General features: G+C 39.0%; 4 protein-coding genes across 6 annotated transcripts; 3 read left to right on the plus strand and 1 right to left on the minus strand.

The window, feature by feature from the left end:
* Window positions 1-13892: 13892 nt before the first annotated feature.
* Window positions 13893-25856, plus strand: hdgfl3 (HDGF like 3). Of its 2 annotated transcripts, none has more exons than XM_086143816.1 (6): window positions 13893-13937; window positions 14990-15066; window positions 17154-17292; window positions 17649-17828; window positions 22189-22323; window positions 23343-25856. In XM_086143816.1, the coding sequence occupies exons 1-6, from the start codon at window positions 13908-13910 to the stop codon at window positions 23367-23369; spliced, it is 588 nt and encodes a 195-aa protein (XP_085999942.1). In that variant the 5' UTR covers window positions 13893-13907; the 3' UTR covers window positions 23370-25856. The 2 variants fall into 2 exon arrangements, with proteins under 2 accessions (XP_085999942.1, XP_085999941.1); XM_086143815.1 differs by lacking the exon at window positions 13893-13937 and adding an exon at window positions 13961-14270.
* A 1455-nt stretch (window positions 25857-27311) lies between these two features.
* rbbp7 (RB binding protein 7, chromatin remodeling factor) lies at window positions 27312-35503 on the plus strand. 2 transcript variants are annotated; one of them, XM_086143819.1, is made up of 12 exons: window positions 27312-27482; window positions 27830-27974; window positions 28575-28720; window positions 29707-29883; window positions 29995-30110; window positions 31297-31457; window positions 31545-31671; window positions 32330-32407; window positions 32766-32842; window positions 33479-33536; window positions 33622-33732; window positions 34770-35503. In XM_086143819.1, exons 1-12 carry the CDS (start codon window positions 27467-27469, stop codon window positions 34836-34838), a joined length of 1281 nt encoding a protein of 426 aa, XP_085999945.1. In that variant the 5' UTR covers window positions 27312-27466; the 3' UTR covers window positions 34839-35503. The 2 variants fall into 2 exon arrangements, with proteins under 2 accessions (XP_085999945.1, XP_085999946.1); XM_086143820.1 differs by having other exon boundaries at window positions 29710-29883.
* Window positions 35504-37289: 1786 nt separating this feature from the next.
* Window positions 37290-47351, minus strand: txlng (taxilin gamma). The gene is made up of 11 exons (XM_086143818.1): window positions 47303-47351; window positions 44153-44254; window positions 43734-43881; window positions 42885-42976; window positions 41903-42073; window positions 41186-41380; window positions 40918-41037; window positions 40636-40710; window positions 38556-38648; window positions 38384-38479; window positions 37290-38056 (listed from the first exon to the last, which is right to left on the minus strand). Exons 2-11 carry the CDS (start codon window positions 44243-44245, stop codon window positions 37688-37690), a joined length of 1452 nt encoding a protein of 483 aa, XP_085999944.1. The 5' UTR covers window positions 44246-44254; window positions 47303-47351; the 3' UTR covers window positions 37290-37687.
* A 3818-nt stretch (window positions 47352-51169) lies between these two features.
* On the plus strand, window positions 51170-113569 carry ccdc102a (coiled-coil domain containing 102A). The gene is made up of 10 exons (XM_086143821.1): window positions 51170-51309; window positions 81456-81905; window positions 83462-83857; window positions 91253-91503; window positions 92141-92249; window positions 95838-95954; window positions 97138-97347; window positions 104212-104382; window positions 105626-105729; window positions 112882-113569. Exons 2-10 carry the CDS (start codon window positions 81543-81545, stop codon window positions 113012-113014), a joined length of 1854 nt encoding a protein of 617 aa, XP_085999947.1. The 5' UTR covers window positions 51170-51309; window positions 81456-81542; the 3' UTR covers window positions 113015-113569.
* The last annotated feature ends 30610 nt before the right edge of the window (window positions 113570-144179 follow it).

The raw sequence follows: 144179 nt of genomic DNA on the forward strand, positions 1-144179 counted from the left end.
ATCTGTACATACATATGCATGTGTGCGCAATCACGCACAAACATAAATACACACGTAACAGGATTGGTTTCTGTTCTTTTGTTATTTTTTCAGACATCATCCATCCATTATCTACCACTTTTCCTGCACTGAGGATTGCCGGGATGCTGGAGCCTATCCCAGCTGTCATTAGGTGAGAGGCCAACGAAAACCCAAGTGGACCAGTTGCCAGTCAATAGCAGGGTCACATATGGAGACAGGCAACCATCCAGTCTCTCATTCACACATCTGGTTTGCCAATTTATTAATCAGACCTCATAATTATTTGATATTTATTCTCCCACTCCAATCACAATCACAATACAAATCACATCACAAACAGCTTTTATATGTTCTTTGATATGCTTTAGTATTTACATTTAATAATGTTGCCTGTGTTAATTATTTCCCTTCCCACCCTTTATTTTCTTCTAAGTACATACATTTTTATAAACTGGTATTGATTAATTTATCAGAAAGGCAGTGGCTTGGGAGTTGGCAGTGTACAAGTATTATTTTTTTTTCCTTTCGTCTTATCCCTTCAGGCGTCGCCACAACAAATCAACCTTCTCCATATACCGTAACCCTATTCTCTGTATCCTCCTCTCTCACACTCACTAACTTCATATCCTTTCTCACAAATGCATAAATCTTCTCTTTGGTCTTCCTGTAGACCTCTTGCCTGGAAGCTCCAATTCCAGCATCCGTCTACCAATATATTCACTATCCCTCCTCTGTACATGACTGAACCATCTCAGTCTGGCTTCTCTGACCTTCTCTCCAAAACATCAAACATGTGCTGTCCCTCTGATGGACTCATTCCTGATCATATCCATCCTCGACACTCCATAAGAGAACCTAAACATCTTCATCTCTGTGACTTCCAGCTCTGCGTCCTGTCTTCTCGTCATTGACACTGTTTCTAGGCCATACAGCATCACTGCTCTCACCACTGTTTTGTACACCATTCATTTAATTTCTGGCTCTTTCAAAACACTAATCACCACACTGTGATTTTCAGAGAAACAAGCATACACATATGACATGACACTCAAAGATAAGAATTAAAAAAATGTATATGCTGCAAAAATAATGGAATGTGCCTTCCTGACTTCTGCAGTACACACATTCTTCAAAACCAAATTTGTTTGGGAAACTCAAATTTCAATAATTAAAATCCAACAGGGCATATAGAAGCAGTGCAACAGATCTCAACCACTGAAAGTTTACTTTCTGGAGGGAAAGGCAATGAATTTGTGTTTCATTAAGCTTATAACACTGCGGGGTTTTTTTCATTTCCTTTCAAGCTGCCTTAACTACAAATTTAGCTTGCCCATAAATGGGCCTTTCAGAGTGAAACCTATCAAACAAAAAGGAAATAGCATTCAACATTCTCTGAGTAGCGGTTCTCTGGTATTAAAAAAAAAAGAAAGTTTTAAAAGTTTCTGAGAGTTCACAATTGAAAGCCAACTGGCTATTTTACCGTGTGTCACAGTTCTTTCATGCAGATAAATGGGAGCCTTTTGTGTGTCCCACATTTCATGGTGTCATCTCGTCAAAGTTTGTGCAGCAGCATCTCTCATCGGATATGCTATCATTCCTGATGCTTAAGATGATTTTCTCTTTTGTCTGCTCTGTATAGAGACAGGTTTAAGAGCCTTGGTACAAACTCCTATTCACCTCCATGTTCGGCACGCTCCATGGCCTCTTCTCCATTTCCAGCTCCCCGTCATTGTGAACCCTGACCCAGCCTGATCCACATCCACTCTCCATCAGGAAGCCAAAGACATGCCTGAACAATTAACTCCTGCACTGCCATCAATTTAGCCCAGAGTGAAGAAAAGATTGAGTCACCCAGGTTCAGGCAAAATGAAAAAGAAATGGTAAAAAACATAAAGTATAAAAGGGTCTTCTTAAGAAAGAGAGAGAAAAACATGTTTTTAGTCCCTGCAAAGTAACTGTCGTTGGAGTGACAAGGAGACACTATTGAGTGCCTCCGTTCATTGAGCCGGTTTGTCAGAACTTTTCAACCAACAATTACAGGGAGTCATGAGGGTTATGTTTATCTTGAGGCCAGGCCTCTGAGGAGCTGCCTTAAAAGCCACAGCAAATGTAAAAGGTAAGTGCATCTGCTTCATAGGCTTGTGATGTTCGGTCTCAATATTGATTCCCGTTCACACAGTAGTTAATGGTCAGTGGGAGATTGAAGTCAGAATGACCCACTGTCTGTTAAAGTTAGACTGGAGTTACATTGTGTTGGCCTTGTATGACATCAGTGACCGCCAGTCATGGCCATGAAACTGCACTGAAAGATTTGTATGAGACAAAGGGGGAAATATCAAACCGTGAAACAATCATCTCTTAACACCATGGGGTCGTGAGGGAACATAACCAATGCCAATGGATATCAATCACATTCTATCTTCATGGTGCTATACGGTCAAGCGTCATGAGACCGCAAGAGCAGTTACTCTTGTTATTTCACAAAAATCAAAGGGGGCATTTTGCATCGGAAGGCAGCATGATGGCGCAGTGGACCCCATCCCTTGTCTGCATGGATTTCCTCCAGGTTCTACAGTTTCATTCCGCTGTCCAAATCAAGAAGTAGGTTCATCAAGAACTGTAAATTGCCGAAACATGTGAATGAGAGAGTGAATGGTTATGTGTTTCTCCCTGTGATCAACTGGCAACAAGTCCAGGTTGTACACCCCCTTTTGCCCAATGACAGCAGGGATAGGCTCCAACACCTGGACCCTAAGTGAAGGACAAGCGGTATAGTGATCATTTTAATGTTGGGATGGTGATCAGTAACCATACAGATTATATATAACAGTGGAAGTTTGGTGTTGTCACATTCAAATGTTCTGCACACCAACAGATTCCCAAACCTCAGCCACAAGACGCACAGATCATCTCCTCTGTTACTTAGCTATTTGGATCAATCCAGTTAAAAACAACATTATCACTGACCCAATCCAGGCGCTGATATGTGGAAATGGAAATAATTTGTTTCTTGGAATATCCGTTGCAAGGCTTCAAAAAGCGCTTAATTGTTGCAAAGTTATTGGCTATTTATCCAGTTGCTTTTTAAATGGAGGAGAAAAATGTGCACTCCAGAGTTGTCCTTTGACAAAAACTGGCATGTGTTATTTTGTTAATGTCATCTCACGCTGTCATCCATGTGTCTAAATTGCTGTCTGTCAAGACAAATGTGTGCGGTGAGGCCTGTCTGGTATCACGAGACAATTTTTAGGCTTTGTGGCGTAAAAAGAATAGAGCTCTGAGACCGATGTGACCTAAAATGGTAACATTTTCTGATGGTGAATCTGATTTGAATTAGCTCACCCACCCAAAATTGTTTTTTTGATGTGCAATGAGTATAACAGCCACATAGTGGTGCCAGACTTTTTTTTTCCCCTGCAGTACAGCTCTGGTCCAGATCATCTCTGAGGGTTTATTTGAACTCCTGTCTCTGTTTCTTCCTTTTTCTTCTTCATTCCCCATCATCGCTGGTTGCCAGTCGATGTCACTGAGGGTCAGTGGTGCCCTGATAGGGAGGGAGGGTTTGACACTGGAAGTGCCTTGCTCGCGCTCACAGCTTGGTTTTCTCCTCCCAAACCTTCGGGACCAGAACTGTCATTATGTTTTATCCATTCATGTCCTGAGGCATTTGAACTTTGCCATCATTAAAATAGCAAAGACACAATTGCCATTTTGTATGCAACATCTGCATACTTATAGTTTTCCCGCACAATGTGGAATAACATTTTATTTTCATTTAAATTACCATGTTAACCAGCATGGCAAACTATATAATTTCAAAGCGTGCCTTGACTGCAAAAGATTTCTATGTCTTCTTGGCTGAACTAGCTACATCTGTGCAGGCTCTGCAATCCTCAGATCACCTGTCACACAGGTGAGCCTGAATCCTAGGCCTGTTTATGTGTCGAACACCCCTCTGTTTTCACTTCTGGCCCAATGTCAACAGGTTACAATGACCTTACAATCTGAATGTCACTCAGTGCCTGTAGCTGTGCATCATCTCGAGTCTGAAATGACTCTCCAGATAGTTTCAGGCGAGACATGAGAAAAATATTCATCAACACTTCCTGTATCTCTTTCAAATGAAAAGCCTAAATGTCCAAAGAAGTACCTCACTGTATGTTGAAACATTTGCTGTATTGAGAAGCGGAAAATGAAGTGGTCCATAGATTTGGAGACCATGTGGAGACTTTTAATTCAGAAAACATGATCCAGTATTAATGGCAGTTTTAAGAGGTAGTGTCTGTGTGGAAACAGAAAGCTGTAGCGGATTAAACTGTCTGCGTGAACACAACAGTCCCAAAACATGGCACAGACTCCCTGCTCGTGTAGAATTTCGTGATCAGGCTTGAGAGTTGTTTTTTCGCCAAAGTATTTCATTGCATGGAATCCCATAGTATAACAGGGACATTCAGATTGCATTTCACAATTCTAGATCACCGGGGAGGTCATTAGCAACAAGCATTTGAGCAACAAGCATACCTCAAATGAGGAGAAAGTCTCATCAATGGCATGTACAGAAGTAAGAGTCATCATTATATTTCGAAGAGCTGATAAAACCCTATTTTTCACACTAAATCTCTACTAGAGCTTGGCCTTTCAGCAAACAGACACCTCCCAGATGGCTCTATCTGTCTCCTGTACAATATATATTGTATTTGTATGAGAATTTTGGCCACTGTAGGATATGCCCTCAGTTGTGCCACAAATTTTGTATTTTTTGTATTTATCTTTTTAATTTCATATTAATACAAATGTAATTTCTGCATGCCATCTTGGTTTTTACATGTGGATAATTTGTTTTCCTCAAGTTGTAGCCATGCCTTTCTTTTTAAACTGAATTAAAAGATAACCTGGGAGGTGTATTTTAGATTCTCATTTATTTAGAAGCAGATTTATTTATATTGTTGTATATGATGTATTTTGTTTGCTTATTCATTTGTATTTTGTATGCTCAGGTAATTTCATTTTTTCCTAAAATGGATGATGAGGTTTAACTAAATGTATTTATTTATTTACTAACTTACTTACTTACTTACTTACTTATTTAACCACAATCTTCAGCTCAAGGTCATCTTTAAAATTTCTTGCTGATGCCTTGCCTGGCACCCGAGAGCTTGATAAGAATGCCTTTTTCCCCAAATATTGCATTCAAGAAGACCAGATAAAATGAGAAATGTTAAAAATGATTATAAAATTATAATAGCAATTGTTGTACAGTACACTTTTGATTGCAATTGAAGTTATTTGTCTGATAAATGGTTGTGTATGTGCGTGTGTGTGTGTGTGTGTGTGTGTGTGTGTGTGTGTGTGTGTGTGTGTGTGTGTGTGTGTGTGTGTGTGTGTACGCGTCAAAGCAAAAGAGGCACCACAGCAGCCTTCACTGCCACCTCACCATCACCTTGGAGTCTTGGTTGCAACAGTCAGTTTGAGAACTCAAGAATCTTGTAGAAATTGTGCCTGATCTCTGTATTAAATAATGCATCACCATTTTTTTGTAATGTTAAAAAGCTGGCTTTTAGCAGTGTTAGTGGGACAGTAATGCCACCTGACAATCGCTCCCCGCAGTCTTGCCTGTGGCCTGCAGGAAAAGAGTCAGTACTCCTCGTGATTGACAAGGACAAAATGAGGAGTAGTCCCACTTCTGTTTTTAATTGTCAACCACAGCCATGGGATTTAAGAGTGAAGGATGAAACCGTGACTTTGACTAGAAGAAGTAAAGGACTTAAACATGACAAGTGTGATTACAATATCCGGGAAAGTCATTTAGGGCGCCAAGGTAAGAGACGGTCTCAATAGGACATTCAATTATTTATAACGACAGGGAGAGTGGAGATTTTCAAGGCCAAACAGCTTACAGCCGCTTCGAGATAGGCGCATTCTTATAAACCAAACTTCTCTAAGTTTACACTCAAATAATTTGATAGAAAATGATTTAACTACCCATAACCTCTGGTTTTTGGTGACTCCACCAAAATATTCTACTGTCATACATAGAACCGACCAGTCAATAGGGATGAAGCTGTGACTCTGTGTGTGGGGATGCCTGTGAACGCTGATCGATAGCAAAAAAGGCGTGTTTCTGTTTATAACATGTAATAACTTTTAAAATACACATTTCAGCATCTGTTTTTGATTCATTCTGTGCTGTGGAGATGAATACCATGCTGCTTCCATTCTGCGCTCTGGAAATAGGCCGAAGATTATTGTTGTTCAATTAACTTGTCAGAAGAAACTAGTGGTAGCAGCTTGTATGAGAGGGTCAATAATGAAATGTTCTCTGCTCTTCATAATTGTACATAAATGCTGAGCCAGATCTATAGATGTTTGAAAAAAGTGCTGAGTTATATCACAATTACGACCATAGTGCTCGATTATTTCTTTATTTCTTAGTTGTTTTGTATTGTTGTTACTCTGCATCATTCCCTGAGTTGCACTGTAACTTAATGCCAGGTTTATATTTAATCTTAAACTGTATGTATTGATTTGTTCTATATCATGATGATTTCTATCCCATTAAAGGGACCAGAGGACCTTTTTTTCTCCTCTTTTATAAATTAATTACACAGGGCTGACTGTCAGGTGGGTCAAAATACAGCTGATGCGTGCTCTAAGGTAGCGTGCTTACAATAAGGGCTATAGCAGGTGGCGTTGGAGGTAGCTGTAAGTACTTGATAGGGACTAGATCCATATGTGAATGTACAAAAATACATTGCGTTCACCTAAAACGCTGTCTAAATCCAAGGTAAACCAAATTATGTAGTGTGTCACTGTATATGTTGTGACTAATTATGTCGAAATCATTTGAGTGGCAAAGCAATTAAGAAGCACATTAATTTGTTGTGGGGCTTTATTTGTAGGATTTGATTGGGTCATCACTTACAATATGATTGGAAATCAAGAAAATTAATTATTGTTTGATTAGTAAACATACTGCAATTATGAGGGCTCGGGCAGTAATATGTTTCATTACTGTGTTAGATACAGACATAATTTCACTAAGAAGATATATTTCCCTGACATCATAATTAAAGCACAAAAATGTCCTATTAAAAGTTAAAAAAAAAACTTAGATGTCTACTGTTAACTATGAAGATATCTGAAGAGTAAATGTGCAGCTGGAAATGTGTAGACTGAGAATTGCCATGGTTATTTTCTTTATTTGTGTTACCTCTTTCTTTATTTTATTTGATGATGTTTCCCCCGCCTTTGCTTGCCACCAAGTCGGTGGAAGTTGCCATGAGTTTATAAATGTTTACCTTTTGAACGTCCCACCATGATTCTCCATAGTAACCATAGAATCTTGATGTTAACAGTATTTCAGCACTTAAACTATGCATTTTTCCACCACAAGAAAAGTCACGGATTGGCAAAGGAAAGTATTTCTTTCATACTGTTTTTCACCATTCTATTCTTCATCCGCTGACAAAGATGTTTATCTCTATTAACAGAGGATATTTTTGTTAATCTATGAGAGTCCTTCACCTTTCTGGATGACTGTTCTCTCAGTTGCCTTGAGCCCTAAGTTCCATCTTAAGTTTCCAGCACTACGTTAGAGCTACTTGATGTATGAAGCATTTTCAACATGTTTTTTTTTCCTCATCAGGCAGATCCAATAAACTCAATTTTCCTTCATGCTGAGTTCATAAATACTGTCTAACTCAGCAGAATGTAGATTTGTTTGGCTGGATGGCTCAGAGACTAAAATCTGTTACCAGGGGTAACAGATTTACTGTATATCTTTAAATTTTAGGGAAGTGCCATTCAAGATGCAGTATGTAGTATGTTTGCATTGATACCAAGAGTTGATGTTTCAGAGCAGAACGAACAGAAATATACATTTAGATGGCATTACTGGTCAGTGGTTGAATCAAAGTGTTGGGAAATATGCAAACATTTTTGACAAATCCCAAAACACTGGTTGGCAAAGAAGGCAGAAAAAACTTGAATATCAGCGAGATGGCAATGAATGTAACTGATGACCAAAATGTGGTTTAACCTGAGTCGAAATCCAAAAAGAAGATGTAATGATTGAATTGTTAAAGTAGTGTTACATTTTCACAATACATTGAAATGCATTGTCATTTCTTTTCCATTCTCGAATTTATATCTTATGTCACCAACTCCCAAGACAACAACTATTGCTGGAGATATTGAGACAACCATCACATCTGCTCCAGAGCTGTGTCTGTAGATATGCAGTAAACTGAGCACTGACCACAGCCAGGTTTGACCATTGGTCTCTTCTTGTTTTTCAGTTTCGATGGCATGATCTTTTCAATGCTGATAGGCTATCATGAAAAAATGTGCCTCCTCTTTGAAATTTTCATAATCAAATCATTCAAATTCTGCCACCCAGTTTAATTCTGGTCCCAAAAGTAGCCACATATTTGGATAAGAAAGTATTTGGAAAAAGAACCACTGTTCAAACACTTTCAGTGATTTGTCATTTAGGCAACAGTCAGACGTTCTTAGTTGCTGACAGAGTTGCAAGGTGACAAAGTTCAATGAATTGTGGCCTCTCTAATGTTTTTATTTAGTGTCAGAGACACAATCGTCCCTCAAAAGCCCTCAGCTGACAGCTAAATTCATTTCTGATAATGAATGAAGGACATTAGCCAGTACAATCGAGAGTCATAGCTCCCATTCAATATATTTATATAGTGCCAGATCTGAACTAAAGCAACATCAGAGCAATATATCTATGGAGTTGGAATAGAAAAAAAACATTTCTGGTGAGGCATTCATTATTACATAAATTCATGGATGAATAAGCAGTCAACAAGGATGCAAAGTGCTGACTTTATATATTTGCCCACTATTGACTATTCATTAGTGACTGGAGGACAATCACCGTTTACTATAAATCCAGACATTAGCCCATCTGCTAGAGATTTATTTCATTTTGTCAAAGTGTATATCTGGTGAGGGGAGAAACCTGCATATGATGTCATCTTTGCCGATACTGACAGCAGAAACATGACTACAGTGTAAATGTTGGTGTTGCTTGTAATGTTTCTGTTGAGCCATTCAGCATTTTTGAGCACTCTATTTCACTGTCTTACTAACTGCTGCAGGTCAGCTTCATGGGTCAGTTTCACACAGGTTGTTGCATACTTCTTAACCACTCCTTAAAAAATACACCCTACTGATGAAAGACATGCATTTACATTAAATGGGTGCCTGTGAATTGCTGCACTCAGTAAGTCAGAAAGCATTTCTTTTTTCACTTTTTTCCACAAAATTGCATTAATCATTTTCGCTATTACCAAGTAAATGTAGCAAAGTGGACACTGCAATATTGAGGAGACAGATAAACATAAATTTCTATAAAGACAAAAACACAGGCTTAGGTGATGTAGTTGTTATGACGTGTCACACGTGTGCATGTGTACGCACACACACACACACACATACACGCACAGTCACAAAGACAATGTTAGTGGATATGAAAAGTATCACTGTTGTAGTCACACTCTCTTAGGGCCGGCAGTATCATGGACAGACACCCCCACCAGATGCCGCATGTGCCCTGGGCTCAGAGGCATCACTGCAATGGGGAGAAACCAGTGCAGGGAAATAAGCACCTGTCATGTGCCAACTGAAGTGTTAAGTGCACAAATTGTGGAGGCGAGGGTGATGTTTCCGCAGGGGTGACAGCTCAGGGTCTGGGTGCCATGTCAGGCCCTAGCATATCATACAGAGCCCACCCCCCTCCAGCTCCACTGCGTGCTGAGGGGCACAATGGCAACTATTATTTACTGGATGTCTGCCTCATTTCCACATATTCATCCTGGCTGGCCATCTCGGGGCCACAGGGGGGGTTGCCCCGATCCCCTCCCTTTGTGTCATTGCTGAGGGGCAGCAGTGGCAAAACAATCTCTGACGAGCATTTAGATCATTTATTCAGAGCGCAGGGTGTCAGCCGCAAACCAAATTGCCCATATTTGTGCGCTGGGGTCCTTATCCTCACGCTTCGCCCTTCAGGTTGGGCATGAATGTGAGCCCAGGAAGGTACATCAGGCTTGGTGTCAGAGGGCCTCTTCACGAACTAACACTAATGCCACATGAAGGTCTTACTGTGAACAGTGTGAAAGTGCGAAATGTATGATAAATTGAGCGTGCCGGGGGGCTTTATGGCTGTGAAGTGCTGTGGCTGGTCACAGGCATTGTTATGACTACAGCTATTTAGGATCATGGGAGTTGGCAGTGCACTACTGGCAGCCATAGAAGCCAGATTTATCTGGGTTTTGTGCATCAGTGAGCAGCAGTCACACTGTGTGAGAAAAACACAAAGTTTTACAATGTCTCTGAATTTAACAGGACTTCAAGGACAAGATAAACATTGGTGACCGGGGCTAAAGTCATTATATGATGTGCCAACCCACCTTTCACCTGAGCACCTGTTGTCAAGGTGTGAGCCGCTGATAGGTATGAATAAAAGAATAATGGTGTATTCAAAAAAGGATGAATAAAGAAGATAATCATTGCCAGCCAATGGTTTCCTAATGTTAAGAAGTGTAACATGACAGTGGCTCAACAGCTGCTCCACCACTCTAATATTTGCAGAGCACAGCGAAGAACCGTGTGAAAGAGCGGCCTTGCCTTTCGTGTCACCAACAGGACAATTGGCCTAAGAGCTGGTGCTGCACCCAAACATCATGGTGTGCACATTGGGTGAGAACCCCATCCACATTAACCTTGACAAAACAACATGCTTCACTTTTGTGCGCTTCTTCATTCTTTGACTATCTTATACCGATTTACTGTAAATCTTTATTATGTTGCTGCCATCTATTGGACACATTTCCCAAGCACAAAGATTCAGAGACCGCAACGAAAAGTGAGTTTAAACAAGAACACTGTGCTTTCACAAGCCTTCAGATGTGTGCTCTTTCTGTTCTTCTTAAGGTTTTAAGAGGATCAGAGAACAGCCGCAAGTGGTTGTGTTTAAGTTCTCAGATGTATCATATGGAGCAAATATTCAAGCTGTAATCCTATTTGATGTTTTGCTTGTATTACATGTTGGTGGTCAGTCATACAGATTAGACCCTGGCCTCCTGTGACCAAGCACACATGCCTCAAAACAGCAATACCTAAAAAACTTATTAACGGTAACACATTAAGAGGTTGATTTGCCACTGAGATTAATTTACAACTTGATCTTAATCGGTCTGTAGCTTTTTCCTCAACAAAAGTTTGGAGGCACAGTTGCTTTTATATGTTCCACTGTTTCATTTCATATTCAAGAATAATGTCAACTTGAACTTACTGGATGCCTGAAATGAAATTCAAATTTCTACTAGAGTAAAAACTTCAAGTAAAAATACCAATAACCACCTGTAACCAATAACAGCATCAACAGACTTTTACTGCCTAGAATGGAGAGGTTTATTGCGAAATCATACCAGAGCTTTGATGCCATGGGTTTAATAAAAGATCTATGCTCACAAAATAACTGCCCATCTTATTTGTAATTTTCGGCTAATTTGAGACTTTGCTTACGTTACACCTGAATAGCTTAGGGTGTTTGTGTTGTGAGAGAATTATCAGAGTTTGGTTCAATTACTGCATCAATGCGGCCTGAATATGTGATGCTCATGGGGGAACTGAGTGGTTAAATTATTTAGCTATCGAAAGCTAGTCTATTTTCACTGAAGTCACCATCAGTGATGCCCTAATTTTATTAAACACATAGTATACCATCTTCATTGGACTTTTTGCCGTAACTAAATGATAAGCCTCGCAAATTTTTCTCCATTTGTCTTCAGCTACACTCACATGTCAAGGGTTGTTCAACAGTTTGGCACAGTTTAGAAATAGCAGTTGATTAAGGAGAACACTACTGTTGCAAAAAAAAGCAAACATTCTTTTGCTTATCATTAATTACTACAATACTGACGTGTCCCATGTACAATCCCATGCCTATTCCCAGCTCCATCTATAAATTCCATTAGGAGCAGATGACAATCGTATATCTCTATTGTTCCTTTTTATCAACAATAAAGGCACTTGCATATGCAAACATATTATTCAATTTGTCTTGCTATTTTAGTTACAGCAGAGTTAGCGAAGAAGATTTTTTTCAGGACTGCTCACATATTTATGCAGTAATTTCTTGCCATTATAATTGACTCTGTTTAATTTCAACAGCAATATTTGCCTTTTTACATATCATATGTTTCACCATGTCCTAAGTTTACATATTCTTGACTCTTCCACATCAGTAAGTACTCACTCGACCTTGAAGTCTAATTAAGAAAAACAATAAACTTGGAAACCAGTAAGAATTAATAATAAAACAAAATGCCAGTTCCGGATTCAACATGCACTTATTACAAAGAGTCAAGTGCTTTGGTTTGCTTGAATTTCTGAATTTTGCTTTCAGGCACTGCAGCCCGTAGCCATGTTTAGCGTCTTATATCAGTATTTAACCCTGTATCTATATTTAAGCCAAATATTATTTTAATCTGGACTAAGGCTGCCCCCTTGTGAACATGTTTAATGTGGCCTGTGATTTTCGGTAAAGAGCACAGCAGTTAAACTGTATTATGTGTCACAATGTGTGGGGTTTGCAGCTACATCCCCCTAACTTAAGCGTGTGTGTTTATCGATTAGCTGTCTAGTATTGTTAATAATTTAAAATGTCTTTTTTCACTTTATCCAAACATAGAGATTTTTTGTTTTTGTTTCGGATGGGAGTTTGTTTATTTTCTTTTTCTCAACGATTTCAGGGCAGTATTATTAAAATAATGATATACATTCACGTCCTGCAATGACCCAGCGTGTTGGAGTTCAGCTTTACCTCTTGTGTGATCTTCTTTATTTCACGTTTAATCATTTTTTGTCTCCACATGCTGTTGAAACGCTAGATGGAGCCAGTGCAACACTAAGCCGGAGTACATGCATTACACTGTAGCTACAGGAAATGAAAGAAATATGTAATAGGAGCCCGGTCTAGTGTGATAATACAGCTTGGTTTTGATGAAAGAAAAAAATCAGCTTTGACGGAGTCAATGGCAAGAGTAATTCACAGCACATGTTGAGATATGTCGACATTTATTTTGAATGTTTATAATTTGATTATTGACTACAAATCGAAGGCACTGAAAAGTCACATACTTAAATATATCAGTGAAAGCTTTTCAGACTGTCATTAGCTTGCTTTTGGCTCACCTTTTTTCGCTTGCTTTTTCCATGGGAAAAGTGAAAATGACGACACTGATCCAACTTTTAAATATACAGTACCGTTATACATATAATGATTACACATTAACAGGAAATACCAGCAAGCATGTCAGTGTTGATATAGACTTACCTCACATTGTAGCAACAGGAATCTTGGATTAAGTAGGGGAATATAACTTGATATTTAAAAGCCTGCCCTTGAAGACAAAAGTAGTGTTTCTGGATAATTTATTTGATGCCAAAGTGTGTACAAAAATGGCCCAAAAGTCATGCTTTTGAAGCTGTATAATAATAATAATAATAACAATAATAATAATAATAATAATAACAATAGTAATAATAATAATAATAATAACAATAGTAATAATAATAATAATAATCAACTGTTTAGGAAACGTAACTTTTTCTTTCTAGATGTCATTTTTTATAATGGATCAATACTCTCAATGTGAAGGGACTCAGTCATTGGCCTGATTGGATAGCTCGAGACTGTGTTGTCAGAATAAAAAAAGTCGTCATTCCGAAAACCAAATTGTGGAAAAGATGCTAAATTATTACGTAGGCCGGGCAGTTGGCGTTCAGAAATAGAATTTTAAAATTTATTAAGGAGACTTTTATGTGAAATCCAGTTAATACTTTTAATTTGAAGACCGGACGTAATGGACTGTTTTACATTGCGCTTCTCTCAGGTGCCTACTCCAACTTAAGCCATTCTCGATCACGTTTACACCTGAATATGTGCGTAAGAGAATAGCCCTGTTCCGGGTCCCGTTTTCCGCGTTTTTTTAATTATTTATTTCCGTCTAAACTGCGTTCTTGATATAAAAAACACTGATGGTCGATAATTTGGCTCTATTCTGAGAGTCCCGGCCACAGTTGCGAAGGATTTCAAATTGGTCTCCAAAGATCCGTTTATTTCCCCCCCTCCATCCGGCGACATGGCTCGACCACGGCCGCGGGAGTACAAGGCAGGGGATTTGGTTTTCGCTAAGATGAAGGGATACCCGCACTGGCCGGCGAGGGTGAGTCTGGGATGCGGCCGGGCTGGTAGACCGGGGAGGCGGGGTTGATTTACACAATGCAGCCGCTGGCTCGCTGGGGAACCGGAGGGATGCTACCCGTCCAGCCTCATCTTGGCTGCGTGTGGAGACCGCGGCGAGCTTTTCTTCTCCGTCAGCATCAGACGGACCGTCGGGGCTCCTCGGACGGAAGCGAAGACGCAACATTAATCGGTCTTCGGTACCGCGTTCATTCAGCTCGTCTTTAAGTTCCACATAATCGTGTTAGTGTCCTTTTTTTAATAGAAAACAGTTCAACACGTGTTCCCACACTCTTTTCGTCTTTTTAATTGAATGTTTGTGATTAACGAGTTAACGAGTGCGTGTTCGGAGATGCATCCGCGCCGTTTTGAATAAAGTCCGCCCGCCTGATAACATAAAGTGGAGCCTGACGGCGGGCAGACCCCGGCCTCGGAGCGGCAGGCTGTCAGCCTCCATTTGTAACCTTCCGCTAACAAGTTACTACCACAGCATCACTGCTTACCACTCACTTCCGATGGCAGGTACTAGTTTAACCAGTGTATTGGGGGGAGTGTATTAACTACTCTCTCTCTCTCTCTCTCTCGCTCTCTCTCTCTCTCTCTCTCTCTCTCTCTCTCTTTCTGTGTGTGTGTGTGTGTGTGTGTGTGTGTGTGTGTGTGTGTGTGTGTGTGTGTGTGTGTGTGTGTCTCCCTGCCCATCAGATTGATGAGCTTCCCGAAGGTGCTGTCAAACCGCCTGCCAACAAGTACCCCATCTTCTTCTTCGGGACCCACGAAACGTAGGTACCCTCTGTTTTCCCCATGAAGTGAGCCCTGCAACAGTGCAGGTCGGTGATGTAATGCAAAACTTTTTTTTTAACTTTCAGGATAAACCAAGTACATTTAGGAGTATCAACCTGAATGCATGCAAAAGGGCCCTCAGTTGTTCTCTATACCCCCGTGAACAAAATCATTTAATCAAACATTTACATATATGATTCTCTTATCACTGCATTTCTACATTCACCTCAGTGGACCTTCATTTAATGTCACGCTTCATGATAATTCACATCATATTTGCTCCAGAGAGTTACAGAAAATCTCTCCCCACTACAGCCTCTTATTTGAGGTCTTATTACAGGAAACTTTTCCCTTTTCTTTGAAAAACTCATTATGATATCTAATCCGGTTATCTAATTGTTTGTGACAAACCTACTGAATCCAGTGTTCAGGTGCATTCATGGACATTTCACCAGCATTTCACACTATTAAAATGCATCACAGTGTAAATTTGACCATAAACAAATCATTTCACTTATTCAACTACAATCTTTTTTTTTTTGATAAATGATCCTGAATCCATAATATTTAACTTTTTTCTAGATGATCTTCTTGCTGTAATTGTTTGTGCATATTATATAGTTAAAATTAGGCATCATTTTTTATGAGTTATAGTGGTTTTCAAAAACTATATTGTCAGATATAACAGATATAAGACCAATAACATTTAATCAGCTTTTCCCAGATATATCTGTCTCATAATACAAGCTGGCTTATGCCAAATAAGATAAGATAAGATAAGATAAGACAAGATAAGATAAGATAAGACAAACTTTATTGATCCCCATAGGGGAAAGTCCTTTGTGCATCAATGCATCATTTGATTTATGCACTGACATTTCAGTTGTGTTTTTACCCGAACAAATCTTCCAAAGTATACAAATGTGAATGTCAATCCAACCTCTCTTCATGGGGAAAGTTCACTGGTTGTAAGTCGAGCATTGGATTTTACCCCAGCCTGAATTTCGTCTCTATCTAAATGTTCACATTTGCTAAACTTTCTTGTTCTTTTATGGATGTTAAGCTGAAATCAATGCAGCTGAATAACATCAATGTAAAATAATATAATATTTTAAATTAAGTCCTGTATGACAACCTTTAGATGTTTCTCAGTGAAGTCCGAAATGCTGAAGCAAGACACAAATAAACATATTTTGAATAATGACTACTTTTGGTACCTTCATTTTGCTTATAGTACTTATGTTGTCAATTTCTAAAGAATATCATCGTTTTTTTTAAGTATTTTAAATAAATTATGACATATCACCTCCTACCCAAGAGGCTTCTTCAGTAAAAAAATGACTGAAGAACTGCTCTCACACGTAGTTCTGTCCATATTCTCATGATCTTACAAAATATTTGCCATTTAGGCTTGTGGTCTCCGCTTAGCTGCTCGGAGGGTGTCAGCGCTGCTTGTACTCAGACAGACTTTTCCTGGGAAAAATTTGAAGATTGTGTTTAGCTCTCCAGTAGACATGGTCTCAGTGATGTCTCATCTTTGAAGCGGAGGAAGACTGCCAGCATATAAAAATGGATGTAAACAGTGCAAGAAATAATAAGCTTAAACAGGCCTTCTAAAACGTACTTTCTGCATCATGCAAATACAATCTGTCCTGAGATGAAATGTTTATAAGGCTCTCTTTACTTAGTTTTGATTGAACAGAAAAGCCTTTAAGACATTACTTTTTATTACTGTTAAACTTCAAATCCACATTTTCTACTGAGTCAGCTGCTCTTTCATTCAGAAATATCTTCTGCCTGCTGCCATTAGCTTCTAATGATTTATTTGCACATCTATTTTACTGTTGGTCTGTCTGCATAAATCTATCTGAATCACATAAAAATCTCTTTGTTAGAAGGCAAGTAATTTATGTGAGCCTATTTAGGTTCTTACCAGGAATGCAAATGCATTGAAACCCAAACATTAGAAGTGCATTTCAAGACAATAAAAACATCAAATAAAGACTTTAAATGTAAATGTACTTTTTTTTCTTCAACTGTGTCACATTAATACTACTGCTTGGAAATATCCCCTCCTCTTCTTTAGAGCATTCTTGGGCCCTAAGGATCTTCTGCCGTACAAAGAGTATAAAGATAAATTTGGCAAGTCCAACAAGAGGAAAGGCTTCAACGAGGGGCTGTGGGAGATTGAGAACAACCCTGGAGTCAAGTTCACTGGCTATCAGGTCCGTCAGCAGTCTGTTATGTCTTTGGGTCAGAGAGAAGATGGAGGGAGTAATCATGTCAGGGGAAGGATTCCAGACAAAGCCACATTGACGCCCCGCCAAAACGACAAGACCTCAAAGCAGTAATTGTTTCAGAGAGAAAGATACATTATATCTTTTTCTGAATTTGCAATCTCGGATTTCTAAGTTAGTTTCATCCGATGTGGAACTCCCATTTAAGATCTAAGATGTCCGTTAAAGCCAAATGTCTGGCATTTCACTAAAGATTTTTGAAAGCAATCTTTTTCAGACAGTCATCATGTTCTGAGTTGCTACCTCAACCCCCTCCCAGAAATAAAGTGTTATTTTCCACACAGGCCATCCAGCAACAGAGTTCCTCAGAAACAGAAGAGGGAGGAAACACCGCTGAAGGCAGCAGTGATGGGGAGGAGGGTGTCGAGGGTGAGGAAGGTGATTCTGTTGAGGAAGAAGATGACGAGAAGAAGCTGAAAGGAGACAAGACTGGATCCAAACGGAAAAAGACGGGCGTCTCCAAGGTATTTCAGCAGGTTCAGGATCTTTGAATTTTGAAAGTATTTATAACAAGTCGATCTGTTTTCCGCTCGCTTTCACTTTCTCAAGTAACAATGACAATCATTTTTTACTAATTCAAAAGATCAGATGATATTGTTCAGCCCGTAATTCTCTCTGTCTCGCTCTCCTTCGTCTTATATGTGTATATAAAGATAGATAGATAGATAGATAGATAGATAGATAGATAGATAGATAGATAGATAGATAGATAGATAGATAGATAGATAGATAGATAGATAGATAGATAGATAGATAGATAGATAGATATGATATAAAGGAGTTGTTTTGAAGGTCATATAATAAACAATTTGCCCATTTCCAGGCAACACTTTTAAAATAGCAATGGGACAATCCCGGTAAGCTGTACAATGGGGTTTAAATTCCAACACAATATATCAATGTGAGTGGGCTTATTACAAACATTTAGAGATTTTTGTATCATAATTGAAAAGTTGACTTAATGACTGAATCATCACCTTTAATAAGTTGAAACTTGAAGTTTTATTAGGCAGTTTAATAGTGTAAAAGTTTTCAAGTTAATTGACAAACTCTTTGTAATATATCAAATATTTGCAGCATGTCAGTTTGAATGTGCATTGAATTCTGGTTAGTTGATAAAACCCATAGCTTCTTGGTGTCTGTAGCTCATTAACTTTACATAAGCCAAACCTTATGTGCTATCCAACAAAAGCTCAACTGTATCCAACTAAATCCCTCATGTGCTTGCAAAAAATTGAACGTTCTCCCTCCTGGACCTGACATCAATGTCATGACAACAAATTAGGGTCTTCACAGTCTATAGCGAACAAAATATCACATCCAACAGTTACCCATTAGCTGATTTTTAGCTGTCTCATGTACCTCGTAAGTACCTGTCAAATATGGTAACAAATAAAAGACAGGGTTGAATGTCAATTGGGCTTGTTTATATTAATCCTTTCTCTGTGAGCATTAGAACTGCTAACTGAAACACAAGTTTTGTCCTGGATGCAGGACATTTCATTAGTGATTTGACAGAATCAACACCCTCTTCTGGTCCTGGGTCATGAGGAGCTGCAGCAGCTTAAAGTCTGTTGATTTCAACTTTGAATTGTTAAAACTTTTTGAAATATCTCATAATTACTTGGCCAAGAAACAGCAAGCAAAGGTCTTCTTCGTTGTGAGTTTTTTATTTCTCCTCGCTATTTTAGATTAAGTTTTACACAGTATTAAAATAAGCTTTTTAGGAAGAAATTGTTTTTGCAAAAAAAAGGTCCTCATATGCAAAGTAGTGGGCTTATTTAGGTTTATATAATTTACACAATAATTACACATTAGTCATGTACACTCGGGAACATAATTTCAGATTTTACCCATGACGGAAATTATCCATTTAAATAGTGCAGTGATAGAATGTTGAAAGTAAATGGAATGAAGCCCTCACCATCTGAATATCTGCAAATAATCTTCCCACATGATACAATATCTGTGTATAATATGTCAATGAGGGCAGTGAGATTTATTGAATAGAAACAGCAGCACCTAGTAGTTGTAAAGTGTTTGAGACCTGCTGAATCATTTCATATATCAATCAAGCAATTACATGTGATCTGTGAGGGATATGAAATCATAGCTTCACTGTGTGGTACCTCTGCACTCATCTCATCTCAGTGTGTTCTATTCAGTAGGATTCTCTCCTCTAATCGACCTTCTCTTTATTTTTGAGAGAGAGAGGGAGAGAGAGAGAGCGGGAGAGAGAGAGAAACAAAAAAATAATGGGAGCTGCCAGGTTTGAAATGCTGCAGAGCAGAGACCGGCCGCTGTGTCTTACTGTATTCCTGCAGAAGCCATTTCTGTAAATATAAGCAGGCTGAAAAAATCACACTCATCCCGCTCCTCACTTAGCAACCACTGTTGCCTAGCAACTGAGCTCCATTACGCACAGTACATGTGGTGCAAGCGAAGGAATGTGGCACCGCTATGAATGTATGTGTGTCAAGTCACTCTGACTTTGTGTGCGTGAGTGTTTGTGTCTGTGTGGGTTTTTTTTTTGTGTGTGTGTGTGTGTGTGTGTGTGTGTGTGTGTGTGTGTGTGTGTGTGTATGTTTTCAGGTGTATGTAGTGTATGTTTTCTACCTTCGAATTCTCCAGCACGCACAGACACACTCACACACACTTGTCCAAGACTGTTGGTTTTGAAATTGGATATCATTATGGTAACGTCAACATATTCAAGCTCTCCTTTGTAGCGCTGTGCAACTACTGCTTCTATTAGCAGGAATATTAATGGTGAAATGTTTGTATTTTCTGTCTTGCTTGCTTTTGTTATAAATGTAAAATGGTACACTATAAAAAAGCAAACTAATAAAACTATAATTGCATTTAAGTTCTAGAGACATGCGGTATTAGCCCGTTTTAAATTATGATATCAAAAGAGCCTGTATTCATCATGTATATTTTGTATTCATCTATATTTTGATTTGTTTTGCCATCTCTCAGCATTTTCTGGAGCTTTTATCCACTTATTGCAAGGAAGATGCATGTTCCCTTCCCTCATCTGACTTTGCAGCTCAACATTAAGGTTAATTCATCTCAATCTGCCCTGAGGAGGGGGGTCTTGTAGTCATTAGCACAAGAAACCCTTCACTCCCTTTACTTAGAATCTCATTAGTTGCTTAAAGTCAATCAAATTGATTAGACTTTACTGAATGCCCATACTGTTTAAACTGACAGACCTAAGTCAAGTGTAAGTGGACTTAATTATTTTTCTGACTCCTTACTGAGTAGTGGAGGATCCGTGTTATGTACAGACAGAGTAACAAAGTCTGTTGATTATTTGTAGTGCAGTTTGATTCATGGGTCCTGAGGGGTCACAAGCTAAGTTTCTATCTGTTTTGAATCATGTTGTGCAGCTGAGAATTGCCTGTGTAATAAATTTGATAGCCCATTAAAATGACAGTAAGACACAGACATCCTCAGACATGTCCTATATGGTGAATTTGAAAAGGGGGAAATCTCACAGTGTTTTAAATATTTCAAGGGACTGAAGAGATCCACATTCATTCTGTGTTTGGGCTGAAGCGTTTCCACTGCAATTAATTGAATTATCATTACTCACCTCTTTCCAGAAACTACATTTTATGTGCATAATCAACTTTATGCATGAAGAGACCTGAGTGATAATGCCAAAATTACCTTCAAAGGTTGCACAAAAAAATGCTCGGGGGTAGCTTTTTTTATAACTTTTATGACAAAGAGCTAAGGGTCTTTAAGGTAGATGGGAACATCCTTTGTGAAACAGCACAACCATTATGCTCACATTGTGAAATAAAAGGGACCTCCACTGGCAAGAGGGACATGCAGAGATTTGATTTAGAGCTTAGGGTGGGTTGATGCTGTGAAATAATTGAGAGCTCAGAAAAATGTCTGATATTCATAATAGTATTACCTATGGATGGTTGGACTTGAGTAAGAATTGATATAGAGTTTCTGGCTCTGTAAGGCAGAGGAAGAACAAACTCAATGCTTTTCTAAAATGATAGACTTACTTGAATGTGGATGTAAACCCGATGACTGTCAAAGAGACACAATTCGTTTTCATTCAGTTTTGAACGACCAAAAATCCATTTAAGTCACTTCAGCTATAAGTACAAAATATGTATTATGACCCAAAATATCTTCATCGCAACTGTAATGGACTATTCTGTTCACATAATGAAGATGTTTGCCATGTAGTGTCAGACAGAATAGCAGAAATATGAATACAGATTTCCTAAGTCATGTTACACATGTATTGAAGATAGAAAATGTTTGTACGTGAGGCTGAAAATTGTCACGTTTTGAGGAAAATCATTGTAAACGCCTTCATGTCCCTCCAAATGTAAAATGATTGTACAAATGCAGGTGTTATTGTAACTCTGGCAGCACTGCATGTGATTTATCTGTAAAGCTGAATAAGGGAGAGTGAGGAGGTTTTCAATACCTTAAAGAACCTGGAGTTTCATTGATTTTCATGTATTGAGCTTGTACATGGGAATTGAGTTGTTCCCACAGTGTTCATTAGAGAAAATGTCTGAGAGGCTTTGTGTTTCAGCCTCTCCTATTATTACCAGTCATCAGACCAGCAACTGCTATGCTTCACTGAGGTCATTTAATGAGCATCCAAGTCTGCTGTTAACTGTATGCAGGGATGGATCGACTATGTATGATCTTTGGCTGACAGTTTTTGTTTGAGATTAAAATTCAAAGGTTTTTTCTATTCGTGTGTGTGTGTGTGTGTGTGTGTGTGTGTGTGTGTGTGTGTGTGTGTGTGTGTGTGTGTGTGTGTGTGGGCGCATATGGTAGAAATCCTCCAAGCTGTCAAGGATCTCATCTGGGGAAGATGATCTGGAGAAAGATGGCAAAGATGACGACCAAAAGAGCGGGTCTGAGGGAGGAGATCCCGACATTGACATCATCCAAAATACGGCCAACAATAAGGTGGTGTATATCAATACATTCATGGTATGAGGAAATATTATATTTATCTTTGAACTTTTCTAGTTGAAGACATAGACTGAAGTAATAGTAATTATCCACACTCACCACTCAGTGGCTAAGCAATACAATCAGTTGAATTTTACCCGTTGTAATTGACACGGTACATTTACTAAGATTGGCTCATGTGTTGTCCCTCTCTCAACCTCATTACTCCGTATAGCTGCAGTGTCGCAGTGTACAACAAAACTAACTAATCATTCAGAAATCTATTTCTTATCCTGTTTTGTTTGCTAAAATTATACAAAAAGAGAATGTGTATGCGTGCGAGAGCACTCTTACCCATCCCATTATCATCCCCCATGCAGGCAGTGATAGCAACTTTAGTCACAGTTTGAACAGCTTCGCAGCATCTTAGTCAATCAGTCTCGTGTTCACTTAAGTGAATAATAGTAATGTATACTTTATCAATCCCTCGTGGTGAAATTCATTCTGTGCAATCCATCAACGCCTGAGGAGCAGTTAGGGGTTCGGTGTCTTGCTCAACAACACTTCGACACACTAGGAGGAGCTGGGAATCAAACCAGAAATGTTAGGTTCAAAAGACAATTGCTGAACTGTGATTTATGGTTCTGTTTCCTTTGTACATATTCAATGTGTTTAATAACAACGGCATACTTAACAACTGGAACTTTGCATTAAGACAATAACAAGATTTCCACAACAAGCATCTTGCTTTTGTCATTATATGAGTGAGGTTGCCTTGGCTCCGATGCGGCAACATATAAATATCTTTGAAAATAAGCATTAAAAAGTAATGTAAAAACCATTAGTCTCAAAGCTTTATTTGTAACATTGTAAGCATTTAGCATGTTAAGTTTATTAGCGGTTCTTTTTTGGCTCATAAAATTGGCGAACTGAATTCTGCAACGCATTTCAGTGAAACTTGGTTCACATTAAGACTTGCGCATAACAAATTATAATAATAATGGTTTCTCTTTGTTTCCTCTGATGTCTCACAGAAACAGTTGCTCATAGAAGAACATTAAGTGAAGAAAGCAGAAGACAGTAAGAAACCCTTCTTTGTAGCTGTGGAGAGGAGAATCTGCCACTTGATTTCACCATAGACTCCATTCACCGCCCGCCATCATCACCTCCACACCTCATCCAGGACGTGTCTTTACGAAGAGATTGCACCCACACCAGAGTAAGACTGGATTTAATTTCACACTTCGACCTAATGCGAGAGTCACACTTCTGATCTTTTTCTAAAATGAATGTAAATCAGGTTTAAGGCGTGTTATTCTGAATGATTCTATAATTTATTTCATTTTTTTTTAAATAAATACAACACATTAATCTCAATTGGGGATTTAAGCACTTTGGTATCACACTTCTGGTGAAGGATCTAATGCAGTAAAACTGACGCAGCAAGAGCAGATTTGAATCTTCTTTTCTCACAAGGAAACTTGATTGACTTACATATAGTATGAGTTGTAACAAAAGTTTACTCCTCTGGTTTTAAGGTTGGATTTCTATTAAGTCCCACTAAACCCAAAGAGTTATTATTATTATTATCATCAAGATTATTCGTCAGTCTCCTTGAGCTTTCTGTCAAATGCCATCCTGTATGTCGATATGCGATACGTAATTGCTTGTGACACAAAAAACACATGAAGTACAGAAGTACACCATAAATTGGGGGCATTACATCTCAGCAGTTTTCCCATTTAATTATACACAATTGGTTGCATAAATACAGTATCAATGCTTCAGTCAAAGCAATATTTATTGTGTTACTACACACTTCATTTTTTTCCTTTTTCTCTGTGATAAGACATCCAGTGGAAAAATGATCTCTGACACACAGCTATGAGGGAAACAGGAAGTAGTTCAGGGCATCCCTTAAGATTGTGGTATGTCAAAATGCCTCCAGTATGTTTAGTTTCAGGTTCTTGCTATCTATGATCAATGATTCACAAACTTTCTTTATCAACAGAGAAACAATTGAGCACAAGTAGATTAAGTTGAGCATTACATAAAAAATAATATCTTCAAATAATTCAGATCTATAGCAGGGACATTACAACATTATAAGTTTCAAAACCAAGTGAAAATGCCATGAATAAACCAGCTGTAGGTAAACTTTAAAATAATAACATTGTCTGAAAAATCAACAAGAAACTACCAGTTACGTAAAAAAGTATTGGGAGATTATCAGATAATTAAAGCTTCCTTCTCATTGTGGTCAAGACGCTCAGTTTATGTGTTTGTGTGTCTGTTATGTGATTCTACATTCCTACGCAAATATAGTGAGTAAGCCTTAATTATATTTGGGCTAATTGAAAGCTCCAGAATTCAGAAAAAAATTCAGAAATGGTCACATTTAACTGAAAAGTTAGTCTTAAGCACATCATTGTTTTCAGACCAAATATAAGCTCACTTGCCGCTTTGTTGGCCCATTATGCTATCCAGTTTACAAATTCAGTGTCAAATTGATAAACCCTATATTGAGTCACCTAATGTCCGTCAGGTCAGTTGAGAGAGGTGATGGTGGCTGGTGCGTCATCACCACGGTGTAGATAGTATTTACAGGTATATCGGCCCGTGTTTGTCACTCATCACCTGTAAGTGTGTAAAAACTCATATATACATTATAGTCTTCTACAGTCTATCATACTTGTTACAGTGTACTGATCATGCTAGTTGTAGCCTGAGTTTGTTTTCACCAGGATGATAATGGGAGGGAATGTTCAGTAAGAAAAATTATCCACCATGCTATGTTACTCTTTTATGTAACCAGATAATGACTAATGGAACTTGATAGATAAATGTATGATGTGTTGTGCACAAGTGGGTTACACATTGTAACTCAGCTTTAAGTATATCTGTATATTTTATTTTGGTTGTAGAATGTAGAGGCACTATTCTATGGGACTTCTCAAGGTAACAGCTCATCTTTTTATGGAGTGACACATCTGTTCTGTGTATCTGTGATATAGATCATGGTATCTTTCAAAGCTTTTTATAGTGGCATGCTCTACAGTTGTATTCCACGCCATTCTTGGGTCCCTCTTTTAAAATCGGATGTTCAATAGGATGGGATGAAGAAAAACATGGAGTCCACCCTTTTGGTTGCCTTTCTCAGTATCTAACTCTGACTGAAGTAGAACCACATCAAGAGTAAGTTGATTAGATGATTTTAAGCTTAACTCTGTAAAAAGGGTAACAGTGTAACAGTATGATTACACTTCTCAGAAGTAAGGTGTCATTGATACTTAACTGCAGAAGAGAGCTTGATGCCTTTACTTTGCTTCCACGGATCCTGTCATGAAATATAACAATATACACAATATACAGTATATAGGTATTTATTTTTTCAGCCACCATCTGTACGTGATTTCATGCTTGATTTCCTTCAAATCTTTATTATGCTTGTATTTGGAACACTTGCATTTTCAAGATTTGTAATTTACTGTAAACTGTTTTTGTTGTTTATTGACAAGACTTTTACAAAATAAACGTATTGGAATGCACTGTGGTTGTAATACTTATCTTTACATTATGTCAAAGCAAACCTGAATTAGAATAAGCAGAGTTCCCTGATGTGCATGAAAACTGCACATTTGATTTCCTTTTGATGTAACAGAAGGATGAAAGGCTAAATTTCCTAGAAAATTATTGAACCTCTATCCTATTTATCAAGAAGAGTTCCAAATATTTGGGGTAACACATGTCATTGTCATTAAAAATACAAAAGTACACATTTACACTGAAAATGTTACTGCAATATCAAGTCAATGAAAATAGATTGCTGCTGCATTATAGTAAAAACTATATGATTACTTTAAAAAGGAAATTACTAAAATCAACAAGTTAATACATTATAGCATCACGAAATGACTTAATATATTCATAAAACAATTTTTTCCATTTTCAAGCTGACAGAATATCAGCTAAAAATTCTGGAATAAACTTTAAATGAGCGAGAAATAAACTGAAACGCGGAAAAGTGTCAAAAATGACCTCGTGAAAAGAGTTCAAGGACGGAAACAAGACAAGCCTCGAAAACAACAATGTCAGTATTATATTTTAACACTAGGGGGAGACAAAGCCCTGAAAAATCTATTCAACTCGGTTCATGCAAAAAAAAATGCATTTTTTCAATTAATATCGGAGGCCAATGCAGAATATTTTATTTCCTACACGTGTCTCCACACTTGAGAAAAAAAAAATTGAGTATATATTAGAGAAAATTAATATGAAAAGAGAAAATTTACCATGAATAGTTTATGTTTGAATGTGATGAAAGGATATAGCGATAATATGTTACTGATAGATAGATAGACAGATAGATAGATAGATGGATGGATGGATGGATGGATGGATGGATGGATGGATGGATGGATGGATAGATAGATAGATAGATAGATAGATAGATAGATAGATAGATAGATAGATAGATAGATAGATAGATAGATAGATAGATGTACGTTGTTGACTGATATTCATTGGTTGATTAAGTGACTACTGTACCTTCAATATTTTAATTCATGTAATTTGCAGCTTGGCATAATGGGAATGTCATTGACAATTAAAAGTTGGGAACATTTAAAATATATTGGAAAACTGCGGGAAACGTCAAATTATTTTACTTACTAATGGAAACTGCAGTAGTTTTGCTTCAAACGGGAGGAACTTTGATACAAAAAACGGCTTTTCTGCAGCGCTGTCGTATGTTACTGTTCAAAGTGCATACTGTTCACTGAAAAAAAGGGAATATGAAATCTCCAAATTGTTTAATTTTTATCATTTGAAAACGTTTGACATGAGTAACCTCTTTTGCATACGCCTCATATCCCGTCTTGCTTTTGAGACAAAAAGTAGATAATAAGAGTACGCACAAATAAAAGTGCGCTACATAGCTGCGCAGTCGGCACGCAGTGTTGACGTGACTCAGTTTTACGTTTAACAACGCATGCGCAGGAGTTTCCGACGGATTCCGCGCTGAAAAGGAAGGAGCGACTTTAACAGGGCTTCATCCAAATTAAAGGAGTACAAGAGTAGGTCCGGCAACGGCCGCCCAAACTGTGCCCACACGGTTACTTTGCTCCCGAGCATCGTGACTCAGCGTGAAGTTCGGAACATGGCAGATAAAGAAGGTAGGTTCACTCGGAGGAGCCGCTCTTTGAAGCGGTGGCCCGTACGGCGTCAAACACGGTGTTAGCATGACGTGCTAATTGAGTAAAGTCCTACGGGAAAGCTCATTGATTCAAAGCAGGCAGTCTGCTGTTGTATCTTGCTCTTATAATAGTGGACGTTGCTGTGTAAATTCCATGTTAAAGAGTACCCCCGTTGTTTCAGCGTCCTACCACCTGCCTCGATTTACGATACTGGGATGGCAGAAATCAATTAACACCGAGAGAGCACAACTTCAACCATTCTCAAAGTTATTAGCTTGATATTTTCGACGCTTCCCTGTAACTGACGCCATGCTGTTGTGTCGCAGTGTATGATGACGCAGTTGAGGAGAGGGTCATCAATGAAGAATACAAGATATGGAAGAAAAACACACCGTTCCTGTACGACCTGGTGATGACTCACGCCCTGGAGTGGCCCAGCCTCACGGTCCAGTGGCTTCCAGATGTCACCAGGTACTTGCAGGACTGGAGAAGACCCCACTCTCAATATAGATCCAGTTGTCCAACAAAAAGATTTATCTGTTTGTATACAACAGCTTGTCCAACATATCCTCCAGGGTTAGCGGCATGGTTATTTCTAAAGTTCACTATGCAATGTGCATTATGATTAATGGACCATGACATGCGTGCACATACATATTTCCCATGTATTATAAATATACGTCTGTGTGTGTGGACATATGGATATATAGATATATCTATACACATGTAGATGTATTGATTCGTGGATATATCCAGCAGTGACTCACTTAGTTACACTTGTTTTTAACAAAAGGTCAAAAGAAAATTCAAAATCAAAAGAAATTGGTTTCAATTCATGAATAATTTAAAAACTAAAAGAAAATAATATTGTACATGGAAAAATAAATAAATTACTTGAATGTTTTACCAAAGAAAATTTTGTATATTGTATATTTTGTAGTGTCTTGTATTTTGTATATTACAGATTTCACTAAGGAAAGAAACTCTGCATTAAAACAAACATCTTTGAAGGCAGCTTAAGGTTTGCTCTATATGGCCAGTAGAAGATAACCTTAGTTCTTGACCCTGCAGGCCAGAGGGCAAAGACTATACCATCCACAGGCTGGTTTTGGGGACACATACATCAGATGAGCAGAACCACCTGGTTATTGCCAGTGTCCAAGTACCCAATGATGATGCCCAGTTTGACGCCTCACACTACGACAGTGAAAAAGGAGGTTAGTCCTCTCTCTTAAAGCAAAGACTGAATTGTTCTGTATAAAAAGCTGACTATATAACTGTTATCTGTGTAAACCAAAAAGTTTTGCGGTAGAGAGGTTCAAACCTAATGTGCATGCTCACAGCAAAGACTTTAAGCACTACTGCACTTATAAATGCATTTTATTGTTAACAAGAATAGTAAACTTGAAAAAATTGTAAATCTATGATTAAAAACAAAACACCAATTCAACAATCCCTATGTGTGATGGCTCATTTTGGTAAAGAAAGCTTGCTCTTATTCAGAAGCCTTATAAATTTGCATATGACTAAAAGTAGTGAGAAGTTGTACAATCTCATTTAGTCACTAATCAGTTAGGAAATGTATTTTGATGTTCTCTTCCACATGCAACTAAAATGGTCTTACTCTGTCTTCCAGCAGGTATGTTGATGGACACCCTGCTGTGTCCTTGTGTGTCAGTATGGACATGCGACTAATGAAGGTACAATCAGTGTCTAAAAGTGGAAAACCCAACCTCTACGCTGCGCCAGCTGCCTGCTGGTGATATTTTATACATGATATTTTCAGGGACAACCTGAAAATCAGCAAAGTTAAAACTTGGACTTAAAAAATATTAAATCACTGGATATCTGTAGATAATTCATGTATAAATTAATGCCGCTAGCATTTATCTCATTTATTAGTGCAACACAGAAACCAGTGCAGACCAATGTCTTAAAATCATGTAACAATATGGTTGATGTGATTATTTCGGTAAATTCTCACTACTTTCTAATCTACTCATAAGGGGTAATGGGATGCTTTTCAAAGTGAGAGCAAGTGACAATCCTTTTTTCCTGAAAGGAACAAATCCAGACTTGGGCAGATGCATTGCTCTTTGATTACAGTGAGTGTGTATGTGTTGAAATAAATAACTCAGTATGACCTGCAGTGATAAATGTTCCTGATGCCATGATGTGCTGAAGTCAGGCTGGTCTGTTTCATCAGAGTTCGGTGGATTTGGCTCAGTAAGTGGGAAAATAGAGATTGAGATCAAGATCAACCATGAGGGAGAGGTGAATCGAGCCCGTTACATGCCCCAAAGTCCCTGCATAATCGCCACCAAGACCCCCACCTCTGACGTTTTGGTCTTCGACTACACCAAGCACCCTTCCAAGCCAGGTGCGATCCTAGCTGAGCTTCTATACCACGTACAGTTTTCATAATGACTACACTCATAAGACTTATGTGTGTCAGTCATCTGAAAGCAGTCTCTATATTTCTTTGTTTCAGATCCAAGTGGGGAGTGTAACCCAGACCTGAGACTGAAAGGCCACCAGAAAGAAGGATATGGCCTATCCTGGAATCCCAACCTCAGTGGCAACCTACTCAGCGCTTCTGATGACCATGTGAGTCTCCAAAAGTTCTGGACCTTCATTTAAAGACAACTTTGAGTTGAGGATTCACCTCTTTGGTCCAGTGTTCCAACATAAACACTTCTGATTTCATGCAGGCCAGGTGGAATATTTTGTTATGATATGTTCTGGCAAGTAAAGAAAATAGAAGCCTGTTGTGTCAGTATTATGTTGGTCAGCGCTACTTGCTTTAAAATAGTTATAAGGTGATGAACATCTGTTATGATGGCGTATAATTGAACAATTAAATATCTTTCTAAGGAAAGCATGAGGATTTGAGCCTACGCTTGTTATACTTACAGTCATAAGATGTGTCTTTGATTCTCTCACAAAGTGGCGGAATATCTGGAAGTACATTTTAGCAAACTAATGGGATAGAGTTGGATAGAGTAAAATAGAGTTGAAAAAAGCTAAGTTGACATACAGTAGCACTATTTGCACAAATCATCAACATATGGTATTTAATCATGAGGGATCCTTTGGAGGGTAAACGAATATTTCACAGCAGCTTTAACCATTGCAAAATGTGATCCTATCCCTATCCATAAGTACTTTTCATTTGCAGGATTTACATGTTTTTCCTGCAGTTCTTTCCCATTTTTATAATACTCTTGTGATCATCTGCTGTTGTAGGCCTTTTATTAATAGGGTTTTGCTACATCACAACTTATTTTGATTGACAATGAGCATTAAGTAACTGGTGACTGTGGGACTAGTTATTTCTTCTGACGATGGATTCCCAAAAACAAGGAATCAATAATTGAAGCGATCAATCGATCAATTAAAATACTTTTTATGTCCCTCCCTAGAGTGTCTGACAGGTGGGTGAGAAAACACCAACATGGAGATCTCAGTAGGTGTGAATTTTATCAACCATGTAAAACATTAACCTGGGGACATATTCAGTTTGTTTGTGTTGTTATTTTGACTTAAGAGTTGCCATCCTTCTACACGTGTAGCAGACTCTGAATATTGAAATTTTAATTTATTTTTTTTTATTTTTTTTTTATTTTGCTGGCTTTTAATTTGAAAGATAGAAATATTTAGAACCAACTTGACCCAGTGTAAGGTGGATCCACGAGCCAGTCTAAAAGCAAAGTGGAGAGTCTTGAAACCAAGTTGTCAGACAAATGGGAACCATGCTCAGTGACACGTTCTCCCCACTCTGTTCTTTCTCAAGACCATCTGTCTGTGGGACATCGGGGCCAGCCCAAAAGAAGGGAAGATAGTTGACGCCAAGACCATCTTCACCGGCCACACAGCTGTGGTGGAAGACGTTTCCTGGCATTTACTCCATGAGTCCCTGTTTGGTTCAGTGGCTGATGACCAGAAATTGATGATGTAAGATCCGTAGGTGATACAAAAGGGTTCAAACTTTTATCATTTTCACCTCTAAGTAATCCATTTGTTCCCCCTATGCTCAATCAGATGGGACACCCGGTCGAACAACACATCAAAAGCCAGCCACTCAGTTGATGCTCACACTGCCGAGGTCAACTGTCTGAGCTTCAACCCCTACAGCGAGTTCATTCTGGCCACAGGATCAGCTGACAAGGTAGGAAAATACCACAACAGGCCTCAGCAGTATGATTGTAGCTCCTCCTCATGGGGAGACCATGGCAGATGGGCTACTGTTGCATGTTCCCACTAAAACAAAAAAGGAATTGTGGCGTATTAAACCATCTGTATCCCTCAGACATAATTTAATAAATTCATTTGACATTTTTAATTTGATAGAGTGCCTACAGATAGTTTTTTATACTTCAACCTCCACACAAATTAGCTTTTTCAATTACTTATTCAATCATTTCAAAATTTTTCATTCAGAGGAAAAGGAGCAACCATGGCACTCTAGTCCCCTGGAGTGAAAATAACTTTTTGTTGCTGTCTCTATTATCTGTCTATCTGTCTAATATGGATAACTTGATTCAAATACTACTCTTTGCAAAATTAATTCCTGCTATAATATTTGAATGGAATACAGGTCAGGCCTGTGATGAGGTCACTGCAAAATCCTCCATTTCTTTCCTCTGAGCTCTTTCTTGTCTGTCTTTGTGTATTCACTAGTGTGCTGGAATCATTTGTTTGATAGGGAAGGTTTGATTCAAGTTTCTGAATGATGACCTCAAATTTTCTTTAAAAACTTGTTAAAATGGCAGACAATTCATTTTTGACTGTACATATCAAGTGTGATGGTTTTTTGTTTCTCTCAGACTGTTGCATTGTGGGATCTAAGGAACCTGAAACTGAAGCTCCATTCGTTTGAGTCCCACAAAGATGAAATCTTCCAGGTAAGCGTTTTAATTATTAGCTGTTAGCTGCTATAGCTTGTATGTGATCTTATGCTTACATTAAATGTCTTCAGACATTGTCGGTTATTTTTCATATTAGAAATCTGAGCAAGTTTACTCCTAGGTTCATATCCACTCAAGGAAGAAAAAAGATTGCTGACAGTTTGAAATAAAAGCAAAGAAAGGAGGTGTCTAGACCTATTGATTGGTGGTCAGCTGCTTTGAAAACATGCCTTTATAAACCCTCTACTAGGAATTTTCCCAGTGGGGAGTATTCGACAAAGATATTCAAAGGTGATTGTTTGATGAATGAGTTGTGTTATTGTGGTGTTAAGTTGCCAACTTTACCCCGATTCAGGTCCAGTGGTCTCCTCACAATGAGACAATCCTGGCCTCCAGCGGCACTGACCGACGCCTCAATGTCTGGGATCTCAGGTAACTGTAGCTTCATAGAGAAAACCACAATTGTGTTTTTTAAATTTTTTTCAAGCAAACACACTATAGAGGATAAACTAAATTTAATAAGCACATAGCCCTGACTCTTTGGAACTCTTAAAAAATTGAGAGATAAATCTCATGATAGCTGGTACCTGCCGATTTAATACCTGATCTAACACTCATATCTGGATCTTGCATTTGAAAGTCCATTTTCTTTTTTCTTTTTATTTTTCCAAGAAATACAATTATAATTGGAGAATAGCAGTTTAAAATTCATGTGAAGGTAACAAATGTACAATCAATATTAATTTCTCCTCACATCATAGACCCATTGAGAGGGTTCAAATAAATGATTAGCAAACTACTTAGCTGGATAGTGATTCATTTGATTTAGACAAATACTGTTGGCAAGTGAGAGGGAATTCTCTATTAAAACTTATTGATGCATTTCCTTGATAAAATCTGGCTGGTAGAAAAATGTAATCATACTGATAACTATTTTGCTTCCCTTTACATGTGAATGAGGACCATATGAGTCCGAAAAGGCTATTGTTCTACTGATCAGTTTCATTTGTATTCATTTAGAACTGTTAAAGGGATAAACTGATGTTTCTGTCTAATTTTATGGTCCAGTAAAATTGGGGAGGAGCAATCGGCAGAGGATGCAGAGGATGGACCCCCAGAGCTGCTGGTGAGTCAAATGTAGAATCATCATGTTGGCTGTGCTTCAGGGTCTTTGTGTGTGTCTTTATGATCCACCCCTTTCTTCCCATCAGTTCATCCATGGAGGACACACAGCCAAGATCTCTGACTTCTCCTGGAACCCCAATGAACCATGGGTAATCTGCTCTGTGTCTGAGGACAACATCATGCAGGTCTGGCAGATGGTGAGTGCAGCTGCTATCCACCTTACCATAATCTCATGTTCTTCAGCATGGGCCAACACCCCCTAGACCAATGTGGTCACAAGTGAATAAATGTGGTTTTGATGATTCATGTCCAAATCCGCACAAAATTATTTGAATCTTCCATACGTGTCCACTGCCCTCTACTGGGGGAAGCTATGCGTATTCTGTTATCAGGCTGCCTGACTACTGGAGAGCTTATGGAACCAGCTGTCACCCCTAACCCTCGCCCCCTGTAGTGGGGATTAAAGCATCCTAGTAACTGACAGTCCAAAATTTTTCCAGGAAAAATGAAAGTCAGGTTGTAAAAATCTGATAGCACAAAGTAAAATATGCACTATTAAGTAATTGCACTGCAAGGATATTTTTGTCCAGTATAAAGATGTTAGCACCAGCATACAATCTAAATTAAACTGGAGTGTGAGTCTGGGGTAACTTTCTATGTCTCTGCACCACCTGGTCGAAAATTAATACTTGACAAGGAACAACCCTTTGTAGTAGCTGACACAAAAATGCAAACATTCAGTCAGGAACTGGTGCTAGCATACATGATAAAACCTTTAAGTGGTTAAATAAGAATTAAGATTCTAATATAAAATAAAAATAAGCATCCAGCCAGTTACAGCTAATCAGTATTAGACTTGATGTATAGAATGTGCCTTCAAATATCCCACAATAGAGAAATTTCAAGATACATCCAAAAAATCCCAACTTTGGAAAACATTAGAATGTCATTTTCAGGTGTTAACTTTGGAAATGTCGACATTGTGTAGCATTAACGTAAATCTAACACAATGCCAATTGTCAGCTGTTATTGCCAATGCAGCTCTTCAGCATACTGACGTTTACATCACAATTTACAATCGTTCAATTACAAACATCAAAACAAAGTTAGTCTCCAGCTAGAAATGTAGACGAACCAGTGTAAGGTCTTTGGAATGCAAAAATCGATCAATAAAGTGCCTTATCAGCCAAGGCATGAAAAACTGCAGTTCGCACTTGTGTGTTGGCTCCTTCAGGCAGAGAACATCTACAATGATGAGGAGCCGGACACCCCTGCATCAGAGTTGGAGGCCCAGGGATCATAACCCAGCTGTGCAGTTTTTTCCCCCTGTCCCTCAGCGATCCAGCTAGCCTGCTGCCCCACCACCCCACCCCCAGGTCTTCTCTGGTCCCCAGCAGCTCGGACTATCAGTGTCCCTTTGCAACAGTTAGCATCACCCTGACGCACTAATGCACTTGGAATAGCCATTACATCGTGTGACGTTTCCTACCCACTCAGGTGGTTGCAGCTCGAGTGTGCGAAGAATTCGATTTTATGAGTGTGTTTGCACACTTACTGTAATTTATGATTCCAAAGGGCTCCTGAAAGGAAAATGCAAGTGTTATTTTACATGTTTTATTTGGACGGAAAGATAAACCAGCATGTATGACGTGCACCCATCTGAAGTGCGATTGGTTGGTCCACATCAGCTCGCTGCTCACGTCCAGGGAAGCTTTCTATCACGCCATCCCTGCAGTTAGTACACACACATACACCGGCTTTCCTCTGCTGAAACATTCCCCAAAGGTTGCCTCTGACAAACTAGAGGCTTTTTGAGGTACATTCAGTATTTACTTTGAGTGGAAGGTGTGAGATTAAACAAGTGCATTTGAGGGAAGCATCTTCATTCTTCTATTGTTGTAATGTGAAACTGCCATGTTTTGTTTCCTGCCCCCACAAATTGCAATAAATCTTTTGTAACTTTTCAAACAATTGTTTAATCTCAATTTTGTTGAACACAATATTAGTTCCACCTTTTCAAAAAAGAAAGACTATTACTGCATTTGCAGGTTTGTAATAATTGAATTCAGCAGCTGTGGTTCGTTGAGTTCAGCTTTAGTAATCACAAGGTTGACTATAGTTTTGAAAAGTACATCAAACTGAACAAGAAGTGACCAGGCCTTTTTTTCCGTCACCTAGCAATAAGAATGACGAAAACGAAATGGTAAATGCACATCTTTGTTGGAGAAGGTAGAGAGATCATTTAGAATTCACTAGCGATGCACATGAAGAAAATAACTCAAACGGGAAATTAAATTGGAAACGTGGCTCAGAGCTGCTTCCAGAATTCTGCACCTAGATGAAGGCCTCAGAAGGGCTTGTCCTTTTAAGTCTCCTTAGGCATTGTGTAATAAACACTGGCAGCTTCTTAACTCCTCATGAATCATCATTAAGTGTTACTGATTCCTCTTCTATACTGCAGCTAAAATAAAAAGTTTCTTTAAAAAAAATCTCAAGATGATTCAGATTCAAAAATACATAGCTATGATTGAGGTAGATGATGTTTTGGTCTGGTTTTTCTGATAAAAGTGACACTTAAAGTTGGAAACCCACATTTTGAAATATTTAGTTGGAGAAGGGGTCAATTCATATGTGCCCACTCTGGAGCTCAGCTCTTAAGTTTCTTGAGGCAGCAGATGAGAGTCCAGATTGCCGAACAGTCCAGAACTTCCCACAGTTGCCTGAGTGCACCGTAGATGCCATACGCATGAATCATGGATGGAAACAAGCATGCTTTTGTTCAACCATGACAGAAAAGTATGATTACGGTCAACTTCCAGTTAAAATGATTGTATAAAAGTGGGTTTTGTATATTTTTCTTCTGGGGGGATGGAAGGCAGCTCAGGTTTCCACCTGAGTTCTAGGAGTTGACTTAGTGGGAGCCTTATGTCAGTAAAGGACCCTGACCATGTAAATTTTACTATATTGTATTAACTTCAGTGAATTTTGAGTCTGTTTTGTGTTTTTCTCATTCATTTAAAATGTCTTGATTTTCCTGAAACTGGTGTTCTTCATATATGCGAAGCACATAGAACGTCTTTTTTTTATGTTGAGATTAACTTAATTTGCGAGGGGATTGGTCGCCAACGTTGTTTGGACGTCTCTTCGAATGAACGTAGGTGTCAATCTAATACCTCCCCTCAGAACTGACTGAAACTGTCAGTGATTTTTTTGTTTGAAATTTGTTAACTTAAAGGTTTACCTAACATATTCTATTTTTAGGAATGTTCAATGGCTGCTAGACAATCTTGGGATTGACCCTACATAGCAACATTAAAATGTGACTTGTTTGCACATGTTGGTATGATTCAAAAATTCTGAGGCATCATTCTGCAGGGGGTTGTGATGATGAAATGCCAACCATTTAACAGTCTTATTTAAAAAATATATTTCCTGAGAGCAGTTAGGTGATGTTAGAGCTGTCATTATGACATGCAGTTACTATTGTTGTATCTGTGCCCATTTTGTCCCTTGTCCTGGGTGATCTTTAAGGGAAGGACTTTTGAGACTGTGTCTGTCACATGTCCTCTAGAGATACAAGTTTAAATCCTCAGACACTTCCAGATATCTCTAAAGATCCTTCTATATTTGACTTTCACAGTGATCAGATCTACCTACCCTGAGTCCCGGCACCAGGGCTGCCCCTCATTCTCACTACTTCAACCACACTGACTCTGCAGGGGGAAACCATTCATAGAAACATTCAAAGACAGACTGACTCTGAACAGCTTTAATCTGATTACATGGAAATTTCCTATGAAAATACAGTTATGGTAGAAAACAGGGAGTACAAAGTGCTCACCACAAAGCCAATTATTACAACCAACGGAAACGTGGGCAAACCTTTAGAGCAGAATCCGATCAAACAATTATGATTCTTCTTTTACTATCACAAACATTTCGCTTTATTTTCCACATAGCAACCTGGAGAGGCAAGTCTAGAATTTAAAAAAAAAAAAAAAAATCTCATATCTCCATTGAAGATGTTTTTCAGACTAGTTATGGGACCTAGTCTGGAAGTGTGTGTCGCCCACTTTTCAGACATTCGCACGCACACATACATTCATACACACACACAGACGCGCGCACACACACACATGGAGTGTGGGTGCCTCAGTCCTGCATTGTGGCAGCAGGTTCTTCAGTTGGGCTGGGTGCAGTTCCAGCAGAAGTGGTTTGGACAGCCGATGCGGCCTCTTCTTCAGGGGGTCTTGGGTCTAGGTGGAGACCCTCTGTCTCAACCCTGTCATCTGATACAGAGCCCTCCTCATGCTCATCCCTCTCCTCCTCCTCTTCTTCTTCTTCATCGTCCCCGGCAAGCAGGACTCTGGGCGTAGCCAAAGAATCCTGACCTTCCTGCTCCTGCAGGAGGCTGAGGCGGTTGTTGAGGTCGTTGCGCTCCTTCTGCAAGGCCCGACACAGCCGCTCAAGCAGTTCCAGCTTTCCTTGCAGCGCCTTGAAGTGGCCATCACGCAGCGTTTTCTATACAATACAAATGTGTCATCAAGATCATTATCTTCAAAGAAATGACACAAAAACACAGACAAGGATTTATAAACACTTAAGACTATCTTATATCAAATATACATCCCGCATGCTTTAATTCCAATCAAACTTGCCCTTGCATGTGTCTCTGAGTTGTCCTATCAAACACACAAGTCATGTTTTGTCACATTCACCCAGATGGGTACAGGACATCAAATTTGATTTGACATGATGTGTAAGAATCCCGCGCTTTTAAAAGTCAGCCAGGACTAAAGAGAACTGCACATGTACATTTGAACACACAAACATCACAACCACAATCACCTCCTCTGCCATCTGCAGCAGAGCCTGGTTGTTGCTCTCCCATTTGGTTCTCCACTGCGTGGTTTCCTTCTCCAGTTTCTTGATCTTTTTGGTCATCTACAGGGTGAAGACAGACAGAAGTTTACATTTACGCCATCATTGACGGGTGGAAGAGATTCTCCTTGATATTCACCTTCTCCATTTCTTGTCTGAAAGTGGTGAACACCTCGTTGCTTTTAGCCAGTGTGCTCTGGAACTCTTCAAACTTGTCCATGTAGAGGGAGAGCTGAAAGACATGGATAAAAAAAACAGTGACGCTGGAAGTGATAAAACGCAACGTCACGCAATGCACCAAAAAACGTGTCAGAGAGGTGCGCTTAGCAACATTCTGATTATTAAATCCTACTAAGCTTGGTTGCATTATCCTGGGCATTGCTAATGGTGCTGTTCCTCACAGATCTAGCATGACTCAGCTTGACTTGGGTGTTTTTCCATTACTTCATAGTACCTCGCCAATGTGGAAAGGATTGTCATAGCACATCAGGGGCAAAACCACCGTGATGTTTTATTCGCGACACTAAACACAAACAATACAGGACATTGAATCAGTGGCGTACTTCGGCTCAGTCAATGGCTTTTTGTCACATATAAAACAAGAGCAGAAGGCCAGAGAAGGCTACATTAAGTGGGACACAGAAGCGATGCAAGCATGAAGTCCTCTTTGACTCTTGCAGTGTCTTTGGATGGCACGTTTGATTCTTGTGTTCAGCACCATGCTCAATGACAAAATTCACAGGCCAAGCAGGACAGGCAGTCTGTTGACGTCACTTATTTAGTATTGGCTCAACACTTGGAGCCTCACCAGAGCAGGTACTAAAAAAGAACTTTTTGGAAAAGCAAAAAGAACTGAGTTGTGTTGTGGAAATGCACCACACGGATTTTATGTCCAAATTTGTTTAAATAGGATTAACAAAAAAATAACTGTACGATTCACTGTGGAGCCCAGGATTTCTCTTAAAAGAAAACCAGAAAAGAGCAGCCCATAAAACTGCCTGAGAAGAGCTTTATTATTGTTGGTGATTTAACTTTTTTAAAAGTGGTTTATCAACACATTTCACCTCCAAAACTCAAAGACACTAAATGTGAATGGTTAACAGGATGACTGTAAGAGCACTGCACAGTAATATTTAATTGCAATCAACAGAGCTTTCAAAAAAAAACATGTTATTGACCAAAGACTGAGCTGGGCATGAAGACTGATGCAACAGTGGTATGCTTTTGAAATGAAATACATGTCACATTTGTGTGAACAGTGCACACGTCCAGGAGCCTACCATTCACTTAGCAAATCATAAATGGTTTAATTTTGTCAGTGAGATATCAAACACTCATGGCGGCTCCACAGTCATGCTAGAACAGAACTGCTCCTGGCAGAAAACCCCTCAGTCAAATCAATTAGAAGAGTTTTTTAGTCTGTAACAGAAAAGATTAAAGTGCATCAACTTACCTGAAATTAAAAAAATTAAATCCCTATTTAACTGTAACATTTTTTGACCGACTAAACTATTTGATACTGAAAAATAAAATTAAATAAAATCAATAAATAGCAATAATAAATTCAAATTGATCAGCAACATTAGTTCTGGAGCACAATATAGAAAACACCTTAACCTACAAAACAAAAATGAATAAAACAATTTGTGCTGAGTTCTTTTTAATCAAAATGAGGAAGTCAGTATAAATGGCTACAATGAGCACATTTTTCAGTGCACAGCTTTTCGAACCGGGGTTTGAAGCATGGCACTGTAACTCTCAGCTCACAGTGAACATACCGGTCTTTCTGAAGCACTATATACGCTTTGTCATATTTCCTCATCTTAGCTTTCGGGTGACTTTCGTTTATCTCCACCGCTCAACGCCTTCCTTTTCATCCTTTCAATATTTTTCCATGGTGTCTCTTGAGGGTTTGTTCACTGCACTTATATCTCCTGCTCTGTGCTCTGTGCGCATGCTTGGCTCAAAAATAGACCTACACTATACAGCTAATACTCTGCCCACATACTGACAATGAGAGTGCCACTGCCACCTATAGGGGATGTGCAAGTACACTTTATTCTAGTAAAGCAAAAATAAGCATGTTCCCCGGGGTCACACACGCCCCCCTGGCATCGCTCCACTATTTGAGAAACTATGATATATAGGCTGGGGCAAACCCTGACTGTGGGTGTGTGCGTTTGTGTTTGTGTCTGTAAGCATCCGCACCTAACACTAACCTGCTGCTTTAGCTGTGTTTCTTGCTCCTTCATTAGTTCACACTTGCGTCTGGACTCAGTGGCATCTTTCAAAAGCTGAGACATAAAAGAAGACCGTTAACAATGACAGGTAAACATGAAACACATCCATCACACCACCACATTACCTCACACACCCATACACGTCAAACTGATGTGATATACGCCCAGTTAACAGGGCATCACACACTCCATTGATGAGACACTGCAGTATCTCACACTCACAGGTAAAGGTGCCTCTACTATGTAAGATCGTGCACTCACAAATTCTCTCTCTCTCTGCTGCTTCTCCTCCACTTCTTTCATCATTTCTGTAATTCTCTGCAGCTTGGCGTCCATCAGTTGCTGCTGCAGCTCCTTGTGTTTGAACACCTTGTCGATGTGCTGCAGGAGGGACAGTTCCACATGTTACACATCAATTAAAGGTGTGTTATGTAATTCTCTGCTGATTAGCCCATGTTCTGGGGAAAAAAAAATGTTGTAAGCCCTTGCTCACTGAGAGCTAATCCTGACTGAAATTAGAGACTCTTACTTCCTCTCGGAGTTCGTATTGCTCAATGAGCTTCTTAAGCTTCTCAGCAAGTTCCATGTTCTCCTGTCTCAGCTTGGTGTTGTGAGAGCTGTGCTGTTCCATCTGCACCTCAATATCACTCAAGGTCATCTGGAAGTGCAGCATGGCCTCTTTCCGCTGCTCCTCGTACTCCCTGGAGCGCTGGCCGTTCTCCTCCTATTTGGGGGGGGGGGGGGGGGGGTTAGTGCCCTTTCTGTTCCAGTGTAGTAAAAATAGGACATGATAATGTTACAAAAAAGTCCCCCTGGACTTAACTTTTCACCAGGTTTGAGGGACAGTGTGTAATTTCTTCTAAAACCATTTTATGGTCAAGGCAAAGCATGACTCAGGTATTAACAGCGATTGTCTTGGAATCTGATTCGATTCCCAAGTGGCTCTCAGCCAGTTTCTGACCAAGAAACTGAACCTCTGACTGGGGGCTTTGCTGTTTGCATCGCTGAATGTCATAAAATAAAGGGCTTCTTTCTCCTTCTTGTGAATTTCATGATGATTGTTTGTCAGGTGGCAGAGCTTTGACCAAAGATACTTAATCTGCTCATCTTCTGGATTGAATGACAATTGTAAAATAAAATGACAAAAACGTTTCTGGGTCCTTTTGTAACTTTGCATTCCCGTGATTGAAATGGACAGACAGACAAGCTGAAATATCCAGGCAGTGTGTTGAATGTATGTGCCTACCTTCAATGTTTTGTTGTGTCTCTGCAGCTCCCTGCAGAGGCTCTCCAGCTTGCTGCGGGCCAGAATGGCCTTACTGTGCTCCCCCTGCAGGTGGATCTTCTCCTTCACAATCTGGGACTGCTTTTTCTGCAGGGCTTTCAGGCGCTTCTGCATGCAGCGGCTCTCCTCCAACTCACAAAAAGAGACAGACCATGTCAGATTTATTTTGCTCTGAAGAGATGTAAAGACTCTGAGGTAAGATGCAGGCTAACACTCCACTCAGTTTGCCATTTTTCAACTTTGACTGGAATTGTTGCAAGCCTTCTCAAGTGCGACCACTGAGGTAACTGTTGAATGTGACAATGAAAGACAGTGGAAAAAAAGAGCAGACACACACTCCACCTTGCATGTTCAGTATAGGTTGAGAATGAAGAACTTTGGACACTGATTAGCAGAAAAATGCTTTCCAAGTTTTTTTTGTCTAAAATTAAATTGATCATCCTAATTTCAGGGACAAAATGTTGCATTTTAGATCATCCTTGTCAACGAACTTGACACTTGAAGAAATGCCACTTCAAAGCTTAGATAGTGGAGGGTCTTTACCCTCTGCAGGGTTGAGATCACATTCACTTATTGGCTTTGTGCCTCTGATTGTTGTTGGAACTATTACTTTTTTCAATTCAGACAAACTGTAAATACTACACTTGATGTACATGGAGTCACCTGGGGCTGAGGGCAGAGCAGAGAGGTTGCTAATATGAATATGTGTAGTAACACTTGCAAAAGGTTTGTCCAACAGAACTGCGTTCCAGACAGGATTTTCCACATGATCTTGTAAACTCTTCCACAAACAGTAAAAGGAGAAAACAAGTGTTGACAGTCAAATGTGATAACTCGGCAGCAAGGCCAGACTCGTTCTTCAGCTTGGGGGGAAACACTTGCTACTGTACATGCAGCTGCTAATCTTAGTCACCTAACTTGTGGCTGTTGGTTTCCATCTTACCAGGTCTGCATATTTCTTGCACAAAGCAGCCAGTTTCTCCTCAGGAGTGGTGAGGGAGGTCAGCGCCTGCATCAAGAGAACCACCTCCTTCCCTGGAACACACACCAAAACCACATAAGTGGAATCTAAGGAGAGCTAAGTGCAAGATCAATAACACTTAAGACTAAGCTGCTGCTGTCTTATGTTGATTAATAGTAAGCGATAGTAATTTAACCCTGTGCTAGCTGCAGGTATCTCAGCCTGCAAAGATGATTCATCTCTACTGACTTACAGTACAACTGATGACAGTTTTGTATCCTCGTGCCTTAACCCTTAACCCCCAGACATTCCAGAGCTCAAACATTCCATTTTTCAGGGTCACCTGAAAAGGATAATTCATTTAAAGGTTTTGTTCTTATTAATAAGAGGGGTTTCCTCTCCAGTGATGCTGGAGCAATAAATAGGTCCCTATTTACAGCAATAAATAGGTCCCAAAAAAGCCTGTGGTTGACTTGCTCTATTTGAAAAGTGCCCTGAAATATCTCATTCTTCATTTAAGATTTACTCATTCATTAACTTTAATTGGTTGATGACATCCTGTTTCAACAATCTATAATTGGTGAAAATCTAACAACCATCAAAAAGTGTTGGCATATTACGAGCTAACTACACTATGGGCTAGTATTGATCAGGACTGGGACCACCTCTTTCATGACCTGAGAGGTCTTCAGCATCTGCTATTGCATTCAATATGTGTGAAAACCAACTAAGATTGCAACTGAGGACTGATTCAACTGTTCGACTGTTGTTGAGAAAGCAAGACCACAAATGATACACAATGATCCTAATGAAAAGTGGCTAGGTTCCTACCAAAAGCATTGTCCTCTGCAGTCTTAGCATCTCCTCCAGGGTCCAGCTCTGCCTCTCCCAGGTCCGTTGGACTGTCCTCTCTACCTGGAGTCTCTCCTCTTTCTTCCACGGCACAGCACAATCCTAAACCAAACTCGGCAACTTCCTCCTGTCACAACATCCAGAAAACTCTATGAAGCCATTTTGAGTATACAGCTGTTTGAAGACAATATTCAACACATTTTGAGGGTATAAAGTTGCATTTTAAAATTTCACTTAAATGTTTCGTAATGTTATTGAGGAAAAAAAGCAAAACAAGAGAAGTACAAGTGGTGAAATGTCATTATGAGAGACATATGTTACCAATGCAAAACAATACATGTAAAAGTAATCTGAGAGGCATAACATTAAAAACACACTCAACATAAGCTTGCATTTACCTGAGAAGGGCTGTCCAGCTCAGAGGGTGAATCACTGCCTCCAACTATTCTTCTAGTCGCTACATCAAGCTCACAAACTCCCGCTGTCTCCATTGGGGTCAGCTGTTGATACAAAGTAAACCTGACATGGTTAAAAACTACATATGATTAATTAGAACAGCCCCCCTACCCTTTTACAAATTATTAAATGGATTCCAGTTTATATAAATTAGTTATTATTTAGTCATCAGTGTTGATGACTTATCAACCCCCTGCAAAAAGTCATGATGTTGCCTCCCTTTGATGGAGTCAATGACAAAACTACAGATGTCTGAAGTCAAAAGGGATTGTACATTTTGGACTCCAGCTGCAAGTTTAATCATTTTATTATCTGCAGAGGATGTTTTAAAACACTTGGTCATAGTTAGAACATTCTTGTAGGAGGCAAGTCTGACATGTTCAGTAATTGGTTTTAGTATCCATCAAATATCTGGAAGTGGACTTGACAAAATTTTGGTGCAGCACCTTATTAATGAAATACAATTGATTTTCTAATTTAGTATTTAAAACTATTCAAATAACCCCCAGGTTAATGCAGTTATTGATTTTGCTGAAACACACTGACCAACCACTTGTGTGTCATGTATGATGGAATCAAGGATGCATCAAGTGCAAACAATTAAATTGAACAGCATGATTGCAACTCATCTACAAAAAAATATGGGTCCCGTAAGCAATGGGCCTATTTGCTGCTGCAGCCACAAACACGACCTCTCTTTGCAGCTAGTGCAGCTAAAAGTGTGCAGTGATACTTAAAGTAATCTAAGATGCAAGGACATAAGTATCTCCCTGGCTATGTTAATGTTTTCGTTTTTTTTTCTCCAAGTCGAAATTACAGGATTAACCAAAAGGCTTGATATTTTTTTATTCTGATTCAGGCCAATTCCAATGTGTCCCTGACTCAGATACAGATCTGATTTTGTACTGTGAGACCTAAGTCTGGAAAGGGAATTGGAAACATTTAGGACAATTTGGGGGTGGTGGCAGTCCTAAAGATTCCATAAGGCTCTTGGGGTACTTAAAATTTTCAAGACATGAGTAATGGTAGTTTTTGGGGTACAGCATGCTATGTGACTGGATATGTATTTGGGGTGAAAGTAATCTAGCTTTGAGGGTTAAGAGTTCAGGGAAAGAAATAGTGGAACAAAGCCACAGAGGAATGTGGTGACAATGTCACTGAAAAGTTAGAACGGCTGAACTCTACAGAAAAAAAAAAAAATGATATTCCAGTTGAGCTTCTGTCTTCTGTTAGGCATTGTTGACTTCTGAGCCTTTTGTAAATTGTTAAAATTGGTTCAACCATTTTCATTGACCTTAGAGAAAGTGTACTTTTCATCAAATGTATGTAAAAACATGAGCAGACCGCACATCTGTCACGGTATAAAGAAACATGTAGAGTGTAGCAGCAATAAATAACTTTTTGCCTGAAGGGGAAGTTTAACAACAATTTTCCCCAGGTTAGTTTAAGGCAGGATTAGGTTGCATCTGTGAAGATTCAGTCATCCTGGTCATGGTCATTGCCAAATCTTATTGTGGTTACTAAACTTGGTTTCTTTGCCTGAAGACAAATCACCTCTTATCTGCAAGGCATATTAATTTCTGACAAGGTTATGTGGAAATATGTGTTTAGGTACAGAAAATTCCCTTTTCAGATAAACAACAATAATGTCTCCACCCCAATCAGTAGTATAGTTTCTTTCCTTACCGGTTAAAGGTTTCAGAATGCATCTATCCACCCCCTTCAACCTATTAAATATTCTTGTTGAACAAACGCTCCAGCCACCACTTGTTTGGTTTTGAGCTTATCAAATTTGGTTTCTTAAAATTTGGCTGGGTCGTATAAGAAAACTGAGTCTCACATTGCCAGAAGCCAGTTCCTGATATTGATAAATATCACATCTGCCCGGGAGTCATCAGATAAGCAACATGAATAAATTGAATAGGTCTCAAGTATGACAAGGACCAGTTTTGGTCCACATCACATTTGAAAACATTCATGTATTTTACTTAAATGTTTCAATTTAGTAAGTTTTTAGAAAAGTTTCATGGTACTTAAAAAACAATTTTACATTTATGACTGAATAAGTGAAAATCTACCAATCTATCTACGCATAGGCTCAATCCACCCCTGATCTGTACACATTCATTTAGACAACACTAGGAATTCTGACCGAATAGCATCTCGATGTCAAGCAGCGTGGTTAAAAACAACGCAAGCTGCCTGAAACTGTCAGTGCAAACTCGTTGAAATACAGATTGCGAAAAAGGAAAAACGACTTAACAGTTGTATGATGAGACCCACACAATAGCCAGGTAACTGGCAAGCTAACTTTCCCTTCAATACGGGCTGCGACATCAGCATTCGACGTGTTCGACTACTGTGCTTTAACGGCAGGGAAACAAAAGAGCGTTCATTTGGTTTAACAGTAAGCTGCATGGTATTACGTTGGATTTTGTATCTACTAAGCGATGGTTAAGAATAGGAATCGACTCGTAATAGGAGGAAGTGCCGTCGCCTAACTTCGAAAAGTTGAAAAACCACACGGATGCGAAGCAATTCCTGCGATCGTCAGTAAAGCAGGTGTAAACTGGGATTAGTCACTGTTGTTTTATCGATGTGTCCCCGTAGATCAACACATAAGCGTGGTCAGAGGGATGTGGTGCGACGTCAAATCAAGTCAGGTTGGAACGGCGCGTTCGGATCCCCGGTCATGTTAGCTAAGAGCAACGGCAAGGGTTTCCATTTCTAAGCGTCACATTTCACGCTAACGTCAAACAGACCAGGTGTTAACTCCGATAGAAACGTGATGCTGAATAAACACCACACGTTGGCCTTGGTGATGTAAAGCACATTTCAAACGGCAGCTTCTATTAGTTTCCTATTGATAGAAGCGCTAATCCTGCGCTAACAGCTAACAGGCGAGTTGGTTGCTAACCCCACTGGCTAACACTAAAAGTGAACTTGTTACTTCGTCCAATTCCCCGTGTGTTGTCATATAGGATAAAGCTATACAATCAGACTAAATGTGGCGTGCCATACTACCTCGATCTTAAACCAAGACGTCACAATGTTGCTGAAACAAGCGTTGTTGAAAGAGATGAACCATTTACCTGTGTTTCCAGTGTGGATGGAAGCAGGGTAGTTGACAAGTTGCTTGAAATGAGCAAATATTGAATTTACATCCGGCTACGTATTTTCAAAATAAAATGCATGCCATGCGTGAATGGAACTAAGTCCTCGATTTCTGATAGATCAAAGATTTTATCATCTCACAAGGTGTATATAAATTGCTTAATTCCCTTAAAATGTGGTATAAATTAAATGATTTATAATAGTTTTGATTTTCTCTCAAACAAAAGGCATAATGTTAGATGTGCTATTTTCGCCTGAGAATTTCCCTCAACTATTTCAAAATAACAATTTGATGTTTGTCCATTTCTTGAATTATCATCAAGTAATCAAAATATGGTATGACAGGAAATAATTATTACGGTGATTATTCAAATACATACTTCGATCGTCACCGTTCTATACTATATGTACTACGCCAATTTTTTTTTTTTTTTTTTTGCTATTTTAATTTGAAGGTGCAGCATTAGTGTTTGAAGGTGCAGCATTGGTGCAGCATTGGTTTTGGCTTCAGAATAAGTGACTTGATCTACCCAAAGTCAAAACCAAAAGCAAACACTTGCAGCTCCTGTTTTCCGGGACGTCAGAGGGGAAGCAAAACAAGACACTTGACATCCAACGTCACGCTCTTAATTGTAGTGTGTTACACACTCTGTCCAATAAGAGTTTGGAGTTTCTTTAATATAACAATATTTTAGTTGACTTACCACTGTCTCATGTATTCCACCTGCATTATTCACCTAAATGTTTGCTACTTTGCTGTCTCTTTTCTGCTCCCTGAATGATAAAGACAAGGATCCTTTTTAATTTAACTCAGACTTACTGTCGGCATTTGGAACCTAATGGAGGAAACAAACCTCATTATTATTATGGCTTTATCATCATGTCCAAACAGAGGGGATAAGATCCAACAGGCAAAACTACGCGGGTATTTGTAGGGCCCCATTAACTTTTGTCATGTCAAAATAACTTATTTCTCAAATTTACAAGAAAGGCACATACCGTGTGTGTGTGTGCGCGCACGTGAACGCGTATGCGTGTGTGTGTGTATATGTGTATGAATGCGTGAATGTCTATATAAATATATATATATATATATATATATATATATATATATATATAAAGAGAGAGAGAGAGAGAGAGAGAGAGAGAGAGAAAGAGATATTTTTTTAGAGACCAACTCTTTAAAAAGACCAACTGAAAAAAATCTCATAACAATTACAAAGAAATTACCTCAGAATTCAGATTAATACTATTTCAATGTGAGCAAGAAATCATCTAAACATGTTTAAAAATCAGTAAATTCTAAATTACAAAATAAAAAGATGCAAAAGGTGTATCCAATGCTGGTTTAAATTCAAAAGGACCCTCAATGTTAAAGTTGAATTTAGGTTTTTTGCCCAATAAGCATCAGCAGGGAGGCTGTTCTGGCTCAGGGCCACTCGTTCCATTTTCTCATCAAGCCGTCTGTGTAACTGATACTGATGAGCAACATGGCTGAGAAAACCCTGACACAACAATTTGGAATCTCAGCCTAAAGAATTAACTCCAGCCATCTAAGAAAGTTCAGTCTAATGCAGAGGCAAAGGCACTAGGGTAGTGGTTGTGGGTGGTATGGTGGGAAAGGGGTATGGATTAATGTGGTCCACATAGCAATAGTGATAGAGAGACAGTATTTACAAATTCAATTTAAAAGATCATGAAAATGAGAAAGGACCAAAAAAGAAATCAATAAGACACTCATTGATGTGTCACCAAGGTATTGTCTGTTACCTTCAAGTATTTGACCCCCCAAAAATATGTTTAAGTATAAGTATAAAAGTAGCAAGCACTTCTATGAAAAGCAAAGTAGTATATCAGAAAATATGACGCATCAGGGATCTTTTAACAAGTTTATTTTAATTTAATTATGTCATCCCATGAGAGGAAGCAATGCAGCCTCAGGGCGGCACTGGCCGGTGTCTCTGTGAGCCAGCCTCGGGGGGGGATAAATGCAGAGGGTTTCGTCAGTAAGGGCATCCGGCGTAAAACTTTTGCCAAAACCAAACATGCAAATCAACCATAATTACCGCATCAAACCACCGGTTGAGGCCCTGGTTCACAACGACCGTCATTGGTACCGTCATTGATGACCTACAGGGAACCAATGGAAATTGGGCCACTGTAGGTCAAAGAAGGAGAGGAGGAGCTGAGACTGGGACTGAGAGTAGGGATTTTGAATATTGGAACTATGACAGGAAAAGGTAGACAAGTGGTCACCAGGGTGCAGCGAAGGAAAGTGGATATACTGTGTGTTCAGGAGACCTGGTGGACAGGTAGCAAGGATAGAAGCTTAGGAGCAGGCTTTAAGTTGTACTATCATGGTACTGACATGGACGTAGTGAGGAGGATATGAAAGTAGATGGTGTGAGAGAGGAGGATAAAGAGAATAGGTTTAGATGGTGAAGGTTGATTCACTGTGGTGAGCCCTGAAGGGAAAAGCCGAAAGGAGAAGAGGAAGATGCCGTGAGAGGAAACCTCGCACTTACTCCTAAATAAAAGACTATCAAACCGCTAGCCTGAGAAAAATTCAGTGACAGTTACCATGGCTGGATTAAAAACCAGGCCTAAGAATCCAGGTTTCCTTGTTCTCAGGAAAAGATTTTTGAAATCTGAATCACTGAATCAGTTGTTGAGTTTTGTTTCATTTTAATGATCACATTTAACGTCTATACTTGTGACAGCTATAGTTAACTAATCTTGTTTCAAAATGACTCAAACTATCACCAATAGTTCCACACAGCAGGTTTACCAGACCGTGACCTATTTAGAGACCTACAGCAGAACTGTTATGGAACAGAACTTTTAGAGTGCCAAAGATGCTGCCACCAGAGGGCATCAGTGTTTCAGCAAGCGTTTCCTCCAGTCTTAAAAAATGTATTGGCATTTCATTCCGAGTGTAAGATATATATAGTTGAGCCTGTACTAATAATATTGTATGTAATCGTTATTTTGTATACATACAATTGTTTCAGGACAATATAAGACTAGAAATCCATTAATCCAAAAATTTAGCCTGCAGAAAAATGTGGCAAACCAATGAACATGGTACAAATTGAATGGATCTAAAGTGGGTCCAATGCAGTAATCAATTTATTAGAATGTTGTACAAAGACTTGTAGTTCATTTTTTGCATGCAATCAGTAATCTGGTAATGTTATTTTTATCTATACTTAAGTGCTATTTTTCAGACATTTTTCATGCACATATTGATTTTTTCAGGTGTTTCTTTCTTTCTAGCTTTCTTTCTCTCTTAGCTCTAATATTTCAAAATTTTACTGCCATGCCTACATATTTCTTATGTTATTTTTTCAGTGACTATTCGACCTTATCGTTTGGCATTTTTGATTATCTGCATGTGTTTTAATGTATATTCAGTCAATGTCTGCACAGAATTAGTGATCTGATTAAAAAATTCAAAGGGCTTTTTTCTTCCACGAATATTTCCCAGCGGCTTAATTAATTGTAATACGGTTGTCTCTTCATGTGCTACCTGCTTGCGTCCCCGATCCAGCAGACAGTCTGGAAATATAAATGTGCGCTAAAACAAATAGGTTGGACAGTGAAAATTGAGTCAAAGTGCAAAAAGGATCACATTCCAGCAGCAGCATTTGCTCCCAGTGCTGAAATGTTTCAACTGGGTGGTCTCTTATCAGGCAGCCAATCACCGCACGCCTGTTCGATAGTAACCTGTCCTTATTGGCTTGCTGTGGTAGACTGTCACCAGCCGATTGGTCCACGCAGCTGTCTAACACCTTGGAGATCCGCCCGTTATCTCTCTTCAGCGGGGTCGACGTTTCCAGACTAGTGGAAAAAAATAGCAGCGAGAAAGCGAGCGGCGGACTCTGGTTTGGCTCACTGTTCTGAGGAAACCTCGGCTTTTTCACCGGGACTCAAACACACATCACAGGGGCGACTAACGGCGGCCGTTACCCCCGTTCACCGTCCGGTACGTCCCTCCTGCTTTTGTTATTATAGTGGCTTACGGTTTGACTGACCCTTTTAGACACTCAAGTGTCAAATGACACAAACATCATCATCATCTTCTTTTTCTCCTCTTTCCTTCCCCCTTCATTTGTGTCTTGACTCTTTATTCCCAACAAAATGGATCTATTTTATAACGCAGCGTGAGGGAAGAGTTAGCTTAGCCGGGTTTCTCCACATCTGCTCTTTCAGTTGCGTGAAAAAAAAAGAAAATTGAACTTTACACAGTCGGGCTTATCGATCAATTAATTGGCGTTTTGAAAAGTTGAACGCGCCTTTGTGCATTTCTAACTTCCAGGGGGAGGTAAACGAGCAGAGAGTGAAGTGTAGCAGGGTTTCCCGAGCAGGGGAACCCCGGTGATACCGGAGAGGGAACCGTTGGCTCCTCCATCACAGCGCCGTCAGATTAATGTCACACATTTCCTAGGCTCCTCTCTTTGATTCAGTGTAGCTCATCTGAGACTACTGCAGGGCGAAAGACAGAAAGTGCCACATGTTGCATGCATTTACAGTCTTTTGTTGTTGCTATGGTATTGTGTAAATAAATGCACACTTGTGTGTTAATGTTTGTTTTGCACATCGGACGTGTGTATGGTGAGATAGTTTTGTTTACAAATACAATGGGGATTGTGGAATAACAAGATTCTTGGATTTAGAAATGGGTAAAAATAATAATGATGATGACTATATTTTGATATACATTGCAAACTCTTCGTCCTGATTTTAATTCACGACAGGTTACATCACGTGTGATTTGAGAAAACATTACAATGCATTTAGCAATATATTTGATGCCTTACTTAAGATTTATAATGGTGGTTATATTCCCTAGTGATACATTGTCCCCGGTCCAGGTTGTAGACGCCCCCTACTCTTGTTAAGTCTAGTTTTAAGAAATTAATTCAAGATTTTGCATTATTTTCTTGATCCCTTTCACCTTATTCTGCTGTAATTTTCAAGTGAAGCTTTGAAGACAATCCTCTGGTAATACCATTCCTTTTTTTTGGTCATTTATAAAAATTGCAAGTGATTTCTTGCTGATTTTTAAATCTGTTCATTTTTTTTTTAAATTTAGATTTTTTTTCTGTCTTTGAGTTAATTTTAAATACTTTAAAATATTTAAAAAATAAAATGAACATTTTGACAATCATGAACATTTTGAAAACCAAATTAAGGTTAAAAAAAGATCAAATTTAGACATTGTTTAGACACAAATTTAACTATTGAGGACATGAACATTTTTTAAACAATTACCTGTGTCTTTATTTAGAATGCATGTTGAATTCTCGTGCAACCATGGCTCATTTAAGATGGTACCTCATTGGGACATTTCGGTCAAGTCTCTTTTGTAGGCAAACTTTGCTGTAACTTCAGAGACAATAGTCTGTCTCTTTGTTCAACCATAGCAGTTTGAAGTAAATATGATTTTAAGGAGGTAATTGGTAATTGTAAGCAGCAAGAAATCATTCAGTCACATTAGCTTTGATGATCAGAGGTCTCTCTTTTGTTAATGAGGCTGTGCAGTGTTGGACACAGAGAGATATTGTGTTACTTGGCACTTCCCCCCCTCATTACTGTATTGATTTTCCTGCCCTCTGTTTGGATTGTGCCCCCTGGTTTTTAGCTGATTATATGAATAATATTTGCAAATTTTAGTTAATTTGATCTATATTTTCATACATTTTGAGTTGGTTCCGTCCTATATTTTAGCAATTTTTGCACTGATTTTTAGTTCAGTGCTTTTTTTTCCTGGATTTTGGAAGTTGTTCGTTTGCTAACTGTTGAATGCAACTTCTTCAATTTTAGGACATTTCTCAAGGATTTTAAAATCATCAATTGATATTCAACTTGTTCTAAAAACAATTAAGCAAATTTACAAAGGAAAGAAATGAGCAAACAGGTACAACACTTTAACAAAACAATGAAACCAAATTCTGCAATTGTCTCCAGTGACATATTCAGGACACTCAACTAACATCCTGTGACAAAGTCTTTTAGTACGTATTCAGTTCTTACAGTTGGTATTGCCATTAATTGTGTACTGTCATCATTGCATGTTGACACTTCTATCATAAAGGCATTCTTTCTCAATATATCTGGACATCTCAGTCAGCTAAGTTAGTTATCTTCAATTTGGGGCTCCTCAGTGATATATTCCAACATATACTTAATATCACAATGGATTTAATGATTGATTGATTGATTAATCAATTAATTTTAATTTTCTTTCTGAATAGGGAGCTACACCTGGCGGCCCAGTGGTTCAATTCTGACAGGGGGCCTTTCTGTGTGGAGTTTAAATGTTCTCCCTGTGTCTGCGTGGGTTTACTCCGGGTGTGAATGGTTGTCTGGGAATGGGAATGTGTCTCTTTATGTGGCCCTGAGATTGACTGGTGACCAGTCCAGGGTGTACCCCGCTTCTCGTCCGATGGCAGCTGGGATAGGTATCACCCGTGACCCTGAGTAGTCAAAAGTATTTTATGTGTCTGTATCACTCCTCACACTCCCTTTCTCTTTCCCACTCACATGTTCATTACACACACTCTCCTTCCTCACACACTGCCTTCTCACTCCCCCCTCCTCTCACCCATGACGCTCCCTCTCCTGCCTCAACCCTCATCCTCCCCCTCAGACTCTTTCATCTCTGCCCCCATACCAAGCCACTCCCTTTTCCCTCCATCTGTCCTCACCTCTCACGTCTTCATGTGTATGTCACATTTCCTTGTCTTTCTCTGTCCTCTCTCATTACACCCCTATATCTTTAACTCCCTCTTTACACCACTCACTGCTTAATTTTTTTGCCTCCATCCTCACCTCTGACATTTCAGCCCTCCTTTTCATCAAGCTGAGTCTGCTTTACTGGCCTCAGTGACCCCTCTTCCATGTAAACACAGAAACATTTGCAACACACACACACACACACACACACACACACACACACACACACACAACACACACACACACTTACATTTGCACAAACACACATAGGCATGCATGCAAGCACACAAATCAGTTAAGTAGACTGCAGCAATGTATATAGCTTGTTCAGAGAAAACTGTTTTCATGATGATGACACACCACACTTACTTTTCAGTTTTGAAGTAATTTAAGTGCGATGGGGTCATAATAGTATTAATCAATATTTCAAAAACGCTGATGACCGTTGGCAGATGCTCTTTCCTTTTCCTATATTTATCAATACATAGCAATATATTGATTCCTTCTTTATTGTATTCCTCAATACAGAAGAAAGAAATACCTTGTAATGCCATATCCAGTACATACAGCACAGCAAAATTTGACCACTGCATTTAACCCGTGATGGATGAATCATGAGCAGAAGGCAGCTAATGCGCGATGCCAAGGGAACAGTTATGTGTTCAGTGTCTTGCTAAACAACACTTTGACTGGCTAAGAGGAGCGCAGACAATGAATCAGGGTCCAAGGATGACCACTCTAAGGCCCTAAGCCATGCTGCCCCCACAAAGGGTGCCCCCATAAAGGCCAATTCTTTAATTCTCTAAAAGTTTATTTTGTTAGTTTTTTACATTGGTATTTCTAGCAATACAGCAAAACTCACGTTTTACTGTTTGGAAATCAATTACATTGTTTCAAAGTAACACAAAACGAATTAATTGTGATTAACACAAAACCATGTGTTTCCATGTTACTGAGGGGTGGCTACAAACCACAGCTCTTACAATGTAATAAATAACTTTCTCATTTCTGATTTATCATTGAACCAGCCCCAAGCCCCTGGAAATAAACCGGTGTTAATTAATATTGCCTCCTGATGGCCTGTGAATAGAGATAATATAAAACACTGGAGAAGGGATGCCAACACACCATAATGTTCTCTGTTCCACTTCACCCACTCAACATTTTCAAAATACTGAGAGCAATGTGACTGAGGGGCAAAGGGTGATAAAAAAACACATCCGGAATCTTGCTGAATTCGAGTGTTGCCGCTTCAGTCTCCAGTTTTATTTGTTATATTTGTCCAAACCTTATTCAGTTTTGTCCACCAGATCCACCTCTGGACCTTTGTACTTGTCAGATAAGAAATGTGAATATTCATCTAAAGTTTCAAATAGTAATGTTAGGGCAATGAAAATAGCAATTGGTTAAGAAGAATCCAGTTGCATAAAGATGACATGCTGTTCAATGTCCATCCAGGTATTATTTATATTCAAAGCCATTTTAATGTTTGGACAGTGGAATGTATTAGTTTAATTTTGACTGTTACAAGGGTGAATACACATGATCAGAAAACTGATGTTACAAATAATACGTGTCAATTTTTAACATGTGAGTGTGCCACGTGAACACATATAGATATTTTGTTGATGTAAACATATTTCATGCATTTTAAAAACTGTAGGCTCATTGTTTTAGGTTTTGCATTTTTCCGTGAACTGGTTGTTACGTTCCCCTCCAACAAGATGAAGTTGATTATTTTCACAATCAGAACGTCATCATAATTTTCATGAAATCCATACAAATAATGTGCAGAAGTTCCTAAAGACCAAATTTGAAATCATTTCCAAAAACTCATTTGAAATGTAACAATTCTGGTGAATGCAGTCTTAAAAAATGAGTAGGGGTAGCAGTATGTACACACCTAAAACTCAATCTCTCATTTCAAAATATAATTTACATTCAAGCAAAATGTGCTAATATACAAGCCACAAAAGAATGAACCCTTCAACTTTAAAGATTCAGCCAAGAGTCCCATGTCTGCCTGAATATCTAGATCTGTGGGTAAAACCCAAGTCTAGTTTCTCTATCAATTGAACATTTTTTGTTAAGTAGAGCTTTTGTCTTTCTTCCTGTTTGCAACACCAGCATCCTCTCATTTGTCCCCCCACCCTCTGAGAATTTCCTCCACACAGCCTCCTCTGTCCTTGGCCACTGCTCCCCACTCTGTCTGCAAACCTCAGGAATCAGTACTGTGACAGCAGCTTCTGGTGGATTGCTGTCATATTTGCTCACAATCTGTGTATCACACACATTCCTTAATGCTTTGAAGTAACACTTTAGTGGATTTAAATAGCTTCATTTTCTCCACTTTGTCATCTGAATAGATCAATGTTCCACAAGCGTGTCCCACTGCGGTCACAGAGAAAACCAAAAGAAGGAAATAAAAAATATTTCAATGATCAGGGAAAAATTAGACTTTTTAGCTGCCACTTTGTTTTGGGCTTTGTAGATACCACCATACAGGTATTCTTGGGTATGAGAATTACAATTTATTGTAGGTACACAACACAAAGACATGAGTGCCTTCCCCATGTAATGGGATCAAGTTTAATTCCATTCTGAGGTCGTTTGCTGATTTTGGCTAATTTTACCGCTGATTTTGTCGGGTAATATCTTGCAGCAGGCTCTTGCAGATTTTTAGAGATTCCCATTGGTTTTAGGTTTGTTCATGACATTTTACCATGAATCTGAATTGATCAGTTTGCTTAGCAAATTAGCTTTTTTAATCAATAACTGAATAAACAATTTTCTAAAACAATACGAGTTGTCATCAAACAGTGTCGTGATTCTAAAGGAAATATGCATTGCAGATAAAAAGATCTGCTACGATATTCAATCAATCTAGTATTGATTCCATCCTTATGCATTCTCACTCAGATTTGAATAGTCTTGAGAACAAGACAGATGCACAATGCAAACATCCATGGTGTAGAGTTTCACCCCTGCCCTCCACCTTGTGACCCACCTTCTCTTTGACTATCCAGCCTCTCAAGGTCAATGAAGTCAACTTGCTGTCAACATGGATCCCAGTTACTGATTTACTGATGCCTGAAGAGTCCTGCATCCTGAATAATGTCACCTTTGATATCACCATCTTCAAAATTCATCTCATTCATACTGTCAGTAATGTCACAATCTGCCTAGCACTAACTAACACTAAGGGTTGTATAAAACACGGGCAGCAACCTTGACGACCATGATTTTCTATTAACATTGGTAAAGCGCTGCAGAAAAATTTTGGTGCAGGGATTTCCAATCGTTAATCTTACATCGTTAATCGTTAATCTTAAGTATCAGCTGAGCTTCAGAGAAATCACATTTAGATGCACAAAGCTAATAATCAGTGTGCAGTTTATGTCATAGTTGAATTCCAAATTTATTTAAGCTGCATCTAATGAAGATCTCAAGAATGATCAGACCGAATATACTGGATCTGGAAGTAAGAGGCCTATTTATTTTCTCCATTAAGATTTTGCTTATGAGCAGTAATCTTGAAATCATTCACTTTCCATAAGATACCAGATTCTAAAATAGTGGACCTGAATAGAACCAAAACTATTTCTGATCATAACCTCGTTTCAAAGATTACACAAAATGTAACAGAAGCACTACATTGCTAAAAATGCAAAAGATCAACAATTATATATTTTAATGAAAAGCTCTGTGTTAGCTAGCCTCTTGCAGCATTAAAGTTTTACAATTGTTGAAAAAACATCCAGTGCAATCTCTATGTAACATTAACCTGCCAAGAGCAACCAGGAATCTGTCTCTGACACTGTATTTGTGACAGACTCAAGACTAACATGTTTGAGCTGCCTTCGTAATTCTTTCAGTTGATGTGGTGGTTTAGGGATTTTTTTTTTCACTCTACTTCCCTTTTATATATAGCCCTCTACTTTGTGCTCTGTATGTTTACTTTTTTAGGTTAAATCTTTTATAGTACTGAGTCTTCTACTCGCTTTACTAATTCCAGGACTAAAACCCTTTTGCAGTATTCTGAAGTTACTGCAGTTGGATAAAGTTGATGGATAAAAAGATTTGACAATGATGTGCATCAGAGCCAAAAAATGTGTATGACTGTTCAGCTTAAAGTGCAAATTTCAAACCCTACTAGTATTAACTTGTTGCAAAAGGGCAAGCTTTTCATGGGTCTCCAATATTTGGGTCTTGGCCAAGGAAGTGAAATTGGAATCGGGCCTAAAAACCCAGTGACCACAGTGCTACACCACACACACTTAGCACTGTAACTTATGTGAATTTATAGAGTGAATGCATTTCATGATGGTAAGTAACCTGAGTCAGTATGGAGCTATAGTGGGTGCAGTCACTGTGAGTGTGTTTCCTGCTGAGTGGGAGAGTGTGTGCCTATGTTTAGCTGTGTTTGTTTAGGACTTGGTAATTATGGCTGGCAGCAGAGTTTAAATTAGAGCAAGCAATGGAATGCCTTTTGTCTGCTGCTGTCACTGAAACTGTGGCCTTTTCAAAGTGTGTCTGAATAGATACTTTACTGAATATGTTATGAGTTTTTCTATATACTGTGCTCTAGATTTGCCTCTTACTTAATAACACCTGTGAAATCTATATTCTATCTATATTTTTTTAATAATTTGTTAAAAAGCACATGTTGTTGGCTGGTGTTTTGGGTGCATGTTTTATTTTCTCCTGGACCTAGGACACTGTCTGATGTGTGACATTACCAAAGACACTGCTGACCTTCGAAAATACATTCTCTTTCCCGGCTGCTTCAACGTGGAACAAGCTATAACTTATCACACACACACATACACACACACACACACACACACACACACACACACACACACACACTGACCGGCTTCCTGTCTTTCTGGAAAGGCTGAATGACGTTGTTAGTTGTTCCTTGTGGCCTCTCTGTGATCCGTTTTCCAGATGCAGCCAATAGCAGCACCAGATGGTGGAAGTGGGCGTATTCAGGGGTCTTTCCCGAATACGGATGGTGACAGTTAGGGGTCAAGGCCATCCTGTTATTTATCTCTTATAATTGTGATACAAATGAATGGATCAGCCATGCAGTAAGTGGATCAAATCCCTTCTCTTGCATTTTTTGAAAGTTTGTGTTGACCCAACCTTTACAACTCAAATTCAAAAAATGTAAGGTGGTTTGTTTGTACAACTCATTGCTAATCTCCTGACCAAACAAATTGCTTTCGCAACCCCCACTCAGCCACAAAGGTATTTTAACCAGTACTCTTGGTCCTTTCAATACATGCATTGCACACCTGAGATTGCCCGAGTTCTTCCCAAATACATTGAAGAGCCCCTCTCAGGCGTAAACAGTGTTCATAATCTGGAGAGTCAGCCATAGCCCAGTGTTCTCCTGTCAGTTTTATAACTCTTAATAGACACACACACATACACTCGCTGTGGCTTGCCCTGCTGTCATTTATAACACGGGCTTTGCATAAAGACACTGCTCTTATTTGCTCATATGAGTGCTTTTTACAATGGAAATATAGGAAGTGCCAGGTTTGCAAGTAATTTCTGAAAAAAGGGTTTATGTACAAAAGCCATAAGTTATATTGCACATCAATTACTTTTTTGTTTTTTATTTTATTTTTCACCAATCTGCTCTCAAGTGCCAAGCCTTTGTTGATGTGTTAAGAGCATTTGTATAGTGAAATTAAAACTTCCACATCTGAAAATTTTTATTTAAACCAGCTAAACCAACAGTGTTCAACAATAAGAAATAGATTTGATAAGTTTGGCTGAAGCTGCTTAAACAAAAATACAAGTGTTAAATTTGCATCCTCGATTCTGCACTCTCATCCAAATCTGTGATACCAGCTATTTGATTATTGTGCATATAAATGATATTGGGGGTTACAAAATTCAGGAACACTCACTTAATATTACAAGACTGTACAAATCTCTCTCCACGCTTGCTCAGCCATTATTTGATAGTAAACAATAAACAAAAAATACACAGTAATGAAATTTCTAGGTCCATGTTGATTTTAGCGTGACAAAAATCTCACTGACCTCTGTAACTTTTTAACTGCAATGAAAACAGATCTCGTCCGTGATTTTGCACAGATTTTGTATCAATATGACAGTTACTCAGGAACCCCCTTTCTCGAACAGGTAATGTTACAAAACCTTGTCCCCAGTCACAACGGTTAGTGCTATCTACTTGGTGAAAAATTACTATGAAATCAGCTGACTCAATCAGCCACCACAGTGTTGTTAGTTTTTTTCCTAAACTACAGAGTCAACTGACTAGGAACTGGAGCAATTTTATGGTTTAACTATACCTTATAGAAAATAATTAGGGTGAGCATTCACTCACAAATTGAATTCTGCTAAAAAATACACTTAAATCTAAACCGCAAAAATAGTTGTATTTTTATGGATTGTGTAATCAGTAAAAAGAAAAATGAATCGACAAGCAATTAAGTGACCTGTACTGAGTAGGGCTAGCAGTATGCACACACATAAAACTCAATCTCTCATTGCGAGATATAATTTATATTCAAGCAAAATGTGTTTTTGGCTGATATGGACAAACCAACCTACCCTACATTCAGGCTCATGGCAGTTGTTATTTTATGTGTGTCTAATTAAGCGCTTTCCTAATTTGGTGGTGGTACATCCAATTGCAGCTAAAGATTGAGGAAAAACATAGAATCGTGGGGCCCGAGTTGAATTTAAACCCTGTCCTCCACAGTGACTTTCTGCAAAAATGAAGGCATGTTGGTGAACCGAACAGAATACACAAAGACACTTGTCTCATATTGACTTTGTTTTATTTTAATGGTAATTTTGGAGACTGTTATATGTGACTTCATTGCACTGGCTTATATGGAGAGGTGTTTCCTATATTTTGTTAATATGGATGAGGTGTTATCAGGTGTGATGTGACTGCTAACAGCAAGCAGAATGGAGGTGATGTACAACTGACCTTTCTGTCTTAACTCTCTTGCCATTAATTATCCTTAAATCAGTGTGTAATTGATGACCATTTGGAGTATTACATTATCATCTCCCAGCTAGGCTGGACAGCGTGTTTCATGCATCAGGGGAGGAAGGCAGAAATAATGGCCTATTTCTTTTGTGACTTCTTAAAACATATTGAATAAAAAAGATTTTAGTCACGGTAACGCATGGTAACATGGTACATTTTTTTTTTGAGAGTCACAGCATATGGAATTACCTCTTTGGCTGTCCTGATTAAATTTATCAGGGCTGATTAATATTTACATGCAGAGACCAAAGATTAAATTAAATTATGATTAAAGTAAGTTGATTAAATCAACCTACTTTGATACACAGATGGAAGAATTTTTTCCCTTGGGGCATAATTTACTGCTGAAAGGGTCATAAATTGTAATATATAGATAGAACACATAGATATTTCAACTATAGTTGCATAGTTATAATTAACATATACATTCTTTGAATTCGATATGTATGAATTTTATTCTCACACTGGACTGGGAATCAGTATTCGTAATAATAATAATTTATACTCTATTAATCTCTCGTGGGGAAATTCATTCTCTGCAATTAACCCATCATGAATGAACCATAAGCAGTAGGAATGCTGTTGACCACACCAGGGGAACAGTTAGGGGTTCAGTGTACAACAGGGTTCAGTGAACAACAGGTTTCTTTTCTGTGACATTTGTCTTTTTTTAAGATTTCATTTTTTCATCATATCTGATGATGAAATTATGCTTAATTACTGTAATGGAGGCAGTCAGTGCCAGTCACAGACTAAGGGATTAATATGACCTGAATGTATATAGTAGGGCCAGATTAAGGCTGGATGAGTGTGACCGAATGAAGACAAATTCTTTTATGGTTTTTGGAGTTTTCCATTTCAAAGTAACAGTCCAAACAAATCACACAAAGCAGAAAACCAAATGGAGGAGCACAAAATACAGGCTTGAAACAGCCAAACAGAAAGACGGAAATCCTCCGGGCTTCCCACTAAATGATAGTGATTTGAATCATCAGTCAATTTGTATTTTGTCAGTAGAATTATTCTGCAGCTGAGTGCAGCCACGTTGACTGCTAACAAATTTGAAGCACGGAGACAGAAATAAGGTAGTATTGGGGCATTTAATTCACAAGGGATGTCTCTGTTAAAAGAAAATAAAAACATGGGTTGAGACTACATGTTTGTTGCGTTCGTTGTTGCTGTATTATTAATTATTTGTCAGGGTTTGTCTTTTTAAGGATGTGATGTGTTTCAAAAGGATGATTTGTGATAGGTGCTGTTGAACTGTCAGTGATAACAAGTGAAAACATCAATCAAAGCTGTAATAATGGTCCTACATGTGTTTTTAAAATGAACAGAAATGATTTAAAGGACACCTGACGAGTATAAAAATCATGGCAATTCAACAAGTTATTTAGCAATTACATACCTTTAAAATCAGCAAAACATTTCTTGAGAAATTTGTCATTCAAGAGGATGACTGGGTAAGCACAGTATTAAGCAGAAACAGGGAAAATAAGTATCAAAATTAATCATTTGAATTGACAGGTTGTTGATGCTGTTACAGATTTTTTTCTATTATTTAAATGATTGCAAATGCTTATTTAGAAGCCTCCCATAAACTTTTGGCTGTCAGTGCTATTATTAAGATGGTTGTTATTGTTATTTTGGAAAAGATTTATGTAAATTATACACACACACACACACACACACACACACACACACACATATATATATATATATGTGTATATATATATATATATATATATGATTTAATTAATAATACTTGACAGGACCCCGCTTAAGGTGCACCAAGTGAATTAATGATTGTTTTCAGCCACAATAAACATTATAACTAATCAGGTCCTTCTATCACTGAGATGGTCTCATCCCTCTGGTGGTGTGTGTGTGTGTGTGGGGGGGGGGGGGGGGGGGGATCATAGCAGCGCACTGAGGTCAAAGGAGGAGGGGATTAATTCCTTCACACATATCCCCCCTTTTTGAAGTCATTCCATTACTTAAGCTTCATTGTGTGTGAGCTTGTTTGGCTCATTTGCTCGTCTTTAAAAAGTGGTTTGATCCCCATTAGTGACTGTTAAACCCTCCTTAGCCACCCTGACCCATACTCCCAAGTGACTGCCTCTGTTTCCCCCAGCTAGCCCCCAAGTGCGTGCCTATTTAGTCCAAGAGGAGGATTAGAGCCAGAGCCAGAGCCAGACAAGCCTCTGGTCATCTGAGGCTTCCTTGATGGGAAAAACAAGCTTCCCGCCCTCAGCACTCTAGCCACAGTGGGAGCCTGTTTAATATAACTCTTCAGTTGGCATGATTGTAGCTTAATACATGTTTAGTAGCATTGAGCCTACAGCCTTCAACAGGACTTCATCTGGGAGAAAGCATGTTCATGAGAATCAACTGCAGTTTGATGATTGGCAATTCCAATTTTGTACGAAAAAAATGCTTTCATCATTTTCCAAGTAATATGTTTTTAAGTAACATCTTTTGTATACATTAAGTTACATGATAATTAGAATGAAAAGCTGCAAAGTTACAATCAATCAATCAATCAATGATTATAAGGTCACCCTAACCTAACTTAACTTAGTGAAACATAACCTGTGATTTGACCATAACATTTCTTGAAAAAATTGCAAGAAACAATGCTAAAATTTTATGGAAAGGACGTGGGATGATCAGGAATTGTAGGTCATGTTCTTTTGCGGACATGCATATGTAATTTTATTAAGATTTTTTTTTTTTTTAAATAGTGCTTGTTGTGTATTACTTACCACCTCTCTCCATCTATCCTAAGATACTTACACTTCCGCACTCAATGAATGCCATCGGTGAATGACTAAACACAATGACCAGGATTTAAAAAAATAATGTGTTGTGGAACTTTTATAGGACTACATTTTAGAAAAACTTTAGTTGTACATTCATTTATTTACATTTTAAATTCTTTGCTCTGTTCTATTCAATGGGAAGTGTTTTTTGTTTTACAAGTATAATTACTGAACTACTATGCAAAATGGATCAACAACAGCATTATGATGGACACTTACATTGGAATCTTTCACAAGAGTAAAAAGTTGGTCAAATAGAGGATTAGAATATTGAAGTCAAGGTTTTTTTTGCATCTCAAACCTAAGAAGTTAAGAATTTATTGAATGGTTATGACACAATTTCAAACAATATGATAAAGTCTTGATCTTTTATACCCAAGACACCCAAAAGTCAGCTGAGATGTCAGTTATTATTCATTATTGGCAGGGTCCTTTAACTTTGAGGCAGTTATTCATGTTTTTTTTATCTCCCAGTGCTCATTGTACAGCCAGATGTTAAGACAGAATTAAATATTATCCAGTATCTTAAAAGATTGAATACAAAGTCAATGAAAATAGACAAACCACCAGACCAAGCTTTTGTTTATAAAACTACGTTTTGCCTTTATTTAAAAGTTTGAGCTTTGTTAAGCTGTGTGGTGAAGCTGATTTTATTGGGTAATGATTGCCTTAATTTGATCAGTATTTGTCAGCTGATAAGCAATTTTAGAGGTCGGTGTTTTGCATGTCAAAAACATTGGATTAATCTCATGCCTACATTAATAGCACGGCATATATGTTGTTTTGACGTTCATATTTGAGGGCAAAGTAAGGACTGAAAATGGAACATTCTAATTCAGACCCTGACATTTCAAAGTGGTACAATAATGCTATGTTCCTATCGCCCACATTGGATTTTAATTTTAACCTTATTTATTTCTAACTAGAATGTAGTATTTGCCAAAATGTTAAATGTTTAATTTTACTTGATTTCTCATATTTATAGCTTATTTGACAAGCTCTTACCAACCATTTAACTGTATCACAGTGGTATCAGTTTGCTTGTGACTTTGATTCATTAAACACTTATTGGTAATTTCAAACCCTAAGTGGTAAGGCTTGGGACTGTAAAACATGATACATGGTGAAAATATTCATGGATCTGTGGGACTGCTGAGTTACTGTATGTGGTGACTTTCTGCTGATTCATCACTACCAGCAAATGACATCGTCAGAGGAGCTGTTTTTCATAGAAACAAGCTGTTGGTATTAGTGCAACTTTCATCTTTCATGTTATGACTCGAAGGCATGGCTGAGTCCTGTTCCCTGGGGTTTACAGGCCTGCTGTAAATTCAGTCAAAGTATAAGATGGAACGTTTTATAGTAGAGGAGAAGAATATCTGCTTTGCCTCGAATTGCATCATCTCTTTCATGTTGAGGTAGTTTATACATATTTTGATCTCATTGTGCACATTCTACTAAACCCTCTCACAGCATGAATATCCAGATTTTTTTGTAATTGTAGTTTTGTGCCGTGAGAAGTGTACCTTTTCATCTCTGTGATCTCAACAGCTATGTTAAAATTACTTCAGTAACCTAAATCATATAGATGATGCTGGTTTGAGACACATTTAGATTCTGGAGAGCCACTTCAAGGATCAATTGTTGCAAGTAATTACATAAAATTATTTCTTTGCCTTTTTCTCTTTTAAGCTACAACAATAGAGTCTTTTCGTTGATTATTTTAAAAAGTATAAAAATGTTTCAGGGAATGCTCATCCCAGTGTTTACTAGTTCCAGAAAACATTGTTTTTCAATGTACTTTTAAGAAAATACTTAACTTGTTTTCCTTTGATTTAATGGAAGCTGACGTACAACTTTTAGGTCCATTAGGAGATAACAATTTTGAATATTTCAGTTTTACAACCCACCTGCCACCTGATGTTTCAAATGTTTTTTCTCAGTGAAAGGGAAAAGACAGTATAAAGAAGATAGTGACCAAAGCGGCAGGGATCCAGGAGCTTTGGCACTTACACCTTGTAATATTTTGAAACAAGACTTGAAATCTTTAGCTTTTTTAATTTGGTTGGCTGATATCCAATAACTCTGAGCCAAGTGTGCTTCAAACTGTGTTGACAGATAAGCGATACATCACTGTATTTACTTTAAAATTTACTCATGTAATTTCTACAGCAATTGTAATTCACACTCATTCCTCCTTCAATTTCCAAATACCTTATCCATGTGTAGCACTTGAAGTACTTTTTTGAAGTTTTGTTGTGGAAAATAGTCTGGGCAGGGCCCCTGTTGGTCAAGTGCCAAAAATATTTGAAAGCTGGTCTTGAATTTGAATACAAACCCAACCTTTGACATTGACATAAACCTGAAACTATCATTATAGATCATTCACTGCATGTTTGGAAAAGGGACTGTCATAGACTGAGTCCATTCCATTTTCCTCCTATTCTGGCTATCAAACCCATGATCCAACCTGCTCCCCATCCTTCCATCTTGCTGTCCTGTTGAATAAAACATGTTAACGTGATACCCCAGCAGTCTGCTGAGCCGGACCCTGACCTCGTCATAGAATGTAGCCACAAAGACAACTCACACAGCTTCTCGGGTTACCACTGCCTCACTGCAGATGGGTTTTGTAGGGTTAGTAACACAACCCTGTGTGAAACTGCTGCCCAGTCGCACATTCTGTGTGACTGTATGTTAGTTTGTGTTTGTACTGGCATGTGCACTAGTTAATTGTGTGCGTGTGTGTGTGTGTGTGTGCGTGTGTGTGAGAGAGAAAGAGGAAAGAGAGTCATGGTTCAGGAATGTACTGTATAATTTGCTGCAGTAACACCTGGGGCTCGATGAGGTACAGAGTTCTCTTGTTTGATACTTTTGCACACATATGATAAAGGTGAAACCATTTTATCCTCCAACTAGGGACACATAGAAAAAAATAATCAAAGTAACATCCATCAAATACTGAAAGTCATTTCAAATTTCCCTCTCCTACATCATATATACGCATATAATAATAATGATAATATTACTAAGCATAATTTGACTGGTTCTCTATGATCATTTGGAGCACTTATCCGTTACAGAATGCAAATTACAATTAATCAAATACTTAATTGTAGATCAGTCCGTACTGATTGGTCAAAGATTTGAATTGAATTTTAAATATGTTGAATGCTTAGTATCAAAGAACGGGCAAGATCCTAATTGAAGGAGATTCTGACATGCTATCAATGTCTCTTTTTCAACTAGAAAATAATGCTTTTTTTTTTTTTCTTTTTTCAAACATCATCATTTAATTAATATTTTTGTCCACCTCTGCCAGCTAAGTACCCGTATAATCACTGTTGGAACTGAAATTGAGGTACAGCAGGGTTTCAAGGTACAGTTAAGCATTTTGGTGAAATTAAACATTTTATTGAGGGTAAAGACTAAAAACCCCAAATGCTCCTTTTGCCAGGCTTGTGGTGGGATTTTAAACAAGCCAGTCAAAAAGCTCATGTGATGGATTGCTGTAATAATGGCTGTTTGACTCTGTCAAACTAAGAACACTAACCACCATGTCATTTGATGTGGTTGCCATTCCCGGGCTGCCACCTGGCAGGTTGCTGAGCAGCAGAACCACCGTTTGACAGCCAAGCAATTGTATTGAATAGATTTAGGTGCAAAATCTGGTCACACAGATAGTTTTACTCCATTAATTTGCAGCACACTTTTAACACATTTCACTTTCTACCCCCAGTGTGTCAACACACCACAGTGAGGAAATCCATTTCCCCACCACTAATTGGCAGTTAGACAAAGCGGGATTGAAACCCTAAATCTCCACAGGATTCCACACGGTGTCCATCTTACATTCAGCAGGGAATCTTTTCTCATTGCCTTTTTCTAAATGGAACTCATCTTTATATAATTATTTTTAATTACACGTCATCAGCTTCACAGTTGGTTTGGGTGATACAATAATGATTTTATCTGAAACTCAGTGATGAGATTAAATGGTATTAGGTAATGAATCATCTATATATATAGAAATTAGGATACATCAACCATCTTTCATGTGAAGCCTGTGTCAGAAATTGATTGATGCCTGGTATGTCTTCAACTGGAGTGACTGGCCAATTTATCAAATAGTCCATGTCACTCCAGTAATAATTTTACAACATTCATATCGTGCTCTTACTAATTTATATCCAGTATTTTAATTCTAAATTTAATGATTTTGAGTTTTTAGAATGATATTTACATGTTTAGTTCCAGTGTTGTTATGTTAATGTTAGCTGAGCCACAGAAAGTACGAGTGGGCCCGTGGACACAAGCCTTGTTCAGGTAACATTTGTTGACATTATAAAAAAAGTAAACCTTATATATCATGTAATTTATGTTGATCATCCTCAGTGCCATGTTCTGTTGAACTTCTTCAGTTTTATTGCTGAAATATTTTTTCAGTGAGAGCAAGAGTGTGATATGATCAGCTGCTACATAAGGACTTTTGATTAGTTGTGTCTTGAATTAATAAAGTAAAGATGTTCATCGGTGTTGCAGCTGTTAATCAGATATGTAGTCAGTTAAACAGTGTCTCAGACTCAGTAAGACTCAGTGTCTTCTCAAATGCAACAAGAATAAACAAACGTTTAAAGCTGCTAAATTTGTATAAAAGTTTCACCATGTATATCCAACCTTTTAACGATACCGGAATTGGTCCATTGAGTCGGTTTGGCTAGACTTTAATACTGTAAACCAAAGGAAGCACAAAGCTCCCACCTTGGTCTAATAAGCTGATCCGCAAACAAAATGTCATGCTCTAAAATGTTGATGTTGGAAAAGGAACAGTCACCCTAATCATCGCATGTATATATGCCCTAGAAATAGGACCATAGAGTCTCTTCAGAGGAAAAATGGAAGTAGAGATTGTACTTTGTTTGATGAAGCATTTCCAAACCACTTGAGTAAGCAAAAGAAAAGGGCCATTAAATATGTGGGAAGTGTCTTCACTGCTGTAACCTTAAATCAGAATGCATATAACTGATTAGTGGAGCTGCAGAAGCCTAGTCAAGGTGAGGCCAACCTTTCCATGATCACTGCCTCATGAGTAACCTCGATCTCCCTCAGGCCTTTGGCACATGTATCATGAATTTATTAGCAGGTTTCTATGGTATTTTTGTGGCAAGAACTCTGTTGTAAAGCTGGGATATTTGATAATAACAATAATAATAATTATAATAATTTATCCTTTATTAATCCCCGTGGGGAAATTTGTTCTCTGCAATTAACCCATTATGGATGAATTCTGAACAGTAGGCATGCCGTCCACCAGCGCCAGTGGAGCAGTTAGGGGTTCAGAGTCTTGTTCAATAACACTTCGACGCATTTGGAGGAGTCGCGAATCGTTTGGATACTTTTCCCTTGATTTTTTTAAATTTTTTTTTATTGCTTGTTTTTTTTTTTTTCAAACGTAAAATTGATTACATGTGTTTTTTTTGTTTACGTCAGATCTCATTCATTGTCTCACGAAAATCTGCACAATTCTGGACCATAAGCACAATATAATACAAAATCTTCCCCTCAGTAAAATCATTTTACTGCTTTCAAGGCCTAGCCCATTGTGGAATAAATGCCCCTCAAAACAAATAAACAAGCAAGCACAGCAAACCAAATGAATAACAATAAAAAAGAAACAAGAAAGAACATTTGCTTCATTATTTATGATACTCCCAGTAAAATGTCCCTGGACCACACACTCATGTGACTCAAATTTTCAAGCCAGCTCCTCCCTGTGTGTGTGTGTGTGTGTGTGTGTGTGTGTGTGTGTGTGTGTGTGTGTGTGTGTGTGTGTGTGTGTGTGTGTGTGTGTGTGTGTGTGTGTGTGTGTGTGTGTGTGTGTGTGTGTGTGTGTGTGTGAGAGAGAGAGATAAAGCCTATCAGCCACACTTAAAGGAAAGGTGCACAAGACAGTGGTGACACCAACGATGCTGCATGGTTAGCAGAAAGTGGCATAGAGAAACAGACAGAAAGCACAGCTGAAGGCAGCAGAGATTAAGATGTTTTGGTTCTATGTGGTAGTGAAGAGGATGGGTAGGATCAGGAATGAGTGACAGGGGGACAGCACATGTCAGATTTAATGGGGTTAAAGACAGAGAGGCCAGAATAAATATCAGGGTAAAAGGATGCTGAAGTTGGAACTCCCAGCCAGTGGGGCTAGAGGAAGACTGAAGAGGAGATTTATAAATTAGTGGAAAGAGAACCCTGTCATACCATTTCAAATTTCTGTGTACGTTGGACATTTGACAACTAAAGAAATTCTGATACACATTTTCTGATTCTAAAAATGAAGTTAGTTGGTGTGAGAGAAAAGGATACAAAAAATAGAGGAAGATAATTTCGCTGTTGCGACTATTGAGGGCATAAAAGTCAGTCTGGTCACACTGACATGAAAAACGCATATTTTAGGGTGGACCTTAAATTTTGTTAGAGGCAGTAATATATTGTGGTGTTAAACCTCGAATGTCCATCTGTCTCTACATGTTCATTTTCCCAATATTTATACTATTCTGTCTTGCAGCTCCTTTCCTTCCTTTGCATTTTTAAAACTATTCTGTTTGATGATGCGACCTACATACTGTGAGAAGCTCTGTTGTTTCAGTCGAAAGAAAGGGTAGAGAAAAAAAAACAGCTTTAATATTTTGAAATCTATCGGCCTTTTATGACTTGGAAAGGCAAATTTGGGTGCAGAAGTGGGGATTAGTCCTGCATTCAGCAGCTATTTTCACTCTGATGTCTCGATGGTTTGTCCATTGTGTTAAAGGAAATTCTAAGAAGAGGCAATGTTCAAATCAGATGATCCCTGCATTTTCATCTGGAGTAGTGTGTTAGTGATTACAGCTTTCACTGAAAACAGCAGACCAGTACGCTTCTCCTCAACACTAAATATTAATGCAAATAAAAATTTGGCACATGAGGATGTTGAAATGTCAGAGTGTTCCAACTACCTCAAATCCATGGAACCGTGATGCAGCCAGACATGGAATGTTGGCAATCAAAACAAAAATATCTTCAGTTCAGGATCAACACTGCAAGGAAGAGTTTTGCTGGTTTAAACAACAGCAAGAAATGAATTATATTGTATAAATACAGTATATTTATGCTGACCAATTTTAGACGTGCACTACCTATATTTATCATATGGCACGTCATCTTGTCAAGACTCAAGACTTTTTTGTTGTCAGTATGTAAACATACTCCCATCATGTCAGCCTCATATTTGAAGAAGAGCAGCGCTCTTTTTTTCCCTGCTATGTTTTTATCTATGTCTGCGTCTGGAAGTAAATTTCACAACATTTAATGCAGTGATGTTTCAGAAAATCCTTGTCAGGAGTGCAGGCCTGGAACTGAAAATTCAGCTCTTGAGATGACTCACCAAAAAAATATTTGATTCATGCAATTTTGGATTCTCTGTCATACCAGTCTGATTATTTGTGCCACAAATGACCTGGAGTCTGGCAGAGTCCAAAGTGTGATGACCAACTTTTAATGAGGAATTAATGTTTATTGTTGTTCTAGTACAAAGATGTATAGTGCACCTTACCGGAAGAGGGGCTTTCATCTTTTTTGAGTTAAGACTGCTGTCACAAGAAAGCTATCAATAAGCATGGAGGCCAAGGCACTAAAAATCTGTAGCAGCTATTTGAAGAGTTAGCTAGAAACACACATGCTTCTAATAGTAAACAGAGAAATTACAGATCTGATGAAGGCTTTATGAACAGTAGACTGTGACAAGTAAAGCCTGTGAGTTAGATACCATTGTGTCTCTCTATGTGTGGCTAAAGCAAAGAGTACACATGCTCACTCACTGCCACACCCACATCCATCCACACATGTTTGGCGAGCACAGGGGGAAATCCTTTGTAGCAGTGCACTATATATCCTTATAGACACATTCGCATAAATCAGCATAGTGAACAAACAGCCCCTGCCTTTCCAGTACGTTTCATGTTGCCCTGAGTTCCCACCCAGCCTATTTTTCATTTTAGTTGAGAAGTTAGTTGAGTGGCTGGTCAGAAAAAATGCCAATGTAGGGTCAAGTGTGGTCTAATTTGCCAAATGTTGAATATCTCATAGTTTAAGCTGAACATGAGTTAGTCTTTTGGCCAGATAACATATGGTCAGAGAGGGCAGATGTTCTGTCAAAAGATTTTATTACCCTGCAGCCTGGCTGCACATTTTATGGGCCCTGTGATGACAGAGGGTGGGGTTCAGATTGAGGCTGGGAAAAAAAGAGGGGGAGAGGAGACAGCCAGAGTGACAGAGAGACATTCAATGAGGAAAAGCAAAGGCGATAACAAGCTAAAAGGGTAATGGATGAGAAAGCAAGAGAAAATCGAGATAGACTGCAAGTACCTGTGTGTTAGGAATCGGCTGGTATGACAGATACACTCAAGGTAAGAATTATCCATAGAGGATTTAGTTTAATTTAAAGCAAGTTGTTTTGAATTCAGCTGTCAGTCTTGTAAAATGAGTCTGGTCTTCTTTGTAGTCATGTCCTTTACCTAATTTTATGCAAGTCTTTGGGCAGCATGGTGGAGGGTGTAAGAGGGGTCGTTCTTGGAAACTAACACACCTGGTTCAATTCCCAGCTCCTCCTCGTGTGTGTTGTAGAGTTGTTGAGCAAGACACTGAGCCATAACTGCTCCCCTGGCGCTGCTAGATGGCAGCCAACTGCTCATGGTTCATCCATGATGGGATAAATGCAGAGAAGGAATTTCCTGCAAGGGATAAGTAAAGTAAAAATTATTATTATTAAAGGGGTCTAGCCCAGGTTCAGTTTGTTTCGGTATATTAATGTTTCCTCATAATAAAATGGATACAAGAAACAGCTTCTTCTTTTCCTTTGGGCTTTTCCCTTAAGGGTTTGCTTATCAACCCTCTCTATCTAACCTTATTCTCTGTGTCCTCCTCTCTAACACCAACTGCCTGCATATCCTCTCTAACTATGTCCATGAATCTTCTCTTTGGTCTTCCTCTCGACCTCCTATCTGGCAGCCCAAATTCCAGCATCCATTTACAAATATAGCCACTGTCCCTTATCTGTACATGACCAAACCAACTCAGTCTGGCTTCTCTGACCTTCTCTCCAAAACATCTAACATGTGCTGTTACTCTGATGGACTGATTCTTGGTCCTATCCATTCTCGTTACTCCCAAAGAGAATTTCAACATCTTCATCTCTGCAACCTCTAGCTCTACCCCCTGTGTTTTCATCGTCACTGTTTCTAGACCATACAGCATCACTGCTCTCACCACTGTCTTCTACACCTTTCCTTTCAATATGGATGATAGTTGCAATCGCACAGTCCTCCTGACACTTTTTCCACACATTCCAACCTGCTTGGACATGTTTCTTTACCTCTGGACTGTTGACCCTAAGTGCTTGAAATCCTCCAACTTCCTGATCTCCATTCCCTGTAGCCTCACCATTTCACCCAGGCTCCTGTCATTCACACACTTATATTCTGACTTGCATCAACTAACCTTCAATCATCTCCTTTCCAGAGCATACCTCCACTTCTCGAGATTTTCCTCCCTCTGTTCCCTGCTCTCACTACAGATCCCAATGTCATCTGCAAACATCATGGTCCATGCAGATTCCTGTCTCACCTCGTTTGTCAGCCTGTCCATCACCACTGCAAACAATAAGGGGCTCAGAGCTGATCCCTGATGAATTCCCACCTTGACCTTGCACTGCTCTGTTACCCCTACAGCACAGTGCACCACTGTCTCACAGCTTGCATACATGTCCTGCACCAGTCTAACATACTTCTCTGCCACTCCAGACTTCCTCATACAATACCAGAGTTACTCAGCTCCTGTGCTTTTTCTAGGCCAACAAAAGCGCAATGCAGCTTTCTCTGACCTTCTCCGTACTTCTCTATTAGCATTTTCAAAGCAAATAGTGCATCTGTAGTACTCTTTCTAGGCATGAAGCCATACTGCCGTTCACAAATGCTGACTTCTGCTCTCAGTCTAGTTTCCACTATTCTTTCCCATTACATCATTGTATGGCTCATTAACTTTATCCCTCTAAAGTTACCACAATTCTGCACATCCCCTCTATTCTTAAAAATGGGCACCATCTCATAATTTCTCCCTTCTTCGGGCATCTTCTCGCTGTCGAAGATCCTGTTGAATTATCTTGCCAAAAACTCTACTGCTGCCTCCCCTTGACACTTCCATACCTCCACAGATATATCATAAGGACCAACTGCCTTTCTACTCTTCATTCTCTTCAGTGCCTTCCTCCCTTCACCTATACTTATCTCTGCTACTTTGTGGTCTATAATAGTTACCTCTTCTACCCTTCCCTCCCTTTCATTTTCCTCATCCATCAGCTCTTCAAAGTACTCTTTCCTGTTAAGTACTCTAGCATCTGACAATACATTTCGGCCTCTATCCTTAATCACCTGGACCTGCTACATCCTTTCCATCTCTATCTCTCTGTTTTGCCAACCTGTACAAGTCATTCTCTCCCTCCTTACTGTCCAACCAAACATACAAGTCATCATATGCCCTTTAATTTGCCTTTGCTACCTCTATGTTTACCTTCAGCTGTATCTCCCTGTTTTCCTGTCTGTTCTCTTCAGTCCTCTGTGTCCCACGTCTTCTGTGCTAACTGCTTTCTCTGCATATACCCCTGCACTTCCTCATTCCACCACCAGGTCGCCTTATCTACCGTACTTTTCTTCCAGTCAGCACTCCAAGTACTCTTCTACCTGTCTCTCTGATCATATTAGCTGTAGTTGTCCAGTCATCTGGGAGCGCTCCGTGACCATCAATTGCCCTTTTCAACTCCTCCCTTTTCAGCTTCCACCACTTTGTCTTTGGCTCTGCGTTTGTCTTCTTGATCTTCCTTGTCACCAGATTCAACTTACAAACCTCCATCCTATGCTGTCTGGCAACTATCTCACCTACCACTACTTTGCAATTACTGATCTCCTTCAGATTTACCTCATCTGTACATGCTGATGTCTACCTGCATGCTCCTACCACCACTCTTAGTGGTTAGTTACCCTATCTTCCTGTCTTGTCTGGAAAAAAAAAATGTTCACCACAGCCATCATCAGTACCTCTGCGTTCCTATCCTAGATATCAAACCTGCCCATCACTCTCTCACCTCTGGGTATATTCTGCATCGATTCACCTAGTTCATTCCAGAACTTCTCCTTCTCCTCCAGCTCACATCCCACCTGCAGGCATAGCCACTTACAACATTGAGCATCTCACCTTCAATTTCCAATTTTAGATTCATATCTAAAATATCTATTCATATCATTCATATCTACCTTCCTTCTCTGCATCATGTCAACTAACTCTCTACCCTTCCCTGTCATCATCCCAGGATTTTAAGTTCCTACTCTCAGTCCGAAACTCTTGCCTTTCCTCTTTTCCTCTTCTCTTTCTGTTTCAAAGGTCTTCCACCTCTCCGTCTTCAACCCACAGTTGCCCAATTTCCACTGGTACCCTGTATTTTATCAGCGCTGATGGCTGTCGTTGTTATCCCGGGCCTCGACTGACCCAGTGTGAGATTCTTACATTCAATTCGCATGTTTGGTTTTGGCACAAATTTAACGCTGGTTGCCCTTCCTGACACAACCATCTGGCAACAGCACACTCAACAAATATTATTACAAAACAGAATTGACTTAACATGGATGGAAAAAAACAACACACAATACAGGTACATGAAGTGCACCTAAAACATATTATTAACCCAAAGGGATTTAAGGCTACTACTTTGAGGCTGCCCTACACCCCAGGATTTTGCACCTGCAGCGAGAGGGCAGAAGAATGAAGTGCAGTTCATCTGACCCGTTATCTTGATAGCACCGTCGATCCTGAGATTTACTCAGTGTTGTAACCAAAAGGACATGTAGAAAAGGATGGAGCTTCACCCAGTGATCAAAGCTGGGTTAAATATTCAACATGAGTGCAATATTTAGTTGCATTATAAACGGGTAGCAGGGATAAAGCAGTGCCATCCCTTTTACTGAATTGACACTGAAATGGAATTTTCATTTACCACCACTTTATTCATACTGAAGTATGATTTAGTTTTACAATAGTCAGAATGTGAAGTGTGCATTACATTGTTGTCAGATAATTTGAAGCAAGTTTTTGGGGGAGCAGAGAATGGTGGTTTAAGTCCACTTTTTAAATCTGTATAGAGGAAGGGACTTTGCATGCAACCTGAGGTGGTGATGAATGCAGGTGCAAAGTCCTTTTCTGAGCTGCTTGATGTATGTCTCAGTGAAGATGTTACCTTAAGTGGCTTGCCCCTCATATGTATATGTATATATATATATATATATATATATATATATATATATCCCCAACTCTTAATATAGAAGAAATTGATCTCCTTCATAATAATTTGGATTCATCCTGCTAACAGAATGCAGCCAAACATCTGTGTTTGCTTGACTAAAAGCGTGTTGGATATTTATACATAATATGTCATGTTGCAAAGTCTGAACGTCTGAACTGATGTCTCCCCAAAACCAGAGATTTGACTGAGGGATATTTTTTTCCCCTCTTTATTTCTGCTTGTTGATATTTAGCTCCTTTTTTCAGTCTTTTGATGCCACAAGAAGAGAAATAAACCACAACTGGGTTTGTGAGTCCTAAAAATATCTGATATCTGTGGTAGAATTGGAGCGTTTGTGACATTCTAGATTGTATATTCTTAAGCCTATTCTGATGTGTAAACGTTTCCTGTTTCGACTTTTTCAATTGTAGGCAGACTTTGGCTCGACCAAAGACAACCCTGTTGAAAATACCATTATTTGAACTTGGATGTTGTCTTAAACATACCACACACCAAGGGAGAAGGGTCATTCTAGGGTAGTGGAAAGTGTGAGTTTCAGTGCAAGTTGACACTTGCTAACAATGAATAATTGTATGTTTAAACATTCCAACATGGCAGAGATAGATGCTGAGCTCAGTCCTGTCAGCTAGAAAAATATTCAACAATTCTTACCTGTTATTCCCAGGCTCAGGAGATGTGTGTGTGTGTGTGTGTGTGTGTGTGTGTGTGTGTGTGTGTGTGTGCACATGCACATCTTGATGAGCAAACAGGGAAGCCCTTTTGTTTGAGCCTTTTCACTGACATCTGCTGCACAGTATCTGTTAATATATGTCTCCTCAGGACACTGGGTGTTTAGATACAGGGATTTAGGGGCACATGCTGCCTCCCATTCAAAGTGGGAGGTCTGAATTTCCAACAAGAAATTTCCAGTTTAAAACTTCCGATCCAGCTACACAGTAATGATGTAAACATGTTTTTTTATAGACTATCAGCAGTGTGTGTCTTCATCCTGAGTAAATAATGTGCAGAGGGTAAATTATAGAGATTGTTTATAGTCCTTTTCCAATGCATCACTTGGAAACTACACCCAGAATCAGTGCATTGACAAAAAAATGCTTTTTATGAGTCAACTGATGGATAAAATTCACCAATAAGATGCATTTAACGAGTGGATATTATATATGCCACAGATTACACAAATCAAGACACAGGAAATCCAAAAAAGCTCATCTGTACACTATAGTTAAGCTGCATTTTGATTTTATCTCTTTGCACCCAGTATGAACAACTACAAGTAGAATGACACAATTAATGGGAACTCGTTCTACCTAACTTCCATCAGGCACATAAACAGCTGACACTCATTCTTCTCCCTGCACATGTAAAGTTGACTACCACTTAATTTGTGCACTTTGTGAGTTGCACACCAAGCTTCACTCAAACATCTTATTGCACTGTATTCTACTCACTGATCTGTTGCAGTGTTCACATTCATATCTTTAATATTTATAACAACATGTACGCAGTCTTCTACCAGCACATATCCAAATGCACTGCGGACAGCGAAGTAGGAATTTCACTGCACAGGGAAACACATTTTTACAACACCTTGAATCTTGAATCTTGAAAGACAGTCTCCTACATAATTATGTCTTGAAAATGTAGAGAATCAGTCTTTAACAATAAAGATAGTAATAGGACTAAAATTAAAATGCCAATGCTCATTTGGAATTGGGCTTATACTTTTTAGCAAATAGATGTATTGACCATCAATGCTTGAACCAAACTTGAACATTTTTAGCAACTTAATATCTGAAATGTCAGCTGTCAGCCACCACTAATCATCAGGAAAGGAAGCCCAAGTTGAAGGATGCTTTTAAATACGTCCAACATAGTGGTTGTTTGTGACCTAGGTAACAGGAAAAAGCCAGCCTGAGTATTTTTTTTTTTCAAGTTTGAAGTGGTTTTACCCTTTGCTATGCTTTAGCTGCCAATGCTAAACCTGCTTCATTTCCTTCCCTCTCCCTCTGGTTCCCACAACTCCTCTGGAACTCCCTTTGCCTACTCTGGAGGAAGAGACAAGGGGGCTGCATGGAGAAGGAGACAGGAAAACGTAGAGCTTTTCTTGGCTCAGAGAATTTGTGGCCAACTTTACCACAGCCAGAGATGGTATTTTGCTGCAGGATTGTCGGATTAGAGGGATACATCAAAGAACAATATAAATAAAGTCCAGACATCCTACAAATACATGTTGGAAAACCAGAAAGTAATAAAAGGAAACACTCAAATTATGTTTGAAGTTGCATTAACACAAGCATACGTTACACAAATAATTCAAAGAAAAACTAGACCTCCTGTACAAAGTTGAATGTGCCTAATACAGTTAGCTGATCAGCCTATTACTGGATGTGCTTTGTGATGGTGTAGTTCTCCGAAAGCCTCTATTACCCAATCTTCACTCCAATAGAGCACCAGCTATACAAGTGGGGTATTCTAATGACTTGTTTCATGTTCAAGTTAATTCTACACATTTCTAAAAAAAAAAAAAATTGGTCTCCATGGAGGGGTTGTAAAAGGTCTGACTAGATGAAAGTATTCAACTCCTTTTAATCACTTGTTCAACAAACCGTTCAAACCTCAAACTGTCAAATACGTTTAAAATCAAATCAGTGGTCTCAAAAAAAAAAAAAGGACTGCACCATCTGAAGTTTTCTTCAGATGGTGCGGTAAAATCCGCACCAAAATTTCCGTAGCATTACAATAATGACTTAATAATTCACTTCTATCATGTACTTCTTGTTTCAGTTCTTTTTTTTTCTGGTTTTACATTACATTTGTGTAAACAACCTGAGAATCTGAGAAACAGGTGACCAATTTTTCAGTCATGAGGGGCAACGCAGTCTCGGGAGGGGAGGGGGGGGCACGGGCTAGTGTCTCCCTGAGCTGGTCCCAAGCCCAGATAAATGCAGAGGGTTACGTCAGGAAGGGCATCCGCCGTAAAACTTTAGCCAAAACCAATCGTGCGAATCAAACTTAATAACCAGATCTAGCTGGATCGGTTGAGGCCTGCGTTAAAAATGACTGCCATTGGTACCGATGACCTACAGGGTACCAATGGAAATTGGGCTACCGTAAGTCAAAGGAGTGGAGGAGGCATGTTCTGAAACAAAGAGAGCCGAGGAAAGGCAAGAGTCTGGAGCTGAGAGTAGGGACTTTGAAATTCGAAATAATGACATGAAAAGGTAGAGAGTTGGTCAACTTGATGCAGAGGAGGAAGGTGGATATACTGTGTGTCCAGGAGACCAGGTGTAAAGGTAATAAGGCTAGAAGCTTAGGAGCAGGCTTTAAGTTGTACTATCATGGTACTGAAAGGAAGAGAAATGGAGTTGGAGTTATCTTGAAGGAGGAGTTTGTCAGGAATGCTCTGGAGGTGAAAAGAATGTCAGATAGAGTTATGAGTCTGAAACTCGAAATTGAAGATGTGATGCTCAATGTTGTTAGGGGCTTTGAGCAGAGAGCAGGTTTGGAAAATCTAGCGAGGTGGAGGCATGCGCTGGAAAGGAGAGGAATGAAGGTTAGTTTGAGCAAGACAGACTATATTTGTGTGAACAAAAGGAACCCGAATGGAATGGTGAGGCTACAGGGAGTGGAGACCAAGAAGTTAAGAGTATTTCAGGTACATGGGGTCAACAGTCCAGAGCAGCAGAGAGCGTGGAAAAGAGGTGAAGAGATGGGTGTAATGGGTGGAGAAAAGTGTCAGGGGTGCCATGCAATAGAAGACTATTAGTCAGAATGAAAGGAAAGGTGTACAAGACTGGTGAGACCAGCGAGGCTGTATGGCCTAGAAACAGTTACAATGACGAAAAGACAGGGGGTAGAGCTAGGGGTGGCAGAGATGAAGATGCTAAGGTTCTCTTTGGGAGTGACCAGGATTGGTAGGATCAAGAATGAGTCTCTCAGAGGACAGCACATGTTAGACGTTTTGGAGAGAAGGTCAGAGAAGCCAGACTGAGATGGTTTGGTCATGTACAGAGGAGGGATAGCGAATATATTGGTAGACGGACGCTGGAATTGGAGCTGCCAGGCAGGAGGTCTAGAGGAAGACCAAAGAGAAGACTTATGGATGTAGTGAGAGAGGAGGATACAGAAAATAGGGTTGATGAAGGAAAAGGAGGGGAAGGAGAAGGAAAAAGTAGGAGTTGGAGGAGGAGGTCCATCCATCCATCTTCTACCACCTGTACTGCCCACAGGGTTGCAAGGGATGCTAGAGCCTATCCCAGCTGTCATTTGGTCAGAGCCAGGGTACACACTGGACTGGTCGCCAGCCAATTGCAGGGACAGAGACAGAAAACCAGTCGCTCAGTCATTCGGGGCAATTTTCCCAATTTTTTTCTATTGATCTGCTGCATGTTTTTTGGACCCAGAGGAAACCCACGCAGACGGGGAGAACATGCAAACTCCACGCAGAAAGGTCCGCTTGTCGGAATCCAACCAGGGTCCTTTGAGGCTGGAGCTCTAACCACTGCGCCACCCATGGAGAGCATATGAACAATAAAAAGGAGTGGAAATCTGTATCTCAGTATTAAAACCTGTTACATTTATTCTACTTCTGTAATGAAAGCAGATTTTTTTTTTATTTTTAATTTTGTTTTAAACAGAAATGGCTCTGATGTGTGAATGAAAGAGAAAATGGTTTATTTATCTCTATATGTTGGCCTGTGATTGACTGGCAACTGGTTCAGGGTGTCCAGGCCCCTCCCCTGATGACTCCTGGGATAGGCTCCAGCATCCTCTACAACCCTGGGTGTACCCACTGATGCACATGAACAAGAAACTTCCACACCTGCTAAAAACACAAAAGCTCAACTGCTGATTAAAAAAGAAAGTGACCTTATCAAAAACGACTTGAAAATTAGAGAGGGAACATTTTAAAAGAAGGAAAGGGGGCATGTTGTGTCTGTCAAACCACCAAAATAGATTTTGAAAATGGGGACCCTGTGTATTCTTGCATTCCAGAGACTCCTTTGTTATTTTGCACCAGGCTGCTTCCCATCAGGCAGCAGCAGGATTCTGAGTGTCAGCCTTGGGTTCCAGCTGTCAAGCCCATCTGGATCTACTGGAATGCAGTTTTTAGCTATTTCTGTTTTTTGAAACAATTGTGTTTCTGTCTTTAGGCTGATCAGCGGCAGCGGACAATGATGCTCTCCTGAATCCCATCTGTTACAAGCCCCCTCACTCAAATACCATCAACCTCATTCAACATGAATCACACTCCCAGCCCCCACCTGTCTGAGAACAGCAAACAAGCAGGAGGTGGCCTGCTATGCAGTCTGGGTCTGGGGTCTGAACGAGGCATCCGTTCCCCGGATAGCTTAACCCATACCCCCAGCCCCTCTGGAGGAACCCCTAGCTCTAGCCCCCCACTCCTGCTGTCACCTGGGCTTGGAGGCCTTGGGCTGGGAGGCCTAGGGGTAATGGGGGATGGAGCAGGAGCTGACTGGGAGAGCAGGGAGGAGCTGAGGCTCAGGGAGCTGGAGGAGGCTCGGGCCAGAGCCGCCCAGATGGAGAAAACCATGCGGTGGTGGTCTGACTGCACTGCCAACTGGAGAGAGAAATGGAGCAAGGTGGGTCGACTCAAAGGCAAATGCTCCCTCCACATAATTTATTCCTGCAACATATGAGACACAAGCATGCATGTACACATACACACACACACACACACACACACACACACACACACACACACACACACACACACACACACACACACACATATTTCTTCCTTCGATTATGTCAGTTGTTTTTAAAACTTGTGTAGAAGAATATTCTGAATCATTACCTGTTCTCATCCAGAAAGTTTTAGTGCTCTAGTCAAATGTAGTTAATTGATTCCCACCCAATGAATAGAAGTCAAGTATTCACTCTGGACTCCACTCCTCGCAGACAGAAGAAAGCGACCAATTTGTCTACAAATAACAACCATTTATTCAACAGTTTGTTTTTTTTGTCTCATTTGGCCTAAGAGCATCCTGCAGTGAGGTGATGAGAGTGATTCTTGGCAGTCATGTTGTGGCCAAACTTTGAACAGAGCAATGTTGTGTGCCTGCAAGGGAGCTGTAGCTGGCGATGATAATCTAACATTCACCACATTAGCCACCACTAAAAAATAATCTTTACATACAAGAAGAAAAGATCTGATTATATATCCCCTTTTGCCACATAATAATGGAGGGAAACCTGAACAACTTTGAGGATGTAAGTCTGAAAAGCTTAACACCAAGGATATGAGCTTTTGATTTTTTCTTTTTTATTATTCAGAAATTAAACCATGGATATAGTTGTAAAAATCACAAATGCATGATAGGAAACCAATGAGCAAGAAAAAGAGCATGACTGTACGCCACCAGGGAAGAAAGAAAAATGATCTGCTCATTTTCTTTCCTCAATAAGTCAGATACCCAAATAAGGTCTTTGCATCACAGCCAGAGGGAATGTGGATGAACCTCTTTTGGCTTTGTACATGTTCAGTTATGTAAATATATTCAGCATTGTTTTGAAATGAGAGTTTATTTACTTCATTCCTTTATTTCTTTGGAAATATTAACAGATAACATTTATGGCCATAATCTCAGAACAACAACAGCAGCAGTCCTTAATGAGCAATATTATCCCCTCAAAAAGGAGGATGACATGAACATTTTAATGCACTCTTAGCTGTCCCCTTATCTAATTATTCATCAGTTTCTACACAGTTGCTTCTCAAATTATTGAGAAGTAGGGAAGAGAGAAATTAATTCAATTAATGGCGGCACGGTGGCACAGTTGTTAGTGCGTCTGCTTGGGTTTCTCTGTTTTCCTCCTCCAGTTGAAAAACATCTTGAAGGCTAATTGGCAAAATTACCCAGATGTGCGAATAACAGAATGAATGGTTGTCTGTCTGCGATTTACTTGCAACCATACCGGGGTGTGCCCCGCCTCTCGCCTGATGGCAGCTGGGAAAGGCTCCAGCATCCCTCGTGACCCTGAATAAGTGGTAGACAATGGATGGATGAATGATTCTACACAAGCTTACATGAGGCAAACAGTTTTTGGAAGACATTTTCCTTCATTGTCCAAAGTCCATACATCTGCAAATAAGTGACAAGTAGTTTTTCTGTACAATATCTTGTGTATTGTCCAGGTTCGTGCAGAGCGTAACCGAGCACGTGACGAGGTGCGTCAGTTACGGCAGCGTCTTGACTCTCTCACCAAGGAGTTGACCAGTGTACGACGGGAGCGACAGGAACTGGCTGCAGAGAATGAGATGCTGCGCCAGGAGGCTCTCCATCTTCGCGGCGAGCATCCAGTTCCTCCCCCTGTCTCCACCTCTCCTGCTTACTCTCCAGCACATCCTCCTCGGGGGGTTTCCTCCTCTTCTTCTCCATCCCTTGTGCCCTCTTCCCCGACCTCCTCCTCTTGCTCGCAGGTCAACACAGACTGCAAGTTGGACAGAGTGCAGGAGGGTCCTCCTGGGTCCCCAGAGCCGGAGCCAGTGAGGGATGTTGACCTTGAAACACAGAAGATGGGTCAGCAAAAAGTGAGTCACATAAGTTCATTCATGACTTATTTGAATAAACCACCTTTCCTGAAATATCTCCTTTGAAATATTCTAACCTGTCTGGTGGGCTCTACCGGCATGCAATCAAGTTTTTACTGTCAACTTGTTGCAATTGGTGTGGAGATGTAATCCAATGAGACCTACTGAATGAAATGAGCTATCTCATAGTTGGTATGTGGTTAACTCACCACCAAGCCATTATGTAGCAGAAGCAGTCAAGGCTTCCCTAGTCCAAGTACCATCCCATCCTTCGTGGGGACCATTCCATCTGTCCATTTGTCTGCTCTATGATGTTTTATAGAAATAATTTATAGAGGCTTACTAAAAAGACTGTTCCAGTGAGTAATTTTCAAAGCCCTGCCTCTGGGGTCTCTTCCATGGTATGTGCAAAGCAAGCCAGACTGTTTTCCAGTAGCTAAAAATCAAAGTCACCACCAACCCCTAAGTGTTCCCTAGCCTGCATACGCCCAGAAATTCTTTTGCCTAACCAGAACATCCAATATTTTAAAAGACGCTCAAAGCAGAACCACACCTCACTGAATGAATTTGTCAGTTTATTAATTTTGAACCCAAATATGGGTTCAGTGACTCAAGATTATCAACTGCTATTATTTAGGTGAAACCCTGTCTTTGTTCCTGCGTCTGCAGACATAGACTTTCACTGAGGCTGAACTAGGTCAAACTCCAGTGAGAATACTGTCCAATGTCCTAAGAGTTCTTGCCACCCTAACCAAAATGTTTTGCTTTATTAAGGGCCAGTAACACAGCTGAACATTTATGGTTCAGCTGATGGACTTTCAGTGACTATTCTAAAATGCATAGTCAATGGTACACTGCATGGTTTAACCCCCAAAATTCTAGGGTGGCAAAAGAATTTAAGATATCTTCATTTTTCTGATCAGTCATCTCAAAAACAGGGGCAACTGTGCTGCAGTTGTTGGATGGAGTCACTTTCGCAGTTATTTTATCTTCTGTTTTCCAGAAAGAAAACAATAGTTCCACCGCACATTTCCTACCTGGCACTGTACAGGCCAAACAAATCATATTTTTGAGAGTCATGCTGCAGACGGAATTGCTCCTCAGGCCATGAATCGCCCATGGGCTGGACTTTGGATTTACTTTGTTGTAACTAGGTGCTCTGGGACATACTTGGGATGAATAGAGATAGAAATAAAGGTATTGTTTTCCTTTCAATAAAAACACATCATAGAAAATTAAAAAGAAAAAACAAGCTAAAAACACAAGTAGCATCTTCATACCTGAACCTGAACTAGTTGTCAAGCCAAAAAACCCTGCATGGATTTGAGATGTGATGTCATGGAAGATTCCAAAGTAACCTGTGTGTGTTGTTTCAGCAGCCTGTATGGCTGTCATTGTCTGCTCGCTGCTTGGTAAAATGCATCATATGACCACAGATCTATAACAAGCATATCACCGTGGTTCTCAGATCTCTTTCCTAGCTACTAGTCTTTGAACAAATCAACTTAAAATGTCTCCTGCTGGCCTGTAAATCACTGAATGGCATCAGTCCAAAATACTTGTCTGATCCCCTGATCCAATGTGAACGTTACAGACCTCTCATGTCACCAGGAAAAGATTACAGCTGTTCCCAGGATAAAAAGTAAATATGCCAAAGCTTCTATAGCCTCTCTTCTGCCCAACTTTGGAACAAAGTAACAGAAGATTTAAGATGTCGTGAGATTCTTTAAATTCAAAGTCAAAATCTAACTTACTTCGACTACTTCTAGCTGACTCTATTTTTTGCTGAACACAGGCTTAATTTTATGTACCAAATAAACTCACCTTGTCTTGCCCGCACATAATTTGGAGATGCCACTGACAGTAATGCATCCAGAATAATCAGTTACTGCAGCTCCTCTCAGCTTTCTAACTGTACTTCATTCTGCTTTTTAGCATGAGCTTTGCTGTTGTAGTAGACAGCTCTGTTTGGAGAAAAGCCCTTAAAAGCCATTATGTATACCCTCCTCAGCAACATAAACACATTGAGCTAGTGAACATAGTGGAACCTTGGGTAGCTACACAGTTGTAATATTGTATTGTATATTGCAATATTTTTCCTTGCCTTCACCATTCAGGTTTCTGAAACCTATACATCGATTAAGAGAGATCAAATGGTGATATTCTAAGTATAGAGGTCTGAAACAATCATGATGGAGAAATATGTCAATCAAAAGGAAACTAAGCATTAGTAACAAGGTGTACAGCTTCAAAAAGTGAAAGTGGTTCTGTTCTTATGTCTTGATTTTGATAAAGATTTCTGATTCTACACAAAAGAAGACAGGATTGCAAATTTTCGCAGCAAGTTTTGTTTCAACCTGATTGTAAATGCCTTGATGGCTGTTCTGATATGTCACATATTTTTTTACCTTGGCCTGGTTGATGGATTACACATTTTTCCTTTTTAATGATGGACTTAAAGTCAGCACAAATCTACTCCCTAATTGCTTGATGTTGAAGTAAGCACTTATTTGTCAGCAAGATCAGTTGTTTACCTTAAAGGGTGATGATGGTCAAAATGATTTCATGCATGTTGGGATCTCAAAGCTAAATCGTACTTTAGCCTTCAATCATCTAATCGAGCTATTCTCCAAGAAACAATTGTTGGGGTGTGATCATAAAGTAAGCCACCTACAGATTGAATTAGAATCCGCTGCCTGTAGAGCCCTATTTTTTTCCTTTTATCTTTGCACAATGAAAGGGAGGACAACCTGATGGCAGATGCAGCCATAGCGATTTGGACTGTCCCAGTTTATCTTGTCCAGTGTGGCCACAATGACAATATGACCTCAGTGAATGTAGGGCAGCTTGCCTGTCAGCTCTGCCAAAATGATAAAAATGAGCTAGTGCAGTGTGAGAGTATGTGTTTCATTGGGGGATGACACACAGGTACATGCAGTCTGGTCTTGAGTGCTCAGCATTGTTGCCATGCTTCCTCTCTGTCAGACAACCCTGACATCTGAAAGGTTTTTGAAAACTTCCCCGTTAATAGACCGAGCTGCTGCTTGGCTATGCCTTAGTCACACGGACAAATGTGAGCCTCATTCAGAGAATTCCAGCTTGCATGAAATGTTTGCATTTAGTAGTGTCATGGGCCATATTTCACCCTCTGTATGTTCTGCCTCTCTGGAAAATTCTGCTGGAAACATATAAAGATAAAGTTGAGACATAGTATTCCACTTGGCAGTCATTCCTGGTCACCCAAACATTTTGAAAAGAGGCAAGTTATAACACCTCTGATTAGGCTGTCATATCAGTCAAAGTTTTGACAGTGTTTTTGAAGTGATTTGTCATTATTTCCTCAGTCAAGCAAGATAGACTCTTGCTGTTGTTTGTTTGTCTGTCTGCCTGTTAGCTGGATTTGAAAAAAATAGAGGAAACTTTGTGGAGGAGTGCAACAAGGGCCAGACCCATTAAATAGCCTCAATGATTTAAAATCCAGGTTCAATCACATTAATCGCTTTTATACCTAAAAGGAATTCCAAACTATGAGACAATAGGTGAGTGCCAGAAAGTCCATGATGGGCTCCATGCTAAGTCTGATGTCATAAATCCTTTTGGCAAAAATACGTATTGAACTCCAATTTAAGGTGAGTACAGAGAGAACTTTTTGTGTCCGAGCATCATGATTCTTCACAGTGAAAATTTCACTGTGGTATGAAAATGAAAAACTCAAATCTGAGTGAAGGGGGTTTGATAACCATTAATGTTTTATTTAACTGAAGGTGGTTCGGCTTTGCTGAGAACATCCTTCTGATGCTCTGAACTCTCCTTCCAAATGCAAAATGGCACTTTGGTTTTTCCTCTCATTTTTACTTCTGCAGCAATGTCAATGAAAACCACATTGGTGTAATTTAGTGTTAATCAGTAGCGCACCGGTGCCCCATCTGATAACACACAGCCTGAACCCTCTGTTTTCTCCTCACTCTAAGCCTGATCATTATGTGGTTGGCCTCTGTGTTTCTTGGCAGTTGCACTCACATATAAAATCATATGACACACCAATCCAGGCTATGCATTTGAAACCACTATAACGACATATTATGTACCAAAGGCACTAAATAAAGATCACTGTCATTGTCTATCAGGCCTGACCTTAAGCTAGTTCCTGCTGGGCCTCGATAGTAATGCACTTGTACATACTAGTAACAGACATCCAGGCTGCAAGTAGGCTGTGATTATCTATCTTACACCAGAGGTGGTCTTGGACCAGACCAAGATCAGGGTATTGTTTACTGTTCACATACAGCACTGTCTCATTTCCTGTCTCCTTCCATTGTTCTGTTTCTTACACACTGAGTACTTCCACATGTGCCTAATGGTCTGTAACTCACTGAGTCCCTCTTCTGGGAAAGACCTGGAATAGCAGCAGCAACACTGCTCGATCTTGCAGTTTAGCAAAGAGAAAAGAAACCATGGTTTCTATACGTCGTGGACTACCTGAAAGATTGTTTCTTTCTCTCTCTTTTTTGTTGTTCTTTTTCTTTCTGTTTAACTTAAAAATTGTGAGTGGCACTGAAAAATGGTGAAAGAACCATATGGGTTTTTATTTTAGTGTATTAAGTTGTTTTATTTTTATACCAATGTTTGTTCAGTGTAAGAAACCTAGTTGAAAACATGAAAGTGACCTCCGCTTGAGAAATTATTAGATTTCAACAATTTTTCAATTTTTGTAAAACCTGTCACTGATAAAATCCCCATGTTTGAACTTATACAGATCTTTTGACAACAACAGTTATACAAAGAATACATGATCAGACAGCTCCCAAAAGTAACCTTCTTGTCACCACACAGTTCAATCTACTATCAATCATGCTGTTGCTTCTCTTGATTTGTGTTGCTAACTCTAACATACTTGCAGAAAGGGCTGTGGGTGATTTAGGAAGTGCTTTTAGGAGGACCAAGCTTTTGGGAGGTTTGGAAAGATCCTGGAATTGTAACAGATTTTGTGATGCTTGATTGCACAGTGCACTTGAAACGCTGCCATTGAAGGATCACGTTAAATGTGATTTAATCTTTGGTCCTGTGGAGTTTGATCTTTTAACATGCTTCATGCTTTGTGGTGAATTTGGAAATCTTTGAAAATATTCTTTAGCCAGCCACAATTCAGAGGCAGAGGTAGAAAATCCTGCATCACTGAAACCTTTGAATTTAACAAGTTTCCTTTTTTCATTCACATGCAATGTTATCTTCTGGCCAAAAAGAAACATATTAAGTGTTTAACTTGATTCTCTAGTGCCAGATAAAATTGTTGCCACTGCATAAAAAGAGAGAGAAATATACAAGGCTAAAGTCGGATGGATGTGTATCACAAGCCACCTCAAACAATGCTTTAGCATGTTTACAAACAAAATCACCAGCACGGGCCACTTTGGGGACATACAGCAAAGAACTGAGCCAATGCTTGGCAGCTCTTTATTATTTGTGGAATTAAATTTGATCTCTTATGTCTGTTAAATTTGTAGTTTTGTCTGGTATCAATAACTAGATGCAATACAGATAATTTGTTCTGTGTTCAAAGCCAGGAAAGACTTTTCTTTAGGGATTGATCTTAACTACCAGTCAATAACTGCCAGCAAAAACAAAGCAGTGGAGACAAATAAAGAATAAAAAGGAAACTGAAAGAAGAGCATCCAAGATGGTTTGTCAAAGAGAAATTAGATTGTTATAATTTTGCTCGTAGAAAACAAATGGCTTAGTTACCGACAAGCAACATACATATGCAAATCAATGACATTTGCATTTGCCAATTATCTTCAAACTCACATTGGCCCACAATTTTAGATAATGATGCATTTTTAAAAATCAAAAACTTGTGTAATCCTGCTTGACTTGAGGCTCCTGCAACCCCCGTGACCTGAAATAGGATAAACGGTAGATAATGGATGGATGGTTGGTGTACTTTTCTGTGTTTATCCACAACCGCAGCATAGAGAAGCTCTGTGCTGCTGGCAGGTCTTCTCCACAGCCATTTTCACTCCTCAGAATCTGACATTTGTGAAACTGCTGCTTATTTTCTTGCATAATATCAATTTGGTGAAGCTAACAGTAGGTTTACCACTTAAGTTGGATAAAGTGGCTATGTGGGGTGTGGATATAGATTTGCATTTTTTTATTAATTTCTGTTTAGGCCATTAAATAAATCAAGATGTGAAAATGTTTAGTCAAGTTTAGCACCCTATGAGTTTCAAGGCTCTGCTGGGACAACAGCATGTTGGCAGAAATATGAGCTGATGATCTGGATGATATGGGGTGATTTGCAGCCTTGTTGGGGAGTTACAGAGGGAGAGGTGAAAAATTGTGAGGAGACAAGAGAATTATTATGACAAAAGAGACCCATATTTCTGACAGTGCCTTGAAAATCTGGGAGCTTCATGCTACTCTGCACAGAAGTGCTCTGTGGGGTGTTTTTGGAATGATGGAATTTTTGCTAAGATTGGATTTGAAAAGAAGCTTTCATTGCTCCTGAGGTTTTGCCACAATTAAGAATTTTTTCATATTCTCTATTTTCTTGATTTACGTTTTTATTTTTACCTACTGCACTTGATGAGTTTTGGGTGCTGCTTTTGTACTATATTAGACTGACTGTATAAATCATATTGGCCAGTATTTGCATCTGAACAAGGCTGAGCTACTTAATCAACTTCTTTATACTCGAGAGAAATGAGATGCAAATTAAAATTAGCTTGAAATGTTTACTGTCCAATAATTATCAGTGTTGTTCTCTAAGAGGTTGCAGTCTCTGTCAGTGTCTATGTTGTCTGGTCAATATTAACAAGGTTCTGGTAGTACTTCTCATTGACCCAAAATTGTCTTGGTCGATGTGTATTTTAAATATCTTCAAAAAATTTCTGTTGTCCAAATAAGGTTTCTTAGTCTATTTTTTTTTTTAAAGCCAATAAAATTTTAACATCTGGGTTGTTTTGCATCAACTCTCAATACTAACCTTATTTGATGTGAATATATCACAAACATTTATTTTTATTTCTGAGAGCAGAACTTACCTAGAATGTTACTAAAAGTATTTTTGGGGAAAAAAAAATCCACATTTACTCAGTGGAACAATTTACCTAAATTTCCCTTTAAATTATACCTACCGGGGCTAAAAGTGTACACCTCTGTTGATGCCCCTTATTAACAACTGCATCTTCAGAATAAAGAAATCAGATAGGAACCTAATTTTTCTATTTGCGTTACTATTTTATGCATAGTTTTTGGATTCAGACAAATTGATGCATCCCCCACAGTACACTACTTTAAGGGAACATTGTTAGGTTACCAAAGGGTATCTTTAATTGCCTATTGGGTTTGGTGGTCTCATTCTCTCTACCCCATCTCTCTTCTCTTTGGTGTCAGGACCTCGAGCTCCTTGAGTCTGTCCTGCGTCTGCGGGGCCCTGGCAATGACACTCAGGAAGCCTGGGATAGTCGGAGTGGAAGTGGAAGTGTTAATCCACTTGGTTTGCGCTCGTCCTCTGGCCTTAGCCGACAGGAGCGCAACAGGCAGTTGTGGGATGACATGAGCACCACAGAAGAAGATGCCAGCAAACTCAACGCCCTACAGCTTCGCCTTGATGAGTCCCAGAAAGTCCTGCTGAAAGAGCGAGAGTAAGTTCCGCATGAGTCTGAAACTGTAAACAAAGGATCTTTAGAAGTTGAATTACTGATACGCCATTTTGAAACAGGTTTTTAAGTATACAGTAAGAAAACTAGTAAACTAGACAGCAACTCATTTTTAGGATTCCTTTAGTATACATTTTTTTTTTTAAAAAACAGTTTTTCTGTGATGGAACTGGATGTCATGAGATATTATGCCTCATATTAGTTATAGGATAACTTTAAATTACTTAGGAGGGTAACAAAAAAAAAGAGTGAGTTTCACAGGTATGTCAAAGATCATTTATAACCAGAAATTGTAATATAACTGCAATAGTGATCAAAATGATGAATTTCATTCATCATAGTGCTCATATCTTCACATTTTCAGAAGGTTGGATTCTTTCATGTGAAAGTTAAACAGAAAAGGTTTTATTCATGAAAAAAAAAATTAATTCTAATATTTGCTGACAGATTCCGTTCGGGCAGCCTGAAAATAAAAGAATAAATTCAAAGATGGCAGTTGTGGCTGTACTGAAATGCACAATTTCATGTGCTGACATTGCATAATGCTGCCATTCACCCAGTGGAGCAGCAAATGAAACAGTGGTAGTACTTAGTGTTTGTTGTGTCCTTGTTTTGTCCCCAGCGACAAGCTGGCTCTCAGTAAAAGCATCGAGAGGCTGGAAGCTGAACTCAGTCAGTGGAAGCTTAAATATGAGGAGCTCACTAAGAACAAACAAGAGGTGCTCAAACAGGTGAGACTGTCCTTGATGTACAGTTGGGAGAACAAGTATTTGATACATTGCTGATTTTTCAGCTTTTCCACACTTAGAAAGCATGTAGAGGTCTGTAATTTTTAATCATATGTACTCTTCAACTGTGAGTCACGGAATCTTAAAACAAAAATCCATAAAGTCACATTGTACGATTTTAAAGTAATTAATTTTGCATGACAAAAGTATTTGATACATCAGAAAAACAGAACTTAATATTTGGTACAGAGACCTTTGTTGGCATCGACAGAGATCACACATTTCCTGTTGTTCTTGACCAGATTTGCACACACACTTTGCACATAGCAGGGATTTTGGCCCACTCCTCCATACAGATCTTCTCCAGATCCTTCAGGTTAAAGGGCAGTCACTGGGCACTATGGACTTTCAGCTCCCTCCAAAGCTTTTCTGTTGGGTTCAGGTCTGGAGATTGGCTAGGCCACTCCAGGATCTTGAAATGCTTCTTACGGAGACACTCCTTAGTTGCCATGCTGGAAGACCCAACCGTGACCCATCTTCAAGGCTCTTACGGAGGGAAGGAGGTTGTTGGCCAAGATCTTGCGATACATGGCCCCATCCATCATCTCCTCAATACGGTGCAGTTGTCCTGGCCCCTTTGCAGAAAAGCATCCCCAAAGAATGATGTTTCTACCTCCATGCTTTATGGTTAGGATGGTGTTCTTCGGCTTGTACTCATCCTTCTTATTCCTCCAATCTCGGTGAGTGGAATTTAGACCAAAAAGCTCTATTTTGGCAAACTTCAGATAGGCCTGGACATGCACTGGCTTCAGCAGGGGGACTTTGCGTGCGCTGCAGGATTTTAATCCATGATGGAACCATGGAGAACAAGAGGGCTTATGGTTACTTACTTGTTGCTATGGTTGCTTACTGGTTGGTAGGTAATCACATACATATGTCATTCAATAAAAAGCAAATTCATTATTTAAAAATCGTACAATGTGATTTTTGTTTTATATTCTGTCACTCACAGTTGAAGAGTACCTATGATAAAAATTACAGACCTCTAAAGGGCATTGCATCTGCCTGTGTTCTTGATGGTGTTATTTTTGGACTAAAACCCTATGTTAATGGTGTTTGGCCACCATTTGCACCACCAACTTCAGTCCTTCTGTACTCCAGAGTGAAAAGTTTATCAATTTTGTTAACATTTACTGCATAGATAACCTTTAAATGGTGCACAGCTGCTCCCAATGCTCCCCCTGAGCTGTATTTAACTGTACAAAGGTGGTCTCCTTCCATTTTCTGTGGGGCCGCCATAAGGATAATATTTGTGGCTTAGTTTTTCTTCCAAAGAGATCATACCTGAGTAACACATCTATTAAAGCAGAGATGTGGCTATGTCACCAATGTTTTTTTTCACCAATGTTGTCTTTTCCCACTGATCTTCTATATTCAAGATACATATTAGCATTATGCGTTCTTTTTTAAAAGATTGCTGATCCCCCCTCCCTCAAATCTCGTTCTCTTGATTAAGATTGAGAAACATTATTGATATAATCAAACCTTTAGTGGATTTTACATAGAACTTATTTATATGGGAGATATATATGTGAGAAAACAAAACACAACCCCAGTATCTTCCTCCTCTTTTCAAAAACCTGTATTGCACCAAACTCTGATCAAGGCAGGAAGAGTCCACATTGAGGGTTGAGGCCTGAGAACACAGAGATGTAACACCAGTGAATCAAAGACAAAATGTTTTGTCAGTCTTTTAGGATATGTACCTACTAGGCAAGCATAAAGACTAATCTTGAAGGGAAAAGCTATTCCATCATGTCCATTTGTCTCATTGTCGAATAAAATTTTATAGCCGACTGACAAGATTGTAGTTTTATATATCCTGAATATCTCTTTCCCTTGAGCAGGATTAACTTTAAAATATATTGGATGTATACAATGTGTATGTTGATCATAAAATTTTGTAGTCTAACATAAAATCTCCTTTTCCCTCTCTTACATTGAATCTGCATCGAGCCTGTCTGCTGTTAGTCTAAAAAAAGAAAAGAAAGAATCTCTTTCTTAATTTACTTGTTTTCAGTTCACCACAGTAAAGAATCCAACTTATAAAACTGCTGATGGCAGTGTCTGCAAGAGACAAGTCTTAACGCATATATGTAGTAGTTCAGTTCTCTTCTGTTTCTTGGGTGTTTGATTGAGTTGTGAACATGTCTGTTAGTGGTATTTCACTACTAGGGGGCAGTGCAGGACAACAAAGAGTTACTGTGGTGATGCTCTTTCTTGAGTGAATGTTCAAGAGGCAAAGGGAGGGGTCAGAAGATGTAAGAGAGGTGCAGATGGATGTTTTGAAGATAAGCTTGGATAAGATGGAAGAGATTGAGATGAAAGAGGAACATGGGGAAGTGCTGAAGGTGGAGATGAGAAGATGAGATGCAGGGATCTGATAAGGACATTTGACGGATGAAAAAGATGGCTAAAGATGTTTGGGTCATTCTTATCTTCACACTTGTTTTCCAACCTATCACAGATATTTGGACACAGAAATGGCCACCTGCTGAAAGGGAAATGTTTTTTTCTATAATGTATAGATAACATTAAATGTCAAGCAATTACATGCTGTATGTTTAGAGTTATCTTCAATACTTCAGTTTTGTCATTTCAGCATTAACAGGAAGAGATTTAGAATTATCTCAAAATCAGATTGAGACTACTTTCCTATTGGGGGTAGTTATTATTACGATGAAAAAAAAAAGGTGACTACCCACCTAAGAAAATTATTTATTTTTCACAGATTCTGTAATAGAAGAATTATTCAGCAGGTAAAATGTGCCTGTTGAGCAGAACAGTCTCAACAAGGGATTTGTTTAGATATTGTTAATCTGTGAAGTAATTGTACTACTATTGTAATTTAAAAAAAGAAAACTACATGGTTCAAGCTCATAAAATACAAATATGTTCTCACTTGTTCACCAATCAGACACAAGTGCATTGGAGAATATCTGATCCTTTAAGAAACAGGTATACAATTTTTAGACTGAGTAATGTATTGATCAGGAAACTAATAAATGTATTGATGAATGGACAATAAAAATAACGATTTCTGCCCGATTTCTGTAATTCTTTAGCTCTTGAGCTCTAGCTATTAGAAACAATTAGTAGTGGCCTAATTCCATGATCAGCAAATGTGAATATTGTCTTCATAATTTTGGGTTTTCTATTTCACCTTTCTTGGAATGTAACTTTGTCAGCATTCATTGTTTTCTGACCAAATAACTAACCTTACAGCTACTTTTCAACAAGCTCATTATCACCTCAGGATCCCTGGAATGTGTTGTGTCAAGGTGAATTCTTGTCGAAATTTTCTTGTCTTGGCAACTGAACTTGAATTTCTTCACTTGAAAACGTTTCACCCCTCATCCGAGCTCTGACAAACTATAGAAGTTTGTCAGAACCTCGTGAGAACTGAAGAGGCCTCTCAGATGAGGGGTGAAACGTCTTCAAGTGAAGAAATTCAATCCCAGTTGCCAAGACAAGAAGATTTCAACAAGAATGTTTTGTGTACTGTTTTCCTGTTTTCCTTGCACCATCCAGTTGAACCTTTTGAAGGAAATACACCAGGATGAACTGGGTCGCATATCCGAGGACCTGGAGGATGAACTGGGAGCCCGGACCAGTATGGACAAGAAACTAGCTGAGCTGCGAGCTGAGGTGACAGATTCTGCTTATTTGAACTTTGTCTTTTTTCTTTTTTTCTTTTTCTTTTTTCAAATAATCACATATTTGTTATTAATTTGGACATTCTGCATATAAGGAGTTATTTCATTTTGGTAATATGGCTTGAATGATACAAGAACAATAATCTCAATGAATCATGGTAAATAGCTCCACAAATTACAAAAGAAGTAGTTTCACAGTAGGGGTTGCTTATGACAGCGCTGTGTATCAGGTTATACATATAACATCCGAATATTTTATCATATTTACTCAACCTTAAGAATGTTTAAAACATATTCTAAATAACAAATTTTAAAAGCCCCCAAGTCCCCAGGTCACTGTAAAACAGGGCAGTGAAATAAAACAATAACTTCTACTAAAAAATAAAATGTTACAAAAGTGTAAGAAAAGAATCCAAACAGAATCCAAAATGAATGTAATCTGTCATGCCCACAGTTTAGAGCATGAGTATTAAGATCAAGATTCCAACAGAAAATTCGAATGATGTGAAATTATGATCAAGTACAGTGAAAATTGAAATGGGTTATATTTTCATATGTATTCAGAAATTATAACAACATTCGTAGTTGTAATTGTTAGAACAATGTATTTATATTCATGCATTGAAAATTTTCTATCATGTTTTTATTATATTCATTTACCTTTTTTCATCAACATTACTAGTACCACTTTGGTAATTAATTGTCAAAGAGGTATTTTGAATTTTCATGTTTATTTAGTTATTGATGTACAATATGCTATGGTGAAATTGTATTCTTGTCATGCTGAATGTTTTATTTTCGTAAAAGTCACCTGTAGGCCCCCCATAAATATTGCTGCATATCAGAAGAAATAGGGTGTAACAGTTCATTCTTCTGGCTTTGCAACTGAATTGGACTGGGCAAAAAGAGTCATTGTTGGTGGGGGAAAAAATTAGGACAACGGGTGGCCAACAACATTTTATTTTGTCCTGGTTTTGTAAGTAAAGTGTGAAAGAACTTAACTGATGTGGTATTGAGCTGTTGGTGAAACTCTACCCTGACATAGCCATACCATAATACTACAAACCCACCAACACATCGGGCCGGACAATACCTATAAAAAGGATTCCAATCGTTTCCAAGATACACTCACAGACTGTGAGGAGTTCTCGCACTCAACGATGCATATGTGTCAGATGGAGCGGCTGCAGGTGGAGAACGCCGCCGAGTGGGGCCGCAGGGAGCGTCTGGAGACCGAGAAACTGGCACTGGAGCGAGACAACAAGAAGCTGAGGACTCAGGCTGAAGACCTGGAGGAACAACTGGCCAAGAAACGCCGGCAGGCTGCCTCTGCCCTCGATACCGACCTCAAGGCCATTCAGACAGAGCTGTTTGAAAGAAACAAGGTAAGACGAGCTGCTTCTAGCTTTTGTTGCATCTTACTTTCACTTTTCTGTATCTTGTTAAGAAAAATCCAAAGGTTGGTACTCTTCAGTTAACTGTTACAAACCCTTACTGTAGCATAGGCAGTAATGAGTAAGAAGTCTGTGCTTTGACCTTGTCTTTCAGAACTCTTCAGCTGTGTGTGCATGAGTGTGTGCACGCGCAGACACAGACACTCACACATCTTTTGAGTGAAAATAAAAGGAGCGAGATTAATAGTGTTTTGTGTATATAGTGAAGAAACCGCTGTATTGATCTGGACAGAGAATGAGAAAGAGGGCAAGCGATTAAGACACTGGATACACACACAAACACACACAGAGGCAGGCGGACACACTTTTACAAACACAGGTTGATTGATAGTAGTATCATCGTCAGAGCTGGAGCTTTGGGCATCACTACTACTGCACAGATTGATGTGCAATGTCACTCTGCAACACACTCACAACTGCACACAAAAACACGCCCCACCCATTGTGTTTGTGAGTGTGCCTCATCATTTGTGATCCATCTTTAGAACTTTGATAGCTAGGGCTATTCAGCAGGTGTGTGTGTGTGTGTGTGTGTGTGTGTGTGTGTGTGTGTGTGTGTGTGTGTGTGTGTGTGTGTGTGTGTGTGTGTGTGTGTGTGTGTGTGTGTGTGTGTGTGTGTGTGTGTGTGTGTGTGTGTGTGTGTGTGTGTGTGTGTGTGTGTGTGTGTGTGTGTGTGTGTGTGTGTGTGTGTGTGTGTGTGTGTGTGTGCGTGCGATGACGTATACTCGATCCTAGCAGCAAATGTGCTTTAATTGTGTTGCCGTAAAAATGTGCAGGTATGTCTCTGCTTCCCTTGGGATAAATGTTTAATATGTGACCGCATTGAAACTTTCTTGGTAACTGAAGGATATGTGATACAATTTAGAGTGTGTTGGCACCAAAATGCAATATAATCCATATTTTAGTAACAATCATGACATTGGTTTCCAGTTATTTGAGGAAGATTATATCTTGAGGTTCCCTTTTGAATAGCAATATATATCCCAATGTCAGCTCAAGTGTGAAAATCAAAGACCCAAATAGATGATGATCCTCCAGTTTCGCCCGGGCAATGAGTTTTTCATTTCTCATAATTTCCTTGTGTTTCCCCTAACGGCAATTTTCCTGTTTTGTTTTTTTTCTTTTGATTTTTTTTTTCTTTTCTTTTTTTTTTTATACTTTCTACACTTTTTGACCACAAATTTCTGGCTGTTTTTTGGATCGTCTCTCTTACAAATATGAGGACATTTCTCTGAATTTTTCACTGATTTCCCATTTCGTTTTTGAAAAGTCTGTCAAATTTCATATATAAAAACACATTAACGCTTGGCTAGTTACCATACATCGATATTGATGATGTGGGTGAGTGTGTAATATAGCCTCTTCTATCTGTCTTTCTCTTCTTTCTTGCTTGCTGTTTTATTGAGCTGATCTGTTCTCCCCAGTTAGCCCCTCCCCCATCATACTGCCCCTGCCTATACACCCAGTTTTGCTCTACACTGTGCAGGAGAGAGACTTTACTGTCTCCATTACTGCTAAATTCACTGTGGCAGTGGGGGATGGTAGACTGTGTGGGTGGGTGTGGGTGTGGGTGAGATAAAGGGTATCAGCCAGAATTAAAGGAAAGGTGCACAAGACAGTGGTGACACAGACGATGCTGTATGGTTTTAAAAAAAGTGGCATAGAGAAAAAGACTGTGTGTGTGTTTGTGTGTGTGTGTGTGTGTGTGTGTGTGTGTGCGTGTGCACGCACGTGAGCATCTGTGTGTGTGTGTGTGGGCGCGTGCACGCACATGAGCATCTGTGTGTGTATGTATTGTTTTCACAAGTCAAAATGAGCTATAGTATAGTACACATCAGTTAATTCTGTTTTTTCCTCATTAAAAAACCTTTTTGTCAAGGTGATGAATGTGGAAAGATATTGGTGGGGAACAGTGTGTGTGTTCGCGCACACGTGCGCACATGTGTGTCTTTGTTTTTGTGGAACAGATGTAATGCCAGACTTCAGGGTCTCTTCAGTCAAGGAGAAACATTTAAAAGGCAGTGTGGCATAACACACAAACACAAACACACACACACACAAGCGTGCACACACACTACAAAAAATATAGGTTTGGCACAAATGGATAAAGACATAATGGAGTATATCTTTTGACACACATGAATAAGATGCCTGAATAAACAACACACACATCTACACTTAAAAACACACACAGTCTCTGCAAAGCCATAGTTTCCTGCTACACAGTCCTACTCCTACATAATTCCTCATATTTACCATTTCCCTTCATCTCAATATCTTTCTCCTGTCATCTCTATCTTTCTTCTTCATTGCCTGTCCTCCACCTTTACGTCTTCCTCTATCTTCCCCATTTTCCATCCTTGCCCTGCGTCTTCAATATTTCTTTTCATCATCTCTTCTCCACTTTTCTTTGCATTCCATCTGTCTCCTCTCTCCATTCCTCCTCTCCTCATGCCCCTTTCTCATTTTCTCCATCTCTGTTCTTGCCCTTTGCTGGCTCCCTTCTTCCATACCCTTTTGCCTCTTCTTTCTTATTCTTACATGCCTCCTTTCTCCTGTCTTCCTCTCTTGCATCTACCTTCCTCCTCCCCCTTTCCAATTGTCATTTATCCTATTGCCTATCCCCTCAATTTCTGTTCTTCCTGTCCTTCGTATATTCCTTCACTCTTCTGTCTTTTTATCGTGCACTCTGCCTTACTGTCCAGTCTGATATTAATGACATTGTCTGACAGTGACATTCTTCATGAACAGAAACCTGTAACGCTTAAATTGATTTTTCCCCATATCAGGTAATGGGCCACTGAAACTTTGTGAAAGTATGCACACATTTCCTATTTGTGCCCTCCGAATTTTTTTTTAATTTGTTTTTTTGCTTTTCAGTTTTATGAAGATTTTCTGTTATTGATTCAGTTGTGTCCCCAATTCATTATTTTTTCTCCATGAACAAAAAGTAAAAAGGGCCAATTTAAGTCTCTGTTAAACCGAACGAGACATCCAAATTAAAATGTAAAAGTTTAATTGCGATATTTAAATGTATTCAGTTTTTATAGTATAATAATTTATTATCTGATTTATTCCCTAACTTCATGTCATTTCTAATTAAAATCCTCAATCGCCATTTCTATTACATAAAAAAATCTGTTATTAGTTTTATACACCATGCTGACAAAAGTAGAAATGAAACTGAAAATATAATTAATTTGTCTCATCAGTTTGTCTCTCTGAAAGGTAATTAAGACATTTTCTTTTTCCATCTTTAATTTTCTGCACCTCACTTAAAATGTTCATTTCCCGTGTGTTTAAAATTCAAAAGTAGATGAAAAATACATACCACATTGGTCTGAATATAAAACCTCTCCCGTTTATATGAGAAGATTCTTCCCAAGTACTGGTTTTGAAAAGGAGACCTCTTTTCAAAACCAGAGGAATACTCTTCTTCTTTGGCACAGAGAGAAGAGGACACATTTGGTCAAGAAACTGACAAAAAAATGAAACCACACCAAATATTTCAAGTGGACTTGAGCTTTCAAGGCACACATCAGCCTATTAGAGTACATCAATAGCAGACTGAAACCCTCACAAAAATACCACCATCATGATGATGGCTCCTGCTTCTCAGTTCCATCAATAGGACTTCAAGTGAAGCACTTTTAAATGGCTCTCCAAAACACCTTTGTTTTCATTTTTTACTATTAATTATTTTGTTGAACTGACATTTTTCATATAAAAAACTGATGGAAATGGGTTGTGAAATCACTTCAGCTTGCTTTTTCTCTGTTAAGTGGTCTCTTGCATCATCTTCCTAATAGTCTTACTTTCAGGATCAAGACCAACTGTACCTTTCCAAGAAAATAGTTTGTTTCTTAAAAACCACATCATCTGGCTGTTTTAGACTAGAAACAACTAAAAAACATGTTTGTGAATTTACAATCAATCAGTTTATTTGTGCTTATTGCTTCCTGTTATTGTTATCTCTGAGCTGTCCCACCCCCAAATAGCATCTCACCTGTCTCATTCCTTCATCCTTTTATTCCTCATTGGCATCATTCCTCTCCATCACCCTGCACCCTGGGGTTGCCACAGTGTTTATCTGTGAATTCAGGCATTTCTTCATCATGTTCATATAAATATTCTATATGGAGGATGGCAATATATATTTCACACATTCAAAGGACTATATTATTGTATTGTACACAGTACGTTACCTCCATAAGAAGGCAAAGTTATGTGAGGTCCTAGTATAAAATATTTATGATGCAATAAAGTTGAACTGAAAATACAGATATAAATATGAAAAAGGAATTTCCCTTGCCTTGGGCTTGCCTTTTATTGTTCCCATAGATATCTCATTTCTCTCCATCATGTTGGTATATAAGTTCAGAAAAGCCTTCTTGGAAGTGGAAGTGTCCTGGGAGCTATTTGGTGTGAGACGGCAAAGAGGGAGGCTGAATTAACGTGTGTGAGAGTGCAGTGAGTGACTGGTGCATTATTGATGATGCCATTAGCTGTCAGCGCAGGCTCCCTTTGACTAATCCTGATGCAAACCTGCGGACGGAAGCCTTCAGCTGTCTCCAGCCTGACCACAATCACATAGTTGAAGCTTGATAGAGATGCTCCTCTCTCTGGAACAGTTTGGGGTACAAGGAAGTGCATCATCTTGTGCATTGTTTTAGATAATTTCGCATCCTCCTAAAACTCCTCTTCTCCAGAAGGTATTATATACCTTCAAGATAGTCATCCATATTTCAACAGCCAAAGAATCAACAGGACAAACCAATTACAGAACAGCCCTGCCAACTGTTCTTTCACCCATATAGCATTCATTCTTCTGTCTTGTATCTTGAATATTTTGCAGTTGATTTTATCAGTTTTTTTGTACTTTTTGCACAAATATTTATATTACTGATAAGGTTTGTTTGTCATATTATCGGTTATACATAGTAAAGTCTTCTTCTCTCGGCTTTTTCCTTCATGGGTCACCACAGCAAATCAACCTTGTCCATCTAACCCTATTCGCTGTATCCTCCTCTCTCACAACAACTACCTTCATATCCCCTCTCATTACATCCATAATTCTTCTCTTTGGTCCTCCTCGAGACCTCCTGCCTGGCAGCTCCAATTCCACCATCACTCTACCAGTATATTCACTATCCCTCCTCTGGAAATGACTGAACCATTTCAGTCTGGCTTATCTGACCTTCTCTCCAAAACATCTAACATGTGCTGTCCTCTGATAGAGTAATTCCTGACCCTATCCATCCTGGTCACTACAAAATAGAAGCTTATCATCTCCATCTCTGCAACCTCTAGCTCTGCCACCTGTATTTTTGTCATTGGAACTGTTTCTAGGGCATACAGCATCACTGGTCTCACCACTGTCTTGTACACCTCTCCTTTCATTCTGGCTGATAGGCCTCTATCACATAGTACCCCTGACACTTTTCTCCATCCATCCCAACCTGCTTGAACCTGTCTCTTCACCTCTTTTCCAACATCTTGATCTCCACTCCCTGTAGCCTCAACGTTACACCCAGGTTCCTCTTATTCACACATATATACTCAGTCTTGCTCTGGCTAACCTTCATTCCTCTCCTTTCCAGCGCATACCTCCACCTCTATAGATTTTCCTCAACCTGTTCCCTGTTCTCACTAAGGATCACAGTGTCATCTGCAAACATCATGGTCCATGGCGATTCCTGAAAAATCTCATCTGTCGGCCTGTCCATCACCACTACAAACAAGAAAGGGCTCAGAGCTGATCCCTGATGGAGTCCCACCTCCACCTTTAACTTCTCTGTTACCCCTACAGCACACCGCATTACTGTCTCACAGCTAGCATACATGTCCTGCACCAATCTAACATACTTCTCTGCCACTCCAGATTTCCTCATACAGTACCGGAGTTCCTCTCTTGGCACCCGGTCATTTGCTTTTTCTAGGTCTTCAAAAACACAATGCAGCTCCCTCTGGCCTTCTCTGCACTTCTCTATTAGCATTCTCAAACCAAATACTGCATCTGTAGCACTCATTCTAGCATGATGCCATACTGCTGTTTGGTTTTTGCAAAAGTTTCACACCGGATGCCCTTCCTGATGCAACCCTCTGCATTTATCCGGGCTTTGGACTGGCTCAGGGAGACACCGGCCCATGCGGCCCTGAGGCTGTATTGGTTATACATAGCACAGTATCCATTAAAATTTGTTGTATTTGTCTATGCATTTATATATAACCATACATACCAGCCTGTTTAGTTGAATTTATTCATTCGTCACTGGAATAATTTGTACAATTCATATTGAAGTCACAGTAATTGAAATGATATTATAGGAAAAAAAAATCTAAACATGTTCAGGATAAAATGTCAAATGTGAACATCAAGTCTGAAGTAGATCTTAAAGTCAAATAATTCCAAAATGTTATATTCAAATGTTGAGCACATGGAAGAAATTAGGGTCCATAGGGATGGTAATTACAGCTGATGACTATGGATGAATGTCAGATAAGAAAATAGGTGTTCAAGGTGTACACTTGGTCCATATTAATTGATGGAGATATGCATTTTTGAAACATTTTCTGGGCTTTAATATAAAGTTTAGGTTTGTAGTTATTGATTACATTCTCACATAAATTTAATAGAAGTCTGCACACTTAATATGTGACCTTTTGTAAAGGAACAGTAATGGTAACTCATGGACTAACACTAACTAACATAACTAACAACTTTTAAAGGCAGATTTCAGCCTACTCTCAAGTGGAAGCAGTGCTTTGTTGGCCATAAAGTTGTTGTTTCCTCAGGAACTGGCTGACCTTCGCCACATCCACGCCAAGCTGAAGAAACAGTTCCAAGAGAAGACGGCCGAGCTCGCCCACACCAACCGCCGGGTGGAGAGCCATGAGGCTGAAGTCAAGAAGCTGCGCCTGAGAGTAGAAGAGCTTAAGAAAGAGTTGGGACAGGCAGAGGATGAGGTACAGATACTTGTGTGTTGGCATGTGACATGTTTGTGACTATACGTTATTATATATTCACAATGCATAGTCCAGAAGCTTGTTAGAACAGAGTCAGATTTGATACAAATCTCAACATATCTTTAATGATGTGGATATAAATAAATTGGTTTAATATCCTTTATAACATTTTCTAAAACAAACTCTTCTTTGGCAGCTTAGGAAAAGGTAGTATTTTAGCATTTTGGATATTTCATTTGAAAACAATATATAATGTATGAAAAAAACTTTATAACTAGATGTGAGATGTACAGCAATCTTCCTGAATCCAAATCTAACTTTACTTTGTGAATCCCTGGTGACACTGTCAATAATTTCATTTTAACAGGGAAAAAGGAGAGGAGGGGCTAGGGGTGGTCATATCACTCTAAAAAATTGACTAGGACGGGGAAAGAGAAAAATATGACTACAAATGACACACACACTCGCTCTCACTCTCGGTCTGTCTCTCGCTTCATAGTCTTGACTGTATGAATTCATGTAGTCCAGAATGCTTCATTCAATGCATCCTTTAGATCCCCAGTGGATGTGATGACTTCTTCAGGTATTTGATTCTGAATAGAAATTCATTTTCTTGGCAAGAGCAGAATAAAACAAATCACCCTTATCAACCTGGAACATTAATCTCTTCGGCAAATTTGTTGACACGATAACTCAAATAAGTAGGCCGTTGTGCAGCAAAGGTGCCCAGTTTGATTTGCATGTGTCTGTTTAGGGACTTAGACATAAGTTTTAATTGTCATGGTAATCAATGTCTTGGTTTTAGGAAAGTACTCTGCAACCCCTAAAGTGTTTGAGGGATTCTGTAAAAACTGTAGCATAATGGAAAAATTATAAATTAAAACAAATATTTATTAGTAGTTATTGTATTTTATTGCAGTTTACCTTTAAGATCTCTCTGTTAGGAACATTCAGGCAAGTTTTAGACACAACAGTAACTGACTACGGGGTGTATGAATGGATAATTTTAAGTCAACACTGTTGGCGCTTCAGGTAATTAATTGCTCATAAAAAGATACTTGTGATTCGACAAGGCTTTTTTGTCTGATCCATTCTAAATTTTAAACACTCTAGCTTTGAAGTATGTTGCTCTGAGTTTGTCTCATGGGCTGAAATTGGCAAGGAAGACTGAAGAAGAAGAATACACAGAGACTCCAAACATCTGTATCAAGGTTTGATTGTTTGTGTTGATGTGTGTCTCTAGCTGGATGAGTCCCACAATCAAACCAGGAAGCTGCAGCGGTCTTTGGATGAGCAGGTGGAACAGACTGAAAACCTGCAGGTCCAGCTGGAACACTTACAGTCAAGGTACAATTTCAAAATTATATTCTTGTTAGAAGTTACATGTCTGAAACACTGGTTCAACTTGAGTACAAAGCAGCAAAGATTTAATACAAAATACTAATAGTTATTGTGAAATTGAAAACATCAAAACACATATTTAAGAAAAAAGGGGCATTAGAAATAGGCCTAATCTTCAGACTAGACCACTGAGTTGACAAAGCAATAAGGTGAGATCAAGATGGTTTGTTTCCAATCGGATCCTCTGAAGTGAAGAATGGGATATCTTTTGAAAAGCAGATAACAAGATTTTAATATCTTTATCAGGTATTCAAGTTTTTGTAAAAGGTATATGAATGCACCAATTTTTAGATACATGTATGCAGTCATGAACATGGCAGCATCTTTGACACTCAGCTGGGAATTTTTACATTCAGGCAGTAACAGCAGCAGAACATGTCAAAAACACTGTAATATGCCTTGCTGCTTTACAACTCCACTTTTGAAGAGCAAAAAATACCTGACAAATACCTTCTCTCCCCCACCAGAAGTACTGATAAACCTCTCATTTTTGAGCAGTTTTTCAGTTTTTCATTTTGTGAAAGTAAACCAGAGCGTTACAGAGGGGAATTAGTTGTATGTGATGAAGCTTGGCTTCCCTTCATGGCTTCCCTTTATTATGTGGGAAGGGCATAGGAAAGAGTTCATAAAATCAGTTGAAATATTAATCATTTTTATCCATAATGGAGAATTCAATCTAGATATTGCCTTATAGTTAGCAAGTCATTACATTTTTGCACATTGCCTGGGTACAGTCTGTTTTTTTTTTGTCTTTTTTGACAAAACAGCATGAGCAAAAATGTAAGACACTAACCAAGACATTAGTAAGAATGTAAGATGAAAATCAACGAGTTTATTCTAATAGTAAACATAGTTATTACGGGTTACAAGTATTTGGCTAACCTGTAGCTCAAGTCAGGAAGTTTAAGTATCCCACATGCACGCACACGTGTATGCTCTCTTGTGTGTATCATGTAAGGGGCTCTTGCATACTTTGACTCTTAATTACAAAGCAGTTATGTGGGATAATGCCTTTTCTGATAATGAATTATATACAATAATACACAATAAGCCTTATGTAATTCCTGAACTGAAAAAAATGATTAACTTGCAATCATACATATTGCTATTACATTTTGTTGTAGACAGTAATGGCTGCTGTAACATGAAGCCAAAGAGGAAATGACATCATTTTGAAAAAAAAAGTGACCAAAAAAAATCTAATATTATGTTGGGATTATTGGAAGTCATTATTGTAGGTTATAATTAAATATTATCACTATTAATTGCCCTATCTTTTTGGCCTCACATTTTAGACACATTTGAATACATTTTAATGCAACAGAATTCTTTCACAATCATTTAGACGAATAGGTTCGCATGCCTCACAATAATTCTTTTTATTGAATGATCAATTATCAAAGGAATAATGATGATGTTGAAATTATCGTCCTTTTTTGACCACCTTATTTCAATTGTGCTTGTGGCAGAGAGAGGACGAAAGGACAGGGACAGTCTTACATGCCAAAATGCTACTGATATTAATTGGTGTAAGCAAAGCTCATGGACAAGGTCAACAGAATGATCAATGTCCTGTCCATATGTTATAGTGTAACACGATAATGTTATTGCACTCTTAGACTTACTACCTAATGCTGGTACAATAGCATGTCTTAATATAATGCCAAAGTTGACTGTGCTTGTTTAAGTTGTTTGTGGGGGAAGATGAGAGCTTGAGTCAGTGCCATACACTCCACTCCATAAAAGAGGAAAGATAGTTGTTAATTTTTGGTTAGTTTGCTAAGCAAGTTCTGCTGTCACTCTTTGTTGTTACCACAAAACTACCAATAAATTGTTTGGTAGCAGGGGTAGCACTGCATCTAAGACTTACCAAAATCATGCCAGTGGTGCTTTATCAAGAGTACAGAGACCAGAGAGGAAACTTTCCTGACAACACTTGCTTCAAATCCAATATTTTAAGGATCACAGTATTTAGATCTGTCACTTCTTACATACCCTATTCAGTACTGGATGTGTCCTACACATCAGGGGTGTGTAGGACAAATGGTTCTTCTTCATCTTCTTCTTTTTCTTCTTCCTCTTTCTCTTCTTCTTTTTCTCCTTCTCCTTTCGACTGCTTCCTTCAGGGGTCTTCCTCCATCCAACTCTATTCTCTGTATCCTCTTCTTACAACAACTGACATCACGTCCTCTTTCACTCCATCCATGAATCTCCCTTTTAGTCTCCCTCTAGGCCTCCAGCCAGGCAGTACCAATGTCAGTGCACCTCTTCCCAGATATTCACTATCCCTCCTCTGTACATGTCCAGCTCTGGTTTCTTTCTTTTCCTCAATGCCACTTTATCTGACAAATACAACATGTGGGAGATGAATGTTCTTGTCAAGATAGGTCTTCATTCACAAAGTTTCATGAGGCCACATAGTCCAAGTAATCCATTCTCTCCTGGGCCTTTATTTTACCGAGACCAAGGGCTGAAGATGGACTGTACCTTTGGTCCACATTTTACTCTGATGTTTTATATCATAAAACAATACACTGTCTTCAAAGGATTCATAGATGAGTATTTTTAGAGGGAAAAGAATACTTCAGTGGAGATAAGCCGCAATTCCTTCTGTTATGAACTAGAAGTACACTCCTTTGTGTGCATCCCTTTGCTAAGGCCAATAGTCAATTACTCTATTATAACTATCATGTTGGCCCATGTATAAAAATATTTCCAACATTTAAAAATATGCCCAATTTTTTTTTTTTGGCTTCATGAGTCCATAAAATATGTGCAAAATGTGCATAATCCAAAAGATAGATATAAGAATAATCTTTGAAATAGTTTTTTTATGGAAAGAGAAATGACTTGAAATTATATATGAACATCTATGTTATATTAAAAGAGGGATTCATATTCATTCCAGTCCTGATCCATTGACGGTTTCCACTAATCATCTACCCAAATGATACTGTCATATGATACAATTACTTACATAATCACACTATGACTGACTGAATCAATTTCTATTTCTTTGTTAAGTAAGATAGCGTTTTTACAGTGTCCAGCTCAATCACTTTTTGTCAGCTGCTATGTGGACTGCGTGTTCTGCTCTTTTTTGCTGAGGCTCAGGCTCCTTGTGCTCGAGGCTGCAGGCCAATGTCTTCTTGAGACTATCACTAAGGTTTGTCCAAAAAGAAGGATTTGTCAGTGTGGTTTGGGATGACTTCAAGGGAAATGACAGCTCTTTCAGTAAACCTTCATTCAGAATCCATGGGGGCAACTTTCTCTGTATCATCCAGATGACAGACGGCCGTATGACCTCCATGGCAAAGGTAAATAGTGTTCATAACTGCTGGTGCAATTTGCTACCACCACTACCTCCACTTGAGTGTTCATTTTCATTATTATTTTGGCCACAGCTAAGTGTTTTAGTGGCACTTTGCTTTCAAAACAAGCCAGGAATTCAGTCTAAAAGGTGAAATTGTTTCAGAGAGAACATTAATATTTGTACAGTAACAAAAGGGGGAGCAATGTGTTAAGCAGCAGTGCACACATTTTCAAACACTTCAACCAGTTATCAGCACACTCACTGTAGTTCAGGCGTGTGTGTGTGTGTGTGTGTGTGTGTGTGTGTGTGTGTGTGTGTGTGTGTGTGTGTGTGTGTGTGTGTGTGTGTGTGTGTGTGTGTGTGTGTGTGTGTGTGTGTGTGTGTGTGTGTGTGTGTGTGTGTGTGTGTGTGTGATGTCTACTTGTAGCTGCCAAGCCTACAATGAACTTTACCACTTACTTCTATCGCTATGAACAAATGAAGTGTGTGTATGAAAATACACATGCACGCTTCCATGCATGTGTCTTACTCAGCTTTACATTATCAGCTTTGCACAGTCTTCAGCTCCTCGCTCTCTTCCTCTCCTTCTTTATTCTCTCCATTTTCTCCACGTCTTGGCCACAGTCAGCCAATCACAGCGCTCCAAGGCATAGGTTACCGTAGTAACAGAGAGCTCTCTCATCACTCCACTGTGTGGAGGAGTGACAGGCGTGTCGGCATGGTAACAGCTTCAGAGGCTGACACAAATCTGCGTGTGTTGTCACAGAGGGTGTAGCCGAAGCATTCCTTCATTCCATTTTTGTTTCATTCACATTTTCACTCTCCCTGATGCACCCAGGGTTTCAGTACCTTATCATGCTGCTGGGCATTAAGGGAAAGCGCAGCGTTTACATTTAACTATAAAGATACATTTGCCTCACAGAAAAACACTTTGTTGTACAAAACCACTAATTCTTCAAGGGCTGTAAAGGTAATCTTGTGTAATCTATTTGTTTACACAATGACATATGGGATTTTTTTTTTCCAAAAAAGAGATGTTCTTTCAGAAATTAGACTGTTACATGGCTGAAAGTTTGCAGTCAGATCCGTCCACCAATTTTGATGGTTATTATTAATAATCCTATAACATTACAACTTGTTCACTGTAATAAGGATTTTCAGCACTCCAGCTTTTTTTTTTCTCAACAAGTTGCTCAGTTTTGAGTTTGATCTTTCCCCAATACTAAGATACTAAGAATAAGAATAAAAATAAGAATAAGAATAAGAACAACTTTATTTATCCCGAAGGAAATTGTTGTGCCAGTTTCAAGTAAAACATAACATAATAAACATAATAAATAACATAATAAATAATAACATAATAAATAATAGTGGGAAATTGTATAAACTGTAAAAAAAAAAGAAGGGGGAATAAGAAATAAAAATAAAACTACAACGTGTCAAAGTCAAGGCTATAAAGTGTTTTAAGGTCTTTAGTACAAAGATTTGAAGATTCCCTGTGGCCGAAGGAAGAGGAATTAATACTAATTAATACGAATTAATACTAATAGTATCCTTATTACTGTCCTTAATAGTAAAATACTAATAGTATCCCATTAATTAATCTGAGGATTCAGCTAAGCTGTGTTTACACACCAGCTCTGAAGTTTTTTTGTACTAAGCCTTAAGTTAACCTAACTTCTTAATCTTCATTCCCTCATTACTACATTAGCTCTGATAATTTGTGTTGATTTGTTCTCCAGCGTGACCCATGAACTCTACAGAGCTCTGTTTTATTGGATCAATTCCTGTAAATCATGTCAAACAATATTGGGAGGAGGAACATCTCAAATCTTATCTACAAGCCGCTGTGACAAACGGAAACCATGTTGAAATGTTCCAGATGCATTCTTCCCTTTGTGATTTCCAGGCCTGACTGTCTTTGTTAATGATGTCATCAAGAGTTAGATTTTTCCGAAAATTGTTGTTTTAAGAAGATCAGGGCAATCGTCTTTGGAACTGAACATTCCTGGTTCGATTCCCGACTCCTCCTAGTGTGTGGAAGTGCTGCTGAGCAAGACACTGAACCCCTAACTGCTCCCCTGGCGCTGGGGGGAAAAAGGAAAACCCTTCTCAGGCAGCTGGCCATTTGCCTCAACTAGTGGTATGGGGGGGGTCAAAGTGCATTATAGATTATAGGAATGTAGGCCAATGCAAGGTAGGTCGGAAGATGAAAAAGGTTCACTAATGGTTTCCCACCAGAACTGAAAAAAAGCCTTATGGTATAGATGTTTACTTTCCAGGATAAATTTTGAATGAGTCTAAGCTCATGCGATGGCTAAAAGGTAACACAGTATAAAAGAGATACTTCATGCCACTACTACTATACCTCCTTTCTTGACCTTTCAATTTCAAATGAGCTCTATTACCATGAATGTTTATAGGAGACAAAAATAACAGCCTTGCCAACAGATTAAAATGAGTAAAAACTGTTCCCTGTTTTGTTTGTTGATTGGCCTGCTGTCATATAGTAAAACTGCAAATTGCAGAATATATTTAATATTATTGCATTGTACTGACTCAGCTGTTCATTGCAGGAGAGAGGGGGGATAACAGCTCAGTTTTTGTTGTGCTTTGTTTTTTCTGAGTGAGTTCTGGAACTACTTTTAGTTCATCTTAAAATGCTGATTTTGGTATGACTCCGTCACTGCATTTGGTACTCTCTGTCACATCATTTACTTGCCCTAGAATGAAATCCTCGTTCCTTGCAGCACTGTCATAGTTTATTATATACAGCTTAAGCAACAAACAAGGCCTATCACATGTCAGCAGTCTTTGCAATGAAATACACTGAGCACATAAACAATGGTATAATGCAGAGGCCATAGCAGATCACATTTTTTCCATTATTTTTCTTCTATATTTCTAGTAAACAGGTCTTTTTTTCATATTCACAACAATACAGATTGATATATAAAAGGACTGCCAGCTTATCGAACAATGGGTACCTTGAAATGACTTTACTTATATTAGCAGTTCATACTTAAAAAGAAAAAATGCCTTAAAATGTAAATGTTATTAAAAAAGAAATGGTCTTGTGAGATTTGTCTTGGGATATATTCTAAGCTGCTGGCAGAGACTGATATCCAGTATAAATTGCAACATCAAGTATGTCTTGGTCCACAAGAATTACACAGATAAATGAATGTATTATGAAAATCAAGGCTTGGGTGTTACACAGAGACAGATTTGTTCCTGCCTTAAAATGTTTTAATTTATTGTTATTCATTTATTTATTTATTCATTTGTTTTAACAAAAGTACAGACAGCTTTTGTGACACATCCTATAGGTTCACCCAACAGTCGCCTATACTTCTCTAGAATCAAATCTTTTCGGTGTTTTAAAATGGAATCAACCCAAGTTTTGCTTCACTTCCACACCAGCAACAAGGTTAAAGTTGTAAGGCAATAGTTTTTCCTAAAAAAAAAAATAAACATCTCATTGAGATGAAGCTACATGGATGATTTTTGTTCATAATCTATATGATGTCGATACAAAGGATATGACATTATGTCACACCCAAACAGGGTTAGAAGCAAATCAATTGTATGAGAATATTGTGGTTTCCAAACATTTACATGGTTGTAGCTGTGATATCTGAATGAGGACAGACAGAAACTGTCAAAAGTATCAGGTCTAGATGTGTTAGTGTGATTTCAGCAGGTTGTTCCGTGTGTGTGTGTGTGTGTGTGTGTGTGTGTGTGCGTGCGTGTGTGTGTGTGTGTGTGTGTGTGTGCTTCCATAGACTGCGGCGCCAGCAGCAGAATCCTGGTCTCTTTGGGAAGATGCGATCAGCTCGCTTTGGCCCTGAGAATCCAGATGGTCCAACCAGTGACATGGATGATGAAGAGGAGGAGCTGCAACTACAGATCCCATGATAAACACACATACAATCACATACTCCATGGCTGAATATGCCTTCTTATGGATAAAAACGGTCACTTGGAGGTGAATGTTGCTGCTGCCGCGGGGAATCTTGTTCCTTCAGGACCATCACAGTTTTAAAGAAGCATAACTGGCTTTGAGAAGATACTTGACCCAGAGACACATTAGTACATCCACTGCATCAAGCACTGCTATGACCTTCTTGAAAGGCAGATTTAGGCCATGATTTCCAAATTGTTAATTTTCAATGCACAAAAAAAGCATGCTGTCTTTGCAGCAGAAAGCCTGTTATACAGTATAAGGAGCTTTCAAATTGGATTTTGAGAAACCAGAATGCACTGAGCCCATTGCCCTCTGAGACGTGTCCTGAACTCCGACTGTTGCCTTTGCCGTATTTGGAATACTGGATGTATTGATTTTTGAGCAATGATGTAGGGTACAGAAATGTGTATTTAAAAAAAATCCTGCAAATGAGCACATTGCTGTCAGTTCAGGCAATTTTTTTCATACAGATATGTCATGATCCAAACTCAAAGAAAAAAAAAAAAGTCATACAACTATTTTAAATATTTCTGTCATCTGAAAAAAATAGGTTACTGACTTGACATTGAATAATGAGAATGGCATCAAACGTTATTCTGTTTTGTCTATCCTGCTGGAGGCATTGGGTCATCGTCTTAATTATCAGGCTGTAATGATTATTAATCCTTTTGCCCCAGAAAGCAACACATTGATGTGCTGTTCTTATCTTTGCAATTTAGGTAGCGACAGTGTAAGAAATTATTCACAGAACCTCCAGTTGACTCAAAATGTTTTTCCACCAGGGAAATGGAGCTGAATGCGTCTCACATTAAGGTTTTGGGTAAATATGTAATTATCAGTCTCTGGATGAGATGGCAATTGAAATAGTTTATTTGATGAAATGATAATGGAAATAGTGACGGTTAAAACATTCATCTAACATCCAATATTCCCTCTCAGCCCATACACAGGCACACACACACATACACACGCAAACACACACACACACACATCAGCCAAGCTTCGGAGAGTGACAGACATCTGTCAGACCGGTCAATAAGATCTCCAGACGGTTTGATGCCTCGCTGACCTCTGCGCTCCTCTGAGAAAGCCCTCGTCTGCTGCATTTGAAGTACAACTTTTCTCTCAAACTTTGAACATTCCTTTACAGAAATCCCTTAAGTTTACAAATGCTGGGAGCACTCTACACAACTTATTTCAGTGGGGCTGTGCCGATCCTAATATATCTCTATAATCGTGACTGAACACGCCATGGATTCATGGAAAGACATTGCAGATGGAACAACTTTCAAAGTGTGTTTTTAGGTTAAGGTTCCACTTTGAAATCCTTTTTTTAGAAAACAACATTTGATGTAATTTTCTCTCTCTGTTCAACTTAATCAATGCATAGCTAAGATGAAAAGTCATACAGAGACAGGGTTCAATCAGTCTTTCTATCAAGCAGTCCTGGATTAAATATGATTGCAGAAGAACATGAGCTGACATTTTTTTAAAGTTATATTAAAATAGTAAATTGTAATGTTAGTCAGACATCTGTGACCAGGGGGAAACAAAGAAATCAAGGCAATCTGAAGAGTAATATAAAACAGTGGGTTCATATAGAGGGGAAAAATCATTTCAAAGAGAGCAAAGAGCTATTACCAAAACCTGAGGGTGGTCCAAGCTGATGAAGAAATTACTGGTTAAATTGAAAAATTTAATCAAAAGAAGTTGGAAATAAGTAGTAGTAGAAATAATTCATCACTATTTCAATTAATTATCGGTCTCCAGCTGAGGTTTGAATGTTTTATCTGTGTTTCATGGTTATGTAACATTTCCATACTACAGTTGTAGTGTAATGCTGTTAATGCCATGCCTTATTCTCAGGTAAAGGAAAGGAAAAAAATCAATTGTCTATCTGTATATTGTGGAAACTTGACCCCTTTTACTGACAGTGTTAGAAATCTTGTTCATGTAAGATATTGGACACATTCTTAATGTTTACATTTACAAATCATTTTCAAATGCCTAAAATGTTTTAACTTAAATCTGAGTATCTTGTCCTCTAACAGATGTATTGCTGCAGCAGGTCTGAAGTCAGTGTGGACCTGCTGAGACCTTGCAAGAGATTTGATCATGTCCTGGTCCATTTTGATAAGCGTCACCATCTGGGTGGATACTCTGCAGTGTTTTCGTTCATAAATTAGGACATTTGCTTGTAACAGTGGGTAGACTAGAGCCAAGAGCTGCCATTTCAGTTTCCCACTCCTAAATGGTTTGTACTGTGACCAGTGAACATCCGATCTTTGTTTTTTTACTTTGTCATCGTGTCAACTACTCTCTTATATGGATTAACAATGTAAGGTTCCATATAGGGTTGGAACTAAGGATTTTCCTAACTATATTAAATATTGAATTTTATATCTTAAATATGCACAAACCAACTGATTATCAAATTAGTTGAAGAAAGCTGACAAGAAAATTTATTGATTCTTGCAGCCTTGTTGATGTAGTGTGTTCCCAGCATGCTGCTTTTACCATACAGTACATTTATGAATGTTATACTTGCGTGTTAATGAAGAAGAAGCACATGAGAGACAATTGGCATCAAGTTCTTTCTATTCACAGATATGACTGTCAAACATTTCAGTGAAATCACAGCATCTATGATTTTTCTCAAACTAACCTGGCCTGAAGTTTGCTAATCTTTATATGACCACGGAGTTTCACAGAGGAAGCCCGCAACAAGCCCACAACGTCCAATCTTGAATTGTATAAAAACAGGAGCTATTTACATGAATGCAGCAACTTTTCAGATTATTTTGGGTTTTGTCATTTAGTTCTTCAGCTGCAGTCATTCAAAAGGTAACATTTCATAAAGCCCACACACATGCACACAGGTGTTACTGGTAAGTCCTACCTGAGATCTGGCCTCTAGAGCTGCACCATCCTCATTTTTAATAGGATGACCCTGCAAACTGATAAGTTAGGTGACATGAGAAGTTACAGATTTGAAATTGTGTCAGGCTTGTGGTGTCTGTTTGCAGAGGCAAACTGGTAAAAGTGATGTTTCTATTTTTTGCAATCAATCGTAAGATAAAAAAAGGAGAAAAATTCCTGATATCCAGCATCTAAAGCTTCCCTGAGAGTGAGTGCTGCTTCTTTCCTGTCCATCATCAGTATAGAAAGAAATATTTCAGGTTTCCTGGAAAAAAAAAGCATATTAGAAGTAGTAGTCTCGAATGCAGCCATGAGATATGGCAGGAAAAAAATCACTGAAGCCCAGGCTAATGACTTTTCCTAATTGCTCCTTTAACATGATCCATGTTCTTAACCGCTGAGGGCGGAGCTTTGAAACCGTGCCATCTTATTTTCCCGTTTAGAACTTCCCTCCATGTGTGAGAGAAGTGGATACACATGGGTGTGAACTGTTTATCCTCTAACCATCGTCACTCTGCCTGGATGCAGGAAGGGGACCAAGATATTTTTACTGATCAGGATTTTGAACTATTTATGTCATCATTGTTCACGCTTTGTTTTTATAAATGATCTGTACCACAGTGGTTTTATATCAGCTCTATAAATGTGAACTGTACATTAAAAATGTGGAATTGTGCCTTATTTCTCCATATGTAATTTTTAGTTACGCTGACACCACATGTTAATCTTCTATATTTTGTTATAAAACTGGAAAAAACTTGACCAATTCTTCAGCCATAGTAAACCAAAGACACGGATACGTTGGTCTAACAGTCTCAGCATCTTAAGGGAAAAGGCATGAGTTGTCGAAAAATTGTCTTATTGCCTCTGCATAATCACTATTGCTCTTTGACAAGGCCATGCTTTTTTCATCGTCTGTACCCCATGTTAAGATGAAATATACAATCATCCATTTCTCAATATAATTTAGAAGTGCAGGTGTGATTAAAAATCCGAACCAGCTCTGACTTTTCTGCCAGGTTGCACACGGAAACTTTGTCATGACCTTTACTACATCAGCTTGACTGCAATTAATCAGGTAAATCTCTCCACCAATTGCGATAACTTGTGCACCAACAAACTTGAGAAAGCTATTAATTGGACATTCCTGTCCATTTCCAAGTCAGGGAGTATTTCTGTGTTGGGTCAAACTGACCGGGTCCCGCATCTCCTCGATGCCTTTTAAGTTTCATCGTTCCAACCTTACTCTTTCCCCCCCAGGACCCAAAGACTGATTTTGCCTGGGAGATTATGAGAATGACTCCCTCTGCCCCCAGGGAAAGAAATCCCACAAATCAACTGGGGTCCTTCCATTAATCCCGTATCTGAGGTATTCAGGTAAGCGAAGTCATTAGATTTTCAGTAGCTCAGTACTCTCGCTCATCCAGCGGGTGCTGTGAGCCAGGGTCTGGGACAGAAGATCACACAGCTCTCAAATCATCAGCTCTATCAGAAAATAATAGCACAGGCCTTTAAAGACCAGCAACTTTAAAATGCTCAAAAATAACTGAATCACAGTGTCTGTAGTTACCAGACAGCTCCTTGTTAAAGTGTATTGTAATTACAGGACTGCAGACGTACTGCGTTGTTCATATTTTTCTGAACCTCCCTGTATTTGGGAGTGACTCATTTGTGGTCACAGTGTCTTCTCAGTATGCTGTAGCTTGGACTTGCAAGGCTTGTGTGAATTAACCTTAAGGAGAATGTTTTAGGACAAGGGTTGTCAACCCGCTGTTCCAGAGTCGCATGCAGCTCTTTGATCCCCCTGATGTGGCTCTGTGGCTTTTGAAGATAATTAACGAGTATTTAATTAAAATGTATTTTATTTCAGTTTGTTTATTTTTGAAATGTAATTATAAATGACGATTATGGAGATCTTGTAACATCTAAATCAAATGTGTTAAATTTATTTTGTCGCTCTTTCTGTACGTGCCAGTAAAAGGATGACAGCACACGAAGAGAGGATGGCATTTTTGGTTTGCTGCCGGTGGATAATTTAAGTTTGGCTATTTTTTTCATTTGTACAATAAAGACTCAAATAGAGAGTATTTTGCTTGAAAGTAGCCTACAACCAAACATCTTTTTTTGGAGTTTAACATTTATTGTTGCATGCAGAAATGTAATTTTGTTTTTTCTGCAGTTGTTCATTGATATCTAAGAAAATGCAACACATATTTTGTTTATACATGGCATGAAGGCAAAAAAATGGTTATATGCCATGTTAATTCATTTTAAATTTCAAAAGGCTTGTGTGGCTCCCAATGTTTTCTTTACTGTCTGGACATGTTTCTAAGAGACTGTTTGAGTGGTAAAAGTTGTGGACCCCTGTTCTTGGAGGTCAAAGTTAATCAAATATTAATCAAAATAATCCAAATTTCAACTTTTTCATCAGAGGGAGAAGTTGATGGATTCCAGTTAAAGATGGCAACATTCCATGCGACAGATTTTGGCCTCCAAGTTCTAGGGGCTCTTAAGATCTTCATAATAAGCCAAAATGTTTTTTATTTAATTTTTTTTATGATGCAGCCAACATAAAGAAAGCATACCCCCACCTCAAGATTTTCCTCTACTAGTTCCCTGTCCTCACATACAGATCACATTGTCATCTGGAAACATCATGGTCCATGAAGATTCCTGTCTTATCTCATCTGACAGCCTGTCCATCACCACTGCAAACAAGGGGCTCAGAGCTGATCCCTGATGGAGTCCCACCTGCACCTTTAACTTCTCTGTTACACCAACAGCACACCACTGTCTCACAGCTAGCATACATGTCCTGCGCCAGTCTAATATACTTCTCTGCCACTCATGACTTCCTCATACTGTACTTTTTCTAGGTCTACAATTAGAGCAATGCAGCTCCTTATGACATTCTCTGTACTTCTTTATTACCATTCTTAAAGCAAATGTTGCATCTGGAGTACTCTTTCCTGACATGAAGCCATACAGCTGCTCACAAATGCTGACCTCCGCTCTCAGTCTAGTTTCCACTGCTGTTTCCCATAACTTCATTGTATGGCTCATCAACTTTATCCCTCTATAGTTGCCGCAATTCTGCACATTCCCCTTATTCTTAAAGTGGGCACCATGACACTTCTTCTCCATTCCTCTGACATCTTCTCACTCTTTATGATCCTGTTGAATAATCTAGCCAGAAACTCTACTGCTGCCTCTTCTAGAGACTTCCATACCTCCACAGGTATATCATCAGGACCAACTGGCTTTCCACTCTTCATCCTCTTCAATACTTTCCTCACTTCACTTTTACTAATCTCTGCTACTTTGTGGTCTACAGTAGTCGCCTATTCTACCCTTTTCTACACCTTCCTCATTCGTCAGCTCTTCAAAATACTCTTTCCATCTTCCCAATACTCTTTTAGCATATGTCAATACATTTCCATCTCTATCCTTAATCACCCAGACCTGCTGTATATTCTTTCCATCTTCATCTCTCTGTTTCGCCAACCTGTATAGATCATTCTCTCCCTCCTTACAGTCCAACCAAGCATACGCCATTGCACGGCCTTTGTTTTGCCTTTGCTACCTCTATCTTTACCTTACGCTGTATCTCTCTGTACACCTGTCTGTTCTCTTCAGTCCCTTCAGTGTCCCACTTCTTCTTTGCTATCCGCTTTCTCTGTACTCCTGCACTTCCTCATTGCACCACCAAGTCTCCTTATCTACTTTCCTTCAAGACTACATACTAAGTACTCTCCTACCTGTCTCCCTGATCCTGATGAGCTGAAGTTGTCCAGTCATCTGGAAGTTCTCCCTTGACCACCCAGAGCCTTTCTCAACTCATCCCTGAAAACCATACAACACTCCTCCATTTTCAGCTTCCACCACTTTGTCCTTTGCTCTGCCTTTGTGCTTTGGATCTTCCTTGTCACCAGAATCACCCTACAAACCACCATCCTATGGTGTCTGGCTACACTCTCACCTACCACTAATTTGCAGTCACTGATCTCTTTCACTTTACCTTGTCTATGCAAGGTGTAGTCTACCTGTGTGCTCCTAGTTCTGCTCTTATAAAGTAACCTATGTTCCTGTCCTTTCTGGAAAAAAGTATTCATGACAGTCATTTCCATCCTTTTCTACCACCGTCTGTCCCTCTGCGTTCCTGCTCTGGATACCAAACCTGCCCATCACTTCTTCACCTCTATTGCCTGCACCAACATGTCCATTGGACTCTCATCTCTGGGGATTCTGCATCACTTCATCTAACTCATTTCTGAACTTCTCTAACTCACACTCTAAGCTGTAATTTGCATGCAATCAGTTAATGATGAAAGCACTGTCACGTCCTTGTTGTTAAACCATTAAAGAAATCTCATACGACAAGAATTCAAGCCATATTTTATTCAATGAATGAAATATCTGGTTATTTTTTTGGAGCATGATCATATACACTACTAAACCTTTTCTACTTTGGAGGAGCAAAGTATTCAAATTGCAAAAACCGTGATGTGTTCATGGATTTAGGATTTAGTGCCTTAGTCGGATGTGTTTGATGTAATTCATCATACTTGTCGGGGCTGAGTAATTGGTTGGAAAGTATGTATATTTAAGTAAGTATATGTTGAAAGTAATTATATGTTGCTGTATGTTTTACTTGGCTCCGAAGTAGGTTAGGTCCACATCATCAGTTTCCATAGTGACATGTCTTACTGAAACAAGAATCACCTTCATTTGGAAAATCCCTAGGTGATGTTGAAAGTAACCGGCTAATCCTTCACCATGATATACAGTCCTGATGGTTCTACTGTCATTCTGGGTGGATCATCCATTGATGGCTTTTTGAACCACTCATGGGACCAAAATGCTTCAAACAACAAATAGACCTTTGAAATATTTCTTATATATGCTACACAAACTATTTCAAAATGAACACAAAACAGGTGTTAAAACTTACCTGAAAATCTCCTCCTCATTTTGATGTTTTGTACCTTTCTGACAGAAATATGCACCTCTTTACTTGCTACACACTTCATGCTTTGCAGCTACCTGCTAGCTGTGTCTCTAAAAACCATCTCTGGCAGAAACACATGAGAACGACATTGATGAGAAGCAATGAGCCAGAGCAATGAACAAAGAAGAACTGTATCTCTCCGCTGTTATTTCAGACAATGGACCTCTTGCAGGAGTAATGTGTAATTACACATTTTGTCTTTGCCTTTGTGGACAAACAATTTTAAAAACATTTGTGGCATTCATCAATCATTGTTCAGCAAAGCAAAAACAAGTTCTAAAATGGCCTCTTGAAATAATTGACATAAATTGTTCAGCTGACATTGGTAACGAGGGTTTTGATGTTAAGGCTGGACATCCCGGCACCACATCAAAATCTGTTCCTCTTTCTCAGTGGAAAATAATTCCATCCATTCACTCTAATCATATCTGAAGCACAGAATCACATCTTAAATGCGGCTGCCAGTGGTAATTAAATCATTTTTGAGAAAAGTTTTACTCCGTCCACTGCTGTTCCCATGAAAGGGCTGGAGGCATAAAAATGTCTCCATGTTGCACGTTTGCTCTGCTTTTAGTATCAGTCAACTCACAGTGTTGTCTCTTTGTTCTTCTTTCTCCTCCCCGTCAGCCTTTAGGACCGAGACCACAACATCCACTCCCCTCTGCCCCCTTAATCTCCACCGTAAGTGTGTCACAGAGAGCAGGGAGGATCTTGTTTTGATTGAGAAGAATGGGAGTTGTTGCCGCAGGTGTGAGATTAGCAGCCATAAATATGACCAGCTTAAGTTTTACCGTATTCTTTACACATGCACATCCACTTTCTGTGAGCATAACGATCCGTATCTTGAATTTATCAAGGTAACACGACTTTCACTTGTTCTGCTCATGTTTTTGCAGGAAACTTTACACCACTTTATATTTCTTTAAAGGAAAATGAATCTATTGATGGGATTTTTGCTATGTGCACATACACTAGGAAGGAACTGTAAATATGTTCACGTAGCAAACAAATTGTCTTTACATTTTGAAAATGTGTGTAACTTCATATGACTCTTAACACCAACCAGAAGAAACACAATTTCAGCTATTTCGAACACTGGAATGAAACTAAAAGTCAAAGTAGATTAGAATATTACAGTATCTTTCCCTGAAAGGAGATTATGAAGCAGCAGAGTATCTCTACTGTCACAGACAGAAAGCAGAGTCACACAGTCCAGACTTTGTGTCCACAATCTGAAACCAGACAAACCCAGAGTGAGTGACAGAGAACAAGTGGCCGGTATTTTGCAGGTGAGGCCGATCTTCTTCTATGGTGCAGAACATTCCATGGAAACATATAGCATCAGTTTGTGTTATTTAGTATCGTTAACTTCCTTTTCCAAAACCTAAACAAATAGAAATAGTTTTCTTTAGTAAGTGACACAAAGTAATAGGTAGTGTTAATCACCCGGGTAGGCTCCTGCAAGTGCTGCAGGTTAACATAAACCTCATAGATTCACAATTGTTCCTGTGTGCGTGTGCGTGTGTGTTGTGTGCGTATATGTGTGTGTGTGCGTGTGTGTGTGTGTGTGTGTGTGCGCGTGTGTGTGTGCGCGCATAAGTAATTAGTTGTATTCATGACTATGGTCAGGGAGACAAAACTGTTTTCGAAGCAGGGGTCAGAGTGTGTGTGTGTGTGTGTGTGTGTGTGTGTGTGTGTGTGTGTGTGTGTGTGTGTGTGTGTGTTTATACATATGCACGTCCACATCTCTGGTTCATTATGTTAATTTTGTCTGTGTCCTTCTCATTAGGCCAGTAATGGCTGACAGCAGGAAGGCAGAGCACTACATTGATCCCTTTATAAATATTCCACAGCTACCGCTGTTTCTGTGTGTGTGTGTGTGTGTGTGTGTGTGTGTGTGTGTGTGTGTGTGTGTGTGTGTGTGTGTGTGTGTGTGTGTGTGTGTGTGTGTGTGTGTACACGTCAACATGTACATCAAAAAGAAAAAAGCAATGTGAATATGATTGATAGTGTTGAAAAAAAAAAGATTTGATTTGCTAAAGAGGCAACCTCTTTAATTCTAATAGGAAAGAAAATAGGAAAGACAATAAAACAAATGAAAAGGGCAAATAGAGAATAGTAATAATTTTTTGCACTTGTGTATGAAGTCCATAAAATTTTGGAAAATTACTTTTAAAAAATGCAAGAAATATTTGTAATCTTGATATTTTACTGAAGCATCTCATATTGAACCACAGAGGTAGTAGAGAGTAAAAAAGGAGCTGGAGGTGTGTTAAAATTGAATTTCTAGTCCCCATTCAGACAGAAGGACAGCTCTGGATGATAGACAGAGTAACAGCAAATTCTTGGTATAAATTTGCACCTCAGGCGGCTTTAACTTCAGACACGATGAATTTCACATTTCCAAGTCCCCTTCATCTCTAAGTTGTTGGAACACATTACAAATCTGATTATTTCAATATTCTCTCAGTATTTAAGGCTGTTCAATTTTGTCCCTTTTATCTTCTGGACTGGAAACACAGTTTTATTTATCCGCAAAATCTGGTACCTGTGATGAGTTCCTGCTCCAGGTTCTTAATTCAACGTATACAATGATGAAGTGCAATGTGTCTCTTTTGCATCTTGCAGCAATGGAGACAATCCAACTAAAATTTTGCCTCTCGACACTTTTTCACCCAGATCTCACCTGTGTTGTGTAAACACCCAGAGGTGAGTCACTTTAGTGAAACACTTTAAAGAAATTAACTTGGTGACATTCAACTGCTGCCTCCAAATCACCAGAACCGATTGTGTTTTCTGGTTTAAGTTTTTGGTGGGAACCTTCATTTGACATTGTTGGGGTCTGGGGCAAGGGCTTTGGGTGCAGACCCTGTTACCAGTGAGCCTGATCGAACAGGTGAATTATTCCAGCTGGGGCTCCTGGCCCATGTGACATTCCCCAGGAGACAACCCTGCCCCAGCACAGCTCCCCATTCACCTTCCTTGTCAATAAACCCCTTAAGATACCCCTCCTCCGGAGTGTCCTTGGTTTTGGGTCAGGCATACCTTCCTTAATCATGACAAATGTGTCATTTAGAGCATTCATCCCTTTGTCATCTCTAAGCCTTTTGAGGGGCAGTATTGGTGGTAATGGACGTATTAGTGAAAATGGGTCGTGAGAGACTCCTGAGCCCATGACTTTAACAGCTACATGTCTTAATTGGAGGTGGTTTTAGGAAATGAAGTCTTTTGTCTATTGACACCAGTTGGATGTCAATTTTCAACTGTGAAAGTACTGTCAAAAATACCTCTTCTACATGTTAGTGACTTCATTTTTTTTTTTTTTTAATTTGAAGCCTTTTGGGTTTATTGCAAATAATTGTGTGCAAGGCATCCACACTGTATCCCCAGAAAATGATTTTCCCTCATACAATATTGACAATATAAACCCCCCAAACAAGCCCATTCAGCAACACAAATCTATTTTCAAACAGCCATCAATGACCTATCTAACATTTTCAATGGACGTACGGGCATAACTGTGTGAAAGTGTATTTAAGGACAGTGCCCACAATAAAACCTGGAAATCCGAGGCTCATCAAGGTGGTAACAGAACAGAGGTCTGCTGGGGTGGAGTTCGGTGGGGTGGACTGGGGAGGCTCGACCATTTTTATTTTGCTTGTCCCTGTAGGAATACAAAGCTTCCAAATTTCAGAGCTTCCAAGGCACGTTGGATGAAACTGAAATTAATTGGCACCGATTATTAATCAAAGAGCATCACTGTGGGATCTGCTATTGTGAAAATTGCAAATATTTTTCATACCCAACTTGGTTTAGTTTTTTTGGAATAAGAAATCTCAAATTGCCACCATGTCTTTGTGAAATATAAAGCATTGATATATCCTTATGTGATACTCATTATTGCAAAGTTACTGTGCTCTTTCTACCTCTCACTCACTGGTGGAGATATTGGAAAGAAAATGATCTAAGTTGGGACTTGGGCTGATGCTAGACTGCAGGCACAACTAAATCAAATCATTTAGACCAGACCTTTTAAGGAAATGCTTCCTTTTCGGAAGAACGAACCACTCACTGTCAGCCGTCAGTTGAATTTTTTTCCCTTTGACAATGACAGCCTGGACCGGGGACAGTGGTGGAGTGTTGTCTTAGTTATAAAGTTCGAAGCAACCATTGATTTTGCTTTTTAAAAGTTGAGTTAAAATTATGTTGTGGCCATAGGAAACCTCAACAAACATACTAAGCTACTTATAGCGTGTCTTTCAAAGCACTCTGACACTGGATAAAACTGTTACCACTAGTTTCTTGTGACTTCATTGTGAATGAGTTTGTGTAGTCTTTTTAGTATTTTCTCCCATGATTCCCAGCACCACGCTGGCTAAGCCATTAGCTGTTAAATTGATAAGTGTGAGCTGCTATCGCTCGACAAGGAACATATTCAGAAAAAGTTACTGAAACCCACCGTTGATAAAGTATATTATTATTTTTGTCACTTCATTTCTTTGTCGGTGTCAAATGCTGCCCTGTGATTACACTTTTAAAGTGAATATTTATCAGTTCAAAAAGTCTTTCTCCAGTGGATTTATGGGTAGTTTAATTTCAATTGAGATTGAAAATCAAAAATAAATCTTATAATAATAAAAGTGTCAAAGTTGTAATTTCATATGCACAGTTACAAAACGTCTTTACCGGTAGAATGAAATTCTTGCTCTCAGTAGGGCAGATAGTTTTACAAGGTGTTAGAAACATAGAAGAGACATATGTAACCCAGGTGAAAATATCCATAAGTTAATAAATATTGAATAAATAAGAATAAATATTTAGTAGAATTTTATCATTTCTTTGGGTGTGTGTGTGTCATATTTGTGATATAAAAATGTCCAAATTAGATAAATAGGATAAAAAATATTTCATACTGTTGGTGAATTATATGGTCATTAAGTTTAATAGTACTGCTGATTTAGGATGTTTTAGAAGATTTTCCTGCTAAGTTAATGGTGAATATGAATGGTTGATGGTGAGCCACCAACAATAAGAGCCTGGACTTAATCGGATATGACAACGGTAGGAGAACATCCCTACTCTTCTGTTCTCTTTGTTTTTGGGGAACATAGATTTTGAACTGCAAAGCCGATAGCACAGTTTTTCCAACTGTCTACCGAGAGTGGATCTCAACAAGGTCGTAAGAAGAGATAGATTTGCTTTCACTTGCTGACTTGCATTCACTTGCTTAAGGGCTGATTGAGTAGCAAGATTTTGATAACTGTAGAACTGTATATTCACTTTATGTTTCATTTTATGACTCATATCTTGAATATGTTGACCTGTGAATCTGAAGTGTTATTGCAATAGAAGGTGTCTATTTCGTATTAATTGAGATGCTTAATGTAACTCGATAGTTACTATTGTCGAGATAACCTGCTAAGATAATACCAATACTGGATTTCTTTACACTAAAATAGGCCTATGTTGATTCAAAAGAAAGATAACTTGTTAAAACAAAATAACTAAATGCTTAAACATTTAAAAGAAGTAACTGAATTAGAACCTATGATGTACAAAGAATGAAAAAGAATTTAAACAGAGCTCAATTTAGATACAGAAGCTAAACGAGTTTAAATCTATGGAATAATAAGAAATTCACATGTTTCTTTACTTAAAGGGAAACAAGGGTTGAAACTGAAATTCAAATTTATATGTCTATGCAAATGGTTTTGTGTACTTCATGTTGTGTCTGTGTAAGTGTCTATATGGTACCAATTTGTAATTACTACAATTTCTAACTACTTTAACATATAAACAAAAAACAAACTGGCATTTAAACTTATTATTAGTCTGTGGTGTCTCTTTATCTTTTAACTATTTTAACTCTTCTTCCTCTGAATCGAGTCGTGGTCTAAACCCTATTATATTTGCAGTAAGTGCTACACGTAGGTAGTTTAGGAAGGACAATATAACACGTATCTTTCTTCACATTTGCCTTTTTATTTCACCAAAATTTAGTAGCGATAAAGAGGGTGGAGGATGTTAAGTACTTACGGTGAACAGTCAGAACAACAGAGTGTGGAAAAGAGGTGAAGAAACGAGTTCAAGTGGGTTGAAACGGCCGGAGAAACGTTTCAGGGATAATGTGTAATGAAAGAGTATCAGCCAGATGAAAGGAAAGGTTCACAGAACAGTCGTGACACAAAAACGAAAGTGGCATTGAGAAAAGGACAGGAAGTAGAGCCGGAGGTAGCAGAGGTGAGGATGTTGGTATTCGCTTCGGGAGTGACGAGGATCTGAAATTAGACCATCAGAGGTACAGCACATGTTAGATGTTTTGGAGGAAAAATCCAAAAGTCCATTGAGATAGCTTGGACATGTACAGAAGGAGGATGGTGAATATGTTGGTAGAAGGATGCTGAGGTTGGAACCGCCAGGCAGGGGGCCTGGAGTGAGTATGAAGAGATTTATGGATGGAGTGAAAGAGGAAATGAAGGTGTTGTTAGTTGGTGTGAGAGAGGAGGATACAGAGACTACAGTTAGGGGGAGGATGTTGATTTGCCATGGCAACCCTTGAGGGGGACAGACAATAGGAATAGAAGAAGAATAATCCATTCATCTTCTGCCGCTTATCCTGCACTCAAGGTCACAGGGGATGCTGGAGCCTATCCTGACTGTCATCGTGCGAGAGGCCGAGTACACCATGGACTGGTCGCCAGACAATCGCAGTGCCATATATACAGGTATACACAAACAACCATTCACTTATTCGGGGCAATTTTCCCAATTAACCAGCATGGTTTTTGACTATGGGAGGAAACTGGAAAACCCAGAGGAAACCCATGCAGACACAGGGAAAACACAAAAACTCCACACAGAAAGGTCCTCTTGTCAAAATTTAACCCGGGTCGTTTTTGCCGTGAGAGGCTGAAGCACTAACCACTGCGCCGCCATGCCACTCAGAAGAAGGATTGTTATTTCTCTTTTTACAACTCTTTTGATTTGATCAAATAAAATGGAACTGATCTGTTTTTATCCCTCTGTTTTATACAGCCACTCCTGGGAAAGCAGAACAACATAAAAGTTTGAGCAAAAAATGCACCACATCCACCTAAAGTTGAGAAGCCCAGATATCACCTCTTCATACATCACAACCAACATGACCATTAATCACTTTATGAACACATTAGGGTGACTAATGACTAAGGAAAACACCATGATTTTTCTGAGGCTTTTATGTCTTTACCCCGGGCGAGAATTGTCTGCTAGGATTTCCAAATTTAGAGAAAGAATGAAGACTGGATTGCTTCCAATAAAGTAACTGTCTGCTTCAGTCATCGGAGCGCTAACAGGCTGACAGATACGACAACAACAACAAATACAATCGCTTTTGCAACAGCATGTCTCTGTCGTTGTAGCAGGATTCTTTGATGTACAATTCTACCACACACACACGCATGTGCGCACACACACACACACATGCACTAACAAAATCGCTGACATCATATATTTCAGTCTCAACCATGCCAGTCAGCAGGGTCTAAGCACAACACATGACAAGTGCTAAATTTGCCACTAAATAATATTCCCAGAACTCAGCCAGGCCCAGATCACTTTTCCATTTCCAAAGTTGAATCTGCTTAGATTATCGTGACCCACTTTGAACCCCGTGTTGGTGGTAATGTCAGTGAAATCCTAATGATTTGAACCACATGAGTAAAACTTTCAGTTAGATGCCAGATCATCAAAACTACAGGTCAGACTTGGATTTAACTATATGGTTTATACATGTGATGTCAAACGGATCTTCTATATTATCCATAAAACCCAAAGATCAACAATAACATCCCTGAGTGATCAGTCCTCACAGGACTGCTATCTGTCCCGCAGATCAAAAATGACTGATTTAGTTGTTCATTTTGGGGACACTAACAAATTAATGCTTCAGGTAATTGCAAGTTAAATAGAAACATTTTCTGCATGTGACTACAAAAAGGTTTCACCTAGTAGAGCGGGCACGTCTGCACAACTAGTTGGTGGGAGTTTTGCGGGGAACCTTCTTGAAGAAATGCATAAATCCTCTAAACACGCATGTCTGTGTTTATGTCTCCTCCTCACCTTACAGAGAGGGTGATTATCATATCCTCTTCAAATGTATCATTTTACCTTCTCAGTCAGGGCCATTAAATTAAGGCTAAGTAAATCACAATACACGTGCTAACTTTGAATATTGCCATTTTCTGTTCTTAGTGTCTTTGAAACCAGTATAGCAATGGCATGTTAATCAGGGTAGATTTAGTCAGTTGACAAGGCTTGTTATTTTGCTCATTTCAAAGACGCTAGCTTTATCTTGTGTCTGTGTTTGTAGTACAAAAACAGTAATTAAATGTACTGCATTGATTGTTAATCCATGATTCATAAGGATCCACATCAGGAAAATACTGGACGCTGGGATTATAGAAAAACTTTTACTTTGGATACATTTGAAAAGTTTAGTGTTAATAACAGTACAGTATTATACAGTACACTTATTAAGCGGGACATTTTACTGTCAGCTTGAACTAACCACGAAATTATTAAAAAAAACATTAATCTTGATATCTCTAGTACTGTACATTTGCATGCAGTCACTGGCATCAGAAAGTAAGGCAACTCGCAAAAATGATGGGCTTTTCAAAGAAAAGCAAGGTTTTGGGAGGGAGAGGGATATGAGCAGCCCTCTAGAAAACACATTTGACAGCAGTGAAAATTTAAAAATACAAAACATTGTTTAGAATAAATTTCCCCTCCTGTGGGTGCTTCTCATTGTTAACTGAATACCGTACTTGCTGACCATGACATAAATCATATTTGTACATGATTTGGGCAATACATATTGAAAATAATCTAATCCTACAAAGTGAATCTCAACAATTCAAGTTATTTCTGCAAGACACTCAGTGTCCTGACTGCTCCTGGATTTCCAAGTGTCTTTCAAAGCTGGGAAGATAAAGGCGTTGAATAATTAGAAATGCATTGTGGCTGTTTTGTATTGGACTCATGCAAAGGTAATGTGTGGGACGCCCTTTTTTGAGAAAGACACACACAGAAAATGTGTTTTTGTGTCTGTGTGTGTGTGGTTGTCTCTTTTTCTTCTGCCCTGTCTTTCTTTTAGAACGGAGAAGACAGGCTGTCTGGTCTCACTAGTAATAATTACAGGCCCTGTCACCTGGCTGTGCTAACCAGCTATTACAACGCGCACGCACACACACATATGAACACACACACACACACACACACACACACACACACACACACACACAGAGTGAACAAAACCAGAACAAAACCAACAATTGTCTTTCACACAAACCCATACTTCTCAAGCTCTATTATCAGAGTAACTGCAGCTCTTGCATTGACAGGCAGCAAGACACATCCAACACGTTACCGTCTCTCACACACAGCCTAGGGTTCAATCACATTTTTATGTGTGTATGCACAAGGTAGGGTGCAAAACTCAGTTTACAAATTCACATTATCAACCGTAGCACCTATGAATTTATTTCTTTTAAATGTATAACAAAAGTGAATATTCTATGGATCTTATAATCTGAAATGTATAGTGCATATGTGAATGAAAAAAAAAATATATATATATATACTCTCACAGAGAGTATTTATTAGTGTAATAAATACATTTTGCCTCACTTAGTCCTTAAACAGTGTTCCTGGTGAAGGTATAGCTCTGTTTTTCAATTTTTTTAACTCTCTGAAATTTTAGCAGTTTAGATGTTAGATGACTAGAACTAATCTAACCCTCTTCTTTAAGCACCAAGAGGAAATGGCCATTGCATTCAGTTGAAGTCTCACCGGGATCTTTTAAGTGAGAGGCATAAGTGTGGAGGCAAAGGTTAAAGTGTGGTCATCTTGTCTGGGCAAAATAAAGAGAGAATTGAAAAATACATAGTGAAGTCCACAGATTGCAGGACCTCCACGGCACAAAGCTGCCATTAAGTTTCTCCTACTGCTTTCTGGACCTATACATCTGTTCACCTCCGGTGGGAGATATGATACAGCTCTTAATATTCTCTTCATTCTCCCCATCCACCATGAAGATACCCACCAAAATAAGATTTCTTGCTTAATTTTCTATGTTAAAAGTCAGTCATTAGTGTTAAAAGCAACTCTCATCAGGTGAAGTCATGAACCGTGAAAAAGCAATGAACTCTTTTCTGTTTCGTCAAAACTATCTAACTTACTTACTAAAATACCACCAACAGGTGAAGAAAAAGTTTCATTTGGCATTTAAATGAATTTATCAGACAGATCAGTTTGTCCCATAGTTTGATTGCATCAGTTGGCAGTAGCATATCCCTTCGACCTCCATTGGAAAACACATTACACATAAATCTAAAACCCTCCAGATTCTGCAACAGTGATCTGACAACTCCGCTATTGTGATGCCTGCTTTATTTGCACCGAGGGGCAACGCCAATGTAATTTCTCCAAAGAATAGGAATCTATTTACCATCACAGATTCTGCAATCGCATTGCAACAAGTAAACTTGATGCTTTTCATTATATGGACATGGTTTCTATTTTGCAAGTCAAACAAACAGCAGATGTTACTAACTTATAAGTTATCTAGTAAAACAGTGGTAGATATTCCTTTTCAACATCCTTTTTATAAACAAATCAAAATACAATCAGAAATATAAGGGAAGAAAAAGAAGGGATCCTTCTCTAGTGTCTCATCAGGTGGAGTGGGAAATGGAAAGTATCTATGTCATCAGTATGTCATCAGATATTCCACAAATGTTCCACCCTCATGACTAAAAAACAAAACAACGGCAGAAAAGACACCTATCCTGCTGCGATTTGATTCATTTATTTTTTCAACTAATAGCTATCGAAATTATGTTGTATGATTATCAATTGAAAATGTGTGCAATACTTTCCAGTCTTGGTTGCAGCAAAAAATGCTGTGAACATTTGAAGACTGGTCATTTATTCAGGATATGCTGAATGCCTTCATCCACACCCCAGGACTTCCATTAGATCTCAAACCAAGCCCGCACCTCTGTGAAGCAGTGTGTGATACAGGGTCTACCATCTCCTCATTAAAACAACAAGGATTTGCAAAAAGCTAATAGAAGTCTCTTTATGAATGATTTTTTTTTTTTTAACAATGAGGAAAAACGGCAGCAAGAAGTGTTGTTGCCAGTTACAAACCTGACATGGCATTTATAATATGATGGATATTTTACTCCAAAATAAGCTAAATACTGTTGAACAACGATATTTGCGTGTGTGATATCATTTTCAATAAAATACAGCCAATTCGACAGGTAACTTAACAGTAGAGTGGAGGAATGATTAATTGATGTCTTTTTGCACGCCAACACTAACATCTGTGTCACTGAAACTAAAGATGATCGCTCAAGGAGAATTGACATAATGTGAGGATTCTCAGGCAGCTACCGTTGGGAAGGATACACAAATCTGTCATCAGAATAATGCTAATGGTTTCAGTGATTAATGTTTACTATGTTTACTTACTCATGCCTGCCACATGTTCCTCATACCACTTTAAACTGCTGAAGACAAACTGTACCCACCCTCCCATCCTGAAATGTGTATGATATTCAATGAAAGCCCACGGCAGCATCAGCCCATAACCCAGACAGCTGCTGCCACAGCTGTGATCTCCGCTTTTAAAATTCCTATCAGCGTCATTAAACTTTACCAATTGGATTTAATGATTCCGTTACATATTGTAATTTATGACATTTTCACTTCCAAATTCATTGTAAAAAATACTGTAAATTGGGGTTTGGGGTTCAGGGTATCAGCACAGTCCAGGTGTTTCTAATCAGACTGCCAAACCAGTCCTTTACAGCATGTGTGTCATTGTGACACTCGAGTGCCCTGTAAACTACAAAAGGGTTATTAAATAAAAGTCCATTCAACATTTATTAGATGAAAGTAAAACGTAAAAATGAATGTTATCGTAAAATATTACTTGCCCACAGTGCTCAGTCTGACATGGCACCAGTTAACTGTTACAACATGTCTCATATTCCCAAAATAATAGTTTTTGGGGGGTTTCATGTTTGAGCTTAATTGCTCAATATCAGACTGATTTTTTATTTTTTTTTACAATATAAAAGTTTAGGGATAACCAATACAACACAGTAAGGCAGAGTCATTGAAGGCATGCTGATCCTTATTGAGGGTTCAGAGTCAGATCCAGATTGAAGGTCACATTAGGCGGTGAGACTCCTTTGGGAGATAGAGACTAGAGCTATTTTCAGGTGACAGCGTTGTGGAGGAGCTTGCTTGTGACTATTTTATAGCCATAAGCGACACTGTGGATATTCTGTCTGCTGGAAGGGGTGAAGGTGTCGGGGCCAATGGCATTGGTGGTGGTTAGAGAGGCAAAGTAGACTGGTTTGGAGGTCCCTGGTCCTTATTAGTAATTCAAAACAAATTTTCAGTTGGGTCAGGCATCTTGTTTTTTGCGTGACATGTCCTGGAACAGCACACCGCTGATGTACTGCATATTTCTACAAAAACAAAGTATTTGAAATTTAGCTCTTATGGTGGCTCCTGAAGACCTTGAGAAACTCTTTGATAAAGAGGAGACAAATCTTGCTGATTGCTTGTTCTTTGTTTCAGATGAAATATTAAGGATCCTATCCGGGCTTTGGAGCACCTTTGGAGTGTGTGTGTGGTGTGTGTGTGTGTGTGTGTGTGTGTGTGTGCATGTGTGGTGGGTTATGATGGGCCATCTGGTTTCTCTGTAACCACAATGATTTGTATTCTGAGTTAAACTTCAATATGTTTCCCGAAGGACACCAGCTCTATCTCTTGACACCGATTATATTTGTCTACATGGCCACTTTCTGGAGGTGAAGCTAGAGACAGGAAGATGTCCTGAATAGGAAGCTCAGGGTCACCTCTTTGGGTCTGTGGCCAATGCGGCTCTTATCACCTCCTCACATCCTGACCCTGACCCATCCTGAAAGCCAGTAACTTCAGGTCAAAGGTTACAGTTTTCTGTCTTAAAGGTTTCACTGCAGCTTCCAGGTTGAAAATCAGTCAGAGAGAATTTAAGCATACAGGCGTTTACTCACAATGGGGGTCAAACAGCATGAGCATTAGACGGATGGATCAGCTCAACATGGATCTGTTCAGTTTTGACAATGAGTCAAAAGCAAAACATGTGACTGTCTTGGGTGATAATAAAGTTCCGGTAATTTACAAAATAATAACTTTATAGAGGAGGGTGCACCTTGGTCAACCTCAAAATGCTAGAGGTAAAACACAGGTGTTGCCTTGCCTGGAAAGGTTTGTGTTTCCAGAGGAGAGCCAGGACTATATTAATGGCCGGCTCAGATGTCAATAGGTGTTTCTCGTTCTATATATTTTAAAATATATTTTAAAGCAATGCCTGTCAACAAGCTATTCATTCAAGAGGCTCTCCACAGTCAAAATGAAGCTCACATGGTCTTATGAGCACTTTCATACTTTACGGTTTTAATGTGCTTTACAATAGATTGCATTCATCCATTCACACATGCACATGCCTATGCAAGGCGCTGACAAGGCAACAATGTCGCTCCCAACTTATTCTGATGATTAATCAAGTAATCAGGTAAAAAAAAATGGGACATTCTGCAGTTTGCACACGTTTCCTGTTGAGGTGTTGCAGAAACTGAGTGCTCACTGTTATGGAACGCTAACTCCATTTTACAGTAAATACAGATTTTTTTTTTTTTTGTCTCTTATTTAGCTCATACTGGCAAATTGAATTTTGACTGCATTATAGCAACCGTTTTTGACAATGATCTGTAGTCAATACTTTGTGCATCATTCATTACCCAGTGGTGTTCTCGTAACAGTCAGACATTTATCATTCCCAGTGGCTGCCATCATATACGAGAAGCCATTTTAGGTTATATATGATGCCAGGAATGTGTGACATCAAGCTCTCTGCCTAATTCTTGGAGTGTCAGACTCCCACATTTCTCCAGGAAAACAATGGACATGAAAGCCAGTGTCTGGAAAAGTGATGGAGGGATGTTCGGTGTGGGCTGGTTTGGTGAAATTGAGAGTCATACATAATGACGCGTGTCATTCTTCTTATGATCAAGACTTCCCTCAGACCTTAAATGATTTAATGTCACCTTCCACTTGACTCAGGAGTGAATGTCACTCCTGAGAGTCTGGCGTTGCAAGCAAAACCTACGGCAACAAATCCTGAAAACGTTATTGAAAAGAGATTACAGGAATATCATTCTGCCTAAAGACACAACAGAGAAAAGTTTTTGTTGATTCATTTAGAGAGAGTTGCATCCAGTGGACCCTAAAAGTGCGGTATCAGTGGTGTGAAATGCAGCTCAGTCAGCAACATTTCAGCCTCTACTGACTTGTTCTTAGTCAAGACAAAAAGCCTCACATAACAAGTGAAGCTGACACTGCACAAAGGATAAAACAGTGCTGGTGAAAAGCCCAGTCTGTTTGTTTGTCATGATCTGGGTCATGTGTGTGTGGTGTTGAATTAGGAACAGCTTTTGGGGCGCATTAAAAAGGTTATTGGAAAAAAAACAAACAGCCCACATAAAACCAAAAATTAAACTCTTGAGTTGGCATGGATCACCACTGTTAGATGCCGAAAGTGGATACAACAACAACTGGTTAGTGCCCAGTTATGCTGTTTTACTCATTAAGTAATAAAAGACAAGAAACCAGAGACAAACACTGTAAACCAAGTGTGGCTCATAAAAGCAGCAACACTTTTAATAGTTTGCCTCATATAAAGATATCACCGACACTCCGAGGAAAAGAAAGGAAACTGCTTGTCCATGCTGCGTTTGAACAGACTCTCCCAGCAAATTCAGATGCTGCAAAATTCATAACTTGGATCCCTGGATTATTAATTACACAAAACAGACTCTAAAAGCCGCATTTGTTCCAATTAGGGAAGTATTTTTTTAATGTTTCACAATAAGGAAGAGGCCTCTCTTTATATCCTTGGATCTAATTTTGTTCATTTTCTGGACCGAAACTTTAATTGTTATGTGTCTTTAATATCTCCCAGTTATTTAGATGAGTTGGACTTAAACAGGCATAATGTAAAGCAATTTTATTCGAACATAAGAGCAGTTTTGTGGAGAGATGTGAGGAACGACAGGACAGTTTTACTGGAAAACACACTAAACTATTAAACCATGACCCCTTGGCCCCACTAAAACCACTGTCACATGATGGTTAGCAAAACCTACTTCAAAAGCTTGTTAAAAACGCGAATGTTGTTTGCATTCTTAACAAAATTCATTTAGTGATCATTCTTGAGAAACTAATAGACATTCAAATAAATAATAAAAGCTAATGATTTTTTTTTGTAATTTGGCCGCTTACGTGGAAAAAAGATCCATGTACAGCATATCAAGTCAAATTCTGAGAAATACGGTATGTATGGTATGTAATGTGAACTAAGGGTAGCAAGGAGTAAACCTCTCTTGTCATTTTCATTTTTTAAAAAAGTCATAATTCCAACAATGACTGATACAGTAAACTTTGACCCTAAAGCTGTGATATGAGCTCCACCCTATACCCTGTAGCACTCCGTATTATTCTGTGCCAACTCCAGGTTTTAATGTCGGCCTCCTCTGCTCTTTCCACCCGATCCGCCGACGGCCCATTTCCCATCTGTAGCTCTGCTCTGTATGGAAATGCATTTCTCTTAGAGAAAATTGATTTGGGAATTTGCCGCCCCTCCGAGAGTCATTTCCACCATTTGTCATTAACGTGGCTATGCATGAGAGAGCAATAAGGAAAAACAAATCAGAGGATGAAGGTGGAGTACAGTTTGAAGATAACTGCTCATAAATGAATGACTCTTCTTTCCAGATTAGAAGCTGTCACATTACTGCAGGAATTGAGACAAGACAGAATTCCTGGTCAAGGTGATAACAGCTACTCTCTCCCTCTTTTCTCCCTCTCTGCTTCGAATCTCATACTCATATCCTCCATGCTGCTTTCTTCCTCACTCTCCAGGCTTTCCAGGGTGGTGGATAAGGAATGAGGAGCTGACCTCAGCTGTTTAATGAAACATGCACCCTAAGCAAAGAGCAATGGGAGTATTACTTCATTATTTCAAGTCTAATACCAGCTGTGGGGCAACCGGTGTGCATTGTTTGAATTCATTAAAAACGGCAAGCTATTGAGTGGGTTAATGGTCAAAATCCTACGGTGACAAAATATCTACAACACCAACACCTTGATTGTTTCCTGCATTCAATTGTATCCAGTTCAGGTGTTCACGTGGTCATACAGCAGAATAGAAAATTATTCAAAATATGACTTTTCTGACAGACATGTGCCAATCTATACTTGATATCAGTGACGTGCAGTCAGTAGAGGCAGGGGAGGCCGGCCACCTGTCATCATGGAAAGAAAAAAAATGTTAAATGGAAAAATAAATGAAATGGTTTATTCAGTGATTTTTACTTTAAAGTTATTTTCCACCTAACCACACCAATTTCAGTTGGGTTTTTTTCAAAGTCACTGAAAAAAATTCACCTTTACCCTTCAAATATGAAGAAGAGATGTGCGGTGACACAGCGACCAGCTGAGCCTATTATGGATTGCTCAATGATAATGCTAACTGTGCTGACATGCTATGCACTGAGGCCGTATTGCTGTCTCTATGTACGTCACTATTACAATTTTCAAACACTTTTAATATATGAACTAAATTTCCATAGTTTCGCTGATGTGTATAATGTTTTTCGTCAACAACTGTAACGGATTTCTTGTAATCATAACACAACTGCAAAGAGACATTAAGTGAGGCACGCAGTAACGGTGCCTCGTTTTAGGGGGCTCTGGTGATCCCAGGGATCCTTGTTACTACTCGGCTACAGAATAATATAATTAGCAATAGCAAGCTACAGTAAACAGTTAGCAAGTCAAATGCAGCCATCCAGTTGTTTTTTCCCGATCTCGTCGGGCTGTATAGCTCAAAAACTGTGAAGGGTAAATGTAAATCTCCTGGGCAGCTTCTCAACTTTTTGGCCCAGAAGGATCTCATCCAAACTGTTCCAAAGGTGATAAAGTTGCTCCAGCTGGTGGTCACTGTTCCAGCTACGACAGCATCAGTTGAGCGGTCATTCTCAGCACTGAAAAGATTCAAAACGATCGAGGACGACTGTCTTCACTGGCAGTGATTTCCAATGTGACAGAAAGACTTTTAAAACTGAAGAAAGATAAGGAAGACTTCTTCAAGCAAGTTATCGATGCTTTTTCACCAGAAGGAGCAGTGCATGGACTTCATTTATAAGTAAAGGTAAGAGATTATAAGGTTTTTTTCTAAATGTGTGTTTTTTCTATGCTACAGTTTGTATATGTAAAGAATGCTGATATGATATTTTAAACAAGACACATTAACTGCTGCCAATAAAATAGTGAAAAGCTAGTCAGTACGGTTCATATGTTTGTAAATCTGACTGTAATGACGTCAGTGCCTCACCATCTATGAACCTCACCCCACGTCACTGCTTGACATATAGCTTTTGAAATGCTAATTGTTTTCACCTCTTAAATTAGAGGTTATTTTGGACAACAGGGACACCACGACTTTGATTTGTTGGTAAAACAAATTAGCACAGCTTCTGAGAAAATTTCCCAGTGGGCAGCCGTATGATGTAAATCCCGAGCTTCATAGTCAGTCCAGTTTGATACATTTGGGAGGGATGTGTTAAGACAGCGCTCTCCATCTCAATCATCAAACAATTAGAATAACAATAGCTCTTTTTGAGGATTGTGTTGGTTTTGAGACCCGAAAGGCTCTTAAAATCTGTTGTGTTGAATCATGTTAGTCCAACTCCTCACTGTGGATGCTATCCCACCAGCCTTGCTCTGGCCTTTTGGCTGTATTTTCCTCTTGTTTGGCTTTATTTTGACAGAAGTGAACAAAGCAATGGCATAGTGGTTGGCACTTCGGCCTCACAGCACAAATGATTCTGGTTAAATTCCGACACCTTTCTGTGTGGCGTTTGCATGTCCTCCACATGTCTGTTCGGGTTTCCTCTGGGTTTTTCGTCCAAAAACTAGCTGCAGGTTGATTGGAAAAATTATGAAAACTGCCCAGATATGCGAATGAGAGTGAGTGGTTGGCTGTCTGAATATGTGGCCCTGCAATCGACTAGAGACCAATCCAGGGCTGAACCCACCTCTTGCCCGATAGCAACTGGGATAGGCTCCAGCATTCCCAGCAATCCTGAGTAGGATAAGCAGTAGAAAATGGATTGATGGATGGACATATACTTCTTTATTCGGAACCAGACTCAAAAGAAGGTAGCCTAAAAGGGTGACGCTCTTCTGATGCAGGCAAGGTTGTTGTGACGTTCAGAATGTCCTCCCTTCTCCCCTAGTTCTGTCTGTGATATCAAGCGGCACAATGTTTTCCAGATATTGCCATGAAGCCAAATGTGTCTTTGTGTTAGGATCCTTTGGCTTGATGTATTTGACAGCCACTATTATAAAGTTACGTAAATATCTAATTATCCAGATTTATTCTTTATATGAAATGATCCTTCCCGACCTATAACCAGAGTTTAGTTGCCCAAATACTTTTTGTTAAACAATATTGGTCCCCTTACTAACCAAGTAGAAATACGTAGCAGAAAATCATCCTCTGATTTGGAAAATGATCACAGTTGTGAAATCCCATGCTTGTTTTTTTTATGTCTTTCCCTCTTATCCTTCATCATCCATCTGTATATTACTGTTAAAAGCCCCCTCTTCATTAGTATGTAGCTGTGATGCGTGCTTAATTGTTACTGGCTCTGTGTTTGTGTGTGTGTGTGTGTGTGATGGATATTTGTGTGTGTGTGTGTGTGTGTGTGTGTGTGTGTGTCAGTGTCAGCAAAGTGGACCTCAGTCCCCATTAGAGCAGCGATCATCATCAACAGTAACAGATGGTGTTGAATGTCCCATCTAGCCTATTTGTTACTGCAAAACGTAAACAGATAAATAAAAAGATTACTACACTGATACCTGTGAGACATGGACAATGCATAAAGGTCTTCTGGGGGCACTATGTTTGTGTGTGTGTCTGTGTGTCTGTGTGTGTGCGGGCAGCAGGATGGTGATAGGTGGAGCTTTCCTAAGCTCATGGCAGACATTCAAAATGTAGTATGATGATTAGACTGAACTGAGGAACAGAGCTGCTGTAAAAGAAAAAAAATAAACATAAAAAATAAATTTGTATCCTTTTGTTGTAAGTCATTGCATTTTTTTTAATTGCAGCTTTATGGAAGAAGGCCCGGACCTGCTCTTTGCCGAGAGCTTTTAAAGACCAATTGTAATCCTAGACAGCAGTTTGTATTAATGACAAAGGCTTGATATTTTATACGAAAAGGTATAGTAATTGATATCTTTAACAGCATCATATGTGCCATCAATAAACATTTAGAGAAGAATATTCCACAACATATATAATGTACTCTTGGTACCATACAAACATACCTATGTGGAACTGTGCAAAACCCATTTTTGTAATTTGGTTTTACACAACTCCACCTACCTCAGCACATCCAGCCAAGCTGACTCGTCTGAGGTAGTTTTTCTCTTGTTTTAACAACCATTCATACAGTTAAAATTTTACGACATTGGCTTTATTTGCATGATTCCTTCATGTACTTTTAATACACAAAAGACCACAAAGTGTGTGCGTGTGTATGTGTAACATATTTTCTCTGAGATGAAGCTGGCGCCAAACCAACTATATGCTGGCTGCCCAAGACTACATTACAACATTTTTCCTTGTATTTATGATATAACAGACCTGCTCACTTCTCTTGAAGAGAATTAATTTGTTGTTAACTCATAAACTGTGACTACTGATTAGTTTTGACACCATTATAATCGAATTAATAAATGACACTTTGAAATTATCATGGCAACCATACTCCCTTACTACTATTTGTAAAAGCAACTTTGTTCATACAAAGGAAACCTATTATTGGCTCAGTTCAACATTCCTCTAAAAGTACCAATATATAAACATACTGTTGCGCCACATAAATTACTATTTGATATAGCAGTATAAAAATGTTGTTGCACAATGAGTGACCTTTGGACCAAGTCAAATGGAACCAGAAATCCAGACCTAGTTAGTGGATGGTCAGGGGAAGTCCTGGGTTAATTCTTTGACCAAACCCCTCTCATCCAGTTAAGACCCCCAGAACTCCCCCCACCCCCTCCCCCCTTGTAGCTTAATACAGGCTTTTAAACTTATCAAGAAGAGGTGTAGTCGTTTGATCTCTTTGAGCACAGTTGCATGATTTGCAAAATAATCTTGCACCAATAATAGTGTTTACAGACAATAGAACAATTTTCCGCCTGCAGAATTGATATAAGTAGGTGTGGGTTTTCTGCATTTTCTGCAGGATTACATATGATCCACAGGCAAGGTAATCTTCAATCATCAACACTTGAGTCAAACGTTACAGATAATACATGGATGAATGGTATTCAACTAGAATGTGTGGATAAAGAAGCAATTAGGAGCACGTGCTTACCATGCTGGGACGCCACACGTGCATGCCAGCATGGTAAGCTTCACCAGCGCGTTATTAGGGCACCCCTCAGACCGATTCCGGCCAGGCGCTTTGACCATGTCCATGTCAACCTGGTGGGCCCTCTACCTCCTTTGCAAGTTTTTAAACACCTGCTCACCATGCTTGATGGAACCACCAAACCACCAGATGACCGGAGGCTGTCCCCCTGTCCTCCACGACAACCTCAGACATGTCATGGGTGTTTCTTTCTTCCCGGGTCACTTTTTTCGGCACCCCGTCAGACACCACTGCGGACAGAGGTCCACAGTTCCTGTCGGCACTCTGGTCGGCACTGAAGAGGCCATTGGGTGCGAAGGTGCCGTGTATGATGGCATACCACCCTCAACCTAATGGTTTCTGCGAATGGTTCCACCGGTTGCTCAAGGCAGTGCAGTGGGCTGTGCTCTCGGGTGGCAACTGGTCCCTAAAGACGACCTCAATGCATTGCCCGCTGAGCTGGTTAGCTGCTACAAGTCCCGGGGGAATTTTTGCCTGAGAGATCTGTTCCTCCACCTCGTCCGGCCACAAATCCTTTCCCTCAGGTTTCAGGCCCCATTCACCACTGTTTACTGTGGTATTTTGTGCATGCAGAACTCATGTCAGCTCAGTTGGTGTTTGTGACAGAACACCAGTGGTAGCTCCGACTGCTCATTCAGTATCTAACATTGTGCTAAAAATAAACCGTTATTTAGATAGTAAATTCCTGATCTACTGATATGGTCTTAAATGATTTCAAATTTGGCTTAGTTTGTACCCCAAACACATCAGTCTATAACAAATCCGATCACCTCCCCGGCAATACTGGACACAGTGAGATGAGGACCAACAGATTGTTGTAATAGTGCAAAAACCATGAAGACAATACATTGAACAATAACTCCACGGCTGTGAAAAGTTGCCCATATTTGCAAAGTAAAATATGTTGACTCACCCTGCTGACATGGTAGGCACAGTAATGCTGACTGACAGACAGCTTAACACTGACACTTGAAAGTAATGCCCTCTATAACATTGGTCTGTACGTACAGCATAAACTAGTGCTCATTGGAATTTTTTTTACATCAAAAATCAGCTGATTGATGCACTCAGGATCGCATTAGCCCATTTTTTGTACTGTTAGATCTTTTGCTGTTTCTTGAACCTTTTCAGTTTTTTTCTTGCATTTACACAGGTGAGGAACCAAGGACCATTGACCTCAATTCCTAGAACCATTATGGCTCCTACTTCAAGGGAGGGTCTTTTAGAGGTTCCCAAGGAGCTCATCATTGCCTTCTTAACATAAATGCCAAGTCACTTTTTCAAGTTTTTCAAAAACTCTTGATTTATATGTTTTGTCACAAACTGACACAGGCAATTATTTTAAGAAGCTGACATCATACAACTTAGGTATTTGGTGTTTTTTAGAACTCCTATGCATGGACCCATTATCAGATATTTCTTACTGACTGTGCAGTGCCATTTCTAAAAATGTTTGTGGTCACTAGTCAGCTGTTTTCTTGCAACCTACAACAAAATGGACAGAACCGGAAAAAAAATAGACCAACAGTGGTCTAAGCTCTTCTGGCCTGCTAATGAGACCAGCCACCTAGTTGGCTTTCGACAGCAAGCATTACTGAACAGAACATTATATTCCTGAACCTAACCTTGAGCATTTACTGCTTGGTTTATTACTGTGGATGTGAAGAAATTCAAAGCAATTTTTGCCAAAGCTCTGCCTGGCTCAGATGTTACTTTCTTATTTCCAGAAACCTGAAAATTAAGGCATAAAAAAGTTGTCACCCCTTTCTTTTGGCGCCTGCGGTCGGAGCTGAGATTCCTACTGAAGATTGCCGTAATTAAAGTGCACTTTAGAGCCATGCTGAGATGAAGTAATAAAGAGTATTATGGCTCATTAATGGTATACAAACGCATACACAGATATTATTACACTCCAAAGGAATTAGTCAGTCGGGCCAAGGGAGAGGAGAGGCTAAACGGATAAACAAAAAAAAAAAAAAGGATTCAGAGACTGCAGAGGACCAGAAGAATTGGAGAAGGAGGTGAATGGCTGGAGGTTACAAATTGTAAAACAAATTAAAAAAAAACCTAGATCACTGGAAAAAGGATGCGTTCAGGATGTTGTGCACCTTATCCTGGTTGTTTCCTGTTCCTTTTTTGCTTTGAAGTCAGCAAGATAAAATGAATGAGAGTGCGAGCAGCAAAGATGAGGAAGAAATAAGGGGGAGGGGGTGGAGGAAGGTGAAAAGGTTAGATTTGTAATTAACCTTCAGAGCCGGCAATGCTGCAAAATAAACATCCAAACTTTCTCTACGTGTACAGTTCATTTTAACACTGTCAGCTTTCTTTGCACATCGCACCTCAAAACCTCCAAAAGGCAGCCAATTCTCATTGAACATATGTCACCAAAACAACCCCCCTGACTTGAGCAGGGTTGTTTTTGGATTTCCTTCATTTGGACACATTGCAAGATTTTCAGTCATGATGAACTCGCTTGATATATCATCACACAGGAGCAACATACTGTGTATTCAGATGGTTATATATTTGATATATGGTGACGCATAAGTTGTTCATATAGTTTTAATTTGATATGCACAT

The sequence above is a fragment of the Fistularia commersonii genome, chromosome 3 (genome assembly GCF_037954325.1).
Source record: "Fistularia commersonii isolate RoL2024-O1a breed Wild chromosome 3, RoL_Fcom_v1.0, whole genome shotgun sequence".
Taxonomy (NCBI): domain Eukaryota; kingdom Metazoa; phylum Chordata; class Actinopteri; order Syngnathiformes; family Fistulariidae; genus Fistularia; species Fistularia commersonii.

Coding starts and splice junctions, on each gene's coding strand:
- hdgfl3 (XM_086143815.1), top strand. CDS start 14,187: ATGGCTCGACCACGGCCGCGGGAGTACAAGGCAGGGGATTTGGTTTTC. Junction 14,271..14,989: donor ACCCGCACTGGCCGGCGAGG/GTGAGTCTGGGA, acceptor CCTGCCCATCAG/ATTGATGAGCTTCCCGAAGG. Junction 22,324..23,342: donor AAAATACGGCCAACAATAAG/GTGGTGTATATC, acceptor GATGTCTCACAG/AAACAGTTGCTCATAGAAGA.
- rbbp7 (XM_086143819.1), top strand. Junction 31,458..31,544: donor GATGACCAGAAATTGATGAT/GTAAGATCCGTA, acceptor ATGCTCAATCAG/ATGGGACACCCGGTCGAACA. Junction 32,843..33,478: donor CTCAATGTCTGGGATCTCAG/GTAACTGTAGCT, acceptor TTTATGGTCCAG/TAAAATTGGGGAGGAGCAAT.
- txlng (XM_086143818.1), bottom strand. CDS start 44,245: ATGGAGACAGCGGGAGTTTGTGAGCTTGATGTAGCGACTAGAAGAATA. Junction 41,381..41,902: donor GACACAACAAAACATTGAAG/GTAGGCACATAC, acceptor CCCCCCAAATAG/GAGGAGAACGGCCAGCGCTC. Junction 38,649..40,635: donor AAACACAGCTAAAGCAGCAG/GTTAGTGTTAGG, acceptor CATGTCTTTCAG/CTCTCCCTCTACATGGACAA.
- ccdc102a (XM_086143821.1), top strand. CDS start 81,543: ATGAATCACACTCCCAGCCCCCACCTGTCTGAGAACAGCAAACAAGCA. Junction 91,504..92,140: donor GTCCTGCTGAAAGAGCGAGA/GTAAGTTCCGCA, acceptor TTTTGTCCCCAG/CGACAAGCTGGCTCTCAGTA. Junction 95,955..97,137: donor TAGCTGAGCTGCGAGCTGAG/GTGACAGATTCT, acceptor CATATGTGTCAG/ATGGAGCGGCTGCAGGTGGA.